Source organism: Sander lucioperca, chromosome 21, assembly GCF_008315115.2.
Source record: "Sander lucioperca isolate FBNREF2018 chromosome 21, SLUC_FBN_1.2, whole genome shotgun sequence".
Classification (NCBI taxonomy): Eukaryota; Metazoa; Chordata; class Actinopteri; order Perciformes; family Percidae; genus Sander; species Sander lucioperca.
Window position 1 is genome coordinate 11,941,637 of NC_050193.1, and position 136,938 is coordinate 12,078,574.

The 136,938-nt window shown below is 39.6% G+C and overlaps 8 protein-coding genes and 5 long non-coding RNA genes across 25 annotated transcripts; 4 read left to right on the forward strand and 9 right to left on the reverse strand.

The window, feature by feature from the left end:
- Positions 1 to 360: 360 nt before the first annotated feature.
- LOC116059568 (Na(+)/H(+) exchange regulatory cofactor NHE-RF2) lies at positions 361 to 39,409 on the reverse strand. Its single transcript, XM_031312742.2, has 6 exons — positions 38,674 to 39,409; positions 37,118 to 37,411; positions 12,710 to 12,937; positions 4,506 to 4,659; positions 2,716 to 2,834; positions 361 to 2,601 (listed from the first exon to the last, which is right to left on the reverse strand). Exons 1-6 carry the CDS (start codon positions 38,878 to 38,880, stop codon positions 2,443 to 2,445), a joined length of 1,161 nt encoding a protein of 386 aa, XP_031168602.1. The 5' UTR covers positions 38,881 to 39,409; the 3' UTR covers positions 361 to 2,442.
- A 9,616-nt stretch (positions 39,410 to 49,025) lies between these two features.
- Positions 49,026 to 49,981, reverse strand: LOC116059707. The gene is made up of 3 exons (XR_004107357.1): positions 49,959 to 49,981; positions 49,137 to 49,196; positions 49,026 to 49,068 (listed from the first exon to the last, which is right to left on the reverse strand). It is a non-coding gene; the product is annotated as an uncharacterized LOC116059707 (long non-coding RNA).
- A 3,504-nt stretch (positions 49,982 to 53,485) lies between these two features.
- Positions 53,486 to 61,019, reverse strand: LOC116059590 (somatostatin receptor type 5-like). 3 transcript variants are annotated; one of them, XM_031312770.2, is made up of 5 exons: positions 60,580 to 60,645; positions 57,825 to 58,019; positions 57,005 to 57,714; positions 56,473 to 56,880; positions 53,486 to 56,001 (listed from the first exon to the last, which is right to left on the reverse strand). In XM_031312770.2, the coding sequence occupies exons 3-5, from the start codon at positions 57,689 to 57,691 to the stop codon at positions 55,915 to 55,917; spliced, it is 1,182 nt and encodes a 393-aa protein (XP_031168630.1). In that variant the 5' UTR covers positions 57,692 to 57,714; positions 57,825 to 58,019; positions 60,580 to 60,645; the 3' UTR covers positions 53,486 to 55,914. The 3 variants fall into 3 exon arrangements, with proteins under 3 accessions (XP_031168630.1, XP_031168628.1, XP_031168629.1); XM_031312768.2 differs by lacking the exon at positions 57,825 to 58,019 and having other exon boundaries at positions 60,580 to 61,019; XM_031312769.2 differs by lacking the exon at positions 57,825 to 58,019 and having other exon boundaries at positions 53,486 to 55,998; positions 60,580 to 61,010.
- Positions 61,020 to 71,834: 10,815 nt separating this feature from the next.
- On the reverse strand, positions 71,835 to 74,160 carry LOC116059749 (myeloid-associated differentiation marker-like). The gene has a single exon (XM_035997125.1). It carries the CDS (start codon positions 73,627 to 73,629, stop codon positions 72,772 to 72,774), a length of 858 nt encoding a protein of 285 aa, XP_035853018.1. The 5' UTR covers positions 73,630 to 74,160; the 3' UTR covers positions 71,835 to 72,771.
- A 1,101-nt stretch (positions 74,161 to 75,261) lies between these two features.
- On the reverse strand, positions 75,262 to 76,566 carry LOC116059580 (myeloid-associated differentiation marker homolog). The gene is made up of 2 exons (XM_031312757.2): positions 76,289 to 76,566; positions 75,262 to 75,861 (listed from the first exon to the last, which is right to left on the reverse strand). Exons 1-2 carry the CDS (start codon positions 76,553 to 76,555, stop codon positions 75,262 to 75,264), a joined length of 867 nt encoding a protein of 288 aa, XP_031168617.1. The 5' UTR covers positions 76,556 to 76,566.
- Positions 76,567 to 83,102: 6,536 nt separating this feature from the next.
- On the reverse strand, positions 83,103 to 84,852 carry LOC116059553 (myeloid-associated differentiation marker homolog). The gene is made up of 2 exons (XM_031312722.2): positions 84,528 to 84,852; positions 83,103 to 84,131 (listed from the first exon to the last, which is right to left on the reverse strand). Exons 1-2 carry the CDS (start codon positions 84,792 to 84,794, stop codon positions 83,538 to 83,540), a joined length of 861 nt encoding a protein of 286 aa, XP_031168582.1. The 5' UTR covers positions 84,795 to 84,852; the 3' UTR covers positions 83,103 to 83,537.
- Positions 84,853 to 90,719: 5,867 nt separating this feature from the next.
- On the forward strand, positions 90,720 to 113,072 carry LOC116059638 (LITAF domain-containing protein-like). Of its 10 annotated transcripts, none has more exons than XM_035997150.1 (6): positions 90,720 to 90,940; positions 92,678 to 92,834; positions 96,688 to 96,729; positions 97,793 to 97,822; positions 112,154 to 112,268; positions 112,701 to 113,072. In XM_035997150.1, exons 2-6 carry the CDS (start codon positions 92,693 to 92,695, stop codon positions 112,804 to 112,806), a joined length of 435 nt encoding a protein of 144 aa, XP_035853043.1. In that variant the 5' UTR covers positions 90,720 to 90,940; positions 92,678 to 92,692; the 3' UTR covers positions 112,807 to 113,072. The 10 variants fall into 10 exon arrangements, with proteins under 10 accessions (XP_035853043.1, XP_035853049.1, XP_035853045.1 ...); XM_035997151.1 differs by lacking the exons at positions 112,154 to 112,268; positions 112,701 to 113,072 and adding an exon at positions 98,328 to 98,679 and having other exon boundaries at positions 90,831 to 90,849; positions 90,889 to 90,940; positions 92,678 to 92,835; positions 96,698 to 96,729; positions 97,793 to 97,937; XM_035997156.1 differs by lacking the exons at positions 112,154 to 112,268; positions 112,701 to 113,072 and adding an exon at positions 98,328 to 98,679 and having other exon boundaries at positions 90,773 to 90,975; positions 92,678 to 92,835; positions 96,698 to 96,723; positions 97,790 to 97,937.
- LOC118494189 lies at positions 105,524 to 106,100 on the reverse strand. Its single transcript, XR_004896276.1, has 2 exons — positions 106,032 to 106,100; positions 105,524 to 105,954 (listed from the first exon to the last, which is right to left on the reverse strand). It is a non-coding gene; the product is annotated as an uncharacterized LOC118494189 (long non-coding RNA).
- Positions 112,722 to 130,551, reverse strand: LOC118494188. Its single transcript, XR_004896275.1, has 2 exons — positions 130,387 to 130,551; positions 112,722 to 112,812 (listed from the first exon to the last, which is right to left on the reverse strand). It is a non-coding gene; the product is annotated as an uncharacterized LOC118494188 (long non-coding RNA).
- Positions 116,358 to 118,353, forward strand: LOC116051937. The gene is made up of 7 exons (XR_004896274.1): positions 116,358 to 116,430; positions 116,551 to 116,584; positions 116,819 to 116,976; positions 117,224 to 117,376; positions 117,518 to 117,689; positions 117,782 to 117,889; positions 118,032 to 118,353. It is a non-coding gene; the product is annotated as an uncharacterized LOC116051937 (long non-coding RNA).
- On the reverse strand, positions 122,995 to 123,572 carry LOC116051843. Its single transcript, XR_004105454.1, has 2 exons — positions 123,504 to 123,572; positions 122,995 to 123,425 (listed from the first exon to the last, which is right to left on the reverse strand). It is a non-coding gene; the product is annotated as an uncharacterized LOC116051843 (long non-coding RNA).
- Positions 128,450 to 130,626, forward strand: LOC116051841 (lipopolysaccharide-induced tumor necrosis factor-alpha factor homolog). The gene is made up of 3 exons (XM_031302409.2): positions 128,450 to 128,733; positions 129,755 to 129,881; positions 130,261 to 130,626. The coding sequence occupies exons 1-3, from the start codon at positions 128,631 to 128,633 to the stop codon at positions 130,364 to 130,366; spliced, it is 336 nt and encodes a 111-aa protein (XP_031158269.1). The 5' UTR covers positions 128,450 to 128,630; the 3' UTR covers positions 130,367 to 130,626.
- A 2,367-nt stretch (positions 130,627 to 132,993) lies between these two features.
- Positions 132,994 to 136,069, forward strand: LOC116051840 (interferon-induced protein 44-like). 2 transcript variants are annotated; one of them, XM_035997149.1, is made up of 8 exons: positions 132,994 to 133,108; positions 133,936 to 134,000; positions 134,121 to 134,154; positions 134,411 to 134,596; positions 134,844 to 134,996; positions 135,138 to 135,309; positions 135,402 to 135,509; positions 135,652 to 136,069. In XM_035997149.1, exons 3-7 carry the CDS (start codon positions 134,134 to 134,136, stop codon positions 135,440 to 135,442), a joined length of 573 nt encoding a protein of 190 aa, XP_035853042.1. In that variant the 5' UTR covers positions 132,994 to 133,108; positions 133,936 to 134,000; positions 134,121 to 134,133; the 3' UTR covers positions 135,443 to 135,509; positions 135,652 to 136,069. The 2 variants fall into 2 exon arrangements, with proteins under 2 accessions (XP_035853042.1, XP_035853041.1); XM_035997148.1 differs by lacking the exon at positions 132,994 to 133,108 and adding an exon at positions 133,579 to 133,772.
- The last annotated feature ends 869 nt before the right edge of the window (positions 136,070 to 136,938 follow it).

Sequence of the window (136,938 nt, forward strand, 5' to 3'; positions counted from 1 at the left end):
CGCATACACACATGTGATTGTCCTATACACTTTTGACCTCTGTTTAACCTTTGCATGGCCTGCACGCTCACAGCAGCTGGCTGGTGGTGAATTGTGAGAACAGGCTGAAACTGAAACTGTACACCGGCATAATCCTTAGCAAGAGAGACGGAGGGAGAGCGGGGGGTTTGAGATAAAGAGAGGAAATGGGTCAAAATGAGAGATTTTGTAGTAACAGAGAGACCAATAAAAAGGAGGTATGTGAGAGAATGAGATAGTTTCAGTCGTACGAAGAGGTTCAAAACAAAGTACGAGCTTGTGAAGCAAATGAGAGTGATGGAAAAACCATCAGACAGGACAGACACTAGAGAAGGCATGAGAGATGGTGACAACAATTTAATATGTTCAAAAACGTCATTGTCACACTTGAAAAAATGCAACCTGCCATATATGCTGTATGCTTTTACTGTATATACATCAGCCATGGTAACATAGAGTTTTGTGACTGTCAGAACATACAGAGTAAGCCCTACTGCACACACAGACTGAAGAATCAAGACACTACTGTTAGTGTAGGCTTGTAAGGGTGTAAATGGGTGCAAAAAAAGAAAAGATTTCCAACTAAATGACTGAACTCGCAGTCCCACTTGTTTCAATACATTGTATCAACACTGCTTGGATTGCAGCGTTTATACCTTCTACACGGACACACACACACACACACGCACACACACACACACACACACACACACACACACACACACACACACACACACACACACACACACACACACACACACACACACACACACACATATTGTGTGTATGACAGCTGTTCCTGTGTGTGTGTAATAATCCACAATAAGCTCCATGGCTCCCACAGTCTCTTTCACTAGATCCTCCAGAGCATCTCTGACCTCACTGTGTAGCCTCTCTTACACTCCCTCCGCCCTACGACCTGCTCACACTGCTCATGTTGTAGCTGATCACATCTCTTCACTCCAACATACTATGTGCTGCTGCTAGTTGCACCTTTGAGCCTTAACTCCCCTTTCTTGCCTGGCCCTTATTTAATTAAAGGAACAGTATGACATTTTTGGGAAATACTCTTGTTTGCTTTCTGGTGGAAAGTTAGATGGTAGAAGAAGATTTATACCACTCTTGTGTCTGTACGGTAATTATGAAGCTATAGCGATCACCCAGTTAGCTTAGCATAGCATAGAGACTACAAACAGGGGGAAACTGCAAGCCTGGCACCTCAAAAGCTCACCCTACATCTCGTTTGTTTAATCCGTACAAAAAACAATGTGTAAAACCAAGAAATTTGCAGTTTTGTGCCGGACTGTTTCTTGGCCTTGAGCTGTTGCCAGGCAACCAGTGGCAACTCCAGGAAGTTACTGCTTCTAACTAAGAAATAGTCTGACACAACCCCAAAAAAACAGCCAGCATAAAGATCTACTCTGTTTAGTTTAAGTGCCATTTATCTATCCGTGTTGTAAGCTTGCCCTCTGCTGTACACATCAAGCCTCCTCCAATGATAAACTCATTCATCGTGCCATTTGAACCTGAGAAAACTTTCCTTTCTTCTACATTCCAGTTTCCATTGTTGTCCATTTAAGTTAGTGGTGCTTCCCTTTGTTATGCACATGTGCACAGGAGCACTTTGGGAAAAGAGGTTAGTGGTGATACATTATTAAAATGAGTGCTAAATAACAACAGGAATAATTTTTTGGGCTGATTTGATAATCAGTTAATAAACTGTATGTAAATATACAAGTAGGAGACGTTACACAACCAGTATACACAGCCATCCTTTTCTTTGTGAGTGATTATTATGAAACATTTGCATGGGCTGGAGGTGGAGTCTCAACTCTTTCACAGTGATCTTCTGCCAACTTTGGGCTTCCCCTGACTGATGGCCCAAAACCCCAACTCCCACAATGTCCAGAATCATTTTTGTCACAATGTCCATACACCTCTTTCAAATGCAGTCCATGATGATGGGATACTGTTTTCTTTTTATAGTTGTTTATACTTTTTAAATATAAAAATAACTGTCTCCTTCATTTGTTTGAAACGAGTCTCTAGGAGTGGGGAGAATGGGAGGATTTAAGTGATAGGGATATAGGTAAATTTGTGAAAACTTGTTTGGAACACTCCCACCTGACAGAAGTACATGCATGAAGATGCTCTTGATTCTGAACAGTGTGATTTTAAGTATACACAGTTTTTGCAGTCAGCACTTTCTTCATGTTGTACTTTGAAGAGGGAAAATAAGCTCTTAAAGGGTCTCTGAAGTGGCTTAAAAAGTGAAATCCATAGCACAACTTTTTTCTTTTGTCACATTTAATTCCAGGAACAAAACATCTTCTGTTGTATGGTGGATCTTGGTTCTTTCTCTTCACGCAGAGAGCTCATATCTCTGTCCTTTGGTTGTGTGTAGTGTCCTTGGAGGGGAATATCTCAGAAGTTGCTGAACAGCTCATACTTTTTCATCCAGTCCATCTGCGGTGCCCTCTTCTTTTCTTTGGCATGGACCTTCATCTTTTCTTCTGCTGCCGTAGCGCTCAGGCCTATCTCAGCGAACGGGTCCGTCAGCCGGCCGCCCTCATCGTCTGCCAGCTAGACGGGAGATATTATTGAAGACGGAAAGACAGACAGAAGGCTTCAGGGTACTGACTTTCATGTGAAGACCAAAGATCAAACACAGCACCATACACAAATGCTCACACTCACCTGTGTGCTGTTGCCCTGGCTGCTGAGGTCAGAGTGCGTGGACCTGATGGACTGTGTGGTGGAGCTCCCGTTGATCTGAGGGTTGTGGGAGCCGTTGGATATGGATGGACCATCATAGTCTGTGGAAACAAACAAACAAACAAGCCCACAGATTGTTGTTTTACACTAGTGTAGTTTTAATAATCTTTATACATAGTTCATATTCAAAGGAATGAGATATCATTTAACATATGGAAGTCTTAAAGCTTTGTTGTTATGTACTTTATGGTCCAACAATGTTTCACGAGTAGAGAACAACACTTTCCTCTAACTTAGTGGTCACGACTTATTCTTTCATGTTTTGTTAAAAAACATATTCATTACTAAATCACATTAGTTGTTTGTAACAATCAGCTTAAGTATGCAGTGCACAGATCACATCAAGCAGAGATAACTAAGGATGTTAAGTTTCTGTATGGGAGGGGTGGGGTACTGAGGGGGTCTGGGCAGTGAAAAAGTGTATAAAGATATTTGCACAGATTGAAAATCAGAAACTCTGCCTCCTGTATGACTCTCATCATGCAACACGGTACATTGGATGAATTCAATGTTTATGATAATTGGTTTCCTTTCTGTTTTTATGGAGAAGTGTATTGGATACGTTATTCCTAAAATTATACTGACATAAAGAAAAAAAATATATTTATGTAAACAAATGAATACTTTAGTAGTGATAAGTAACCTAATATATTATATTTCTAATGTTTCTTTGCATATTTAACTTAAAGCTATAGTGCGTAGTTTCTGTCTCCCCCATGAGGAATTCTAAGTAATGACAACAAAACTGTTGGTGCGTCCACATGATACAAGCCTTCCATGATCGCACACGCGGCCCCACCCCTCCTCCACGCAGTTGCTAGTATGCAAGGTGGATTAAATAAACATGATGGACTCTTCGGAGGAGGTAATTATCTTCACTTGAGCTTCTATGCGACAAAGTCGCCAGACGCCACAATCTTCTGAACATAGTCACACTGAGAAAAACAGAGAGAGTTGTGTAGAGCTGATAGTCTTAATTAGCTTTGTAGCAACTCATTTGGCAATGGCATGAATGTAACAGACGTTCATTAATATCAAAAAGTTACGCACTAAAGCTTTAACATGCTTATTTTAGACAACATGACTCCAGAAAAAAATAATGTATGTTTACTAATGATTTTTAGTAATGACTACTAATGTAAACTTCATTTGTCTACTGCATCAACTTACCGCTCTGTGTTAATACAACTTGACCTGTTAAGTTTCACCTTGTGTAAAAACTGAGACGGTTTAAGGCAACGGGTTTCTACACAAATTTCTAGTAAAGTCAACTAATTCGGGATAACAGTGCAGTAAGCGTAAACTCATTTTGTTTATGCTTTACTTTACCGGTCTGCAATTTCCTAATAATTTCCTAGAAGTTTCCCAGACTAGGACTATATAATTTGTCCCTAATTATAGGAAAAATCGAGACAGTGTTGAATTGGTTTGTGTAACCTCTAATATTTTAGTCAGTGCACAGCAGATCAGCTGAACACACAGGAGAATAAAGTTTCCAAAAAGAAATGAATGATGAATAAATGGGTTTTAATATTCTTTCCAGGACACTTTCTAAAGAAATGATGGAACTCATGTTACCCAGATTTGTTGACAACCTCATTATTTGCAGTAAAATAACTGCTATCACTTTCTAGTATGACATTACCACAACTTGATAATGTTGCATCCTGAAAGTTTATACGTGACACAGTCTTTTGTTAGTATAGTCCTACCTCTGAGATGGCTGACCGTGGGGATAACTCCCCTCGTCTTGAAGTGTTCGTCTGTTTCTGGGTCCACCACCAAAAGCCAGGTCTCATCTCCCCCTTTCTTTATGAAGGCCACCACCTCGGCATGCCGCATGCCCTCGACGTTCACGCCGTTTACCTGGAAAACACAGAGACAAAAAGAAAGGCGTTTTTGGTAGGAAGGAAGGATATTTTTTTATGGTTTTGTAAGTTGGCTGTTATAGCTCTTGGTGCTTCATCTGTGACTACACATAGTTTTTATAGTGATTTTATAGGTCCTCTGGCAGCCATAGTGGATGTCCACAGATCTTGGTAAACAGCGAACATCAACAGACTGAAAAGCCTGATAAAGTGATTACTTCACTGACTCACTGGACTACATGCATGTTCAGATAATACCAGCTTGTAATCATAGTATATGGTCAGATAGCAATCTCTGTCTCATTGTAAGGACATACAACTTTGATAAAAGTGCGTAAAAGTATGTAGGTAAATGTGTAGCTAGCGTTATCATCAGCTGCTTTGTTTTGACTCAAATTGTACTGAATTGAATTCAAACATATCACATCCCAAAAATGCCAAAACATGTGGGCATGGTCGACCAGAACCGATCTACATTACTTCCAGGAAAGGTCCCAGTCAGTTGGGATTTATGCTTAGTGGTTATAAACAAAGTTTTTCCCAACATAAATCTCTCCAGGTCAGTTGATTGGTTAAGTTCACAATCACCTTTAAACAAACCTTCCCATCACTCTTTTTTTATTTATTTATTGTTGACATACCACACTGAGGGCCGGTGCTACCTCATTCATCCAGTAGGTGGAGCCGTGGGACAACATACTGATAATACACGGTTCAAAAATGACTATCAGAGGGCCTCCACCTCTCCACACAATGTTACTCAAACTCTTGTTATGAATTATGAATTCTTGAAATAGCAGTTCAGGAAAGCGTTTAGCGTTTAGGACAGATGTACCTGCAGCTGTTAAGTTATGATTAACCTCATGAAACAAAGACTTTTCGTCAAAACTTTCTCAAAGGGGTTACAACAATCAGGAACATTAGGGCCAGAAACAGTCCAACAAAGGGACAAAATGTGCGGATGTGACTGTATGTGACAATATTGCCCTAGCAATTTTGCGCTTATGTAGATGCTGCATGCATTTGGAGGCCTGCTTTGTCTAGACCTTGGCTCCTCTGAAGCAGGTAGCTTTGCACCACGCCAAGTTAGTGTTGGTGCACAATCAATTATGGATGGCTCTCCTGGGCTCCGGCTATAGTGTTGGTTTCAGGTGTCCAAGTCCTGAGAGGGAATTTGTTTAAAATTCACTGCCTATGACAAGAAAGGGACGTAGTAAAGCAGAGAAAGGGAAACTCTTAAAATTTGCTTTGTGGGTGAGGAAAATGGGGTGAAATGAATGCAGAAAATTGAACTGTAGGCAAATATGTGCAATGAGACAGACTTTATGGGTCTTTCGGGGAAGAAAGGAATGGGGAAACAAGATCGTAAGAGTGGAAGGAAGACAACACGAAGAAAGAGTTGAATCAACAGATGGAAAATGTGAACAGCTCCTCTCCGCTCTTTCATGAAAAAATGTATCCTCTCTTCCCAGGACTCATGGCAGACAGATAAGACAGACATACACAAAAACAGACATCATCAGTCAGCTGTGGACACAGACAGACAGTTTGATACAGAGAGAACAAGCATCTTTGTATTCGACCAACAACAGGTGTTGTGTCATGTTTCACAGCCCTTCATTAACACTCCATCCTACACAAAACAATACACTCTGCCCACTGTGCTAATTAATACATGCTGTAGGAACAGTACAGAAGCTTATTTCTCATGGGACTATTCCTCTGGGAACCTCTTGATACTAGTGTGTGTGTGTGTGTTTGTGTGTATGTGTGTGTGTGTGTGTGTGTGTGTGTGTGTGTGTGTGTGTGTGTGTCTCATCAAAGTCATGGATAGTCCAACCACCTGACGTTCACTGGCACATGTTTAAAGTGGTTTGTGTGTGTATGTTTGTAAGAGCAGGTAGAACAGACTAACCTTGGGTTTATCAAAACAAACAATTTCAAATGCATCTGCGCATATGTGATTATGAAGCATGTGTGGCTTTTAACTCTTCGCTCTCCAGTTTACTTTCGCAAAGAGAGACAAAATTGAATGAGCCCAGTTTTCACAGTGACCATGAAGCACATTATGACAGTTGATGTAGATGTTGACAGGAATTGAAGCCTGTTGAAACTCCAGGAAATTGTTAAACAAGCTGTTATAAATATGTAATGCGTGATTCAGCAACTGCACCGCCTATTTGTGGAATCAAATTAATTCAGTCACTGATTTGGTAGATCAATTAGTGAAAATATTCCCACAACAGCTGTCATGTTTTTCTTTCCAGTGGAAAGAGTACTTTTCATTCTGTGCAGAAAGATTCAATGGTGATGTCTCAGCGCTAATTTTGATCTTTGTTCATTGTCAATGCCCCGAAATTAAATGCCTGTTGATTCCTACCTGACCACAGTTAGAGTAAGACTAAGAATCATCTGGGTGTCTGTATAAAGCAGTTCAACCATGTTCACCAAATGAGTCTGTTCTACTAGATTGGGATTTTGTATGTGTGTGTGCATGTCAGTATGTTGCTTATATTTTGTGCATTTGTAATTGATACAAAAAAGGACAGATATACTTTGAAACTAATGTCACGTGGCAAATGGTGCACATGTAATTTGTGAATGTACTTAATTGGCTGCTAAAAATATCAATAAAAAAGAAAAATCCAAAGAGTTACCAGCCATGCCAGCAGCTCTGTGAGCTGTACTCAGGCACAGGGATGCTTTAAGCTACTGTAAATGCTAATGTCAGAATGCTAACAAGTGACAATGACAATGCTAACATTCTGATGTTAAGAAGGTAAATTGTGAACCTTGCAGAGGAAAAACATCATCTGCACAAGATATTATACTGGATAAGTAAAAAAAAAAAGTGCCATGCTGGTGACGCAGGGTAAACTGCAGGGGATCAACAAAGTCATTAGGATTACAGACCTTCATGGCAATCCCTCCAATAGTTGTTGAGATATTTAAATCTGGACCAAAGTGGTGGACAGACTGACGTTATCATCCCTAGAGCCATTCTGCTAGCATGGTTTAAAACAAAATTTCTAGGTTGGCTATGTAAGGTAACAACATAGTGAGTCCTGTGCGAGATAGTCTCGCATTTTCCAGACCTTCCTTCACAGCGCTGCGGAGGAGAATCTGGCTAGTCCACATAGCAATCTGGGATGGGAGAAAAACGTGCTCTGGTTTATTGGCATTTCTTTAAACCAATCACAATCGTCTTGGGCGGTGCTAAGCGCAGAGCGGGGCCGCTCAGGAAGGAACTTGTTTTGGTGGAATATGTAGTCTAGCTAGCTGTCTCAATTTATCCTGCAGAGATCTGACGAGCAGTCAACCATAGTCCTCATAAATCGACTGGAGTTTAAAATTACAACACAAAGAAAGCGGAAGGTAACGGGACATCTGAAAACGGACATCCAAAAGAGTGACATCCGGTGGAATTTCCGGCAGACCGTGAGCAATCCCGGAAGTGGAACGTCGTGGATATAGACTAAGTGTGAGACAGCAACGTAGGATTGAATGTGTGTGTGTTTTTTGTGTGTGTATGAAACATGAACTGATCATCATCCAGGTGTCAAATCACTGTGGAGCTGATTTGTGGGCGGCCATGAATTTAAACCCAAGTGTGTATGTTCTTTGATGTCACCCTCAAGTTTGTGAGAGGTCCAGAGTACGCACTGTTGAACGCAGGCAGAACAGAGAGACTGATGAGGCATTTACTGGTGTCAATGCTTCTGCCAAACATCGGCAGAAAGCTGAGCTCTCATCATAGCCTTTGCAACGCTAGCTGCTGCCGATACACCTCCAGTGTAATGGGGCGTGGTGAAAGAAAAAGACAGCGAGAAAGAGAGATCTGTCATGGTTGTTCGCCTCTCTAACAGGCTGCTGACAGATAACACAAGCGCTGTCTTGACGCATGACCAGAGACGGTTACAATTATCAGCTTGTGAACACACACGCATGCACGCACACACACACACAAACACACACACACACACACACACACACACACACACACACACACACACACACACACACACACACACACACACACACACACACACGCACACACACTCGGCAGCCAACTAACTCAACCCAAGGAGTCTCCAAACAAAACTAAAGCACTGAAATAAAGTTATTAAGCTGGCGTGAAATCACATTTTTACCAAAACACTTAATAAAGGCTACCTTAAGTGTCCCACAGGTGTAGTGTAGGATAATTGCAATACACAAACAGTCCAAAGCTTTATGCAGACAGTAGCCTAAAAATGCACATAACAAAACATAAAAGGCAAATATATAAATACAGTAAAATTATACATAAATAAAACAAAGCTGTTTAGTTTAACTATCTTTTAAAAGTTTCCCAAATTTTGTTTGTTAGAAATAACTTAACTAGAGCTGCAACTAACCAATCAATTTTATCGATTAATCAATTAACTGTTTAGTCTTTAAAATGCCAGAAAATACATACGAGGAGACAGTTTCTTGTTTTGTCCGACAAACAGTCCAGAATACAATGATATTCAGTTTGCAATGACATAAAACAGATAATGGCAAACCCTCACATTGGAGAAGTTGTGTTTCAGAAATGAATGTAAACGATTCTTTGATTATCAAAATAGTTGCAAGTAAGTAAGTAAGTTTTAGCTTTATTTTTTTATGTAAGTATTTGATTTCAAATCTTTGCTTTAAACATGCATCATGCACATAAAGCTCCTTTAATTAAACTAGATTTGGCCTGATGCTGTCTTTAGTACCTTCCAACTTCATTTGTGTGCGTGCATGTAAATGCGATCGTTAAGTTGTGTGTCCATGGAGAGATGAAGGGACGTGGCGGACTGTTACTGTCATCAGTGACCTGCTACAGGATGTTCCCACACACTCTCATCAGCTGTCTAATGTTCCAGTGGAGCATCAGCATGCCAGGACTGAAGTGTGATCAGCAACATTTTGCCTTTTTACAGACTTTAACTTTGACAACTGCAGCTCTGCTTGGTGGTCCTGATCATATTGCATACGTTACCCATATTTTAGTCCATTAACTACATATTGTCTACAGTTTATATTACAGTCAAACATTTTGAACCCCCCCCCCCCCCCCAAAAAAAAAACAGAAACAAAGTTTTTGATTGATTTCCTATCTAGAAATTGGTTTCCATTCAGTGAGTTCACTATGATGTGAAAATCAAATGCGATGACCTGATATTGTTGGTGATACTGTAGATACAGTGAACATTTCATCATCTTTAAAATTTGATCCCATCTCTAGAAACGCTTAAGAATTCAGAGTTAATATCCCTTTCATATCTGTATGGTAAATATGTAGCAGCCAGTTAGCTTAGCTTAGCATAAAGACTGGAAACAGGGGGAAACAAGTAGCCTGGCTCCACAGGTTATGTCTCACATTTCTTGGCACATTACCCCCTTATATGCTATGCTAAGCTAACAGGCTGCTGACTTTTTCAAAACAAGCGCTGCTTTCAACTGCAACACTCAATTAAGCTTTATGAAAAAAGTCTTTGCATGCTGATTTTTAGGACATTTTGTCATGAACTGCTATCGAATGGAACCAAATGCTGCCTGGAAAGTAAAACATTAACCAAAAACTTGATAGGAAAACTGTCTTAAACGTGCAAAACAACAAGTATGTTCCTTTACATTTTGAGAGATCCTAATTGAACTCTGTTTAACCTCACTATCAGACCCTACTCAGGTCCTGTTTGGCCTGCTCTGCAGCCTGGTCTGGACCTTGATGTACAATCAGTGAGGGCAAAGGTCATGGGAATGAATGGGAATGTTGTGTGTGCACACTCAGATTAAAAACTGCTAATGACCCTTTAACTTTCATGTCACTGCCACTTAAACGCATGTGTTTCTGTTTGTGACAGAAACTCTGTGAAGGAAACTCTCTTCCTTTTTGTTCCTGCATGCATCTTCGCTCTCAGCTACTTTCTCCCCCTCTCTTATTTAACACGCACGTCTGCCTCTATATCTCTCTATTTTTTATAAGAAGCGACAAACATATACAAACACACTCCTCCCCCATGTCTCGCCCCCTGTCAGCCCGTGCAATCAGACTAATTTATAACCAACTCTCCTCTCCCCTATCACCGGCCTCTTCCTTCTCTCTCCAGGCTGACACACAGTAAAGATTGAGTCCAGGCTTTAGGTCCTGTTATCTTTAGAAACAGGGACCGGGCAACAGACACAAGTGTGACTCCTGCCATTTTAATTACAGTTGTGACAGTATGTGTACATGGGGTCATATCTGTATTCGATCCTGTATGGGAGAATGCATGAACTGTTGCAAACTTTGGTAACACCTTACTTGAAGGTATCTACATAAGAGTGACATGACACTATCATAAACACATGACACTGTGTCATGACACATGAACCCTAACCCTAACTCTAACCCTAACCCTAACCTTAACATGTCATGACAAAAACCGAATGACACTTAATGAGAGAAGCGTTATGTCATAAACGTTTATGACTTGTTTATAATGTTTATGACACGTTCATGACAGTGTCATGCCACTCTTATGTAGATACCTTCAAGTAAAGTGTAACCCAAACTTTTCTGTAGCTTTTGACTAAAGTTTTTAGACTCTCCTAACGGCTTTGTTCTAAAATTGGAACACACTATAATTAATGATAAGTTTGGCTACTTTTTTGGACCAGTGTAAAACATTTGAGTGTTAAAGCACTCTGTATAGTTGATCATGATGAGTTTATATATTAATAATCATCCACAGATGACAAACTTTTATTTGTGCTATATTGTTAGAATCAGTTACTCTCCAATAAGGTGGTGCATTCAGGTGTTCTCCCTCTATGGTACATACATGTTTTCTGTTTAAATTAACAATAATAAATCAGTTTATATGAAAACATTGTGCAAAGACATCTGTCGACTTCTAGTGATGTTCGGAGCAGCCAAGAGCTTCTTTACCTGCACTGGCAGTACAGCATGTTGGTGTGTCATGAAGTAAAGGTCGTCCAAGCGTATATGTAGATTTATTTAAAGGTAATGGATTGGATGTTTTGTGTGGAAATGTGGGCACATGTGCAAAATCAGGAGTGTAGGCACACAGCAACACGCATATACAGTTCAAACACACCTACAAAGATACAGAAAAACCATGATTATCCAAAGTGGCAACATGAAGGGCTACAAGAGGCCTCTCGAGGGATTTTCTCACACCCAGTCAAGCATATTATTCTCTGACATGTACCAGACTAACCCAAAATCATTTATCAATAATCACCTCATTAGCGTGTGCACATTTGTTATGATCTCCTCATTCCTCTGCCGGGGTATACTGTGCCAAGTGCATGTATGCATGAAAACACTCACTTACTCACTCACTTCAGGTTCCCCTCACCCCGTTGACTTCTTATTGAGCCCACACTTCCAACTGCTCCACCACCCAGTCTCATAAACATCTGTATTTGTATCTGTATTTGGGTTTCCAGGAGAAGTTGTTAGAAATCATCTAGATCGCTTAGTTGTGTGTTAAATGTTTTTTTTATTGCCATCTATATTAAATGAGAAAATACAGTATTGACAAAAACGGGCCATGATAGCTCATTTTGTCATAATAAATACTAATAATAAAAAATAAAAAAGTAAGATGTGCATTAAGTTGCAGGAAGTCCAAATAAAAAATAAAGCTGGACTGAAGCGCTTATGAAATTAAAATGAAAAAGCTATTGACAAAAATCTGAAAAGCTCCCTCCCCAATTTTGCATCCATTCTTGAGACGGCCCGTAAAATAAGGGACGAATATTACTTAAAAAATTCAGATACTGTTTGTATCTGATCAAAGGGCAAAATCTGTTCAAATCTGAAAAACGTTTGTTTGTTTACATCCCACATTCATACACACCAACAGTAATGCAGTCCAAAACAACACCATAAGCTAAAAGTACAAGAAAGTTGAATCTGACAGTGTCAACAAAAACTGAACCAGATGTAGGATTTACTGCAGGACTACTGTATTGGATTGCATTATACTTTCATACCCTGACACTCCATTCAAGCTCCTCTGTCCTACCTCAATCAGCCTGTCTTGTGGCCGGAGCCCGGCGTGGTCTGCAGGTGATCCTGGGTCCAAAGAGCGGATGTACTGTCCGGGCCTGGACCGATCACTGTGGAGGTTGAAGCCGTAGCCCGTGTCAGACCGCAGCAGGTGGCACAGACGTGGAACGAGCTCAGACGGATCGACTTGGGGCCGTGGCTGGGATTGGGGCTGGGTGTGGGCTACAGCCTGGGCAGGAGCCTCCTGGAAGAGAGTGAGAAAAGTGTGTACTTGTCTTTTATACAAGTATAATATATAAACAATGCAAAGGTTCATCCATTAGTTTATGATGACAAAGACATTGTGAAGAAGAAACCACAAGAACTTAATAGATTGGTTTCTATATTGCTTAAAAGCCTATACAAGATGTTTAAATTGTGCAGCATATGTAGAAAGATAGGGCAAGGCATTCTGCTGTCTGCAGGGAATGTGAACACAGCAGGTGACTAAAACACCTCGGGTCATCACTAAGCCTGTAGGGTGAATGTTTTATACAAGACCATGTGGGTGAAGTGTCACTTCAAGGTACTAATGATTACTGTATTGTAAAGGATATACTGTTTATATAGTTCATTACTTGCACATCATTCTTTGTTGATTACAGATTCATTCTGTGCATTCATTTTGTGTCATTTAGTCGTAGCATACAGTACATGTCACATTTTATTAGAGTGTACTTTATTCTGGAATGAAACTGTCCATTTGCAGCATATCACTGACAGCTCCAACAGCCTGGATGAAGACATTTATAGAACCTGTTTAATTGTGCCATGAGCTCTACAGTGTGATCACACTGATTTACCACCTACACACCGGGAAGAAAATGTGCAATGAGATGGATGATAACTGGTTGCCAGCTCTGTAACCTCAGCTGATATCATCTGTGAGGTAACAGACAGGTAGAGTGGGTGTTGGGTGACCAAATATGAGTCTACATACGGTGCACATATTGTATGCACAGGACAGATCTGCAATCGTATTACGCAACATGAGAAGTCTATTGTTTTCACTGGATATGTGAAGCTACCATCATGGTCCAGCTTGTGCTTGCTAAAAATACATATGGAGTATGTGGGCAGGGGTGAGAGAGAGACAAAGCAAGTACTGTGGTGTGTAGAGGGGAAGATGGTTTATGATTTATTCTGACAGAAAGAAAGAGGACAGCTTTAAAAAAAAAAAACATTCTTGTGTGATTACTGCAAATGCATCTTAGAAATCATGGCTGAGCCTCGGTCACCACAACAGTGCCTGCAAATCTACCTCTAGACTGTATAAAAAATAACACAGATGGCAACATATAATTTCATTTCAGGCACTGAATTCTTTAGGAATACTTTAGGGTAGCGGCAATCTAGGCAGCTTGCCCTGAGAAGGAAGGAGAGAGAGAGAGAGAGAGAGAGAGAGCGAGAGAGAGAGAGAGAGAGAGAGAGAGAGAGAGAGAGAGAGAGAGAGAGAGAGAGAGAGCGAGAGAGAGAGAGAGAGAGCAACAACTCTCATGAATCCCTTAAGATCCTCCTTTTCAAGGCTGGAGAGGAAGTGCCTGGATTGAGCAGCTGGGTTAGATCTTCCAAGGGGGAGAAAAAATCAATTTACAATTAATTGTATTAGCATCCTGGGATCTATGCAAAGGAGAAACATGGCAGAGAGGAGGAAGGGAAAAAGCAAGGAGGGAGAGTGTGCGTGGGAGGGATAGAAAATTAGATGCAGCGAGAGGACTGAGTAAGAGAGTTCAAGAAAAGAAACAGTGCAGTTAAGAGTATGTGGAGCCCGGAGATATACAGCAGACAGATAAACAGAGAATTCACAGAGAATAGAGAGAATTCTCTATTAAGAGAATAGAACAGAAAAAGAAAAATCGAGATGAGTTTCCAGTTAGCCACCATGGGAAGGAAAAGAGTTTGGAGTGGAACTCCTCTAACATAAACAGTAAGAGTAGCACAGCTGGGAGTCATTATGTGGGGGAGATGCAAGTGTCTGCCAATCTAACCTCGGACTGCCTCTCAATAACTCCACTAATCACCCCCTGGGGCCTGTGCCATCTCTTAAAGTCTCAGTCTTTGACATTTGTGTACATTTTGGACACTTTTGATTTGGTCTTTTTGTGCTGTGGGTTTGATCTGTACAAGCTCAATTGTGTGAGTTTCTGTCAGTGATGGAGGGTGATAACACGACTGTATGTGTTCTTGGCTCCCTACTGATGGTTGGTGTATGCAGATGTCTGACCTATGTGTAAAAAGTGTAAAGGACAGAGACTCCTGGTTTGAAAGAATATCAAAGAGTATCAGCCAAAGAGGCACAGAGGGCCTGAAGTTGCCACACAACGTCTTCAAAACTGAGAGGCCATCAAATGAAATGCGGTCACCATGTTTGTTTGAACTGTGGGTGTTGAAACTTCCTGATTTTTGTGAAAAAATATTTTGATGGTAGAGAGAGAGAGAAAATGGTAGGTAATGTTTTCCCCCTTTGTCAACAAACCAGCTTGTCATCAGGAAAACGGACGGTTATCAGCATCTGTCATTGTTTTTAAAACAGAGTCCCAATGGGAGGAGACACAGTTAGGAACTGATGGGAAAACACATTATCCATGTTTTGTTCCAGGCTCATAAATGTTCACATGGAAAATTCTGCAATAAATCAGAGTGCTTTTCTATAAGGTAACCAATATGGAATATGTCACGCCCATAGCAGAACATTATGGAGTTTGATGCCCCAACACACACACACACACACACACACACACACACACACGCACGCACGCACGCACGCACGCACGCACGCACGCACGCACACACACACACACACACACACACACACACACACACACACACAAACACACACTGACCTCTGTGTGACTGTGGCACACTGAGAGGATGTGCTGTCAATGGTACAAGTGCCATCCCATGAATTCCTTTAGTTTCCTGTCACAATCAGCCTTCTGTCAGTCTCTGTGAGTACATGTGGGGGGGAGTACAATGTACACACAAGACTTGTGTTTGACTGTGTGGTTTGGTTATGCAATTTTGACTACATTAGAAATTAGACAATTTTTTTTGGCTTAATAAATTGAACATGAATCATGACACAAGGTTAGAAGCTTTTTGCAGCACTGACCTGAATTTAAGGGCAGATCACTCATTTTCTGTTTAATTTGTGTGCATATTTCCCTCTGTATGCGACTTCTGGCAGTGGCGTTGGCAGTTGATGAAACTAGATCGCAGCTTGTTGAATAATTGAGCGGTGGCCTACTGCGATGGATGGATCATGACCGCTGTTAACCCTTTCACAGCCAAGGATCATTTGCTCACTGTTGGCCCACAACACAATGAAGTGTGTTTGGGCATGCATGCATGTGTGCTGTTATATGTGTCTTTGAGCTGCTACAAAGAAACTTTAAATCCAGTGTGTGTGTGTATGCATGCGTGTAAGTCATTTTTGTCAACAATGCTCTCACTTGCATGCTTCCCAAAAGGGGATTAACGTAAACTTAATATCCCCATTCTAATAAACAAGGAGGTCAAGTTTCCTTTAAGCCCTGAGTCAAAAGGTATGCTTTTTTTCCAGCTGAGTTTGGTTTGCTAAAAGCAGATGTGGCAAGGACTTAAGTGACAGCATATAATATCTTAGGAACTATTTTGTTTAATGTGTGTACTGCAAACACACTAACCCTTTCTTCACCAAAAACACTACAATAGTGTGTGCAAGTACTAGGTAAAGCTAAAGGAAAACCTGATAACAAGCACACATAAACTGATCAATCAATGGACGGCAGGTTAAACAAACAAGAAAGCATTGTGTCAAACAATTTTGAAGGAAAATCCTGTCTGCAGTTAAACTAAACACTAAAAAGTGCATTCATCAGTTTTTGTTCCATGGCCCTAATGTCATTTTTTTATGACTTTCCATAACTTGACCAGAGTTCTTCCATGACCCAAAAACTGTATCCCAGTTTGTTAATGTTATTTCTCAGCTTGGAAAAACTCTGCTGGAGTTGACAGCCTGTTTTCCAGCTGGGATTGCTATGTAGAAATTACCAAAAGCCTACAGTGTTCAAAACAGCTGAAAACATTGACTTCTGCAGCATTAAAATGTCAATCAAGTTGGATGATTTATTGTGGTGTATTCCTCTAACTGCTTTACTTTTTGACAATTGACTGGTCCAAGTATGTCTTTCTATAGTAAACATCCATATAAAAGAAGGATAAAATTCATTGTGGGACAAGAAGCCTGCATTTATTTACTTGTGTAAGATAATGCTCTCCTTAGATACCGTTGACAGGCGTAGCAACAGTAACTAGGGGGGGGGCTTAGTGAACAGTCAATTTGCAGTTATGAGCAATGGTGTCCTCAGTGACTGATGTACCAAACTTTCTAGTTTTATTCCATGTTACATGCTTGTTGATCTTCTATGTAAATATTGAAATCTCCATGTTTTTAAGTTTTGAGGGCACATCAAACACATCAGTATCTTGATTTACACACTGCAGGGTTGATTAAAAAAAAGATTACATCTCAGCATTTAGCTTCATGATTGAAATGCCCACAAAGGGACATTTCCTGGAAGCAGCAGAGAAGCCTGGTGATATGATACCCACAAAATCGAATTATAATGACGCGCTGTAAAAACGTTGCTTATGTAGCATGACGCCAGTGAAGTACAAACAGAAACATCACCTGCACGTTTGACTTTAGCTGATGTCATGGTTGACAACCAGTTGCCATGGATACAACAGTGGAACCAGTATAGCCAGTTCCATCTGTCAGAGAGAAGACGTGTAGCTGCAGAGCAGATGTTTTTTTTTTTTGATAAACTTTTTATTGAGAAAGGCACAAGATTAACAACATTACACATCACAGTTTTAGCCCTTTCTTTTCTTTTCTTTTTTTTCAGCCCCCCTATCCCTGTATTACACACACATACAATGTAAGACAATCCAAAACTAAAATCAGAAAGTGTACCCCCCACTACCCCAATCCTAACTTTAAGCATGTCACTTAAAGTGAGAGATATCATCTTCCAGAACCTAACCACATCGGGGCATTCCCAGTACAAATGCATAAATGACCCCAGGACATCGAGTGGACATAGGTCACAGCAGATATCTTCAGCATTCATAGCAGCTAAGTCCCTATGCCATGTGGCTTCTACTGGTAACCGTTTGCCAGGATCAGAAATACATTTGTAAAGTTTAGAGACCCTCCCTCGTGTTGGTCCCACTGAGGCTAATATTATATGAAGAGGATGTGTGGGGAGTGCTGGGACACCATATGCCTTCATGGCTGACCTTAACTGCAGGTAGAAGAAAAAAAGAGGATCCCGGAAGATCATACTCAGCCTGCAAATCATTAAAGGCTCTTAATCCATGGTCACAATACAGGTCTATTAAAACATAAACTCCCCTATTCTTCCAATGTGGGAATGAAAAAGGTATATTACCCTTAAGAAGTGAAAAATTGTAGAAAATTGGGGAGTGATTGTGCCATTTATGATCTGTGCGCACCTGTTTCATTACAGTACGGAAAGTTGTGAGTAGAAATGAAATTATAGGGCCTAAATGTAATTTGGCTTTTTTCAATGGTATGTTGGAATACACTAGACCCTGCAGTCTGTGAGGCAGCGACACATTTTTCTCAATTGGTCTCCGAGAGACTGAAGAACCAGGATTGAACCAAATAAATAGAGGGTGTAACACAAAGGACCGAAAGTACATCTTAAAATCTGGGAGAGCCAGCCCTCCCTGTGCCTTGTCTCGTTGAAGAGTTGTGAGTTTTAAACAAGGCCTCTTTCCTTTCCATATTAATTTAGATATTAATGAGTGAAGTTTTTCCCAGTAGCCAATAGGAGGAGTAAGAGGAATCATAGATGAGTAAAAATTAACAGGAGGTAGTACATCCATTTTAACTATTGATATACGGGCTTGAAGTGAATTTGGGAGATTGGACCAGTGTTCAAAGTCCTTCTCTATACGCTTGTATATACCTTGAAAGTTTTGTGCTGCAATAGAAGGCAAAGAACAAAGACTTAAGCTACTCCATGCCCAGATGCAGGTCCAATAGACTCAGAAACTCTTTTATCCCAACTTCCATTTCCATTTTAAACAATTTGCCAGAACTGTTTTAAATGTATGTATTTTATTTACTATTGTGTTTTAGATACTGTGGGTATTTCATGTTTTGCTGTATTGTTGTGTGTCTCGTCTTTATGTCTGTCTGCTGGCTATACAAACAATTGCCCCTCGGGGACACTAAAGTTACCTTGACCTCGACCTTGACCTTGATATCAACACCGAGATACCTGAAACTCTTGACTATTGGTATGTGGGAGGGCAGGGGAGTTTGAGATGTAACAGAATTTAAATGCATCAGTGCTGACTTTGTCCAGTTAATTTTGTAACCAGAAAACAAGCTAAATGAATCAAACGTCGAAAGCAAATGTGGAACTGAGAAACCTGTGTTGCCTACGTAGAGAAGGATATCATCAGCATACAATGATATCCGATGATTTGTATTACAAAATGTGATAGGATGCACTGACGGATGATTTTCTGGGCCAGTGGTTCGAGGGAGAGGGCAAATAGTAGCGGTGAAAGAGGGCAGCCCTGACGAGTTCCCCTAGATACTGGGAACTGGGCAGAGCAAAAATTGCGAGTGTTCAGAGGGGTAACTTTTTAAAGTTTTCTAAATTAGGTGAGAGAATACATACAAATTGTATCTTTAGATTTCATGTTGATTTTAAGAGTTTTGTGTGTAGACACATTACTCTATGTCTGCGTGACAGCACGATGCACAGGGTTCATAGCTTTTCAAAAGTGTATACAAAGCCCATATAAGGATTATTTAAAAGGGCTTTATGAAATTAAGAAAATGTCTCAAATATTTTGGTCATGACAGCTTTACCCTCAAATTGTTAGTGTGTACTCTATGTGTGTGTGTGTGTATATGTGTCTGCAGCTGTTTTAAGTGTTGCTCAATCAGAGAGGAAAAGAGCAAATATGGCCAGATCTCAGTGGGTGAGAAAGAGAAACAGGAGAGAGAAGGGAACAAGAAAGAAAGGAAATGACAGGCAGCTGGAAAAAAACATGACAGGGATTTGGAGCTTGTAAAAATTAAAATGAAAGGAAGGGGACAAGGGAAAAAAAAGATACAGGAGTGAGCAAGAGAGAAAATGAAGAGAATTAAAGCTTCAAGTAGCGATGAACTAGCCTGGATGCCAGCCGAACTTAGCCCCGCCCAAAACATTTGAGGTCAGGAAGTTCGGTCTGGACTTGATCCGTTGTGAAGCAACTATGCTTGAACCAGAGCTGTTCAGACCAATCAAATTGTCAGGGCGGGCTTTATATGATGATGGACAGATGATCAACAGTAACGTAATCAAAGCACCAAAGAGCACTTGGGTTGAATTTGTTTACAACAAAGATGGCTGCCATCGCGTCTGTTATAGAAGATATCGACAGTGCATTTATTTTAAAAGAGGAACAGAGAACCGCGATCACGTATGTATACACATTGCCACACCCGTCTGCACGACACGGAAACTGCCGCCACTGCCTTTGCTCTGTCGAAGCCTGCCTTTGACTTGCAGCTTCTGAAAGTCTGTCTCCGTTGCTCTGATTGGTTGGAGGTCTATCGAATTGAGTGCAGAGGCATTTTATTTCCTGGTTCGGTTGAAACACGCCCCATAATCACAGCCCAATGGAGCATTATCAGACTCAGATTCTGACTAGAATCTGAGTATGACGACGTCAGGCTAGCGATGAACGGGCCTTAGCACCTTCACGCACGTGCTGGCGGGACTCCGGTCGAAGAGACACTTTGCATTAACCTGTTAAGACCCATCGGCCCGCCGGCGGGCCGTTTTTAATATTTATTAATACAACGTTAAAAATTATTTCACGAATGTGACACTTTTGTCAATATGGACATATTACACATCATTAGATCGGTTAGATTCTCAGCTATCCAATTCTGAAGTTAATTAACAAAAAAAGAAGGATTAAAAGTGACGACTTCTTACCTTTGAAGCAGTTGTAAAGTCTGAATATGCGCCCATTCCCTAATTGTTTATATTCATTTAGTCCATCAGGGTCCAACAATCAAAAGACCAAAAGGGTTTCTCATAAAAATAATCCAGTAGGTACAAAATGCTGCGTAAAAACAAAACAAAAAGTCCGTAGCTAACTGTTTGCTAACCTCCTTCGTCAAATGCAGTCGGCAAAAATAATATTTTCTCTTCATCCTGCACGGTGTTGTTGGGTATGCTTGTTTTCCTTATCTTGCTGCCTACAATGCGAAAGCATCTCCAACTTTTTCTGTTTAGTTTTCACCCCGGGACAGCCCCCGACGTCCAGCAAGTGCTCCCATTATGGAGCGGTCAATATGCTGCGTCATCTCTCTGAGCAGCCATTTTAGGAAAGCTGTCATTGGCTATCGACACGTCAATCATGGCAGTTGTAGCCAATCACATTCCCTTTCCAAAGGTATATAGCATGATAGGAATATCCAATGGGAGCCAGTCCAAATAAATGGGTAACAGACCTAAGCCAACAGTCAACAGTGTTTGAATGAATTTAAAACGATTTGGTAAGTAATTTTAAGTCTTTAGTATGTTTTTTCTAACAGCATAGAAGTGAGTAAAAACATTTAGCAACATTTGGTCACTTGGAGAAGTTTTGGAGAGGTTTTGGCACACCAGTGACACATACTATACCAAATACTGAAAACTCCCTAGCTCCCATTAGGTAAGGACTAGAGATCTGAAACTTTATAGAGGTCTTCTTGACAAGGTGTAGAAGGCATGGGTTGTGTTCTGCATAGTGTGGCACAAAGTATGTTTTAGTTTGTTTTTTTTCAAAAATTGTGTTTTTTTAGACGGGACCAAAATAACTATTTTGAACCATGTTTGAACTGCTGTAGTGTATGTTGTGTTTTAATCACATGCTAATCAAGCACATATCCATAAAGTAGAAGAATGTAGGTTTCAAATGAAGCCTCATACATGCATTTTGGCCTCGCAGTTCTTCTGTTATAAGCTTTTCCATTTGGGAACGAGAAATAGACGAAAATCAAGCAAAAGAGGTGGATTTTAACAGGTTAAAGTTAGATTTTATTTCCTGCGTGGAGTGTGTGGCACTGGATATACATTTTTCAAATTTTGTACAACTTCCTTTGCCCACTATGTGGCGATAGAGAACACACACTATGTATACAACATGTTGCTGAATATCATGTGTAGACCATGTAAATCAGATGTTTGTCACATAAGGCTGACCTCCTGTTGCCAGTAGGTGGCACTATGACTACGAGTCAGTATTGGTATGTACATCGCCATCGGGACTTTTATCAAGCATGTGAAGTTTTCGGCAAACTGGGCGATGGACATTCGAGTTACAACAACTTCCTTTTTATGGCAAAACGCACAAAATGGCCGCCACACCGTTAGACAACCCGCACTAAACGTGCATTATGTTGCTCTAAATCAAGTTTAGACAACACAGTGCAAATATTGTGTACATGTAAATAGGTTGTTTGTCACATGAAGCTGACTTCCTATTGCCAGTAGGTGGCGCAATGACTATGAGTCAATATTGGCATGCAGCACCTTTAGCCCCTCAAAAATGGGATTTAGTTTTAGAAGTAGTAATAAACATTGCAATTTCAATAGGGTCTTCGCTGACCGGCGTTGTTGGTCCTCGGGCCCTAAATGGGGAGGCAGAGAGGAAGATGATGCATGGCATGTGGGAGACAGCAAGAAAAGGCAGCACCATAAAGAGCAGAGAGAACACAAAAACATGAGGACTGGCCAGAGATCTGGATAACCAACAGTTTTTCCCACTGGTGTGGTGGTGTGTTGTGTAACAGCTCTGTGATACGAAGGCTAGCTGAGTGTGTTTGTGTGTCCAGCGCTGCTCTACCAGGACTGACCTGCTGATATCTGTTTACAAAGTCTCTTGCTTTGCTGCAGTATGTGTGTGTGTGTGCGTATGTATGTTATGTGTGGTACCTGCTGTTTAAGTGTTTCCTGAGATCATAACTCAAGAGCGAGTGAAAGAGAAAGAGGAGCATTGAAGTGGAATGTGTAAAAACAAGAGTGAATGCATCTCCTGGAAAAAAAGATTAAGTAGCTAAGGAGCAACATGATCAGATTGGAAAACGGGTATACTGCATTAGTCATGGAGTGAGTTGTCATTCTGTACTGTACTCTGTTTACAATCAGATCTATCATCGCAATTAGTTGGACTCAACGGCAGAATTCTGGATTGATGGATACCACAAGTTCGAGACCCCCCAAGTTACACCCCTGCTATTTAACACAAATTAGGTTTTTGAAATTTGGGAGTGAAACATGTAATAAATCTCATACACTTTATTGCCGAGAATTCAATACAAAAATTGATACAACTTTCATGCCTGTACGGTAAATGTGAAACTGGAAAGCTAGCAGTCGGTTAGCTTAGCTTAGCACAGTGTTTCACATATGGGGGTATGCGTACCCCTCGGTGTACTTTGGGGTCTGTCTGCGCTACGCTGATTGTTATGCTTGTAACATCATGCCTTTATTTCACTGCTACAACCTTCTATTTCTATTTGCAGTTTATAAATGTCAGTACACTTTAAATATTCAGAGGCAACATGTCTCTTTTCCTAGAAAGTTCAATGAGTGAGAAATCAATTATATAAGGAAAATAAATAATGCTACTGGTCTAGATCCAGGGAAAAAAATATTCACTTCCTTGCATCCATAACACAAACTATAAATACAGCTAACAAGAGCATAAAAAAGCAATTTATTAGCATGCTATTGCATTGCAATGCTGAAACTTACTAACAAGCTGCTTGTTATATTCTGCCAACTTTTGTCACACTAACCTAAATATCTAATGAAGCGGACATGGATGTTGATGTTTGTTGTCATTTATCAGCTGTTCCAGATGCCTGCAGCTCTACTGTCAGGCTAACTAAAACACTGCACTGAAGCTACAAAACTCCTGAGTGCAAACATATTGTGAAGGGCATCGAGCTGGAGGCGGAACTGTCACTGAGCGCAGATGAGACCAGTGGTGGAAGAAGTATTCAGATCCTTTACTTAAGTAGAAGTACTAATACCACACTGTAAAAATACTCTGTTACAAGTAAAAGTCCTGCATTGAAAATGTACTTAAAGTATTAAAAGTAAAAGTCTTCAATGCAAAAATCCTCACATTTTAGAAACTGGAAACAATCATAACAGTTCTGTCAATCAACTAAATGTTTAATTGGCTAATCATTTCAGCTGCACTTGTAGACCTTTATATGGTTGGGTAGTTGAATTTATAATGAAACATCGTATTTTATAAACTACATGTGTTAAGTGTGCAAAAATCTTAATTTGTAAAGTAGTTAGTAACTAAAGCTGTCAGATTGATGTAGTGGAGTAAAAAGTACAATATTTCCTTCTGAAATGTAGTGGAGTAGAAGTAGGAAGTGGCATTAAAAGAAAAGACTCAAGTAAAGTACAAGTACCTCACATTTGTACTTAAGTACAGTACTTGAGTAAATGTACTTAGTTACATTCCACCACTGGAACGGGCTGTGTGTGGAATTAGTGTTCATGAAAAAACTTGGGAATTACACAATATACTGCATCAAAATAATTCCAGTGTTTGTATAGATTACATCATTGTACTGTTTTCCCTATCTGTAAAATAAAAAGCCTATCAATAGCCTAAGCTGTTACTCAAGTTTAAACCTGGTGCAATGGCAAAGGACCATAATCCAGCACATTTTTCATCATAAGGCTTTTGACAACGTGAGTGCTATGGAAACACAAGTGTGCGTACATGTCTCGCTGCCTCTCTGTGAGAGAAAGTGCAGCTTTAGTTTCCATGAGAACCTGCTGTATGAAGTTGATTGAATTGTCATGGACCTGTTTCATGCTACAATAGCTTGTGGACACTGGAGAAGGAAAATGATCCAAAGCACTGAGAAATAGAGAAATAAAACGTCTAAAATGATACTCGAGGTTAGTGTCCAGAACACTAACACACATCAAAACTGGCTCTTCCATTCATCAACCCCTAATGTCTGTGTTCATGAGCCTACTGTACAATAACAGCGTATCAACATATCCTGCAGTGTTACATTTTCACGGTCTGAAAAATATCATGAGGAGGTTAGTGAAACTATGCAAAGACAGAAAGAGAGAGAGAGAGAGAGAGAGAGAGAGAGAGAGAGAGAGAGAGAGAGAGAGAGAGAAAGAGAAAGAGAGAAAGAGAGAGGAAAGAAGTCAAACCAACAGGTGGTTTAAACCCCTCTTATACATTCTCTCTATTTGTCTCTTACTATCTTTCTACACTCCATTCTTCCTTAATCTCATATTTACTTTCAAGTTCCATGTCATGGTATTTCATGTCTTCTTTCAGCCCAAGTTCTTTAACCCTTTTTCGCTTTTTATTTCTGTCCCTCTCTTATCTTTGAGTACCACGTTGCAACACATTCATATGCAGTTAAGAGGCTGCACAATACAACATTTCTGCCTTTTTGCATTTAAATGTCAATTTAAATTGTGTGGGCTGCTGGGGAGGCTGATATATTCAGCAGTTATGTGCTGATATGTGTGTGTGTGTCACAGATGAGGGAGTGAGATTTTAAAGGTGAATGCAGCTATTTTCATCTCTTCTTCTCTGTTTATTTAAATATATCATTAGATTAGTTTTTCCATCTGTTTTTCCATATGTCTGTGTGTGTCCACACCCCTGTTATCAGTATGTGGCAGATATCCCTCGTCCCTCGGTTAGGACGTAAAAGTAAGTAAGAGAGAGAGAGAGAGAGAGACACACAGAGAGAGAGTATTGTGATAGAGAATCTGAAGAAGAGGGTGGTGGATGTTTTGTGTCATTAAAACAAAAATCTGTGATATAAGTATCGGTAACCTTTGACTCTGGGAAACTTTGACAGACATTTTTTTTATTTTTAGAAAACATTTTATAGACTAAACAATGACTTGATTAATTGTGAAAATAGTCTGAAGATTAATCGATAATGAAAATAATCATTAGTTGCCGTCTAAATGTGTGCAAACCTCTGGGCCCCAGAGCGGTGATGAGGCACTCTACATGTGACATCACAGAGACACAAACATGCTCTAGAATTACCAGTTGATCCACACGGATACAAAGCCTGTTTCCCATCATATCTACTTAACTCCCACAAACAGTGAACACTGTGTGGATTGATCCGTGGGAATGTATGCGGGCTCACACCTGTGAGTGCAACAGCGATCAGGAGTGAGAATAACAGCCCAGTACAGCTATGGTTAAACCTGTGATAAACACAAAGTTGTGACATAGACTTTTGTACATGTGCTCACCAAATCCTAAATACATAATAATAGCTACACACAAGGGGCAAAGCTCTCTTCACTGCTTTCAAGGACTTCTCCATCAATGGAGCAATTGTTATAGGTGTGGAAATGAAGAATTCTCCGTCTCTACAGTTTTTGTTTCTCTTTTTTTCTCTCTCTCGTATTTGTTGGCGATGCTGAGTTGTGTGGGCAGCATATTGATCGATGGTCGGCCTAGCTACAGCTGACTTACTCTCCACTGACATTCCACCACTGATATTTCCACATCCAACAACTAAAAGATGATATTAAGAAAATAGACATAGATAAGCAGTTAGTATATGTTTCAAAAACTGACTTTAGATAGACCCCTTAATCCAAAAGTTCTAGGAACTGACCAAATGAAAGTGTTAATGATTTCAAAAAAGTATTTTAGAGATACGTCCCAGATGATTTGAAGATGGCAGGCCTGTTTTTGCATATTATGACCCAGTAAGGGCTATATAAAGATAGTGCAATCTATAAATAATGCTGAAGAATTGGGTCAAGTGTCTCAATTGCTATAGTTACAATTTGTGGATAGGAGGAGTTCAGTGAATAAATGTTAACAGCTTCATAAGCCTTATAATCACGGTTTGGGTGATAAAAATAATAAACTTTATTTGCACTTTTAAACTAAGTTAAAAAAAATGCTTCACAGCAAAAAAAAAACACAGAGAGACCAATTAATGCAGAAATGCAAGTTTATAGAATTTGTTTTTAGTAGAAGTTTATAGGTATAGGTATAGATACATTTCAACAGTTTAAGTCTGTATCCATTGGTTGACTGCTAGCAGCACTTTTGTTGCAGGATCTGAGGTTGAGTTTAGGTACATCTCGACACAAAAACTCACAATAATGAAGTGCTTCAAAGCCTCTGAACACCCACACAGGTGATTTCAGTTATTGTGGCAGATTAGACCTTGGCTCGGGTTAAAGTGGGCCAGAGTTTAAATGGGAATTTCGTAGGTCACAAATCTTTTCTACCAATAAGTATGAAAAACCTTTCATTTGTCCTGCCCTAAAAGGTGCAACAAAAATAACAAGAGACTCAGGAAGATGTCAATCAGTTAGTCTATACACACCAACAGTCCTGGGAAGAGGTCCAATCAGCCAGATTAACTGAAAACACCTAAGTGCCTAAGTAATGAGTACAAGCTTAAAATCAATCCTAATCAGCTGAAGGCCAATGCAAAGAGGATACATTTTAGTTAGTAGTTAGTTAACAGTCTAGATGTATCATTCTAAACTTAAAACTTTAAGATGAAACCATGAATAACCATCTTCAAATAAGAGAGTGATATAAGCATCAGATTTTCAAAACAATAGGAAGTTGATTAAAAAAAAAACTACTTAACTTGATAATCAAAAGTTGAATTCAAATTGAAGATAACGCCTAAATATCTAGGCTTAACGAAGAAAGCCAGGTTTCTAAAATGTATTATTAAATTCTGATGTGTTTACAGTAATGACTCAAACAGGAGTTTTCTTTATTGAATTGGAGGAAGTTAATTGACAGTTTTTTTAGGGATGTCCGACTGCTGGTTGTTCCCGATTTGACAGATACATTAAGTTGTGTGTCATCGGCATGGAAATGAAAATAAATGTTATGATTACTTATTATTCAACCTAGTGGACGCATAGATACAAAAAAAGAAGGGGACCTAGGACAGAGCCTTGAGATTCTCCACAATTCAGAAGGGCAGTAAACCTAACCACTCAAGAGCAGTGTTTGTAATGTCTGTCTCCGAGACGACAAATTGAGATATTATGATCTATTCTATTGCATCAAATGCAGAGCTTAATTCAATAAAAATCTGGACCGACCCTTCACCAGCATCACTAGCAAGGAGGAAATTATTGTCATGTTAAGTAGAGGAGTGTCTATCAGTGCTATGCTTTGCCAAATAAAACCTTAAGATCATGGATAAGGAGGTGTTCTTTATTAGTTTATATCAAATTATGTAATCACTGCAACTTGACATGAAACAGTGACAAAGACATTTTCTGTAGATGTCAAATAATTATTTTTGCTGGTAAACTAAGTCAAACTGAGTCTGTAGAGAGACAATCAGGTCAAAGTCTTCTGGGTTAACAAGGGCAACATTTGAATATATTATCAGCTCTGCATGGGGAGATAATACATTGAAACACACAGCTGTGTTCACTCATACCACACACCCACACACATTTAATACAATGCACTCGGTTGTTCATGTCTCTCTTATATTAGCCACCTTACTAATTCCACCCTTTTAGTTCCTTAATTCCCCAGACACACACACACCCTCTTTCCCCACTCGTGACCCTTCCACATCCTACATACCGTGTTTTTACTCCAGGAATTTGGTTTACTCTCTCTCAAACACACATACACACACACACACACACACACACACACACACACACACACACACACACACACACACACACACCGAATCCGGACCCCTGCATCTTGATGTAACACAGTTGGTATTCAAAGGAGGGGGGTTGGAGGAGGTCTTGAACACCAGCTCCATATGTTAGTAAAAAAGTATTGCACACTCACTTACTCTCACCAATGTCACTTAAAAATCCAATGTATGTAACTTCATATTTCATTTGACATTTTATGGATAGTTTTATTCTATGAAAAATGCTGAAATATTCACTTCAATTCAACAAGAACAATTTTGTTTGTTGCCAGGTTAAATGAATAAATAAAATGCCTCCTCTTTGCCAAAAAGTATTTTTGACTTAATTTCCATGCTACCACATCAACAGTATCGTACTGTACACAACCTCAAACGCTTTGTCGAAGCAACAAGAAACAACCCCACATTTGTCTTGTCCCTTGCAGTAAATGTCTGGGTGGCAGGCAGAAATCGTGCACAGATGATCACACAGGCTGAAGTGCTGACTACCTCCGACAACTCCTGTGCTGTGTCCTGTTACATTAGAGCCGACAGGCAACATCTTTTCCCTATTATCCTGGGTAAAATGAGAAACAAAGTCAGGGACCAGGACAAGTAAGAGATGTCAGGGAGCCTGACCTGAGCCATTATCTCATTTTGTATTGTTTTAAATGAATGGCCAGAGATGACTATGTTTTCATAGCAGGGCCTCAAAGACATTTAAAAAATAATGTGCCAAACAAGAAATGAAAACCGTTTGTCTTTTCATGACAGTGAACATTTTTACAATATCTGCAAAGAGAGACTAAGACAGAGGTCTGAAAAAAGATGTTTACTGCAGTTGTGGGTCTATTTACTGCTGAAGATCATTGTAGAGAGCACTGTTTCTAGCCTTTCCTTATCACCAAAGACATCTCTTCTGTTGCTCTCTCTCTCTCTCTCTCTCTCTCTCTCTCTCATGACCACGAGTGTTACTATTTGTGTTTATTTAATTCTGACCCCATGACCTCAAGCCCTGACCCTTAAAAACAGTGCTCTCTGTCCGTGGTTTTCTCACGCAGATCTCTTTCACTCCATAACTGCAAATATGCACATGTTTAAGTTCTCTGTAGTAGGATTTCGTGAAAACTGTGTACTTCTTCTCCATGTTTGACTTGTTTAGTCTCTGCTGGTGTTTAGATGGAGTTTGTAAGGTTTCACCACCTGTGACACACATCACTTATAGCTGATGAACAAATATGCACATAAACTTGCACACACACACACACACACACACACACACACACACACACACACACACACACACACACACACACACACACACACACACACACTGAATAAAAGACAATATGTTGTGGATCCCCCTCTTCTCTCTCTAACTGTTTTAACATATGTGTATGTGTGTGTGTGTGTGTGTGTGTGTGTGTGTGTTTGTGTGCTCTATATAGAGCAGAAAATCACCTACTCATGATGTAGTGAAGTTTTTTAACACAAAGTGCTGTTAGCATGTTACAGTAGTACACTAGCAGTCATCTGGACTACTGCAACTGCTTTATACATTTTGTGTCTGACTGAACCAAACCATTATGTTTCAAAGCTCTTGGAAATAACCTTATTAAAAGTCAAACTCATAATGGACTCATTACTGTAAAGAGAAAAAAAGATGCTGCCCCAAAATTTGTATGCATGTTTCTGCAAAACTCCATCTCCTCCCTTTTCTTTTTGTCTCTCTTTCTCTTTCTCACAAACTTTATATCAATCCTCAAGTTTTTGCTATCTTTCCACCGCTCTAATCCCAATGCTGACTGTTACCATAGCAATGACTTTCCGTGTACTTCCTAACAAGCCCGGTGTTGCTAGCCTAGAAATCTAGACGCACCCTATCGGCAGCAAATGTAATTTGCAGCCAGGGGGTCTAGCAACTCTCCGTTGGCTTGCGACCTGGAAAAGCCAAACTCTAGCCGGGCCAATCACATCGTGTATAGAGTGGGCGGGCTTAACATAATGACGGCAGAGTTACGACGGTTCCGCATGAATTCCCTACTACTTGAAAACAAAGACGATGGCTGCTGCTGCTGGTGAACAGCGGTCTTTCGAATTGGCTCTGGAAGACTTGGAGTTAAGCTTTTCTTTGAGAAAAGAACAAAGGCACTGAAGTTATTCTAGTAAATGTGTTCGGAGTTTTTCCGACCGGATACGGCAAAAGTTTAATCTATCAACTAGCTCTGCTACCTTCTTCGTTGCTCTGGTTGGTTGTAGCGCTATCCTATTGCGTGCAGAGAGAATTTGAAAGACAACTGTTTATCCCGCCCCTCGGATTGAGCCCTGCCAATGGTGAGTTCCCAGACCCAACATCTTGATGTGGGTCTGGCTTGTCAGGCTACGGTGTTGCACCAACCAACCAGAAGTGCAGCAGGACTGGAAAGAACAACAGCAAAATACCACAGTATGTTTGTGCATGTGGTGGAGGCTTCACCACCAACCGTGAGGGAAAATTCAGGCCAGGGAGAGGTGGGAGAGCACCAGATAAACAATATATCTCCCCCACAATGCAGCCACTTCCATGCCAGGACCATGACTGTCTCCATGTGGCTGTAGAACAAATTTCATGGTGACTTTGATACTGTATATCCCTGTTTATCTGTCTGCACAACATTATTTAAAGGAAAAACATGCCCATCACAATATCAAATGTGATGAAATAAAATCTCTTGTTTTCTCTGACCAAAAGTCAAAAACCAAAAGATATTTTATTTACTATACTTTACTACTACTACTTTTCTATTATGAGAACTTTTAATTGATTATCAAACTTTTAATTGATTGTCAAAATAGTTGCAGATTAATTTTGTGTGCATGTGTATGTGCTTGTAAGTTAAAAAAAGGTTCTGGTGAGAAAGTGACACCTGACACTTTATCTTGAGCTTTAATGACACACCCACATGACACACTTGAGCATGTATGTGAGCACGCGAGAGACAGTGCACTAACACCTCAGGTGTGTGTTAAGGTAAGATGATACGTCTCAAACTGGAGTCATTATGTTCTTGTCCCTATTAAAACGTCAATTCCCTTAACTATGAAACAGGTACAGGCAGACTCTCTCTCAGGCCCTGTTTACACGTACATGGTTATTTTGAAAAACTGAGACATTTTTGTGCCCTTCGTTTACATGCAAACGGAGAATTCGCCTCTGAAAACGAGTCTTTCTAAAACCTCCGGCCAAAATTCGTTTGCACGTTTGCACGTTTGCACGTAAACTGAGACAAACGGAGGTTTAGGCAGCCGAGGAAGTGAGGAAGAGAAGAGAGAGGAAGTGATTCGTTGCTGTTGTTGCTATTTTCGGGATTCTGATTGGCTAACGAGCTTCTTGTTACACTGCCACCTACAGGTTTGACATGCTCTTGATGGCACTGACAGCATATATATACACGGGTACATGTAAACAAACACTTTTCTGAAAACTGACAGCTGTGCACGATGTCATTTTTGAAAACGGAGAGGTTGAAATGTCCGTTTATGAAAATAGCCGGCCACGTGTAAACGTAGCATCAATCATTGTTTCTGTTAAATGTGTGCAATTGTCTGCTGGCCAGCAAATGATTGAGCATGTAAGTGGACAGAAAATTGGTTAAGAGAGGGTAGCAAAGAAAGTGACTGAACTGAGCTTAAGCCTGAGTTTAATACAGTTTCCTTTAATCGTGTCACAGACAGATGGACTGAGAACAAGATGTGTTTTTTACCCTCTGAGGTTCAGCTCTGTATCACTAAATTACTAATTACTAAAGTAATGTAAAAGACACACAATGCATATTATTGTTTACATATATTATTTTCTAAGTGAAAGTGCATTGATTCACATGCTGCTTGTCCAGCAATTCACATATGTTAACACATATTGCACAAAAATAACAGGAGAGATGTTGATTAATGGCTAAAAGAAATTGGTTAGATAAGGACGACAGCCAGGGAAATATTTGATGTAACTTTAAACTTAGGGGTTTGGTGAGCAGACATATTATTGAGTGTGAGTCAAAAGCAGTTTAAAAATGAGTGATGTTCTCAGTGACAGTGGAATTCCTCTTCAACAACAGCCTTTGAGTCTTCATGGCCAACTACAACAACAAAACAGCTATTGGCTATACAGCACCCCTACGCTTACCAGTTTATATAAGGTTATGTAATTCACTGTCGGTCATGATCAATAGTAAGAAAATTGGAAAATTGGATTTCTAACAGCCCAACATGACTCAACTGTAATCGTGTTGTGCCAGAGAGCATTGGTGAAGAAATGAGCAAAATAGAGAAAACAGATTTTTGTTCATGTTTTATAGTTTGTGATATTAAGTTAGAAATTCAGTAATAAAATGAAGGAGGCAAAAACACAACCTTTGTTTCTATACACACTGCATATTGTATGTAGACTCAAGAATGTATACCCGCAGACACAGAAGCAAATACAAAAGAAACCTGGGGGGTGAGCACTACGAGTGAGAATGTGTAGCAATTAAACTGAGGAAAAATACAGGCAGTGTCATGTAACCTGGGAAAACACACACACACACACACACACACACACACACACACACACACACACACACACACACACACACACACACACACACACACACACACACACACACACACACACACACACACACACACAAAACGCTTAGTGAGGAAATTTATTGGACAAATGTGCAAGTGATTACAGTTGAAATGCAAGTGTGCAGTCTATGTTGTGTGTCTTTTCGGGCCTTAGACTGAAATCTGTAAAAATCCTATTGCTTTTACAGAGAAGAGTGGAGGGGATAAAGAAAACAAACTGTAAAACCTTTTGAGTTTTGGTAACACAATTTGACATGTGAGTCCAGTGCCACATTTCTAATATTGACTCACTTTAACACAGCCATCATATTTCCTCTTGTAGTGGTTTTCAAAGTTTAGCCTTTATTTGGTCACATTTTAGCTAATTGCCACCATTAAAAGTATGCAGAGTTAGCTATTAGCTGTTTCTGTTTGCAAGGAAAATGGAAGCGAAAGCAAAGCACAACAAAATAAAATAATATGAACTGTGTAAACAGCCCAGTTAGTCTGGTTCTCTGGCAGTCTGGGAATTGAATGTTTACGGACTATTTTACAATCTTCAGCAAAAGGCAAGGTGCTGAAAACCTACAGTTCACAAAGGCACATACGCTACACCCACACCCACTGTCAACCTGTTCAAAAACTTCCCCCCTTACTGTATGACTCCACTACCCTGCAAACGTTTGCTTTCTCCCCTGCCCCACTAAGGGGGGCCCACTTCTTGAAACTCCTTGCAACAAATCATCAAGGTTGTTATTGGCTGCTCTCACTCTTGGGTTCCCTCATTCCAAATGCTGTCTGCCCTCCATCTGTCCCCCATGCTTTCTTTCCTGCCTTTTTGTAAAAAAAATAAAAATATGAGAAAGAAATGTGCTGCTCTCAGCAGTCTTACTGAAACGTCTCACAGCAAACTGAGTTGACTTTTACAGCTACGAAAGACAGACAGACACCAAGACAAAGATTTTTTTTAGCTATGATTAATCACTTTGTGATTAATGGTTTCATTGCTGATCAGTCTGCTTTCCCCTCTGCTTTTGTGGTGGTAATTACACTGCACTGATTGCCAAAGCTCCTTGCCAACCACATGGACGAATGACTACACACAATACGTAATATGCTGTATCAGCGTGCAGTGTCAATACTGAGTCTGCATAAATGTGGTGGAACAGCTTCCTCTGAGATCGGACAGGAAACAGAGACATCCAAGTCCATGCAGAATATAAAGGTACCAAACAAGTGACATTGGCAGGTTTCAATGCTCCAGCTCCAAAAGGAGGTAGTTTATGGTTAGTCACAGTGTAAATAAAGTTTAAGTCAATGTTCCAACAGCAGTTAAAACATTGTCCTCCAATTTTCCTCCTTTTTATTTGCACTGCTGATGCTTTTTGGCTCATCCTACTAAACTTTCTTTCCATCCTTTCATTAGAGTCATTAAAGAGAAAGAGAGAAACAAGAGACCTCTAAGCATTTCCTGAGCTGGGCCAATCCGATCCCATCATGCACTGGGAGTTCTCCCCACAGGTCACAAAGCCAGAGCTGAACAAAGACACACACACATTTAACATTTAACTGATTGGCCCTGTCACTGCTCTTGTAGAAATAGGGCCTGAGTGCCGCTCGCATATGGGCAGGGCAAACCTAAGTGAAAACACATGTTTGTGTAAATGCAGAAAGCAGAAGTTGAGCGGCCTCGACTAGATGATCGGGGCCATGAGAAACCAAAGCCGATCAGACATTTGCATCCCAGCAGAGACCGAGCGGACGGAAACACATCCTGTTGTCCATGTCGACATGAAATAACCAAACAGTGAATAAAAAAAATTAAAAAAAACTGTATCAAATGACTCTTGAGAATTATGCAACCAACTGTGACAAGCAGTTTGTGTATATGTGTAAAACACAAGAAAATGAGATGTGAATGGCCTGTAAAACAACATTCCCTTCAGAATATCATTTCACAATATATATTATATCTATAGGCATTCAGAATCTCCCAACCAGCCGTCTTTATTCATATTTCTTTTACGATTTCTGTGGATTTCCTGTTCTGCAGAGTCACTGTGTTGTCCGTTGCCAGATTCCTAACTTCTGACGAGTCCGCCCTCTGACCTCTCTTGCCCTCTTGGACCGCTAACACAACATCTGGAGCGCTTTGAGCTAGCCATGTTCTTCCTCCAGGACGTGAATTTATGAATCCTACTATGGCCACGCCAAGACCCACCCTTCAATAGCATTTATTGGCCAGGCGTCCATGCTTACGCAAGGTAACGTAACCCCATTTGTACAGGTCCTATCCCCTGACCAATCGGCTATCCTAACCTTAACCACTTGAGGTTAAATGCCTAACCCCAACCAATCAAGCTGCTTCGTAGGGTGGGTCTTGGCGTGGCCATAGTAGGATTCGTAAATTGCCCTCCAGGACACACACATTAATGAACAAACAGACAAACTAAACATGCATAGAAGGCTGCAGAACAGGATACAAACTTGCATGACACCTACTAATCTAATCTGAAACTGGCAAAGCAGTGAGAGTCTGGGGTGAAAGCATGTCGGAGCTGATCAGAATCTGTTCAAAGGGATGACTCACTATGTGAAATCTGTTTGCTAATGTGTTTAGTATTTTTAACTCTTGTGTTTGCAAGTTGACAAATCTCTAAGAATGCTTGTGGACAAAGAGTGTCCTAAAGGGGCTGCGAGTCACACATTTGCTTAGCTTGATAATCTGGTAATTTAAGATCCAGACTTCCGATGAGTTAAAGGGGAACTATGCAGTTTTTTTTACCTTAATTTACCTTAACTGAACAGCTTCGGAGTCATTGGAATGGTTATATGACTTTTTTTGGGTTGAATGGTGGCCGTCATGCTTCCCCTAGTGCCTGTGAGCGGAAAAACCACCCTTGCATCTTTTTGCCGGCGGGCCGCGTCAGGGAGTATCGTGTGATATCAGGTCTCGCGATGTAACAAATTGCTTTACGGCACTGCACACATACAGGAACCGGCTAGCTATAAGAACAAGATAGCGATGGAGTTTTTCGCTCTATCGTCATGGCTGAGCCGGCAAAAAAGAAACAGAAAGCTAGGAAAGCATTGTCGGAGGAACAGAGAAAGAGGAAACGGCAGACTGACTGAGCGAAGAGTCAGACATGAGTAAACAGCGTTTTCAGAATGGCGAGAACTGAGACAAACAGAAGCCTGCAAATCTGATGCTGACCTGGCGTTCTTGCTGTTGCACTTGTAAGTATCTTTGGGATAAACTTTGTTTAATCTTTGTATTTCTTGTTATTTTGACCTCAGGATGTTTGCTATTGTCTGTAAAGGTTTTTATTATGATCGCTGTCTGTTACGGACTTACTAGCTAGCTTACTAGCTGTCTACCTCAGTGGACATGGCTCTGTGCGTTTGCCGGCTTCTTTGAAAACAAATGCACATGACCAGAGGGAGAAGATGGGAGGGGGGAGAATCGCCAACGAGTTTTTACAACAGTGTTGCCAAATATCTGTTCCGAAGCTGTAGGGGGAGCTCTATAGAGAAACCTGCAAGCAAAAAGCGAGAAAACAGCGAAGAAATTGCCAAAACTGCATAGCGCCCCTTTAAATCCTTAATCAGGTTAAACTATATAGGTAAAACTGGATAAAAGGTCAATTTATGACAACCACAATGCGGACGCATGCGCAGAGAGGATATGATGCCATTGAGAGCCGACCAAATGTAACAGTAACCTTGAATATAATTATTTCTCTGGGTTCGAACATTGTTGGAAACATTTGGGATAATGTAAGTACACAACGCAACAAAATATATAAAATAAGTCTAGTCATTTTTAGACATTTTAATGCAGAAATGTTACATATTATATCTTTAATTAGCGTTAGAGTTGCTAGTAGGTTTACATGCTTGTCTGACAAATGAGTTTGAGATCAGCTTCTATGCGCCTGAGAGCGTACCTCAATTTCTCTATACCAACCAGGAGGCCGCCAGCAGAGAACCAAATTAGAGACTGTACAATGTCCACTAGTGTCCTGCTGTGGTGGAGGAGGGCCAGCTTACCTTCTTCACAGCCTTCGACGGTGACCTCCTGGTGGGCTTCTGCACCTGGCTGGTTAGTGTTACCGGCTGCTTGGACACCGAGCCGTTCTCCCGCTTCTTGCTGGGGGAGGATGGGACCGAAGATGGGGGAGGTGAGGGGGAGGCTGGGGGAGAAGGGGAGGAAGGAGGCCCGGCCCCGAGGACAGCCATATCCTCTGTGGCTGTGAGGCGGAGGCTGCGCAGACTTTCATACGTCTCATGGTCCACCACCAGCAACCTGGTCTCATTGTCCACGGCTTTGATCCGCTGTACCACCTGAGGGATGGGGTAGGACGGTAGTTTACTGGTGATTTTGTTTGAAAAAGCAATAACAGAACATAAAGGTCTATGCACAATAAATGAACTCCACAATTTGGCTACGGAGAACCACTAAAGACTGCAGCTATAGAAGAATTAGTCCAATCACATCAATATGAACATTATTAGGTTAACCAGTCTCTCTAAAAGCATCCGGTCAGTGCTAAAACATCCAAAATATTTAACACATTCACACTTCTTAGACATGTGGGCATACAGTGCCTATCAGACTGGTGATAGAAATATGTCAGCATTGACCAAAATATCAAAGTGTATGTACTGTAAGATACAAACACAATGCAAAATTGTTGATGGTTCCAACCTCTCAAATTCTTTCCCCCGTCTTAAAATTAAAAACAATTGAATGTCTTTGGTTCTGTCTGACAAAACAATCCATTGGATGAAATCATGGGCTCTGGGAATCAATTATGAGGCCAAAACATGCTTTCAATCAATCCTTTATATAATTAATTTACATCTATATAATTTTGTAGAAACATCCCTCAACATACTGGGCTCTCTAACAATTAATATGTAGGCTTTAGGTAACGTCATTATCTGACAACACAATTAACTGATGCCCAGCATCCTTTGTGTTAACCACAATTAAAAGCACCAGGTCAGCAGAAATGGTCTGAGAGCTTCAAACAAAATAATCAACAGTTTTTGTTGTTGTTTTCATCTTCGCTGCAACAAGGTTACAGAGAAACCTAATATACCGTGAGATTGTTGGTGCTGAGGTTCCTCTGTGTCTGTGAGCTTGGGGAAATTATTATCTGCGCCTGCTGTCTCTATCTGACCCCCAGCCAGGACACAAACAGTCTTCTCAGCCTGCCTAAAGCCCTTTGAAGCGCCTACCTGCTTTCCAAACAAAGCGACTGGGCAAGTTAGTCACATGAAATGGAGCATGTGAAAGTGCAACTACGGCAAAGACAGGATTTTAATAATAAAAGCAACATGTGGTTTCATGTGGGCAAACTGTCGGGGCTAAAAAATAAGCTGACCAAAAAGTTTCTATGTTTCACAGTTTGTTTCCCACCACGCCAGGAGGAGGGAATGCTGTTTGCCTGATGAAACCGTCCCATGCCACACTGATGTGTCAGGATGCACGCACCAGCCAGTGTGACCTGTTGATATACCACTGCACAGGCAACTATAACGCTCGTCCTGTAGCAGATGAGGTAAAACCACAAATATGAATGCACATCTAGGATACTTACCTGGTGGTGTGTCTCTTTCTCCACGTTAACCCCATTCACTGCAACCACACGGTCCCCGGCGCGCAGTCCTGTCGCTTCTGCAGGGGAGCCAGGCTCCACTTTGCGGATGAATTGTCCGCTCTTCCCTTTCTCGCCATGCAAGTGAAATCCATACCCGGTCTCCGCTTTTGCCATGACACACAGCCGTGGTTTCCGCTCGCTGGCCATTTCCCACAGGCGTTTTAAACCCCTGCAGTGTTCAGTTAAAGTATACTAACTAAATGCAAAGATGAGAGTTTAGGAGAGAAGGCGCAGGGCTGAACTTACAGAGCGAAAACATATACGATACGCACGCTTTCCCCCATATTCAAGAAATAAAAAAAACACAATGTAAACAGCTTCAAACGTAAGGTACTTAAAATAAGAAAGACCATTGATAAAAATACATACAAAAAAGGTAGCAAACTTTAAGAAAACGATGCGACTAGTCCTCGTGATCGTGTGTCCTCTGTCCAGCTGAAGCGCACTGCTGGCGACTCCAAAACTGATCCGTCTCAGCGCGCACGGACTTCAGAGCCTCCAATAGAGCATCATTGAGGTTCCTGCAGACGTGGTAAAGTCAAAAAGATCACCTATCCCTCCACATTGATCCATAACAACTGATCAGAGAACATGTATGCAGTTATAGTTTGCGCAGGGTTAGCGCCTTGTGCGCAATAGCACCACCTCCCTCTGGCCAGGCTACCTGTTTGTTTCACTGAAGGGCATAGACAGAGGATTCAAAGTTATACAATACTGCCCCTGGGTGGCAGGAAATAGTTTGTGAACAATTTCATTAAAACTGATGAGGGCAATGTCAAAGTAAGCATACAGTAATGTAAATAGGCTTTATAAATATACATCTTCTCAACTCAATGAACAAGATGCAACAATAGCATTAATTTAAACCTGTTTAAAACTATTAGCCATGAGAGGCCCGACTGTGGATAATCTTTAGGCCGGGCCCTTGATTAATTCATTGGAAATATTCATTGAATCTTAAATCAAGAATTGCTTAGTCCTGGTCCGGAGGCCAACCAATCATTAGGCCTACTGGTGTGACTGCTGTTGTAAATCATAGTTACAACATGGTGCTGTTGTATTATTACAAAACATACAGTATATAATAAACAGTTAGACTGTTCATATTTTAGATCTTTACTAATATAATTATCCCAATACTGATGTTACAGCTATGTGTAATGATAACACAACAAATCTGTTGAATTATTGATATTAATAACAATATACTTATTAAGCCTTTAATTTAATGTAGTGTTGCAGTTCCTCACGGTGATCACTGGAGGGCAGTAAACACTCAGGATTTTACACACACACACACACACACACACACACACACACACACACACACACACACACACACACACACACACACACACACACACACACACACACACACACACACACACTGCTCTAACGTCAAGGTAGACACAATATCAAACTGACATTTTTGGTCAAAACTATAATCTTGTGTCCACCGGAAGTAAACAAGGTCATACAAAACGTTTTCAAAGACAGTTTTGTCTTTTCTTACAAAGTGTATATAATTAATTCAGGTAATAACATCAGTACTAACATGGCTACTAATAGCCTACCTTAATAGGTAGATATAAGAAAAAAATGCTTTTTACAGCAATGAAAAACAAACAGGCAATTATTATTCCCATTATGCTGTCCTTCAGATCTTCCCATCCAAAAGCAATGGCACCATTGGCTCAATGCATCATTTCCTCTATCAGCTCCTCTTGAGAACACACACAAGCATAGCATTGTTTGTCTGCTCTGGAGCACTGACTCGCTCACTTTTTTTTTTTTTTTACCCAGACGCCCACTTGCTGATAGATGGTCTATAATCTTGATGACCGTTGCATTTAATAGCCTACATCAGTTTCCAGTCAGGCCAGGAAGGATTGTCCTTTTCATGGGGCGGCTTAAGTGAATTCAATTTCAGCAGAGACAACACAATGACAGCAAAAGTGTTTTACTGTATATTGGTGTTCCTTCATGGAGGATTTATGGATGGAGGATGGAGGGTTTATTTTATTTCTAGATTGATGCTAGCATGTTCTGGGGAACAAACACATTTTTGTTGATTTCTTCTGCTGAATATGTGACGAAGCCAGTGACGAGTCTCTAGATGAACCACCAGCAGTAACGCTTTCATTAGTCGGTAAAAAAAAAATAATTGGCAACAATTTAATCTTTTAGAGTCATTTTCTAAAGAAAAAAATACTCTTCTTTCAGCATATGTAAGTATTTGCAGGTATCTTCTACGATTGTAAATGGAATATTTTTGATTCAGACAAAACAAGACATGTAACGACATCACTTTGGGCTCTGGGAAACTGGAATCAGACATGTTTCACTATTTTCTGACATTCAATAGACTAATCAATAATTTGAGAAATAAATGGCAGATTAATTGCAAATAATCGCTATAGTTGCAGCCCTAAGCAGAGATATAAAATCAGTAGCATAATCATTTTTTTCAAGCTTTTCAAGCTGTCTTTCCCTGTGTATTTTTGTGTGCACAAAGGGAGATTAAAAGTGGCAGCCTGACATCCGGAGCAAAAGGTTTATATCAATTACAAGAAATACATGACAGTATGTGGCACGTGCACTCACTCACACAGAGACAAGCTTGCAAATTGATAAAAAAAGAAACGTCAGTTATAGTAAGCATCACATTAATTTGTCGAGCCTTGATGGTGTTGAAAGAGTTGTAAATTTCTCCTACTAAGAAAAAGAGACAGATATAAAAAGACAACCTGTTCTCACTCCGAACTCATAAAATACGGACGTTTGGACAGTGGCTGTCAGTGTCTGAAGCGACGAAAAAAGTGCCATTCCACGTGTTTGTATAACGTACCGGGGAGAGCAGCAGCTACACGGGGTTTGAAGATGACGCAACACTAAGAGCGACTACGGTAGCGAGTAGTATGTAAGAACGAAATTCCGCATAGAGAGCTTGGTTGGGGTGGTGGATGGGTCAAATACAGGACTTTCACCCAGGAGACCGGGGTTCGTGTCTCACGTGTCAAGTTTCCTAAAGTCGCTTTGTTCTTTTCCTAAACCCAACCACTCCGTTCTTCCTGTGTGTCACGGAAATGTAAGCCCACCCACAACCTTTTCCTAAACCCAACCGCCCGTTCTTCCCGCGTGTCACGGAAACGTAAGCCCACCCACGACCTTTTCCTAAACCCAACTGTCCCTTTCTTCCCGCATGTCACGGAAACATAAGCCCAACTACGACCTTTTCCTTAACATAACTGCGTCAAAAGGGACGCCAATAGTCCCGACCAAGCGCATTTAGATAAAGCGCGTTATATGACGCTAACACTGCCTTCACACTGCCACTTGAAATCAGCTCCGTAATACGCAATGCGCCCCCAGTAGATGTCGTACTACACTGTTGAAAGTGTCGGAATAGTAGAGAACGACTCATTCTGTCAGTGTCCGAATGTCCAATTCTCTATGACCTCTCATGTGAGGGCTATAGAGATATCAGAAAGGCTGCTGCGTGGAGAAAAGTATTGCTCTGAATGCTGTCTGAATGAATAACGTCAATTCACTTGAGCTAGCGAGCTCAGGCTAGCTAATGTCAGCTAGCGAGCTCAGGCTAGCTGACATTAGCTAACGCTAATTAGTTAGCGTCGATTAGCTAACACGAGCAATTGTATTAACTGCCCTAATAACGTTAGTAAAAAATTACATGACAACATATTATGAAATCATTATTTATTTTATTAAAAGTTAAGAATTCAGATTTGTTTATCAGTACCATAGCAACGCTAACTTCCACTCGAATTGTCGGATAGGAACCGTCTGTTGCCTGTCGCAAGAGTTCAATTTTTTGAACGCATCCGGATGAGCAACAGACAAGATTTTTTTAGCACCGCACTCGTTTGCATCGGTTTGGACCCATTAGCATGCAGTCTGCGAATCTCCATAGGATATGAATGACTCCCAGTCGTTTTGCAGCCATATTGGAGCTGATTTCCAGTGCCAGTGTGAAGGTGGCGTAAAGGAGACTTTTAGCATCAATAACAACGACAAAGGCACCTGACCAAGCATCTGTATTTTACAAGATGGGAGTGAGAATCTGTTGAAAAAGATAATGTTGAGTGCAACATAATCATCATCCTCTCCTACTGATTTGTACATATTCTATTGCTCTCTTTTGCTTTCACATCTCCCATTTCATTATCACATCACATCACATCACTGCACACACACACACACACACACACACACACACACACACACACACACACACACACACACACACACACACTGAGCGCACCGGCGAGGTATTTGGCTCAGTTGCCCTGTGTTTAGATTGAAGAAGACAGTGGCTGCCATCAGGGGAGAATCCCTGGGGGAAAGACCAAGTTTAGTCTTCACCTAAATGGCTCCATGAGTCAACAAACACACAAGAAACACGCAACGTCCACAGCAGACAAAAAGCTCCAGGTTTTTTTAAGCATATGACATGAAATGCCTGCTAATTTTAGCAGGTTTCCCCGATACGAATTTAAGTTACAGTTTATTCTTTTAGCCAGAAAAGTCAAATTGCCCAGTGTATAATTCACAAAGAATGGCGTTTAAGCTTTTGAACTGTCTGTTTTGTAGCCTTATTTGGCAAAGCTGTGGAAAAAGCACAAACACACTCTCTGCCACATGGTTTTGATCTGGTTTAATTGCTACTGACACACTGGTGCACTCCCTGCTGTGTCTCTCCTCCCACTCTAGTGTATTCAGTTTTACAGAGAGTCACCCAAATATCAAATGGGCATAGGGGAGAGAAACCTGTGTGAGTAAAATGCCACTTTCATGTCATAGTCCAAAGTCTCACAGTTGCTGTGACAGTACTACATTCCTGTTATATATCAGGCTTGCAGCACTGCGTGCAATTTTCTTAAAGCTAAATTGTGTAAGAATTTCTCCCATCTAGCGGTGAAATTGTATATGACAACCAACTGAATATTACTTTCTAGCCCCTCCCATGCCGAGCGTGTTTGAACTCCTACGGTGGCTGTATTATTCCAAGAAGTACGACTTCGTCCGTGAGTGTTGAAGTAGTGTGAGTAGAGAAGCAGCGGAGGTTTGTGTTTTTAATATATTTCTCTGAGCAGTATGAACAATGTCAATGCAACTGAAATTAGCTCTTAGTATCTCCATCATTTACACGCAGCTGTTCTAGCTGTAGCTAGTCTGTGTTACAACTGCACATGACGTGAGTTCTCTGTCTCCAGGGAAATCACGACACATATGATTACATTTATGTTACAAGGTAGACAATCCTTTATCATCATTGACGCGAGGAAAAGTATCCAAGACTCAAAAAATTACACAATGGAGCTTTAAGATCTTAACAACTCACTTTTTTAAAAGTCTGTCTATATCCTTCAAAAACATACAAAAACAGGGAGAGTGGTCAAGTGATAATGAATGACAAAGAAAGCATGGATATTTTGGTTTCAGTATGTTGTGAGTGACATACTGACATACTGTATGAATGTTTTGGGTTTAATTTACTGGAACAACTATCTCTTATACATTATTGAAATGGACAGAGGCATTCTGCCTCTCCCCCTGGAAGAGGGAGGAAAAGACACCGTGGGGTGGAGAAGGGCACAGCTCTCAGCTATAATTAACCACACAGGATAACCCACTCCTCCTTCTCTTCTTTGATCCCCTCAATGCTCCTTTCACTGGGAGTTTTATGTGAATAAAGGCTCAACAAACGAGATCTTTTACATTTTATTGTAACACTTGCAAGCTGACAAGAGTCAACCTTTGGTCAAGTCTCAGGATGACTGCGCAAAGAACTTATAGTCATACAAGCAGTTTATATTCAGAATATCAAAACACCTCCCTGAATAGGGGACTGTACCTTATTGTTTCTTAATGAGACAACCTGCAGCACTATCTTTGCTATGATACACAGAGACATACAAGATCCGTCGTTGGAGTTAATAGTCTATGCTTGCCAACCATAACATAAGGAAGGATAGTTATATATTTCAATACTGCTACACCCTAAAGCCCTCCGAGGCCTGCTGTGGTGTTCCTTAAAGGGACTTGGGACCAAACACAATAGTTACCAACACATGGCATGGTCATATTCATAGTCATGCAAGTAGAACTTCCAATGTTTACTCTTTCACAAGCAATGTTATACATGTAATGTTATATTGTGAGAAACCCAAACACTGTCTTGTACATTGTGTGCTTGTCAGGATACTTAAATCATCCCAGCAAGTCTGATTTGCTCCTCGGCATACACAGAAGGGCAGAATTGTCAAGTTCAGAGAGATTACACAGGAATGTGCACACCATTCGACTGAAGTGTTTTGAATCTATTTAATTAATTGGCTTGTTTTCCATTACAACGGTTTTACACACCGTTTTGTTGACCTTTACATGCTCTTTATCACGGGCTTGGATCTCTGGTCTCAGACTCTGGATGAATCTGTCTCTAAGGCGAGCCTTGCATGGACTCATAGGGATGAGGCCTTGACATACTCATCTCCCCCAACCTCCTTAAAGTTGGACAGACTCTGTGCCAACTTCTTTCATGTCATTCACTGTCCATACCCTGAATACGTGTTTGATCCTGCCATAGCTGTTAGCCACCTTGTGGCTTGGGGATGTATAGCCAGTTGCAGCAGCTGTAGATGTGGCAGTTGATGGTGTCAGGTGTGTGCTAGTCTCGCATTGCCAGACCTTCCTCCACAGCACTGCGGAGGAGGGTCTGGCTAGTCCACACAGCATTCCGGGATGGGAGAAAAATGTGCTCTGGTTTATTGCCATTTCTTTAAACCAATCATAATCGTCCTGGGCAGCACTAAGCGCAAGACTTTAGTCGTGCAACAGAAAACTCAGATTGGACAGATAGTCTAGCTAGCTGTCTGGATTTACCCTGCAGAGATCTGAGGAGCAGTCAACCATAGTCCTCAAAAAATCCACCGGAGTTTACAATTCCAACATCTGACATCTGGCTGTTAGAATAATTACATTATCAAGAATAGACAGAAACACTGAAGTTATATCCAAGTTCATTTTTACTTGCGAACACAACAAGGAGCCATTTACAGCACTACTACAGTACAGAAATGTCTAACGTAAGCCTCAAACAGTAGCTTATTTATGAGTGAAATACAGTCATAATACAGAGTCGATGTTGTCTCCTCTATCTGGTCAGAGTCGATGACGTCTCCCTTATCTGGTCAGGGAGTGCATGTTCTGCCCTCAGGCTCCACACAAGATAGCCAATGGCTCCATGTTATCTTGTAAGCGTGCAATCTATAATATGGCATTCTATGCAAACAGTTTAATATTAACAAAGACATCATACTTTTTCTAACACTGGCGGAGTTCGGGCGGCATCTGAGCAATCCCGGAAGTGGAACGTCGTAGATATAGACTAGGTGTGATCTTATCGACGTTGTCCATTTTCTGAGGGAAATTCTGCTCCATCTAAGACCATGGCGCATCCAGCTGGCACAGGTCTACTGCCTATAGGGATAGGGTGACAGAGGTGAATAGCTTGGTGGTGGAGGAAATGGTGCTGTTGCTGCTGGAGTAGCAGCTGGAGGTGGTGGTGCCAGGGTTCCTTTTGGTGGAACTGAGTCCAAGTCAGGGTCACCTGTTTATTTGAGACACTGATGGGCACATCATTTTTGTCCCTGCCTGTTTGTCTGTCTTTTCTTATTACTGGCTTCTTCAAACCAGTCTCCATAGGCTTTCCAGTCTGCTTAAAAGGGCTTGTCAGATTAAAAAAAGTAATTTGTAGTAATTTGTCACCTTTAATGAGCCAATGGTTGTCCATATTACCCCTTTGACACAATATTTTCACGATGTGTCAATTTTGCATTGCACATTTGGGCAGGCAGTCAAGACCGTCCTTAGACTGTCGTCAGGCCGTCCTCAGACTGCCGCACATTATTTATATATGTACATCCAGCCCTCTTCCAGGCAACTGTCTCCATGTTATCAGCATGGCTCTGTGCTTCTGCCAAATCAGTGAAAGATGAGAGGCGTATCAGTAAGTAACAATTGCAGCATACTGGTATGAAGCAAGTTTTAATGCTGTAAAGCATTTGATCTTATTGTATCTTTGCCAATGTACTGGAGACACATGAAACAGTATGAGGTGGCATTGTGTGAGATTACAATTAAAATATGGGAGCAGTCTAGACCCTACACTGCTGGGCAACATTCTTCACCATGTTCCCATAGCAATATGGATGCCATTGCTACAAAAACACGATAAAAGGTCTTTTTCATCTACACTCTGTCAATTATCTGTTTGGATCTGGTGGTCTGTTTTAGCTAAATAAATGCTGTGTCAGCGTCTTCTGTCCATGTCACATTGATTACTTTTAGAAATTGCGTGACCTAGAAAACTTGCATTTTCCAGGACAAACTGCAGCTTAACCAGGCTGTAATCTGTAAAATATGTTACAGTGTTGACTTTACAGGCCTCTTTTGTTGACGAACAAATCTCCATTTGTCTGTTCTCAATGAATATCGATATTTACATTGTCTGTATTCTGTTCTAGGTACAATTTAATTTGGTTGCAAGTGCTTAATCAGACCAACATCATATTTACCTTTAGCGTTGTCAGCTCTGGTGAATCAGCTGAACATGGTTACTGTTTTTCTGTGGAGGCCTTCAGGTTGTTGGTGTAACATCACATCAAATGTTAAATTGCATGGTGTTCTGTATGTTTGCAAAATTGTATTACTATACACCAAAATGACTTTTCAAGCGATTCCACTGTCAGCGACAAATTTACAGTATCGGAATGAAATCATGAGAGTCTTGCTTTTTGGGGTGCATTCCTGTCGTCTCAATCGTTTGGTGGGCTGTGGAAAGCCAGTTCAAATAGATGAGTTTTCAGAGCCTTTAAAGATGGGCAGGGCCAGCAAAACATGCAGAGCCATATCATGCATTGTAAAATAATACTTCTCAACAGATTCCTGGCAGTTGTGTATGTCTATTGCACAACTGTCTTTTCTCAAACCCTCGATCTGGCCTCTGAAGATGTGTGTGAGTGGTGCAGTATAAATGCGTGTGCACACTCGAGCAGAGTGTGATCTATTGCTCTCCTTATCTGCGATCTGCAAATCATACACATAAATCAAAGAAATTGTGTCATATTTAACCATTTTGCGCAGGCAACATAATATGCCATGAAACAGTGACACCCCTGTCTCCTTCAATTTTCTTGTCTAATGCCAAAATAACATTTTACCCTAATTGATGTCAACATGTGTTTGTGTGTTTGTGTCAGTGTTCTTATAGTCCCCAGGGCCGTTGGGCCGTTGTCCCTCTCCAGATCCCCACCTCCCCGCATAACGCTTTCCACCCAGTCCCTGGTCAGCTGGGGTGTGGTGCTTTGGCAGGGTTGAGTTGAGATCCAGATCTGGGAACCTTTGGAGTTTAGAGCACTGGACAGTATTAAAGGGCCCATATTATGAAAAAAACACTTTTTCTGGGATTTGGGGTGTTCTTTTGTGTCTCTGGTGCTTCCACACACATACAAACTTTGAAAAAAATCCATCCATGCTGTTTAGAGTGAGATAAAGTTTCTGGATGTGTCCTGCCTTCAGTCTCTGGGTGAGCTGTTCAAAATCAGCACGGCTTGTGACGTCACAAGCTGAAACGAGCAGGCTAACCGCAACCATTAGCTCGTAGCGTTAGTGTTAGCATGCTAATGCTAATGCTAACGCTAGCATGCCACCTCGTTCTCAATAGCAAAGCACTGCTACAACACACACAAGTTCACCATAATCTACAAAAGAACTACTTACATGTGCGCAGGGCTGTTTGAAGGAATTTGGGGGCCCCAAGCAAAATGGACATGGAGGCCCCCCAACCCCCCGCACGCACGCAAAGCCTACAGGAACCACAGCATAGCCATAAAGTTTAAGTTCACCCACACTTTATATAAATAAAAAAAGGTTTACAGTGCATAAACTGCTGTTGCATAAACTGTGCATAAATAAAACATGTTTAAAGTGCAAATACTGCTGTTGCATATAATGTGCATAAAAGTTGAACATTTTCAACAATTGAACATTTGCAAAAAACACCACTGTACCATAAATGTCCATGGGCAAAAGTGACTGGTATTTACACAGTTTGGTGGGAATTCAATAGTGATTTGCACTGTTTTTTTTTTCTAACAATATGACAGCACACATTTATCAGTTTAAACTCTGGGCTGTGCAGGATATCAGCTATAATTATAGAGCTCGTGGTGATGGTACCTTGTGCTATAGAGGCAACATCAGCACTGAGAAGTGATGCATCGGTTGATGTTGAGGATGAAGTTGATGGTGTAGCTGGGAAAATAATTGAAAAAAAAATCTGAAATTAACTGTGAAGTACGTTTTACCATTTCCACCACTACCTTCATCAGTGGAGGTATCCTTAGGAAGAGCCTGAGGGCTGAGAAATTTAAGCAAAGCACCTTGAGGGAGAAAGAAAAGATTGTAACACTTTATAATAACAATCATTAATAGATGGTAAATTGATAGTTAATTAATCTTTAGTTGATTGTCATTTAACTGTTAGCAAACAGTCTTTTTACTGTTAACAAACAATGAAATTATAATTAAATGTTTACTAATTATTAGTAGTGCTGTAAATTAACAGTTTATTGTAACACACATATCTATCTAATATATTAGGTATCAGGTAATGATTAAACATTTTTTGTAAACCTTTAAGAAACCATTTTTAAAACATCTATAAACATTACATAGATAGACGGACCAGATATTCCTAACACTTTGTTAAGGGTTACTAATGCTTAAAAACATCCCAAGCTAATGTTTGATGCACGGAATTTATTGTGTGGTTTTCCTAACCCCTATTTGGTAAATAGATTATCACGGTGGAATAGTTAGTATAGCATGCTAATGTTATGCCACTTTCATCAAAACCTATTACAAAGCTATAGCAATGTCATGTCATTAAATACGTTAAACAGTGATTCTGGAACAGATCTGCGTCTTCCTTATCCCGTTAAAAAACATATTACAGTAGTATGTAACCATATTCCGTCCGTTCGAAAAAAAAGTTGCACCAACTGTTCGTTACAAGCAGCATTTGCCGTCAGGCAGGTTACAGGTAACGTTAGCTAACATAAACATATTTTTGCTAGCCTACCTGCTGCAAAATTACACCAAGACAAGTAGAGCTATTTTATCCAGTGTAATTTATCACTTACCACTATCTTGTTTTTTCTTATCCTCTTCTTTCTTTCTCTTCTTCCTTTTCTGGCTTCCTGAAGCATAATTCTGCTTCATGATGACTGCCGACCGAGGAGGTTTTGTATTGTATTTTGGGGCCCCAGGCCAGCTCGGGGCCCCAAGCAATTGCTTGGTTTGCTTGCCTTGTCGCGACGGGCCTGCATGTGCGCCCTCATTTAGAAGTCTCCCAGCTAATCCTGCCTTGTAACTGACCGAAGTTGTAGAAACAGCCTTTCTTTTACTGTCTATGGAGCTAGCTAGCTGACATGATCTACATCTGAGCTACTGTGCATGTGCGAGTGCAATCAAAGATAGTACAGAAGAAGAAGAAAAGAGGTCTCACTCTGTAGCTAAAACAGAGACCAGCTGAAAAGAGGATCTGCAGCAGTGAGAGAGAGCACTGCAGTACAACAAAAATATGGTGTTTTTTGAAAATGAAACCATGTAAACCTATTCTGGTACAAACTCTAAATACAATTATGAACCTGAAAATGAGCATAATATGGGTGCTTTAACATTAGTGGACCCTGCCTTCCCTTTACTTTAGCTTCCTTATTCCAACTCCCTTAAAATGGGGAGCAATGTTCTCTTCTTCTATTTTAACTCACTTAATGCTTCTATCTGATTGAGGCTGGGGCTGCTATTTGCTGGAAACCCACATTTCTCCCCTGAACTAGTTCAACATTGAGTGGCACGGTGGCGACAGTCAGTTTTACCTTTTACTTCTGCTTTCATAGTTGTACCTCCTGCTATTAATCATATCATTCCATGTCACTTTACCTCGCAAATGTCACTTTAACTTATCACTTACCTCGTAACTTGTCTTTGCTCTTGTATAGTTCATTTACTTTTACTAGTTGTATATCTTATTTTATTTTTTCTTTACCAGTTGTATATACCTATATTCTTATTCTTTATTTTGTACTCATCTCTTTTTTACTCATATATCTGTACTCATTTCTGTCTTGTGCTGCTGCAACACCTGACGCTGACCTGCCCTACCAACCCCTCGGCTATACAGAATCCCTTTAATTCCTACCCTGGTCCTTTCCTAGAATCTAACTAATTATTGACTCTAACATTTACAGTGGATTTTTTTTTATTCCTGTCCTGGTCTTTCCACACAATCCAATTCTAAGAATTACAGCAGAATTTTTCTTACCCAAAAGACACCTCTGAATGGAGTTCCCCATTTTGCATTCTTCCCAGGAATGGAGTGGGGTTGACAACGCCCTCAGCCCTCAGGTTCCTGCTTCTCTGCCCTTTTTGTAGGGGAGGCTTCAGGAGTAGAAGAGATGGTGCCCAGCTTTTTCCTTTGGCACTGAGCCCACTGTCAACCCACGTTGACCGTACCGCCAATGTCACATTGCACTGGGAGTTTTATGTGAATAAAAGGCTCAACAAAAAGGATTTTGTCTTTTAAGTTTTATTGTGACACTTGCAAGCGGACAACAGTCAACCTTCGATCAATTCTCAGGCAGTGTGCAAAGAACTTAGTCATACAGGCAGTTTATATTCAGAATACCAAAATGCCTCCCTGAAGGGGAGACTGTACCTTATTGTTTCTTAATGAGACAACCTGCAGCTACTATCTTTGCTATGATACACAGAGACTCACGGGATCTGTCCTTGGAGTTAATGGTCTGTGCAACCATAACACACCAACAATCAGTTCATATAAGGATATTTGCATTCCAATATGCTTTACCGTTACAGACAGTAAACATTGTATTTTCCCACTACAGTCTTCAGTCCTCTAACGTGTCGACATTTGCAGGCTTGCAGTAAATGCACCGCAAACTGCAAGAGAAAGCTTTCTTGGCTTTTTAATATGAATTTTGAAAACTATACAAAGTTTCATTTCAGGTTGGGCTGTGATTGGCCTGTTGTTTTGCTGCAATGCAACACAGATGAAAAATAAAGGACATCCTATAATATGTATGTGTTTACACTATAGGTATCATATTTAAAAATGAAATCGAGAAGAATAAAGATTGATTAACACACTGCAGGCTTCTCTTTGCATTAGACTGACCAATTTTTAAAGGACAGTGTTGTGCGCTTCTTCACTGTTGACCCTCTTCTACAATATGAATAGACACGCTACCAAAAACTAGTGATGCCTTCCTCTGTCTTTGTGACCGTCACCTGGCAGGTCGTGGCGGTCTGTCAAGTGTCTACCACAGAGCAGCACCACAAATGTGACTAGAAATAACTCACTCTTTTTGGATTATGTGATTATATGCCAACTGTGTTGTCTCTACATGGCAGACCTTCAAAACCAAAGTCAAAAACTGCCCAGAGCATTAACAGGCATTTACAGATTTGTGCTGCAGTGTAACTGCTTATTGTTTTCGCAATACAAGCTAATGGGAGGCACAAATCCATGCCATTTCGGCCCAGATATAAAAACACCTCTGAGGTTTGTTGGTTAATTAGACCATTTTCTTACACAGTTCCCAATGGGAGTCAACGAGGGAAATGTAGAACAAGTGGGTGTATGTGTGTACTACATTCATTATTTTATTATATGTGTATTTTCCTTTGATCAAGTAGATTTTTCTCAGAATGACCAATGACAAAAAAAAATTGTTTCAGCGTAATGTGCTCTTTTTCTCTGCCTGATAATAATACTGGTTCTTTCACTTGACATTGAGGTCGATGGAACAAAAGCAACATGACCGGAAACACCAAGGTAACCAAGCTGCAGAAGGCCAAGAGTGTGTTTCTACCCCCACAGCCAGCCACAAAAACAGGTTGTCAGTAAACAGACATAGAATAAGGGCTAAGAAAGTACAGCATATATTATAGAAGTACATAGAGGAATGAGGAAGGACAAAGGCGAGTTTAAGGAGCAGCGGCACAGAGATAGCAGAAGAACAGCAAAGTGTTCATGGGGAGAAGATGATAGATGTTACTAAAGACACATGTGGTACAAAGATGATAATTAGTTTAATTTCATAGACTGTATTATGAGCTTTACTAAATCAAATCCTGTCAATGATATACTTTATGGTGTAATTTAGTACAATTCATTGTGATGATAACACATGAGATGTTATATTATGTTAGGATGTTAATGTGCATGTTTGAAATCAGTGATCACTGTTGAACACGTTTTCCATATCAACTTAAAAGGTGATGATATGTTAATGTCGTGTTCACAACATTCCCCCGAAGTGGCCAAAAAATCAGGTATTACAGGTTTAAGAGGTTACAGGGTTAACTTCTTTTCTTTTGTTGAATTTTAAGTATATTTGTTGTTCTGCACATAAAAAAAAAATACTTTCAACTTATAGCCTACAGTATATACAAACATCAAATATATACAAGTATCGGGCTGCCTTACAAAAATGTTTTATTAACCGTTTTCACCTCTTTGTTTTATTACTAGTTATCAACTGGATGTTTTTCGCACTTTGTGTACTGTGTATTTTTGGAATCTGAATGCCCAGCAAGTTTAAAGGTTGGCACTTAAAATAAGGTATGCTTTACACAAAACAGCTGATTTGTATCATGCATTTATTTGACTTGAGAATCCACAGAATGAGGACTGTGGATTTTGTCCCCCATCTTTTACAGTGCAGTTTCATCAGCAAAGGATCACTTTACAACGATGGAGATGGATAAAGATTACAGTGACAAATAACTCTTTCAACATGCTTATGATCTGAAGAGAGACTTCAACAATCCAAATTTATCCTTTCAACAATTTGCACTTGACACTGTGTTTTTATATGGTGGTCTTTATTATAGAAAGAGTGAAAGGGTTGCTATATCATTAATCTGGGGGAAAACAAACAAAACCCCACCACCATTAACAAATGTATTTTTTTGGCAAGCCGTATCACATAATACATCAAAATTTGTTCCAATGACCTAGAAAAAAAAGATACTTCTTCTTCTAGTTTAATGCTTTAGCATTATTGAAACTACTTTAACTTCATTTACAAAAAAAAAAAAAAAATCTAAAAAATTAAACTGAAGTGGTTTATGTTTAGAGACATTAACATTCAAGCGTAAAGCTGCCACCGCTCTGTTTCAACTGAAAATAACGATAAAGTGCTTCAGTCTGAAACATAAACCTGCCATAATATTGATAAATGACAGTGACAATAAACATCAACTGTCTGTTCATGGAATATATGTACACATAGGGGCTTTGTTTCGTGCAGGTGCATGTCAGCAGCCCTACATTGTACTGTGTATAATTCAGGGTGAACGTGCGAAACAGACTTGTTTGTTAATATTCATGATGGCTTCTTTAACAGAACAACCAAGTTACCATTTTTGTTACATGTAAAGACTTCATATTTAAAATGACCTATTCTTTTTTTTTTTTTAATTCACAGTGTTTTTAATACACACACAAAAAAGTCCTGTAAGGTGTCCATGTTTCCACAGGTCCATCTTACTGATTGGTTATTCAAACGAGCTCAAACTCACCATAAATATTGGTAATGTGGTCTTGCTTGGCTCAAGTCACAACTATGGAGATGCTACAGTGTTGTCCAACAACTTCCCAATAATGTTGGCATCAAATGTCAAAGCTCAAAGTCCAGCAGATAAACAGTGATGTTACTTCCCCATGGCATCCACTCCAGCACATTTTGTTTTAGAAATGTGAGAGAGAAGAGATAAATCCACAATACTTGGCTGAGCTACTTTAAGGCATTGTCAGTTTTGTAACATTAAAGTCAAAATGTCACAAAAAGCCCAAACGAACAAGCCCAAAGAAATATAATTGCCTGTGACTATCAACACTATTTTAACCACCTTTACAATTAACCAACATGCTCACTCTAGTTAAAGCAGCGTAAATTAAATACTGTAAATTTTCAAATTAAAGAGAGAACAATGGCTGAGTTTCAAATAAGAGCCTGATGCCCAATAAAGGCCTGGTGGGAATATAACATTGAGCAGGGTGAAATTACCTGTATTATCATGGCTCACATGATAAATTCAGCATAATGTACAAGCACCAATTTTAGAGTTTGTCTTCTTAAAGGAGCAGTTCCACTTTTTGGGAAAAACACTAATTTCCTTTCTAGCTGAGAGTAAGATGAGAAGGTTGACTGTTAGTAAGTCATCAGTTGTCTTTTAAAGTCACAGTGAAATGAAAGTTAAAATGTTTTAGTTTCAGTAATGTGATGTTTGCTCTGCTAGTGCGATTTTATATGACGGGCAGGGTTAGCTAGTCGCTCCAAATCACATTCAATTGGATACATTGATGTGAGTCAAATATATTGTTACATTTTACATGAAAGAAAAGCAAAGCAAAGCGATTTTGATTGCTTTTGAAACAAATAATACATTTAGAAAATATCTGAAATAAATGTATTATTTTTATTATTATTACAATTGTTAAATAGATTTGAAATAATCTTCAACTGTGTCAACTCAACACTTCCTGCACATGTGTCTTAGTGCTGTGAACATCATATACTGAATTTATCAAGACAACAGGTAAACACAGATTGATAGCATAAAGCATCAGCAGCAAATATAACAAAAGCACATCAGAAAACAAGGTTTCTTACCAGAATATGATCAAAAACTGAAATTAGAGAAAAATGACAGTTTCCAATATAAGCCTGTTGAAAATAAAAGTCTGTTTTTGTAAGGTAAAAAAATGTATTTGAGAATTTAAAGCATTTTAAGGTTGCATGACTGTATTTTGTATTGTACTGATGTTTTTACATCTTTACAATGCAGCCAACCTAGTTATAGTACAAAGACATGAAGAACAAACAAAAATGTGGGGATCCGTGGTGAATGGTTTTCCTACTTTGCTCCTCTCAACGAATTCCCCAGTCAGAGAAGGAGGATCATCAATAAAGACAGGAAATACCAATCAATAAAAGGTCCTGGAGTAAATTGTCCAAGTCCCACGCACTAGTAATGCACTAGCACATGGTGGTTCAGCTTGAAAACTCATAGCGCTGACTGGCCATTCACCTCTGCTTTTGAAGTTAGAGGATTGCTGTCAAGGTCCCCAATCACCTCCATCATGACAGGCTGCTGAAACCACAGACACAGGGATTAGGGATACAATTAAGACAGAATGACAAACTTTGACATGAGCTGTTGCTCTTGTTGTCAGTGAAGGAATCCCTGAGAATGTGAGTGTTGACAGTTATAACCAGGGGGTTTAGTTATTTCCCGTCTGTTACATAAAGTGGGCTTCCTCTCTGGATGTGACATTTTCACACAGAGGATAGAAGACATTAAGGAGACTGAGCACTTTGACAGTTGGGGCTGCTGATAGCTGATGGCAAATTTACAGCGCAGCTTTGGTTTAGGTATGGTCCCAAAGTATAAATATAACTATGAAACATGTTAAGACTTTCAATAATAAAATGACTATGATACATGTATTTAAAGCACAATTATTGTGTCTCCCTCTGTTTCCACCCTTCTTTTCAATATACCTGCTGTAAAATGTGATATATTTGCTTTACAATTCAAAGATATATACTGTTTGCACAATACCTGAATGCACTGTATTTTCCCATTCTGTGTGGGATTTCTGGGTAAAACAGGATTGTGGTTTTCCTGGGATGCACTCCGTCCCCCTCCGACCCAGCCTGTGGTGCCATAATCATTTGGTTTGTGGAAGCAGAGCACCTTCTGGAAGCTCTGCTTGAAGTTGTCAGAGAGGAAGCCATAGAGGATTGGGTTGGCGCAAGAGTTGACGTAGGTGAGGATGACCAGGAAGAAGTAGACAGCAGCGGTGGTGTTGTTCTCAGGGATGATATGAATCAGGTTGACAATGTTGGTAATGAAGAAGGGCAGCCAACAAAGTACAAAGACCAACACGATGATCACCACCATGCGTGTCACCTTACGCTCCGACTTACGCCGCCTAGTCAGGCCTACACGCACACTTGCTGACCTCACCTAAAAGTGAGATGGTTAATTGAAAAGGTTTTATGAGATTATGAGAGCAGAACCTTACAGTAAAATACAATAATGTATGTAGACACCAATAAAAGCCGGAGGCTAATTGTATCTGTCCCATTACCTTAATGACAATGAGCAGGTAGCAGAGGCAGATGACAACCAGAGGACCAAAGAAGCCCAGGATGGATGTGTAGAGTATGAAGACAATGGACCACAATTCACGTGGCTCAGGCCAGGTTATGTTACAGGTGTTGAAGTCCTCCTGTACATGTGAGTAGATTGTTACCGGCAGCACAATCAGTAAGGACACAACCCACACCATGCCATTGAAAACCTTGGCCGCCTGTGGCCTCCGCCATTTGGCACTGCGAATAGGATGAACCACAGCCAGGTAGCGATCGATGCTCATCACCGTAAGGCAAAAGGTGGAGGAGAACTGGCTCATGGCATCAGCAGTCATGCAAACCTTGCAAAAGAAATCTCCATATGGCCAGTAGGAAAGCACACTATTGGTGCCAAGGAAGGGAATTCCCAGGATGTAGAGTTCATCTGCCAAGGCTAAATTGAGGATGTACATGTTGGTTACAGTCTTCATCTTGGTGTAGCGAACCACCACATAGATGACCAGTGTGTTGCCCAGAAGACCCACAATGAAGACAATGGTGTAAACGACTGCGGTGACCACACTGAACGGCATTGGTGCGGCCACCTCTGACATATTGTTGTAGGTGAGGTTGGTGGGGTAGGGCTGGGAGGAAGACATGTTGACATTCTCAGATATCGGCGTCCAATTGTAATAGCCATCCATGTTAAAGAAAGGAGTGCTGGTGTCTGTTTGGATTACAGTAGGAAAAACATCATTAGAGAAAAGACAGAGACACATATTTAAAAGCATTATATGGGATACTTAACAATAACCCATGTGCTAAAAAAAAACATACCGGTAGTTTAATATTGTGGGTTCTGTGAATGCCTGCTTCAGAGAATTATTGTCATGTCTTTTGCACTTCACAACAACACATGGGCAGGAGGTACTCTAGGCAAGATGCCCATATTTACCAGGAGACAAGAGAAACTTTCCATTGAATTGTATGGGCCAGTGGCCAGCATGCCATTTCTCTTAATGGGAAGTAGCACTTTAGAAAAAGAGGATATTAGGGTTGCACTTTATTTTACGGTACATTAAAAAGACTTAATAAGCCGTACTTATGAATCAAATTAGACCAAATTTAGAACTAACATGGTCTTTATTAGACAGAAAACGAACAGTTATATCCTAATTAGACACCAAACACCTAAATTATGCTGTAATTAGTACATTAATAAGACCAAATTAGATTAAATTAGAAATAATGTGGTCTTTATTAGAGAGTGAAGAAAAAGTTATGGCCAGACACATTTCTGCTAATTTGAAACCACATGGAATGCTGTATAAGACCCAAAATATACTATACTTTGACCCTATTAAATACAGACTACTGCTAAACCTTCACGTAGTACGATAGCTAGATAATCTGTATTTCGTGAAGTTGCAATTTTTAGTCGATGTTAAGTGTATTCATTGTGCCGTGGCAATGCTGGTAAAGACTCATTTCAGTTACATTAAAAATGCTGCAATGCAAGCTAGTCTACTAGCTACCTAGCTAGCCTAGCTAGCTTGCTGCTAAAACGCGTTCTGTCTGATTGGGGGCTTAAGCACGATTTACTGTTAAGTGCTGTCACTCCAAGTGAATTAGATGTCCATAATATGGGGACAGAAAAAAGAAAAACTTCAGCCAAGTGGCTGGTAGCCCACATCCTTGATGAGTTAGAATGCCACAGTGATAAATAACAGGGTTGAAGTAGGTTTTTGGGGCCAAACCTATTCAGCAAAAGTTATTGATTTTGTCAAATTGTTCACTATTTTGTGAAATGCCTACCATGTATAAATATGTATTATTCCTGGTATTTAATGACATATCGATACGGCAATATCCTTTGTGTAATACGATAATCCATATGCTGGCGCCAGATTTTGAAATTTTAATTAATAAAATAAGGTGTTCTAAATAGATTCCCCTGCTTCCAGCATCGCTAATGGCTCCTCGAGCTGGCGCTGAAAACATGAATGAGGGAAACTTGAACATAAGTTAACTAGCCGAAGAGGAAGAGGTTTTCAACAAGATGGCGGACAGCAGTTTGAGAAAAATAACAGAGGCCATGTTTAAGTCCAAAGTCAGGACCCATAGTTGCTCTATAGTTCTGTAATCTTAATTCACAGACTGAAAACCTTGTGCTGCAGAATTGTGCTGATTTCTAACAGTTTGGACTTGCAGTATATACGGAGAGAAAACATTTTCATGGGCATTTTGTATCCATAGTTCGACGGTTATCATGATGTATCATTATAGGATTGTCTAGCAATATATTGATTATCACAGAATTGCTGTATCGTGATATTACCAGTATTGTGAGCCATGTATCGTATCATATCATGAGGTACATTGTGATTCCCTCCCCTACTATATTGCATACAAATGGTAACAGAAGATAATAATAATAATAATAATAATAATAATAATAATAATAATATATAACTGGATTCTAATTATTGATGCATTCAAGTATGTTGTACATCAATGCTGCAGCTGGTTAAGGTGGAGCTCATTTTAATTACTTTATATACTGCAGTGTATCTTACATCTACAACAATACATCCTTTATTATTTGATGTATATATATTGTAAAAAACTAGTAACTCCGGCTGTCAAATAAATGTAGTGGAGTAGAAGTATAAAGTAACATAAAATGAAAATGATAGTAAAGTAGGCCTACAAGAAGGCTACCTCAAAACTGAGGTACTTTTTTTACTTCAGTATAATACATGAGTAAATGTACTCAGTTACATTTCACCACTGATTATTATGCAACTGAATGTTGAATGTTGGTAAATGTAAGACACGTACTTATCTGATTGAGGACATCTGAACATTTGTATTTCACGTAAACTTTAAAACAATAGATTCTCTAATGATTAAAGTTATTATTTACATTCTGCACTTCAATCTATAATACACATATCGTGCGAGTGCAACACACTGTGAACCCTACCTGTTTTATATGGGGTCTTAAGGTTGTGACGGTATCCCTAAACGTGTAAGCCTGAAATTAGAGCAATGGACAATTGGCCCCCTAATAATTAAATGCATTGTGCTCCTGTAAGACTGCATATATGTCCTCGCCTGGTGCCTTGTGGGTGACCTAAAATAATAATAACCTTATAATAGTTGTCAGACGTTACAACCCGAGGCTGTGAAAACGTGTTGCACAAATAAATGGGGTGACGTGAAGATTCACTGAACCGCGCTTCAAAACACGGGACTGACGCGCAGCCTGCAGCATGTTGTTTAGAAACAAACACTTGAAGCCCCTGTCCCCTTCCTGGATGCATGGGGATTGACATTATTGCCCACCAAACTACAATAGCCCTAGCCCGCAGTCATGAGATGCAAGGCTCATTAAATCGGAGTTTGACAAATAAACCTTTAGGCTCATAACAGTTTTCCAAACACAGTGTGCCGTTTCACGTCCTTTGTTGGGTAATCAAGGACTAAAATAAACTATGATGAAAATATTTCAAAGGGTTACATTTAATTCAATTTCATAAACACATTGTTTTCTTTTAAATGCCGTGACATCCGATGGGATTCAACCTACCTGTGCGCTCCTGTGTGCCACTATCTGGTGGCGTGATGCGCATCTCCCGCGGTATTCACGCAGCTTTCTTCGAGGTCAACTCTCTCGCTCTTTTGACTCGTCGCTTGAAAGAGAAACCTCCTCACACTTGACTTTTCTTCTTGAGTCATTTTCTTGATGTCAGCACGCTCAGATTTCCATTTACAGAGGCGAAAAATGCAACAATATCTTACAGGACTTATCCTCACAGGTTAGGTCTGAAGAAAATTCTGTGCAAGGGGAAATACATCCCTAAGCTGGAAGGAGTCTCTCACTTGGTCATTTAGCGCCTCAACTCACTGCGAGTATTTATGTGGAAAACATCACCCCGCCTTTAGATGTGAAAGTCCCACCCATGGGTGGTAATCACCTCACAGCACAAGACCAGTTGCTGTTGTAGAAACACACGTTGTAGCTCTCTTTTTCTTTTCTTCGCCTGTAGAGCTTCCAGTCAATCATAAAGTGATACTAACTTTTTAACTGTATGTGAGAGACAACGAGAGAAATGGAGCAATGCCCAGGTGCAGCCTGGGGAATAAATCACCTTGATTGTGGCCTGCGGGCACCTGAGACGGAGTGGGAGAAATTATGCTGAAATGGAAAAATGGTGTTAGGGGGGGATGAGACTGCGCGTTGAGGGAGAGATTTGATGGTAACTGTGAGGAAAGCTGCCTACTTTTAAGACATTAGCTTTGTGTTGCTGTCATCCAGGTTAGGATACAGGAGTGCAGCTGTGTGTGTGTGTGTGTGGGGGGGGGGTGCAATGTGTGCCTGTGTCTGTATTTGCTTGTTTACAACGTGTACTCCATTCCTCCATTTTCCATCAGTCAAAGTGGGTTTTGAAGAAACATGAGGAAGTAGATGACATCCTATTGTTTATGGGTCCTGTTTAACCGGTCCTAACCAGACCATTGAGCAGATGTATGAGACTTGTGAGTGTATAAACACTGTCAGAGGCTTGTCCTGTGGGGACAGTGTAGCACTGCCACAATAATGATATGGCTAATTTACACTGTATTTTCTCCAGTGCAGGCAATGCAGCTCTTATTTTTAAGGTTATGACGACTACATAAACAATTCTTTTGATCATGCACACCAAATGTTCAGGTGTGTGACACATTAATCAGAATCAGAAAAGGGTTTATTGCCAAGTAAGTAACACTTAAAGGGAGTTTGCCTTGGTGGTTGGTGCATACACAAAAAAACATATTGAACATTAGGCAAATATAAACCTGTTTGTCCAAATTGTTGAACAGTTTCTTTTTGTGGCTGTTGACATTACAGAAAATGTACCAAACGTAAAGGTGTTAAACTGGACTAAAGGGTACAGTAAATACAGTTAGCACAAGAGAGCATTTGAATTATACTCCCAATTTCTGTCTTAATTGTGCATATTCCTGCTTATTCTGCCTCTCCGTCCCTCTCTTTAGCAATTTCCTCTTTCGCAGGCCCCTTCAGCGTTAATCTTTACCTGTCCACCAGATGCCTTCAGACTTTTCTCCTTTCATTCCAGATCCCGCCACTCCCATCTGCCCTGCAATCAATGTATTCCCACACCAGCCACTTACTATACCGACCCAGATCCATTGTTCCAATGCCAGGTTGTCTTGTCTGCCTGCCTGTTTTGGGCCCTATTGCCTGACCTCTGGATTTTGGATTTCCTTGCCTGCTCCTTGTTGGATTTGTTTACCTCTCTGGTTTTGACCCTTGCCTGCCTAATGGACCTGTACGCCTTTGCATCTTATTTCTTCGTTAATAAATCATTAAACTGCACTAGCTCTGCCTCCGCCATCAGCATTTGGGTCCTACTCCTGTTGCCCCGCTCACTTCAGCCGTGACAACCAGTTTATTTAAGGAGAGCTCAAAGTTTACACATTAAAGTCTGTTCTGGTCTTGGGGAGTTTTACTGCATATGTGGAATTTGTGGCTCCAGAGAGACAAAATGTTTTGTCCATATATTAAAATGAGGGGCCATTAAGACCATATATCAAAAATACATGCACACACTTTTACCTCACACACACACACACACACACACACACACACACACACACACACACAAACACACACACACACACACACACACACACACACACACACACACACACACACACACAAACACATTGTTTGTGTGCAAGCTAAAAAGTTGAGTGTGTGCAAGGTCAAAAGTTGTTTGTGTCCAAGCTAAAATGTTGTCTGTGTGTGAGCAAAAAAGTAGTGTGTGCGAGCTGATATGTAAATGCTGGCCTGGATTTAGCTCAGTTGGTAGAGCAACTGTTTACTAATTGGAAGGTTGGCAGTTGGATCCCTTTTTACCTTGCACACAGACAACGTTTTGTGAGAGAAGAGTGTGCTAAAAAGCATGCACATAAAAATGTGTATGCGTGAGAAAACGTGTTGTATGTGCATGCTTTTTATGCGTGTGTGCAAGGTGAAAGTGGTGTATGTGCATGCTTTTTGTATGTGTGTAAGGTAAAAGTGGAGAATGTGCATGCATTTTTGATATATGGCCTAAATCGCTCCTCATAGCCTACTCCTCATCTCTGCATAAAGCTAGTAGCTCAAGGCTACATAAGTCTATAGGCTACCCTTGACGTTCCACTTCCGGGATTGCTCCGGTGCTGCAGGAAACTCTGCTGGATGCATGTATTTTCTCCTTCCGCTTTCTTTGTGTTGGAAATTTAAACTCTGGTGGATTTATGAGGACTATGGTTAACTGCTCCTCAGATCTCTGCAGGGTAAATTGAGACAGCTAGCTAGACTATCTGTCCAATCTGAGTTTTCTGTTGCACGACTAAAACAACTTTTGAACATACACGTTCCACCAAAACAACTTCCTTCCTGAGGCTATTTTGCTTAGCACCGCCCATGATGATTGTGATTGGTTTAAAGAAATGCCAATAAATGAGAGCACGTTTTTCTCCCATCCCAGAATGCTGTGTGGACTAGCCAGACCCTCCTCCGCAGAGTGTGGAGGAGGGTCTGGCAAAGTGAGACTAAGGCTAGTCTATGCTATTAGCATAACACACCTCTCTGACCGACATCTCTAGTTCTGTTGCATCGATTCTGAGCCTTTAAAAAAAAGGTCTATAGTGAATCTGACAATGTTATACATGTAGTACAATGCTAAATCGTTGTTTAGGACACCTAGCTACAACTGATGCAGTCTAATACAACAGCCCTGCAATAAAACCTGTTTTAGTCTACTCTCATTGATATAAATGGGATGGACACAATATGAAGTTGTTTTTAAATGGCCTTTGTCTTGTATTGCTTGTTTCATATTCAGTTAGTGTGTTTAAATTCTTATTAGCCTAAATTTTCTGCAGTGATCTAATTTCCTCAGTTACTGAGCACACATGGAAATACTACAATGCGGAACCAAAAGGATTGCTGGAGATTTGTGTTTGTTTTAAAAGATCTGCAGTTTTAGCTGTAAGTCAGAAAAAAGTATATGTGTATGGCTTTCGTCAATGAGATCAACATTTTCTATCATATTCTATTGACAGTTAAATCCGAGGGGAATTCTGATAAACTGAGCAGTAAATTGTGTCCCTATAAACTACTGTGCTGTATTGCTTACTACTATTCTACCTGTGAGACTTGTATTGCAAAAAAGTTATCACCAGTAGTTATATATGAAGAATATACAGTACAGTATACTGAGTGCAGTACTCTATGTCGTCTAATCAGAGTACTTGTTTCAAACGTTTTTATTGTAAAATTTGGAAAAGAAATGTTGTATTTTGCCTTGATTTGAAACAATTTTATTGTTTTAATGTTACTTCTGGTCTGTGTCTGCTAGTTGTTAAAATATGATACAGAAATAATCAGATGGCTGTTGGACTACAAGATTACGTTGAAAATATGAGCTGATTCTCCAAACAGTCCTGTTCTTTCTCCTAGCGCTCTGTCACTCTGGCTTCAAGCCCATGCTCTTCCTGCCTTCCTATATCAAGCTATGGGAATGTGCATCGAGATCATATCAGAGTGGTGTCAGTCACCGACTTTGTCCGGCTGATGACAAAAGCTGGCGGGGATCGATGAGAGAACTCTCAAGCTTACAGGAGTGCGACTCATGTGTGTGGTGTTTATGGCAACCGAGTTCAATCAATACTCCACCACTGATCACCAAGATGAGAAGGAACGGTGTGTGCGTATTTGTATGTGGTTTTGTGTGGAGGGCAGGGTTGATTGGAGGACAAAGAAAGAAAGAAATGAATGAGATGATGTCCAGAGTGGTGACTCTGTGGTTGACACTGTGTGTTGAGGTCAGAAGATGAAATAGTCTTCACATTCATGGACAGAATATGCAAACAATAAATCGGTCTCTGTGCGTGTATGTTGTATGTTCAATCTATTTGAGATGAGCTGGCCATTTGGAAAACCTTGCTGACACACAGCACCCATGGGCGATTGAGTTCTTAAAGCCTTCATGAGTTTTTTGTCTCCCTGTGGTCTGTTTGTACATCTATGTAATATCCTTTTAATGCAGTTTTAATTACATTTTGGCACTGGGCTGTCTGTTGTGGAAGGGAGCTGTCTTCACAGAGCTAACCAGCTTATTTGCCTAATGTTGTTTACTTTCTACTTCAGTTGTCAATTAAGAAAGAAATTATTAGGTGACATCAGGAAAGTCGTGCAGGTTTGCTTTTGTAGTCAGTAACACCCTTTCCCCCCCTGTTCAGTCAGGCCACTAGGATCCTAAGAGATGACACTGCCTAAGACTGCCACACCCCCACCCCCAACCCCCACATTCTGCTTTATAATAAATCATGCACAAGAAGGAGCTGTTGGGATTACATTTTACTGGAATTGTACCTTGTATGATTTCTTGTGACAAATAAAAATGAATGGATTGATTCATGCAGCTGTTTATCTGCATACAGACTCCAGATGGAGCTGTTGACTGTGGTGGACTCGACATGCGTCCATGTGCTGCTAGTGCCAATTTATCCTTTATTTACGGTGCTATCTTGCGCTACATCCTCAGTAAAGACAGAAACACTTGTTTGGCCGGTACACCATCTCTGGGCTTCCTGTAACAATAGCTGTCAATCCAGGTAGGCTACAAGGAGGGTTGTGTGGATGTGATCGCGTTGAAGTGTAGAGGTTTATTCCTCGACGCAGAAGGTCCAGTGTTCGAGTCCGACCTGTGATGGTTTTCCTGCATGATAATCTTAATAAAAAAAATAAATAAATAAATAAATAAAAAAAAAATAAATAAATAAAAGAATGTATATATATATATATATATATATATATATATATATATATATATATATATATATATATATATATATATATATATATATATATATATATATATATATATATATATATATATATATATATATCTGTTGAAAGAGAAAGCTCAAATGTCCAAAAGAGAGCAAGAGAGAATTTCTTTTTTTCCCACACCAAGATTTTTTTAGTGTTCATCAGTGTCATTTTCACAAAATCCATAGGTAAAATTAAAAAAAAATTATTCAAACTGAAGGAAACATTTCCCCTAATTTAGAGACTATTAAAAGAAATCCAAACTGAATATCACTCTTTCAGGGGCTAAAAATCCACAGTTTAAAGGCATTTGAGTGTACATCCATGATTCCTTTTTTATTATGCGAATAAATTGCAGTACTTAATATTTCTTCTAACAAAGACCCTTTGTACTTTCCCCTCAGGGGCAAATCAGAGTAGTTAATTAGGAAGGACCGAAAGGCTATATTTAAGTAAACCAATTTGACAATTTTAATTATAACTTGCAAGGACTGGGTGGATGAGGGAAGGATTTTCCAAAACAAGACATATCATTAAGCATTTAGGCAACATTAGGCTTTTACAGGAGTGACAGTGTCAGCCTGTATTTAACACCCATGTCTGTAGAAAGGGAGGATCTGCACGAAGCGGAAGCTCAAAATAACCATTCCAGATGTCAGGTGTGTACATGTTAGAGAAAAATAAAATAATTGGCAGCTTAGCCAGAAAATAGAGTATCTTATTGACACTTTTGCATCAATAAACACAAATCCTTGTCCCCAAAGGTGAGATAAGATTTTGCAAAGCAGGAGGACAAAATACTGACTGTCCTCAAATATTTCAGAGGAAGGAATGGCCCTAAAGGTTTGTCTGATTAAGACTTGGGATACCACGGTGGGTGTCATGTACTAGCTGGTGGGATGGGAAACAGCAGAAGGGTTCTGACATTGGCCAGGTTCTAGTTTTCAAAGTGCAGAAATTAAAATATGTCTGAATATCATACATTATGTATTTTGTAAATGTGTTTCTGAGTACAGGAAAAGTTTCAACATTCTAAAAGGATGTTTGTGTGGATGAAAGAAATAGTTGCCCCTTAGCATTAACACTTTATAAAGCATAGAGTGAGTTTTGAGGCTATATTTGAAATGATTTGTTCTTAAATGAGATCTGAGACATCTAATTGGTAGTCATCATTAATAACAATCGCTGAGGATATAGCAATTAGCTGAAATAACTTGTCATATTGGAAAGAAACACATAATAAATCTTTCTAAAAGGTACAACATGTTGACATAAACTAATTTTTGTGTTATTGTGCAGAAGTACAGGGGGGCAGAGGCGACAGCCACGCAGCAGTAATAGATCTGAACATAACCCACTGACAATTTGACAAGGAATATGTCACGCAGGAGCTCACATGCATGGCATACATGCTTTCCACACGCATAAATTATTAGTATTATTAGATCCACCAGCTGGGCCATGGCCTTTGTAAGTGGATAACTGGGTTAGCTTGATTTGATTGTTGATGGTTTGACATGGGCCTGGATTTTTCGGTTCTTCGAAGCTGGCATGGGATTTATGTGGTGCTACTGTCAGAGCCCCTGAACTACTTTTTACATATATAATATACTGTACAACTGTTTTTCTCCTAAAGAGAAAGTTATGAAGATGTTATTAAGAAAAATGTTAAAATAATGATGGCAAATAAATGTTCACCTAAAAGATAAAATACAGTGGCCGAGGGCAAACGCACTACAACATCCCAAAAACACTTCCATTGGGAGAAACCTGCTGCAAATACAGAAATGATGCAAGTAAAACAACACACACAAACCCGAAACACATGCAACAGAAATACACTGCTCATCCAGTCAACACAACAGAAGTTCTTCAGGCCATCCACATTTACAACATGACATGGCAGAAGACATTGCTGAGAGATTACATTTATTAAAGACTTAACATTTCCTTCTGTCCTTTGTAAAACAGAAAATAATACAGCAAATATACATGGAAAGTACATATCAAACACTTAGAAACGAAATGTAAAAAAGTCATAAATCGATTACAAACTGTGTCCTGATGTGACTCGGGGGCAGACAAACAACATTAATTGACACTTATAGAGGGCCATATGAGGTTAACAATATATTATGGTTGTATAATATATCCAGCTGCTGCTGAAGCAAAGACATTGCTGCAAAAAGTGGATCAAATACAGTATAGAGCATTACGTTTATGTATAACAGCTATTAAGTCAACCCACATTGATGCAGTAGAAGCTAATAGAAGCAGGAGAGACCCCGCTTAAGTTAAGAAGAGACAAACTTGCACTTGCATACTGTGTTTTTTTTTTTATTTATTTATTTTTTTTTTTACTTTGCACCGTTTCTGTATTTGCAGCACGTTTCTCCTACTGTAATGGAAGCCTTTTGGGCCATTGTAGCATGTTTGCCTTTATATATAAAATACCTATATATAATAAAAATGGAAAAAAATTCAGCTTCTAGGTCTCTGAAACGTACAATCTACTGTTAGCAACATTAACATTATAGCTAAGACCCTTGTTTTTCGATGCTGTCCTCCCCAGAAAAATGCCACCATGAATTGTATATGTATTGTATAACGTTTGTATATGCAGCAATTATAAGCCATATTTACGTTTATAGTGGCAGCGCCTTCTAGTGGGCGTAGTAATCATGACGGGAGCAAAGCAGGAAGTAAGGTGACGAAGTATAAGAGCGACAAATTCCATGTAAGGAGGAAGGTTGGGGTGATGGATGGGTCAAACAAACATAGGATCTTACCCAGGAGACCTGGATTCATGTCCTGTTTGAAAATAAAGGAAAGCGTTTTTTTTCCCCCCTGTTATGGAACAAACCGAACAAACATGACAAACAGAGCTACGTCACATTCTGCGCCACATGCGTAACCGGAAGTGAAGTAACATCACAAATGTACTGATTTTAACCCAAACCAAAATCTTTTTCTAAATTTAACTGAGTAGTTTTTGTGGTTTAGATATGAGGACTGAAAACGCTCCTGTGGGTCTTATTTCCTGCCACCGCTAGGGGCACTAATTTTTGAAATGCTCCTGTGGATCGTATCAGAGTGTAGCAATAACCAACCTTTATCTTCACATTGTAAGGAGGACTTGTTGTGTTCTGTACACAGTGTACAGTGCAATCATGCAGGTAGATTCACACACACACACACACACACACACACACACACACACACACACACACACACACACACACGCACGCACGCACGCACGCACGCATGCACGCACGCACGCACGCATGCACAAACATGCACACACACACACACACACACACACACACACACACACACATACACACACACACACACACACACACACACACACACACACACACACACACACACACACACACACACAGCCCACACATTTTTCAGATGTACGGATTTTTTCCAGTGACACTCTTGAAGTAGTGCCAACTAATTAGTGGTGATTACTTTTCATTGTGTCCTCCTCTGATTACTGCACAGTTGAATCAAAGGTCACTAATGAGAGGGGAAGTTTAATACAAGATAATGACCAAAGAGAAGGAACAGAGTAGGTGTGAGTCTCAGTGACACACGCTGTCACGCTTACATCTATGGTTATCTCAGTGGATCACAGCATGTGGCTAGACAAGAATGTTGAAACACCTCTCAGATTTCAGGGCCATGTGTCAATAAACTGTGAATTGCCCACATACACATTACATGCAGTATACATGTAGTATACAGTGATTCCAGCATAATTAAAAATATGTAGAGAAAAAGCATAGCTCCTGTTTACAGGTGGGTTTCAGCTTGCATGCTCAGTAAGTAATCATTTGGAAAACTGTGAAGACCTTATTACCACACTCTCCATTTAATGCATAATGAATGATAATGCTCACTTTCAGCTGCTTTTGCAATCTCTTTTATATTATCTTGATAGGGTGCTATAATTGAAGGTCAAGGTAATTTTAACAACAAAAGAACATTACTGCACCACAAGCCTAATTTTGCTAGAACATCAGGGGTGATGCATCTTGTCAGTGATTGTCCCAAAGGGCATCCAAATTATTTTCAGAGCATGAGGATGAAATGTTTTTGCTAACAGAAACCTGAGGCAGTAGGCGACTGGAGGTGGGATGCCATCCCCCTTGTTAGCAAATGACCCCCCCCCTCTCCATCCCCTATTAGCAGAGAGAGTGCAGAGGGCTTGTTTAGGTGAACATGTAAGTCTAGTCGGCCTGACTTTATCCTTTGTCTGACTGAAGATTGTGGGTACAGGATTAAAAGAGTTGTCTCCCCTTGTTAAAAATTATCAAATCGATGATCTAAAGCAATGTATTATGTTTGTTGCTATAAGTTAAGTAATTTATTCAGGTTTCTTCTTTACATAAAATCAGCCATGTAAATTAACTATAATTAGAAAATTGGTATAAATGAACTGAGGAAAATGTTTTACTTATTGTCCCAGTGGGAGAAATGTAAAACAATGTGAATTTTGACAATCAGAACAAGTTACAGGTAAAACTATATATAGAGTTTATTTAAATACATTGAACTTGGTTTGGATTCAAATATAAAAAAATATACGGAAAAACTTTACTTTAAGCCCCACTAAATTAGCATATAAATAAACATAAAATACATGGTTTATAACAGGGGTCTCAAACTCAATTTACCTGGGGGGGCCGCTCGAGGTAGAGTGTGGGTCAGGCTGGGCCGCATCAAGTATTCAACAAAAGTATTCTTTGTTTGCTTTCTTAAATAAATCTTGTTGCCTCAATAGACATTTTTTAAGATTGGCGACCCGGTTCTTTCTCTCATCTCCCTGGTATTTTGTATACTCCTCAGCATGTCTAGTTGAGTAATGATGTCTGATGTTATATTCCTTGTACACCACAACTTTCTCTGTGCATATGAGACATACAGAGGTGCCCCTGTGCTCGATAGAAAAAAGTCTCCCACTTTCACTGAAATTGCCTGTGCTCGTCACCAACCTTTCTCTTCACGGCACGTTTTGAGAGAGACATGACTGGAACTGGGTGAAGGCATATATTTTCCGTCACCCAGGAACACGTTTCAACCAAGTGACTAACGTTGATCCTTCCCCAGGTACTTCACGGTTGGCTAGCTTGACAACCGTTGACAACAAATGCCACAGGAAGCTGTCACGAGACTAGCTATGGTTGCCTGTAAGTGAAAAAATAAAATAAAAGCGTGGCTAGCGCGGCACACGCAACGACTCAGCAAAAAGGTGCGTTTCAGAACAACAGAAACTAAACTTTGATGTCAAGTAGGGGGGGGCCACAAATTATCATCCCATGGGCCTCAATTATCCCCCGGGCCGCGAGTTTGAGACCCCTGGTTTATAACATCCTACAATGTTGTAAGCAGATATAAGTGTTTGTTGTTATTAATGTATTTGTCAATGACTATAACGTCTCACGTGGAGGGGGGTATATAAACAGATAATGACTATATAGTAAAATATGTTTTCAAGGGAGAAATTATTGTTGCTGACAAATACTGTACATTAAAAAAACACTTGTCCTTATAATTGTGTACAACTACATTATTGTGTGTTATAATCTTTTTTTTTATGTTTATATACGGCTTATAAATGCTAAATAGGGGGACTTACAGTAAAATGCTACCAAGAAGTTCTTGCACTTTGTGCCAACCAAATCAAAGCAGACTCTGTGTCTGACAGATACAGACGATTAACTTAAACATGCTCTGTCTTTCTGACAGACTGACATGAGAAAAAAAGCAAAATTTCCACGCTTCAATTGCTCCATTTGACTCAAGTTCACTCACACAGATTGGTCTGCCAGGTAGCACAATAGCTACAGGATTACAAGTGAGATTTAGGTGATGTCCTTTTAAGTTTCCAATTGGTTAAAAAAAGAGAAGAATGAATTGACGTCATACTTTTCCTAGCTTTCTGGCCCTTCCTGCCACATCCCTAAAGAAGAAAAGAAGCTACATAAGAAAAAAAAGAAAAATAACACCTTGCAACAAGTCCAACTCCATACACTGCAGCTGCCTTTAGCAGCTGCAGCTGCCAGTTGATTAAAGGATTTTCTTTTTCACTTTTCCCACACATCCTTCCAAAGTCTAGAAATGTCTCACTGTCTCTCATCAATTCTACCATCCTTGTGTTTCTCTCTCTTGTTCCTTCTCTTTCCATCTCATCTGTCATTGACTGATTGTCAGTGTCCTGCATTCAGTTTACATTGATCTGTTGTTATCTATAGGCAATTACTCTTACGCAGATTTGTTCATGCCACAAGGATTAAAGGAATAGTTTGACATTTTTCTTATTTGCTTTCTTGCTGAGGTTGAGAGGAGAAGACCAATACCACTCCTCTGTCTGAGAGTGGTATCAATCCTCTATCTGTCCACGGTTCACTCTGCAAGAAATAAAATAAGTATATTACCCAAAATGTCAACCTTTTCCTTTGATCAGCAACTTGCTGCACCTACAAATGACAAGATGACAAGCATGAAAGTGAAAACAAAGATTCACATGCGGCATAATTTGACCATATGATGTATATGTAATATAGTAAAGTAAGCTCAGTATTATTAACTGCACTGTTTGATCACTCTTTGTGTATCAGGATCCAAAGTTCTACCAGGCTATTTACTTTTTTATTTATTTTTATGACAGTGTTACTATAGTTTTAATCATTAACTAACTGTACTCCTTTTTTCCCCAACATTTCATTATTGTAATCACTCATCTCTGTCAACACTTAATGAACAGCATTAGAATAAGATACATTGCATTCAGCATTTGCATTGTGTCTAACACAACTTATTTCAAACCCTGCACAATGTGTTCTCAGTTCATGGTAGTTAATAAGTTAATGAGCAGCAGCTTCACTGGTTACTGACACAGAACACAAGGCGTATAGAGTAGGCAGTGTCCAGGGTGTAAACAATAACGTTGAAGATTGTCATGAAGGTGACCACCACCAGTTTATCCCAGGGACAGAGGTGGCCACAGCCACTGGGTCTCTTATTGTTGTGGAAACTATACAGTGGCCAGATCACCATAGCTGTCAAATACATCACTGCTGCCAAAATGTTGTAGACAATCACAAGCTTGTCAAAAGAAAATGGAAAAAAAGAGGTCAGTTGTGTAATAGTGAGCAGGATTATGACGATGGCGAAGATGAAGCACAACGAGTACACGGCCACGCACCATTGCAGTCCTGGAGTCGTAGATTTAAATTGGCTTTCTTCCAGGGATGTGAAGATGAGACAGGCGAGGAACGTCTCCAGCATCTTCATAATGCCGGGCAATGTGGAGAGGAAGCCGCTCATCTGCCCACTCGGACGAAGGCGAGTTAAAGCCACCTCACCTGCGTACACCCCGAAACAGAACCAGGACACCACAGAGGCACCGATTTGGCGATGGCAGGTCTTACAGGTGAAAAAGGTGGGGTAGATGATGGAGACGGCAAGGCACATGAGGCTCGCCAGCATTGCAAAGGCAGTGGTGAAATCATCCCAGGGGAAAGGTAATTTGGCATTGACGGTTGTGAACTCCAGGATGAGAATGAGAAGGGTGAAGAAGCAGCAGAAGCACCAGGTAAACATGCACCACGCCCAGTAGGGAGATGTTACGTGTCCCACTGTTGCCACCAGGCTAAAACACATACAGGTGAGGATGGTCGCCATTATTCGCATAATACCCACAGGCTGGGTGAGTGCCCGCAAGTCGACACCAACCATGGCTGGATAGGATGAGTGTGTTTGACCTCAAAATAATGTTGTTTTCAAAGTCAGTTGATTCTACTCAGTGCATCCCTCAGTGCTGCTAGGCCTTGTTTTCCAAACCAGATCCTGTTGAAGAAATCCATGTATAGCCAAGAGCCCCGAGCAGGTGTGTTCTTTGAAACTGAAACTCAAAGTGTGATGGTGTATATTCAAATAGAGCATTCAGGGCTTATCTGTACAGTTTATGGCCCCTGTCTCACTCCATGGATTGGATACTGGTTGGGTGTTGTCATCTTCATCTCACGCCACACACACCGGACTCTGAACCTCAGTGCAAGCCTTGTTTAGAAGATAATCTCAAACACAATGGGAGGGGTCGTACTGTAGGTCACATCCTACGGAAAACTGCCCTTATCCTGTCCTTGAGATCACTTGATTTATTGTTCGGGAGAGTTTGAAGGAGGGATTTTTATGGATAATGATTATACACACATACAAGTGCCTTTTATTTTTTAATCTGAAACTATAGCATGATGATTTAGTGTATTTACTTTACTGTTGTGTGTCATTACATCAGTGTTTACATTTCCCGCATTCAAAAGAAAAATTTATGTACTATGACAACTCTCTTTTTGTACATTGAACCAAAGAGGAAAAACTCATAGAGTATATGACAACAGAAGCACTTCAATTCTAAAATAGATTTTATTCTACCATCTTCTTTTGTTTCCTTGATCATTTCTCTCTCTCTCTCTCTCTGTCTTATTTTGTGTTTTCAAGATCATTAAAATCTGCCTCCTCCTTTGTCTCCATTTTGACTTTGTAGAGAGCAGCAATGCCCTCGACTGGTCAAAGGTTATACAACTAATCTCCCAAGATATCATAAAGATAAGCCAGTTGGGTTGTAGTTCTGACCAATTACTCACTTGCTTTTGTTATATTGTTGGAAAAAAGGCTAAACATACAAATATGTGAACCGCTTCTACTCTCTATTTTTTCCTTTTATCATTAAATGTAGCAGCAAAGTAGGAGTGGAATTGTGAGAATGAAACCAATAGCTGCTGTGTGTTTCAGGGTATGCACACATTGACACACCTTTGCAAACATCATTTGAGAAGGACGTGAGTTCCCACTATACCTGTTAACCATTGAACATAGTATATAACCATTAAGCAGATTACTAATTGTATGAGTTTCATTCAGTCATGATTGTATTTTGTTACTGAGGTGCTGAAACAACCAAATAACAGCTACACCCATGGTGATGTAAGCATGCACAATTAACTCCCCACTTTCATGACATTTTATTCATATTTCACAAAGTGTGATCGACAAGAGAATGCACTAAATGAGTTTGCAACTGAGACCGACATGGTTTTAACTATGCTGTATAAAAATAACATGATTAAGATGATCAAATAAAAATCATGGAGGAAAGCAAAGGGAAAAGGAAGAGATTGGGATTACTGACGTTAAAAAATTTTCCTCAGAGAATGCATCATCATGACAGATAAAAGTCATTCAGATCAATTCCACAACAGTGTGTTGGGGTTATTATGAAAACAACAGTGAAATAAAATGTGTTTCACAAAAGTTGTACAAGAGATGCTTTACATGCCATTTTCCTGCTCAGGCCTAGTTTACAACCTACGTTCTGCTGATGCAGAACACCGGCCTAAAAGAATAAACAGTATCCACAATGTAAACAGCAAGGTTGAAACAAGTCATGAAAGAGATGACCACCAATTTATCCCAGGGACATACACCCACCGAGCAGTTGCTCGGCCTGCTGCTATTATTCTTGAAGCTGTACACTGGCCAGACCACCACAGCTGTGATGTACAGCAACACGGCCAACACGTTACAGCCTGTCAGGAATTTGTTAAATGGTGCGGGAAAAAGAGACAGAAGGCGGCAGATGGTAAAAATGATGACAAGGACTGCAAAAATGAAGCAAATGCCATAGACAGCAACACACCACTGGAGCCCTGGATAAATTGGATAATACGGGTTGTCGTCCAAGCAGATGAAGATGATGCAGGCCACAAAGGCCTCCAGAACCTTAAGGAGGCCCGGGACCGTAGTCAGAAATCCACTGATCTCACCAGGTTTAGCCCGGGTCAGCCCGACTTCAACGGCGTACAGGATGAAGGTCAGACAGGAAATGACAGTGGCTCCAATCTCTTTGCCGCGGCTTAAGAAAAAGTTAGTGAAGAAGATGGGATAGATGATGGATGTTGCCAGCATCTGTATGAGAGAAAGGTAAAAAATAAGGTGTGGAATGATTCGTTCTTTAGGATACTCTCTAGATGTTTATTTGACTCTGTGTGATTATACTGTATATGAGTATAATTGAGAACCATATTGTATCAATCTTTTAGCATCAGGGAATAGTACACATGCATATCTACAATAGCCTAATGTCAAAGTCAATCAAACATGTGATTATCATTATCTGTTTTAGGGAGTTGTGGCTATATAGAAAGATGCTGTTGAAGTGTTTAAATGCTGTTGAAGTGTTTAAACAGCAGAAGTGTTTAAACACTATCTCAGAAGTGTTTAAACAGAAATCTTGAGACTAGCAAACCGCCCTATGAACAACTCTTTTGGTTTATCCTGAACATATCTGCAGACAAAGACAAATAGCAAGATAGTAAAAAAAAATGGCACACACCATTAAAGTAGCCAACATGGCAAAAGCAGTAGTGAAGTCATCCCAGGAGATGGGCAACTCAGCCCTGAGGCTGGTGAATTCCAGAACAATGATGAGGAAGGTAATGCAGAAGCAGAAGCACCAGGTGGACATGCACCAAGTCCAGAAGGAGTTAGTGCTGTGTCCCACTGATGCCACCAGGCTGAAGGAGATACAGGTGAAGATCACCTCCAGTATGCGCACAATGCCCACCGGCACTGTTAGTGTCTTGAAGTCCAGCGTAACCATGGTGATTGTATGATGATTTTCTTTGAATAGCTCTTTGGTTATTGTCAGTCCTTACCCTTCGTTCTGTTAGTGCTGACTGAATGCTGACCCTTGAACACCTTGAAATGGCTTCAAGTTATATGGAATGTTTCTGTAGCGGGGAAGTATCTGTTGTTCACTTTCATTTACTTATCAGTTGTGTTCGTAGGCAATAAAATGTTGTAATTTAGATATTTTAACATGAACTTTACTTTATGACAGCCTCACATTCACATTCATGTTTGCTCACTTAGCGGCTTTCCCACCCATCAATGGTTCAAATCTGTAAATGTGTTACAGTAGGCTTAAGAGGAACTGGGCCGTAGTGCTACAGAAAAATGTGAGATATACAGTATAGGATGGAAGGATATTAGGAGATATTAGAGATTAGGAGATATATTGGTCTTTCTTTGGATATGAAGTGTAGGTGTGAAATACTGCAAAGGACACAAGATCAAAGATGTAGATTCAAAATGTTGCTTTTTAAGACATGGACTGATTTACAAAAGGGCTATAAATAACTGTTTCAAATTTAAACACTTTCTTGAGAACTGTTACACTCTGCTAACTGCTAACAAACACACACACACACACACACACACACACACACACACACACACACACAGACATACACACACACACACACACACACACACACACACACACACACACACACACACACACACACACACACTTTGATCAAGCTATTTAACTTCTAAATGAAATAAATCCAATAAAGAGAGTTCTGAATCAGCCTCTTATCTCAGACAGAATAATTGATCTGTGCCAAGGTAAACAATGGAAGACATGCAAATTCAACAAGTCCCACATGATCGATTTACATTTACATGCTGACGAAAATATTGAAAGTATAGGAGCCGTTTATCCATTTCTTTGCCTTTGTGTTTATTTTGATGTAATATGTTTTTTTTTACACTGGGTGGCAGTCACCTGGGACTGCATTTGTACAGGAAGGCTAATGTGTGCATACCAGGGAAAGCATACCGTGTTTAGACCGTGATCATGGTGTCTGCAGGTAGCGGTAACTAAACATGGTTAAACTACCAAACTGTGTGATTAATGATGTACCTGGATTCAAGAAAATATATTTTTAAGCAATAAACGAAACGACAAATAGCAAAATAAGTAAACATCTTACCTTATCTTGTGCATTAAACAGCTGATGCTTATGGCACACGTCAGTTAAGTCCACCGGCATTGCAGCACCTAGAGTTACTTACAGTGTTGAAATAGCTTACACTATAGAAAAGCTTAAGTGTTCTAAAAGAGAATTACATACCTTTTAAACAGTTTGTAATTTCTGATACATTATTGTTTTCTTACATGTATGTCAGTCATGAATGAATATGGCTGTTTAATGCTTTCTCCATTTAGGAAAAACTTTTGGTACATGACTCCTGGGAAAAAGACAAAAGACAAATGTCTTTAAGTGTTGAGATGACTCAGCTATGATGTGCTTAACGTTCATGCCAGCACTTAAAATGGGGAGTGGATGTGATATTTGTATATAAAGATAATCTCAGTTTGGACAGATTTTCTTTAGATTAGGGCAGGGTGCAATTGTTAACTAACAGGGACTCCCTCCCAATCCCCAGCCCACAAACACTGAGCACCCAAACAAAAGTTAAACTACTTTTCCAATGCCATAGTCACAACCGCCAGAGATTTGGGTGTTGGGGAGACGTTAGGTGTTTCTCCTGTTTCAGTACAATACTCACTCTTTCTGTATGTCATCTTGTGCAGTATGTGCAGTGTGTTGCTTTTATGAACAAACACAGCTTATACAGCTAGCCCATAGGTATACATGTTTATTAAAACTAGAATAATAGCAAACACTTTATTTAAGAAATGTATTGATCATTCTGATAATAAAGACTTTCTATAGGTATGGCACTGCAGCCGATAAGGGATAAGTTGCTTCCATTGTGATAACAATACTATGGAAGGATTATATGGACTATATATACTACTATACCGTAGCACTGTTGCAACCCGTTCTCATTCCGAACTCATAAAATAAGGACGTTTGGACAGTGGCTGTCAGTGGCTGTCAGCGTCTGATGCGACGAAAAAGGCGTCTTTCAGCGTGTTTGTGTAACGCACCGGGGAGAGCAGCAGTTAGATAGGATTTAGCGAGTAGTATGTAAGGGTGAATTTCTGTGTAAGGAGGTTGGTTGGGGTGGTACATGGGTCAAACACAGGGCTTTCACCCAGGAGAGCGGGGTTTGCGTCCCGCTTGTCACGCTTGCTATAGTCGCTTTTTTCTTTCCTCCCGCGTGTCACAGAACCGTACGCCCACCCACGACCCTTTCCTAAACCCAAACGTCCGGTTCTTCCCGTGTCTAACGGAACCGTACGCCCACCCACGACCCTTTCCTAAACCCAACCGTCCCGTAGTTCCCGCGTGTCACGGAACAGTAAGCCCACCCATGACCTTTTCCTTAACATAACTGCGTCAAAAGGGGTGGCAATAGTCCCGACCAAGCGCGTTTATTTATAGAGGGTTTTCACCGACGTCACGTTCTGGGCGGTAACCTGGATGTGCGGCCATATTGGAGGCACTCGGTGTAAACAACTGAATGGAGTAATGGAGTATTGTGCACTTTGGATGCTTTAATACTTTATGTCTAAACAATAGAAAAGCTCATCAAAACGCATCCAAGATGCAAAGGCATGGAAGGACTTGGACCACAAAAAAAGGCACGATATTTTGAGAAATTACAGTTTACTGGCGGTGCAGATCCCTACAAGTTGGCTCCCTCTTCTTGGATCCATGGCGACCCGGTGATTCTTCCTTCAGTTGCATGTCCCGATATAGTCAACTACCTGGTTTTCTCGCCGAGCCCATACACAGCGGAATACCTTAAATCCTACAAAAGTTTGGAGGCTTATAACCAGATGGTGTGTAGATGGGTGAGGGAGACGCAGTACCAAGTCATTAACGACCGTTGTGTTGTGAAGGCCAAAGTAAGTAATGCAATAACATCTTTAATCAACCTAACCTTAACTGTATGATATTGCGATACTCAAGGTGTAGCCAAGTGACTCTCGATAATTTTTTTTTTTTCATTTCAAAGACCGAACAAGACAGAGTTTTCCCTCATAGATCCTGGTTGAGCTTTGCCAACCACAAGTGCCTCCTTTCCTTTGATAAGTTCTGGCATTCCTCTCCCTGGTTTTTAATAACTTTTGGAAGTCGATAATATTCCAAATGTTTTTCTCGGTCTGACCTATTGGTACAACCTAAAACACGGCAATAATTAACCATTTTCCTTGACGCCGTTCGGGATCTACTTCAGTGCCTGTGCTTTTTGTGATTCGGACTACCTCCAATATGGTGACTTCGGGTCTGATGACGCGTCGTGAAAACCCTCTATAGCGCTAAAGGGACGGCAATAGTCCCGACCAAGCGCGTTTACTTAAAGCGCTAAAGGAGACTTTTAGCGTCAATAAGAACGACAAAGGCACCTGACCAAGCGTCCATATTTTAGGAGATGAGTGTGAGAACGTGTTGACTGGCATGTGACCTTTTTTGTGGCATGTGACCAGGCACTGAGATCTGAACTTGAAACAGGGGCGGTTTTTGGCATGGGCGACCCAGGCAGCCGCCCGGGGCGACATTTTATCATGAGTCATGGGGGGGCACAACGAGCACTTGAAAAAAAAAAAAAATCCTCTGCTCCGCGAAGCAGTTTTCTATTATCTACCATTTCACTGTGTGGGGAATTGGCAAATCAGCTCCCCCCTTGCAGCTGCACGCGCCCTGCTTACACCTCCTACTTTATACAATGAAATGGACTAGTCCGCGCGAAGATAAACACACGGTGACAGGAGAACTCGGAAGTACACAGAGACGGAGCAAGACGAGTCTAAACCTCTCTTTTATGGCAATGGTCTAAACGTGAAAATCAAACAAAGTTACCCAAGTAACTTTGTTTACCCAAATAAAAGAAAAAAGTGAAAAGACATGTTTTCGGCAGTAGCAGGACCTTCATCAGCTCCCGTGGCTGATGATAGTGGTGGTGGTGTCAGCGACAGTGGCATGCAGAGTGAGGAGGAGACTCAGGAGGAGAGAGACAGAGATGAGGGAGTGAGGGTAGAACCTGCGGTAAGCACAACTCCCCTTAAAACACTTTGCCTCTTGATAAAACTGAACTGAGGGAGGCGCTCGAAAGGGGGTCTCGCCCTGGGTGTAATTCAATGTAGAACCGCCCCTGACTTGAAATATGTGATTTTGTGGCATTACAGTTTCGATCAGGTGGAGGTGCTCCTACAAAATGAAACTACATTATGTAACTAAAAGTTATGCCAACTTTTACCTCATCTTTGCAAGCTTATCAATATGGGAGGGCCAGGTCAACAGAGACTCACTCTGAGGTTTCTTCACAATGAGATAGCGGTTCCTACACCTCTTCCCTTCCTTAACTTTTCTCTCAGATGATGCATATTTTCTTATGATTTAAAAACACTTGTAGGTTATGCACTGATTGTGTAAAATCCCCAGTATCTTTTACCATTAGAGCAGCTTTATCTATGTGGCTAAGTAGTCGTTGGCAATGACGATCTTAGGCCTCAGGCACCTCCAACAATGCTCATTAAATGACAAATAAATCCTCACAAAATACATGAGTAAAAGCTAAATCTAAATCTACAAACAAGACAAAAGAAAAACTATATTGACTTTGAATAACCAGGTGTTTTTCAGTTTTTTTTTCTTAGCACATAGTCAGTGTTCTCACTGAAGTATGCAGCTTTAATCAAAGCTCATGGGAGGCTGCCTTGAAGCTTTTGAAGCTTATCAGTAAAGGCAGTTATGCAACAGTTATGATTTTACATTTAATTGATCTTGTACTGATACACTCAAGTGTCTAAATACCCTCCCTCTCCACACACATACACATACACATACACACATCTTAATATTTCTGTAAAAAAAACTAACTATGGCTTAAGAGTAAAGGTTGGAAAGTTAAAAGTTCCAACAAGCACTTTTTTTTTAATCAGCATCCTGTGGTGATCTGGCACTATTACCTCTGCTCTCCTGCTTTGATTGATGGTCCTGTTATTTACATATATACTCAGAAGAACATTATGTATTTATCCAACATGTATGTGAAAAGAAACTAGAATAATAAAAGATTTAACACACAAAGAAACAAATGACAAAGTGGAAAGAGGCAGAGCGGCCATCAGGTTTGTGTGGAGAACAGAAGAGGAGAGAAGCTTACGATGGCGATGCTGTAAAAAGATTATTTGTCTGGTTTCCAGAAGAAAGTTCACTGAAAAGCCAGAGAGAAGAGAGCTACAAAAATCTCTGGTTTTGGGTGTGCCTGTCCTTGAAGACATATAGCTGTTGGTCATTGGGTTTGTCTCCTCCAGGGTCAAAATGCTGTATGAAGTATATATCCTGACCATGCATGTGCCTCGCATCCCATCAAGGGTCTATCCCTATATATACAGGTTGGCAGGACGGTCTGAAATGTTTTGCACGGTCTTTCCCTGTACGTTTTGTTGGTAAATGTGAGATGTTTGAGTCACAACATCTTCATAACAGAAACAAGGAAATGAATTTGACCTGTTCTCACTCCCGCTACTGCACGTGGGACTGCTGGGATTGTCGCGAGTAATGAAAATGCGATAGGGGGCCCCGGCTGTCAATCAATGTCTTCCAGTGATGCAGCCCCCTGATTGGTCCGGGCCCGTATGCAACCGCTTACCCTGCTTATTGATCGTTACGCGTCTGAATCACTCAATTCTCATTGGCTACCTGCCAATGTGGCAGGTAGATTGACAGTGTTACCTGCCAATTGCAAAATTCACCCGCATTTTGTGGTTGGTCGGGTGTTAATTTCAGGCCCTGGTTGTGAGTCATTACATCAGTGTTTACATTTCCCGCATCCAACAGCAAAATGTATGTACTACGACAACTCCTTTTTGTACGTTGAACCAAAGAGGTAAAACACATCCAGTATATCACAACAGAAGCATCATTTTCTCTCTCTCTCTCTCTGTCTTATTTTGTGTTTACAAGATCATTAAAATCTGCCTCCTCCTTTGTCTCCATTTTGACTTTGTAGAGAGCAGCAATGCCCTCGACTGGTCAAAGGTTATACAACTAATCTCCCAAGATATCATAAAGATAAGCAAATTGGGTTTTAATCCCGACCAATTACTCACTTACTTTTGTTATATTGTTGGAAAAAAGGCTAAACATAAAAATATGTGAACCGCTTCTACTCTCTATTTTTTCCTTTTATCATTAAATGTAGCAGCAAAGTAGGAGTGGAATTGTGAGAATGAAACCAATAGCTGCTGTGTGTTTCAGGGTATGCACACATTGACACACCTTTGCAAACATCATTTGAGAAGGACATGAGTTCCCACTATAACTGTTAACCATTGAACAGAGTATATAACCATTAAGCAGATTACTAATTGTATGAGTTTCATTCAGTCATGATTGTATTTTGTTACTGAGGTGCTGAAACAACCAAATAATAGCTACACCCATGGTGATGTAAGCATGCACAATTAACTCCCCACTTTCATGACATTTTATTCATATTTCACACAGTGCGATCGGCAAGAGAATGCACTAAATGAGTTTGCAACTGAGACCGACATGGTTTTAACTATGCTGTATAAAAATAACATGATTAAGATGATCAAATAAAAATCATGGAGGAAAGCAAAGGGAAAAGGAAGAGATTGGAATTACTGACATAAAAAAAACGTCCTCAGAGAATGCATCATCATGACAGATAAAAGTCATTCAGACCAATTCCACAACAGTGTGTTGGGGTTATCATGAAAACAACAGTGAAATGAAATATGTTTCACAAAAGTTGTACAAGAGATGCTTTACATACCATTTTCCTGCTCATGTTCAATCTTTGAGTAGTAGTGGATCTCCAACAGCTGAAACATGAGGCCTATTTACAACCTACGTTCTGCTGATGAAGAACACCAGCCTAAAAGAATAAACAGTATCCACAATGTAAGCAGCAAGGTTGAAACAAGTCATGAAAGAGATGACCACTAAATTATCCCAGGGACATAAAACCACCTTTGAGCAGTAGCTTGGCCTGCTGCTATTATTCTGGAAGCTGTAAAACGGCCAGACCACCACAGCTGTGATGTACATCAACACGGCCAACACGTTACAGCCTGTCAGGACTTTGTCAAATGGTGCGGGAAAAAGAGACAGAAGGCGGCAGATGGTAAAAATGATGACAAGGACTGCAAAAATGAAGCAAATGCAGTAGACAGCAACACACCACTGGAGCCCTGGATACTTGGAGAATTGGTTGTAGTCCAAGCAGATGAAGATGATGCAGGCCACAAAGGCCTCCAGAACCTTAAGGAGGCCCGGGACCGTAGAAAGAAATCCACTGATCTCACCAGGTTTAGCCCGGGTCAGCCCGACTTCAACGGCGTACAGGATGAAGGTCAGACAGGAAATGACAGTGGCTCCAATCTGTTTGCCGCAGCTAGAGCATGTGAAGAAGATGGGATAGATGATGGATGTTGCCAGCACCTGTATGAGAGAAAGGTAAAAAATAAGGTGTGGAATGATTCGTTCTTTAGGATACTCTCTAGATGTTTATTTGACTCTGTGTGATTATACTGTATATGAGTATAATTGAGAACCATATTGTATCAATTTTTTAGCATAATGTCAAAGTCAGTCAAACATGTGATTATCATTATCTGTTTTAAGGAGTTGTGGCTATATAGAAAGATGCTGTTGAAGTGTTTAAACAGGGCTTCTCCTACTCTGTTATTGCATTGAATGTAAGGGTGCGAAATACAACATGAGCCTAATGAAATCTTGAGACTAGCAAACCGCCCTATGAACAACTCTTTTGGTTTATCCTGAACATATCTGCAGACAAAGACAAATAGCAAGATAGTTAAAAAAAATGGCACACACCATTAAAGTAGCCAACATGGCAAAAGCAGTAGTGAAGTCATCCCAGGAGATGGGCAACTTAACGCTGAGGCTGGTGAATTCCAGAAAGATGATGAGGAAGGTGACGCAGAAGCAGAAGCACCAGGTGAACATGCACCAAGTCCAGAAGGAGTTAGTGCTGTGTCCCACTGATGCCACCAGGCTGAAGGAGATACAGGTGAAGATCACCTCCAGTATCCGCACAATGCCCACCGGCACCGTTAGTGTCCTGAAGTCCAGCGTAACCATGGTGATTGTATGATGATGTATGGTCCTGTGGTCGGTTTACAGTGGATTTTCACCAGCTTGTCTCCTCTATCCTTGTTGATTTAATGTTTTTCTTTGAATAGCTCTTTGGTTATTGTCAGTCCTCGCCCCTTGTTCTGTTAGTGCTGCCTGAATGACGGACACAGAAAGTAAGGTGAATGTGAAACCTTTTCTCCCTTGTCACCGCCGTTGAACACCTTGAAATGGCTTCAAGTTATATGGAATGTTTGTGTAGCGGGGAAGTATCTGTTGTTCACTTCTATTTTCTTATCAGTTGTGTTCATAGGCAATAAAATGGTGTAATTTAGATAGTTTAACATTGACTCCACCTTATGACAGCCTCACATTCACATTCATGTTTGCTCACTTAGCGGCTTCCCCACCCATCAATGGTTCAAATCTGTAAATGTGTTACAGTAGGCTTAAGAGGAACTGGGCCGTAGTGCTACAGAAAAATGTGAGATATACAGTATAGGATGGAAGGATATTAGGAGATATTAGAGATTAGGAGATATATTGGTCTTTCTTTGGATATGAAGTGTAGGTGTGAGATACTGCAAAGGACACAAGATCAAAGATGTAGATTCAAAATGTTGCTTTTTAAGACATGAACTGATTTACAAAAGGGCTATAAATAACTGTTTCAAATTTAAACCACTTTCTTGCGAACTGTTACACACTGCTAACTGCTAACACACACACACACACACACACACACACACACACACACACACACACACACACACACACACACACACACACACACACACACACACACACTTTGATCAAGCTATTTAACTTCTAAATGAAATAAATCCAATAAAGAGAGTTCTGAATCAGCCTCTTATCTCAGACAGAATAATTGATCTGTGCCAAGGTAAACAATGGAAGACATGCAAATTCAACAAGTCCCACATGATCGATTTACATTTACATGCTGACGAAAGTATAGGAGCCGTTTATCCATTTGTTTGCCTTTGTGTTTATTTTGATGTAATATGTTTTTTTTACACTGGGTGGCAGTCACCTGTAATGGGACTGCATTTGTACAGGAAGGCTAATGTGGCCAGGTGTGTTGCATACCATACATCATGTGGGACATACAAGTCCCACATGATTGATTTACATTTACCTGTTGACAAAAATATTGAAAGTATAGGAGCCGTGTGATTAATGAAGTACCTGGATTCAAGAAAATATATTTTTAAGCAATAAACTAAACGACAAATAGCAAAATAAGTAAACATCTTGATATTGTTTGTGCATTAAACAGCTGATGCTTACGGCACACGTCAGTTAAGTCCGCCGGCATTGCAGCACTTAAAGTGTTGAAATAGCTTACACTATAGAAAAGCTTAAGTTTGTAATTTCTGATACATTATTGTTTGCTTACATGTATGCCAGTCATGAATGAATATGGTTGTTTAATACTTTCTCCATTTAGGAAAAACTTTTGGTACATGACTCCTGGGCAAAAGACAAAAGACAAATGTCTTTAAGTGTTGAGATGACTCAGCTATGATGTGCTTAACGTTCATGCCAGCACTTAAAATGGGGAGTGGATGTGATATTTGTATATAAAGATAATCTCAGTTTCGACAGATTTTCTTTAGATTAGGGCAGGGTGCAATTGTTAACTAACAGGGACTCCCTCCCAATCCCCAGCCCACAAACACTGAGCACCCAAACAAAAGTTAAACTACTTTTCCAATGCCATAGTCACAACCGCCAGAGATTTGGGTGTTGGGGAGACGTTAGGTGTTTCTCCTGTTTCAGTACAATACTCACTCTTTCTGTATGTCATCTTGTGCAGCATGTGCAGTGTGTTGCTTTTATGAACAAACACAGCTTATACAGCTAGCCCATAGGTATACATGTTTATTAAAACTAGAATAATAGCAAACACTTTATTTAAGATATTTTTTGATCATTCTGATAATAAAGACTTTCTATAGGTATGGCACTGCAGCCAATAAGGGATAAGTTTCTTCCATTGTGATAACACATACCGTAGCACTGGCATGTGACCTTTTATGTGGCATGTGACCAGACACTGAGATCTGAACTTGAAATATGTGATTTTGTGGCATTACAGTTTCGATCAGGTGGAGGTGCTCCTACAAAATGAAACTACATTATGTAACTAAAAGTTATGCCAACTTTTACCTCATCTTTGCAAGCTTGTTATCAATACGGGAGGGCCAGGTCAACAGAGACTCACTCTGAGGTTTCTTCACAATGAGATAGCGGTTCCTACCCCTCTTCCCTTCCTTAACTTTTCTCTCAGATGATGCATATTTTCTAATGATTTAAAAACACTTGTAGGTTATGCACTGATTGTGTAAAATCCCCAGTATCTTTTACCATTAGAGCAGCCTTATCTATGTGGCTAAGTAGTCGTTGGCAATGATGATCTTAGGCCTCAGGCACCTCCAAAAAAAACCTCACAAAATACACGAGTAAAAGCTAAATCTAAATCTACAAACAAGACAAAAGAAAAACTATATTGACTTTGAATAACCAGGTGTTTTTCAGTTTTTTTTTCTTAGCACATAGTCAGGGTTCTCACTGAAGTATGCAGCTTTAATCAAAGCTCATGGGAGGCTGCCTTGAAGCTTTTGAAGCTTATCAGTAAAGGCAGTTATGCAACAGTTATGATTTTACATTTAATTGATCTTGTACTGATACACTCAAGTGTCTAAATACCCTCCCTCTCCACACACATACACATACACATACACACATCTTAATATTTCTGTAAAAAAAAACCTAACTATGGCTTAAGAGTAAAGGTTGGAAAGTTAAAAGTTCCGACAAACACTTTTTTTTTTAATCAGCATCCTGTGGTGATCTGGCACTATTACCTCTGCTCTCCTGCTTTAATTGATGGTCCTGTTATTTACATTTATACTCAGAAGAGCATTATGTATTTATCCAACATGTATATGGAAGGTACACTGTGAAAAGAAACTGGAATAAAAGATTTAACACACAAAGAAACAAATGACAAAGTGGAGAGAGGCAGAGCGGCCATCAGGTTTGTGTGGAGAACAGAAGAGGAGAGAAGCTTACGATGGCGATGCTGTAAAAAGATTATTTGTCTGGTTTCCAGAAGAAAGTTCACTGAAAAGCCAGAGAGAAGAGAGCTGTGTGAAGTATATATCCTGACCATGCATGTGCCTCGCATCCCATCAAGGATCCATCCATGAAGACTGCCACAATGTCCCTCTGGCATGCTCTTTGACCCTAAAACCTTAGTTTATGCCACACTGTACCGCAGCACATCTTGCTTTTCTTACTATTGACCTACTGCGTAGATCAATAGTGAAACTTGGAGTACAGTAAGTCTGAGGTCTGTAATTGAATGACTTGAATGAAGTCATGAATTGCACATCGCTAATGGAATTATACTTGACCTTCCCAAAGTATGTTTAAAGTTATCCATCAACACTAGTATTATAAAAAGCAAAACCAGTAGTAGAGAGTATGCATTGGCCGGTTACCGGTTTGAAGGTATACCGCAGTTTGAAAAAGTCACGTTTTCAAAACCAATGAAATTTTCTGTCATACCGTTCCTAAAGTATGAGCTGTTTTTTTATGAGTCTACAAGGACAGAAAGTGCAGTTTAGAAATCCCTCTCCCTGCCAGTGTACAGTGTGTTTAAAAATAATTTTCAATGGAGAAAAAAAGTTGTTTTTTGCAAAGACATTTCAAAAAGAATACAGTTTTAGCTGTAATTGCAATACTGTAATACAGTGAAACCATGATATCTTTGCTGAAGGTTATCATACCGTCAGAATCTATGGCCTATGCCTAGTAGAGAATAGAGTTATACGAGGTGGACAACACCCCTCTTTTGAAAAAAAAAAATGCCCCTGTATACAGTTCACTATTGATGATCCTGTTTCCTGTGATTATCTGAGTCTTGTCAATAAAATAGTGTTGCACGAGTATGAAATAGCAATGTGACTGAGGCAAACAGTGATTCCTGGGCTGCTGTATGAAGACCATTAATCAAATCACTATTTTATACTGTTTTATATTTACGCAGAAAAAAAAAACAACAAGAGAAGAAACAGAAAAATGTAGCAATATGCACTGAAACACAGCTTTCGCCAAGAGTTAAAACAAAGTAACAAAACATCTGCCTTCAATAACCACGCAACTACCTAGGGCATTCAGAAAAAAATGTGCCAGTAAATGATCCAAAAGTACATATGATTAATCAACTGCTGACAAAACTTGTCAGCATGTCACATGTTCTCTGTGTGTTCTAGTATTCTTCCCAGCTGCTGAAGTGACCTTAAACTGACCGTACATTCTGCTCTCTCTGTGCAGGAGGGAGGGAAAACATGTGTCAAACATTATAATGTTGCATTCCACTGACCTCTAGTGGCCATATATATATATATATATATATATATATATATATATATATATATATATATATATATAAGATCATCTCTCAATGCAAATCAAACCAGCTATTAGGCTAACTGAAATAAAACCATGCCAATCTCTAGGTATGGTGAAGGGGATGTGATGATGTGGGGCTATTTTAATTCCAAAGGCCAAGGGAACTTTATCAGGATGCATAGTATCCTGGATCCATGAAATAACTTCCCTTTAAAAATAAAAATCTGCCTGCCTCTATGGGAATTTAACATAGGGGTGTGTATAATTATGCCCCCTGTATTTTAAGGAAGAACATTTATTTATTTACGATACATTATTCATTCACAAAGAAAAGTGGTGTCCTTAAAAGGTTGGATTTTTCCTCATTTTTTTTAAATTAAGGTCAGTTTCCAAAAGATGATTTTTTATTCCTCTTTTTAGTCAACTTTAGCATGGGTATGTAAATGTATGAGCACAACTGTATATATATCTACAGTATATTTATATATAACAAAAACAGTGTCATTTTCTCTGGATTTCCTTCCCATGTCTACTGTAATTATCAGCATGGCTGTTAGCACATCACATTCCAGATGTGATGAGTAATGTCCTTGTGATAGTCCTGTGACCTCTCAGTATTGTTAGCCCTGTCCTGTCATCTGGCCTTCATGCTTCAAAGTCATGTGTTTAAAGGGTGGATCCTTCACACTCACTTAGTGTGGAAAAGCATTGTACAGGCGCTGTGGAATATAGTTTTGCGAAAGAGTGTGGTATGTATCCTTAGAGCTTAACGTAGAAATAATAAGTTACAGAGAAATCCTGCTTGGGTAAAACACTCCCATTGTATATTATACATTTCTTTTCCCCCCACTACATCTGATTGAGGCCCCTCCTTCTTCAAGATTCATCCTGTTTTGCAATACTGTGAATGTGCTAAGTGATGTCAGTGGGTCAATACTAGAGGAAAAACTACAACACCATTTTCTGGTGAAACCTATTGTACCTTTACAGAATTTAGCATTTTGTATAACAAGTAATACAACTAATGTAACTTCCCACTGACACAACAAGTCTTAAGGTTACCCTTTGAAGGCCCTGCATACCTTTTGTACACCCTCAGTTGATATTACTTATTTTGGTTGACCAGACCTAGGACCTAGATGTGTTTAATTTATTTACATCCTCCTCACTCTCCTGTTCACTTTGTCACACTTAGGGTGGCTGTGTCTGAGTCACAGTGGTTTGTACTTTGTACTTTGTGGATGCACGTGTTCTTAACTGCGATCTTACCAGGATTGCTGACTGAAACAGTGACTGACCATCAATGATATGACGCATTATATTAGGCCAACAAAGAATGCTTTGTTCTTAGCAAACATCCGTCTCTCTCCCTCTCTTTTTGTGAAAGTATATTTTTCTCTTTTTTTAATCCTGTTTTCATAGCTCTTATTGTCATACTGGTCATTATTTGAACAACATTGAACAAACACTGTAATAATATTTAGTTCATTTTCTGTGGATCCACCCAGTCACATGGAATAAAAGGGAGGGCCAAGGAGGAGGAGGAATCAGAGAGTTGTAGGACTAAAACAGTCCCTCCATTACATTGTAAGACATACAGGAAATACCTGAAATATCTGTCTCCGGTCAAAACTCTGGTTTTGAAAAAAATCTCTCAGTTTGACTGTGTTTCTAATTGCCTCACTCGGTACCAGGCAGCTCCAGGAAAAAGGGTGCGTAACTCTTTTATTTTGATTGAAAGTAACAGGTAGGTAAATCATTTTTTTTGTAGCTATATAATGATCAGCTACTGTTGCCATTGTGTTAAAGTTATCAGCTTTGTGTTTGTACTGTATATGAATTTGGGTGTTATCCTAACTTAGTTGTTGATGTTATTATTCCACCACTGTACAGAACAGATGCGAAGAATATGAACATAGTGCTTTTTTCCTGTCAGACATTGGTGATGTAACCTTTATCCAGCCGCCCTGTCCAAACAAAACAGGGTGAGGCTCAAGTCCAATGCTGTGGTGATTTAATGTGTGTGGCTCATGTTGCTCTAATTGATTTAGGGTCGATTTGTGATGAGACAGGAAGTCTTGCGGGGACTGACTGACTGACTGTTCACTATGAGCGAGGCCGACCAGCATACATTCTGGCACTACATTATTCCATATTATCAAAATACAGCACTAACGTATGTCGGTTTGCATCCCTGAAAACTCAGGACAAGTACAGAGCAACATTATCGGAGCAAAGCACACAGGCTCTATTGCCCTACGCCTCTCACAATAGGCAAATGACTAATAAAGTAAATTGCTGCTGTTAACTGCTTCCATCTGCCTGCTGCCATGAACCAAGAGCTACTGTATTAATACTACAGTTTCTTTAAAGCTACTCTCAGTTTTCCCCAGTGTTGGAAAGTAGCTAAGTACACTTTCTCAAGTACTGTACTGTAGGACAATTTTTAAGTACTTGTAACATACTTGAGTTACTTCTACCTCACTGCATTTCAGAAGCAGATATTGTACATTTTACTCCACTATGCATATAGTTAATAGTTATTTTACAGGTTACATGCAACTTGTAAATGATGCACTATCATAGATGAAACTACTAATAACAGTAAATCAAAGATTAGTTAAAATTAGCTACAGATACAAGAACTGAAAGCTGCTTCCTCATTAATGCATCAGCAACAACAAATGAAAGCTGCTTCCTCATTAATGCATCAGCAACACTAATATCATGTTACTGCCCAATATATAATATAGCACTCACTTTAATCATGTTCAAAAAAATATTCTTGTGGTATTGTTACTTTTACATAAGGCAATTAAAAATATATATATTTATAAAAGCAATGTATCAAGTGACAATGTGAAAGGGGTTGCTCATTGTGATCAGCACCAAACAGCAGACAGACACAGTTACCAGCTAGGAAACATGATGAGCATTTAGCAGCAAAAGACCCAAATGTTTCTCTCAGGAGTTGGTAGTGCGAATATTGGATTTACATTTGTCATTGTAGATGTTCACGTGGTGTAGGTTGTAAAGAGGATGTGGAACTTCTGGTTAGAGAGTATAGATCCACAGGAAATGTCAGTTAGAACACGAAAGTGTACAGTGCTTTACTCAAAAAATCAAAAAAACTCAGCTAAGCTCAATTAAGTCTAACTTGATAATTTCTTAAAAACATATTATAGATATTAATGGAAATGTTTGTGTCCGCTTCTAAACACTCTTTTTTTTCTTCTAAATTTGATGAAATCTTTTTTTCTTTGGTTGCATTTCTAACCAAATCTGCTCTAGTTTGTATTTAAAAAAAACATACACTTTCACTATCATTTCCTCATAGCTATTATTATGTAATGAAAAGTGTACAAATACCGTTTGTACTTTTTGTGGCAGTGCTGATTAAACCCGAAAGCCAGTTGAAAAAATGAATAATACACATTTCTAATATGCAGTTAAGATTTCTGAAGATGGAAAAAGGATACCCACCAGAGGATTCGGCTCCACCATACCCTGGGCCACCTATAAACTACGGGGGTGCCATGCAGCAGCCAGGGATGTACCCTCAGCCGGGCTTCTCCCCTGCAGCGCCTCCACCTGTTTACCAGGGAGGTCTGTGTCTGCCTGGGCTAAAAGATGATACTGTTCAAACAAACAGGAATTTTAGGAATCCAGGGTTTGTGTCTCGTGTGAAACCAAAAGTCAACTATCACTTTTTGAATTAAACCGAGTTTTAAGGACTTTAGTCCGTGACGCATCGCCGTCTGTGACATCATGTTACGTCCTCATTTTAGTATTTTTACGAGACTCAATTCAAGCCAATCATTGATGTTGTACTTATCCTATTTAAAGTGCCCATATTATGAAAAAATCACTTTTTTTCTGGGATTTGGGGTGTTATGTTGTGTCTCTGGTGCTTCCACACACATACAAACTTTGAAAAAAATCCATCCATGCTGTTTAGAGTGAGATACGGTTTCTGAATGTGTCCTGCCTTCAGTCTCTGGGTGAGCTGTTCAAAATCGGCACGGCTTGTGACATCACAAGCCGAAACGAGCAGGCTAACCACAACCATTAGCTCGTAGCGTTAGCATGCTAATGCTAATGCTAACGCTAGCATGCTAACTCTAGCATGCTACCTCGTTCTCAATAGCAAAGCACTGCTACAACACACACAAGTTCACCATAATCTACAAAAGAACTACTTACATGTGCGCCCTCATTTAGAAGTCTCCCAGCTAATCCTGCCTTGTAACTGACCGAAGTTGTAGAAACAGCCTTTCTTTTACTGTCTATGGAGCTAGCTAGCTGACATGATCTACATCTGAGTTACTGAGCATGTGCAAGTGCAATCAAAGATAGTACAGAAGAAGAAGAAGAAAAGAGGTCTCACTCTGTAGCTAAAACAGAGACCAGCTGAAAAGAGGATATGGAGCAGTGAGAGAAAGCGGTGCAGTACAACAAAAATATAGTGTTTTTTGAAAATTAAACCATGTAAACCTAATCTGGTACAACCTTAAAATACAATTATGAACCTGAAAATGAGCATAATATGGCTGCTTTAAGTATTTTTGTTTCCCAAACTTAACTAGTTCCATTTCACAACGTTTGCTATGTGTTTAAAGCATAGACTGTATATGAAGATGGACTACGCCTCTCCATTCCTTCCACTGTACAGAAGTGAAGCCAAAATATCTCAGATTTGGCTGCCATCTTGTAAGTTCGGAGCAAGAGTCTGCGCAGTAGTGATCGGGAGTAGAGCAACAATATCGAAGTTCCGCCCATACAACCGCCCGACCAAGCGCGAGTTAGCTGTTAATCATGATGTTTCATCCCATTTTTATAGCATTAAATAACTAATTAAAACCAAACTTGTCAGAAAAATTAACACTGAAAGTGCCCATATTATGAAAAAATCACTTTTTCTGGGATTTGGGGTGTTTTTGGTTCTTTTTTGTGTCTCTGGTGCTTCCACACACATACAAACTTTGAAAAAAAACCATCCATGCTGTTTTGAGTGAGATACGGGTTTCTGAATGTGTCCTGCCTTCAGTCTCCGGGTGAGCTGTTCAAAATCGGCAGGGATTTTTATGTCACTAGCCGAAACGAGGTGGCTAACCGTAGCATGCTAGCTCATTCTGAATGGCAAATGGCAAATTTATGACCTATACTGCAGCAAAGCCCGTCTACGGAAAGCCGTTCCACTCCCTATTAAGCCCCATTCTACCTACTTTGGTTGCAGTTCCACCAGAGTTCCACTGGGGGTGATCACGGTCCAGTGCAAAATAAATGGGACCCTATGGAGCTAGACGGCTAAATTTGTCTCTTTCGCCTGATTGTCGTTGAGAAATCTCAGATTTGATTGTAGTTTTTGCAAGTTCAACATGGATTATAGGTCGAAAGTTGAATGAACGAGTACTTATGCCCTTTCGATTTGTTACAGGTTGAGTCGTTGTTGGCCATAACACGCTAGCATTCTGCTAATGAATGCTGATTGGTCAGTGAAGGACTGATTACGATCGGAGATCCCGCTTGACGGCATCCGAAGCAGAACCAGAATGTCAGAGTGAATATTTCGGCGTGGTCTTTAAAACATTAGCAAACCTCTTTCTAGCATGTGTATTAACAGGGAGAGCCTAACCTGTCAGCTGTGTTGTCGATGCCTCGAGAGAAAAAAGGAAGCGACTCAGAGCTTGCCGTAAAGCAGTATCTCTGGCCGTATATGTGTATGACGTCATTGACATTTTAAAAGGCTTTTTAGAACAAAAAAGCCACTTTAAAAAAATCTAACACCCAGCAGTGTGTATTTTCTTAGCCTCCCCTTTCAAATGCAACATTCAAATTACTAGACAAAAAATTATATCCTGAGAAAAGTGGATTTTGAGGGGTATAGCTCCATAGAGTCCCATTCATTCTGCACTGGCCTGTGAGCGCCCCCTATATGGAACTCTGGTGGAACTGCAACCAGTTCAGAAGCCGGAAGTAACGAGAGAGTGGAACTTCTTCCCATATTATAAATTCTTTGACTGCAGTCAGCCACCAGGGAGCGATCCAGATGTTTCGGCTTTACTCATACAGTCTCTGCATCACCAACTGGTTAAAAGCTGCTGCCATTACTTTAAATTGAATGGTCACATGATTAAAGTTTCCACCGCATTCATGTGTTACAGTCCTAATGTTTAAAGGAGAATTCCGGCTAATTTTACGTTAATCTTGATCGCTATAGCTATGCGAGTACTTTCGATAGAAAAAACCCCGACCTAGATCGGTCCTAGCAAACTGGAGTTGCTGCAGCTACGTGTACAAGCTTCCACTGAACTAAAACGGCAGTTGTCGGAGCAGGTTTTAGAGTGCCTTTGTGCCTCTTAACAGACACAAAATGCAATTAATATGTCTGTGCCACATGAGCAGGGCCCTAACGTGACAGTAAGATGCATTTTCAACTCAGACATTGTTTAAATTCACCTACCCTGTCTTGATCCTGCCGGTGGGTAGCATGGCCTGTTAGCTGCTAGCTGCTAGCTGCTAGCTGCCATCCGTGATAAGTGTGTTCAGCCAGGCTTTTGTGAAAAGCATCATGCAGCAGTTCCGTGTGTATTTGTAGCTCATCCATTTTGTGTGTGATCGATCTGGTGTTGGTGAGTATGAGGCTTAGCCCGAGTGCCCGGTTGTCTGGTGGATGTCCTCCAGAGGACATCATGCCTTCGCGACGAAAAATTGTAGTTTATTTCTCCCTCAAAAATAGGTAATTGAGCACTGTAGTGGTTATGACCATATCAGTGACTTTGTAACTACATGGAAACGGGATAAATGATGTCTATGACTTGCACAGTGATGATTTTCACAAAAGCCTGGCTGAACACACTTATAACGGACGGCAGCTAGTAGCTAACAGCTAGCAGCTAGCAGCTAGCAGCTAGCAGCTAACAGGCCAAGCTACCCACCGGCAGGATCAAGACAGGGTAGGTGAATTTAAACAATGTCTGAGTTGAAAATGTATCTTGTTGTCATGTTAGGGCCCTGTTCATGTGGCACAGACATATTAATTGCTGTTTTGTCTGTTAAGAGGCACAAAGGCACTCTGGAACTTGCCCCGACAACTGCTGTTTTAGCTCAGTGGAAGCTTGTACACGTAGCTGCAGAAACTCCATTTTGCTAGGACCGATCCAGGTCGGGTTTTTTTCTATCGAAAGTACTCGCATAGCTATAGCGATCAAGATTAACGTAAAAATTCTCCTTTAAAACGGCAAATGTGCGGCAGTAAATACAATGGTCATATACTGTATATCGTTTGGGGAGCCATTGACAATCCACCTATTCCGTCCTTAAGATATGAGAATGTCTTGTTTGTATCACCTGTGAGAAATATATCCATAAATGATGTCTATATAACCACACCAGTAATGTTATGATAAGTGATTTATGGAAATCTTTTCTGAATTGTCCTGTGTGTTTTATCTGGCAGGTGCTCCTTATGCTCCGCCCCCGGCTGCACCTGTCACAACAGGTGAGATGGCTGAGACAATACTTTCTCATGTAAAAGACAATACATATGCACCATTTCTCACAACATGTAAACAAACACACATTTACACCCTGCACGTAAAAACACATCTGTGAAGACACACCTGTGAGCACACAATTGTGAACACACATCTGTGAACAGACCGTCAATGTGTTTCAGTTCTGTTTGTAAAGTGAGAACTGCCTCTGCATACTTTCCAAAGGTCAGAGGGTGAAGTCCTCTGTCTCCTACCAAAGGGATCTGAAGAATAGCCCATTTGTAGCTTCTGTGCATAACAAAACGCTATTGTTCACTTTTTCTTCTTCTGGTGAGCAGTCACATTTTGAGTATTGCTTGTAACAGACGAGTATCCTGAGTATCTTATACTTCTTCACATGGTCTCCACATGTGAAAAACACTAAAACACGTCATGTGAACTGTAGGCTTCTCACATAGACATTAATTGATATGTTGTATGTTACACTGTTTGTCTGTCAATGACAGTTTCCCACTACACAATGAGAAAAATCTGAGCTGTCCTTTACTGTGGAACCCTCTATGTTGGGATGCCTCAATAACTTAAATTATAGGACAGGTACCGTAGACGGACAGAAACAAAACAGAAACTCCTTAAATTAAATTACAGTTGTTGTACTATTGGCAGCCTCTGCTGGTCTTGTTGAGTCAGTGCAGTCAGTACATTTTTATCCTCAAATCTGGTGGTAACGTCCCAAAGTGGAAAAACTACAGAAACAACCAAAATGTCCAACTAGCTGACCACAACAGTTTTATTAAATAATAATAAAAATACATTTCTTTATACAATTGGGCCCTTCTTTTTAATGTGTTTTTCCCCCTGCAAGGGGTTAGGGATGGAAGTGCTTTAACACTGTCCAAACTATGCACACACTAGCTAATGTCACCTTCTACGAAGTGTCTAGACTAGGATGTTTTCAATTGCAGTGGTTACAAGCAAATACTGACAAAGATTCAAAATGTAATACAGAGACAAAAGAATAAGGAGACAAATCCTTTACTTTTTGTGTTGTGCATTTCTCATCCTCAGTGACTCACATGATAGTAACGCCTGCACTACATGATGTCCCGGGACAAACTTTGTGTCCCCACTGCCAGCAGACAGTCATCACCAAGACAGAACACACAGCAGGCCTGATGACCTGGGCCATCTGTGGTGGCCTCACCCTCTTTGGGTAAAAACATCCTTTTGGATAGAAACTTACTACACGTCTAGTTTATGGTGGTTTCTATCTTGGATAAAATATATAATAATAATAATAATAATAATAATTAATAATAATACATTTTATTTATGGGCGCTTTTCTGGACACTCAAGGTCACCTTAAAAGATAATAAAATAGTAATAATAGCAAAGACAAACAGAACATTAAGTACAGATGAGTGGTGATCATGTTGGATATGCCAATGTGAAAAAATGTGTTTTCAAGCGGGTTTTGAAAAGGGAAAGTGAGTTAATACTGCGAATGTCTGAAACTATACAGGACATGGTACACTCTGTCACAAACTATTATAACTTTAGGAACACAAATGGAAAGTTACAATTCTTTGTTTCCTCCCACAGGTGTTTTCTTTGCTGTTGTATCCCGTTCTGTGTTGATTCCTGCCAAGATGTGGAGCACCGCTGTCCTAACTGCAACAATGTCATCTACATATACAAGCGAATGTGAAAGTGACTCTGAATAAAGACCTCAATGCTTATCTGTAGCCTTAACTTGCTCTACAACATCTTTTTATACTGATTAAAATTATGATATTAAATGCACCTATACTGAAATTCTCACTGTCATTTTAGAACAGTTTTACGTTATAATTTCAATGCTAATCAAATAGAGGATGAGGCATCACACTGTGGACATTACTGTATATTCAGCAAGCATTTGTAGTTCATTAAACAAGGGATATAAATGCCAATACATTTTTTTTTTTATTTCAGCTGTCTGCAGTATTATGAGTTGTCCAGTGGTGAATCCAGTTGGTTGCTGGGTGTTTTACATTTTCTGCTGCATAATTTCATGTTTTCTCACTGCCCAGTCTTTTCTAATTGTGCTTCATAGTTTGTCATTCCTTGTTTGACTAATTTTTCCACCGTCATTTGTTTTTCTTTTAAAAGAAAGGCATTTGTTTAATGTTCTGTTTTATCCTCTCTCAGAAGAGGGTCAACGAGACAGATTACAGTCATGCTAGCTCCTCTGTGAGGCTGCACACAGCGGTGCTTGGAGCTAAATGCTCATATTAGCATGTGAACATATTCACAGTGAAAATGCTAACATGTTAATGTTTAGAAGGTAGGCTATAAAAAGGTTTACCATGTTCAACTTTTGAATTTAGCATGTTAGCTTGCTAACATTAAAGGTGCAGTAGGTAAGACTTATAAAACTAACTTTCTGTCATATTTGCTGAAACTGACCCTATGTTCCAGTAGAACTACATGAAGCAGGTAATTAAATATATCATAGTGGGGGGTCTGGGTCTCCTCCCCAGGGAAGTTTTGAGCATCAACAACTTCATTTCCTGTATTCGGATACACTTTTATGAACCAATATACGGTGGAAATACCTTTATTTTGCGTAGAAAAAAACCACAGAGGACAATTCAAAATATATCAAAAATATAATGGAAAGTATGTTGTTGCGTGTCATTGGGCATTTTTAAGTGGGTATACCTCGTATACCTGCGTATCACATGGACTACACCACTGGAAGAAGACTGGGGCAGGGTAAGATGGTGGGCAGAGGTGAAAAACTGGTTCAGTATGTTGTCACTTGATGCTCACTCGTGGCATGTTTCCCAAACTCAGTCACTGGGTGGGACTGTGTCAAGTGATAATGAAAATATGTAACCACGTCTGCAGAGTCCAGGTAGGCCATGTGCTGCCATGATGCAGGTACTGTGAATAGAGAAACCAAAATAGACACCTGTACATTGTACAATAGCTTGTTAGCTTTCTATTGGACCTTTGGGTGTCCAATAACTGCTGATACCTTAGGGTGGAGGCTGGTAATTCTGGACTTTCCAGCATCTTTTCAAAATGTACTTTTAAATGTGTGACGCACCCAACCACACCCTTAGGTTACATACCTGGACTGGATGACAGCTTTCAAAGAGAATCATTCTTTCAGATTAGCCAAAGGAAACCGAAAGGATGTTCAAACATTTAAAACTGCGTGGCCTCACATGATAGGCACATCAATGTAGATAACACCAAACAGGCATCTACTTCTACTGGATACTCGTAAGTATACTAACCATGTCTTTGTAATTTAGGAATATCAACTCATGATTAATTTAATGCTTTAAAAGCTGTGGTTTACTTCTATAGTCACATGATTTGCCAAAGTGATGAAAACGAGCTTGGAATACGGTATAAAAAGCTTAATTTCCCAATTTCAGTGGCATAACTTGAGGTAACCCATCACCACTATTTCCACAATCACAACAGCTGAGGTAAGATCTTTTTTTTAATGATATCTGTACCGATACCGATGTGGATGTACAATTTGCTATTAAGAGGTGAAATATTAAGAATTAAGTAACACAACATTTTCTAAATCTATAATACAGTACCTCCCTTTCTGTTGTTTTGGAAACCACTGCTCTTTCTTAAGAATAATTGTGCACGCCATAATTATATCATGTTGCCACTAAAAAAAGTTAAAACTATTTTTTAGGACTCGGTAGATAAAGGTTTCTTAGGATGGAACAATTGAACACAAAACAAAAAAATACTAGAGTGAACATGAACTAGATTAATTGTATTTTATGTAATTTCTAAACTGTATGTATTACTAATGTATTTATTTTCTAGCCCTCTTTCCCTTTCCCTAAATGGCTTTGCCACTTATCAGGCCACCATTGTAAATAAGAACCTGTTCTTAATGACTTGCCTGTAAAAATATAGGTGAAATAAAAAATAAAATAAAATGTATGTGATGCTTACTTGATACTCTTAAATATTCTAAAATAATAAGTCTCAAATATTCTGTTGAAATTTGGTTTGGTTTTAGGCAATAAATAATGTTCATATGAAAAAGTGATTCTTGTTTACACGTTGCCTTGTTTATTGTAGCCGTGATGGCAATGTCATGGATAAAATCGCTGGGCAACTCATCCCCTCTCCCACCTTCTAGTAAGATACTAGAATATGGTTGAAACTTGTAAAAATAACAGAAAATTACACATTCTTCATGATTGTTGAAGTTATTCCCTTAAATGTGACTCGTGTATAACATCTACATGTGCACTTATAAGGGTGAAATAACATAAAAAAACGACTGGAAAGCTCGTGATTCTTTTACAACGTGCCAGGTGACGTCATATGCATTCATACTTTGTGTGTAAAAGTATTATTGCATTCCTAAATATACGAAATACATAAATTAATTCTGTATTTTCGGTGTAGTTAGGCTACTTCTTCATTATGTCCGTGTAGCACCCAAAAAAGCTATGGATATCACCCTGCTATAAAAGATTATTATTCAATGTGTATATAATATTCCCACAAGATAAAAAAAAATATATATATATATATATATATATATATATATTTCAGGACTTCACGGCCTTTGGACAGTTCTGTGTGATATCGGTCTTCTGAAGAACCCACATTGGTCCAGTTTGCTGAACGGGAGAGGACTAAAATGGAGCTGGAAGACGGAGTTGTGTACCAGGACGACCCGGGGACATCAGCGATGATGTCTGAGCGGGTATCGGGCCTGGCCAACTCCATCTACCGCGAGTTCGAGAAGCTTATCGGGAAATACGACGAGGACGTGGTGAAGGAGCTGATGCCGCTGGTCGTGGCCGTGCTGGAGAACCTGGACTCGGTGTTCGCCGTAAACAATTCAATTCAGTTCAATTAAATTTTATTTATAGTATCAAATCATAACAAGAGTTATCTCAAGACACTTTACAGATAGAGTAGGTCTAGACCACACTCTGTAATTTACAAAGACCCAACTATTACAGTGGTTGCCTCAAGAGCAAGCAGTAGCTATTGCGACAGTGGCAAGGAAAAACTCCCTTTTTGGAAGAAACCTCGGACAGACCCAGACTCTTGGTAGGCGGTGTCTGACGGCACCGGTTGGGGGTGTGACGAACAGTGGCAATAATAGTCATAATAAAGATAATGGAACAGTGACTACAATGGTAGTCGTAGTAGTTCATGTCATAATAGGGCACAGCAGGGCGTTATGGGGTGTAGAGTGGCACAGCAGAGCATGGGTGGACGCGGCAGGACACAGCAGGACGCAGCCGGACACTGCAGGGAATCGCAGAGCGTAGCAGGGTGTAGTAGGTCCACAGCGACAGCTGCACCCAAGACCCAGGTCTTGGTGCCACCCTAATCCAAGGCGATATTCTGGGTGAAGAAGAAACATAAGGACTCCGGGGAGTAAACTCCCCAGAGCTAGATTAGTAACAAGCACTTCTGGGACAATGATGCACACAAAAGGAAACAGGTGAAAAGAGAGAAGAGAGAGCAGCTCATTGTGTCATTGGAAGGAAGGAACTTCCCCAGCAGTCTAGAGTTATAATAGCATAACTAAGAGAGGCAGGCTAAAGAGAGGTGCCGGATCGGGCTAGAACTCTCCCCTCTCGGATCGGGCTGTACTGACCTGCCTCCCTCTACTCTCACTATATTATTGATTAAATGATAGATAAATCTGATGACTATGAAGAGAAGCAGGTGGGCCGGGTTAGGCGGACGCTGCAACTCCTCATTCCCTAACTTTGACAAAACTTTGTAAACAAGGCATGTCACTGGTCATGGCTAACGTCAGGCTCTTTGTATTGACTGTATGTTATAGCAGGATGGTCAGTGACATAATGCTGCATGGTCTTTATTATACATCCATGCGCTGTATCTCTAATCCAACAATGGGAGTTCTTACCCACCACTGCCACCAAATGCATCTCTTTAACAAGCAAAACATAACCTCTATCAAACCCATCAGCTCGCCTATTGCATCAGATAGTGAAGTCACGTCTGAGCCCTATGAGACCCTGACTGAGGAAACAGCTGAAGTGACTCAGCATTTTGAGCCATAATTATAACATACGTTTTAAAAAAAACACAGGGAGAAGAAGATAGGGCATGCACACAGTAGTAGCCTTCAAAATAGTCATAGAGTCACCCGCATCATCACTTAATAAGATATGGTAGGCAAAGAACTGCACAGTGTATTCAGGAAACTGTCACATATACATGCCAAGCCAGTCACTGTGCATTGAGGGTCTTGGATGGCCCTGCCCTGGAGACAGAATTTACCAAAACTGCCATTAATCGCTGAAAGCTGTTAAATATAAACTTTTTTAAATCCTTTTTTACCGAATGGCATGTTGAATTGGTTGACAGAGCAAATAGATTTCATGCTGTTTATCCAGTGATCACAAACTATGGTTTAAAGTCCGTATCTCTCACTTGAAGGAGTACTCCATAAGGTTGTGGGACTTGTTAGAGACAGTTTAAAAAAAAAAATGGCCCTAATTGATGCAGCAGATTATCGATCTTGACTATTAGCCCTTTGTCCGAACTGCAACAATGGATCCCATCATTTCCCATAATGCTACTTGATAGCGTTTCACATTAATACAGTCTAATACATTACACTGTATGCCTGGTAAATGCCCTTTAAAGTGACTATATGTAACTTTTACACGTTTCTGAAACTGTGTAATATTCCATGTGATGATCATAAATGACCTGTAACAGCAAAAGAGACTAACAGTGAAAAGAACGCTAGTTTTATATAGTTTTTATTAATGCCTCTGCCCGGGTCCGATTTTCCCCGCAAAGTCACAGAATGATTTTCGGCAGGTAGACGGCGCTACAGAGAACACATTCCGAAGGGTCAAAGATTTCGGCTGAACATTGGGAAAAGCCTGTGTTATTGTTTCCAGCCAGGTAAAAGGTAGCAGGAGATTTCTTTATAGGCATAATTGTATTTTAATGTTATTTTAGAAGTTATCTGCTGTAGTTATGGCTGATACTGGGGCAGGACCATCACAGGAAAGAAGGAAACTAAAGGGCAAGGTGGAGGGTGGGGGTGTGGCCTTGACCAACTGCCACTTTGCTCGTTTGAAAGCCATGATGTCTCTCTCTTTCTCATGGGTGGGCCAAATTCTCTGGGCGGGCAAAGCAGAGAATGGGGAGGTAACCTTGCTCCTTATGACCTCATAAGAAGAAAGATTCCAGATCGGCCCATCTGAGCTTTCATTTTCTCAAAGGCAGAGCAGGATACCCAGGGCTTGGTTTACACCTATCGCCATTTCTAGCCACTGGGGGACCATAGGCGGGCTGGGGGAATGCATATTAATGTTAAAAAAACTCATAAAGTGAAATTTTCATGCCACAGGACCTTTAACAGATGGAGATAATTACGGGATTGTAAATGATTCAAAAACGTCCCCGAATTGGCCCTCAGGTATACATGTAATATGTATATTTCATTCATAAAATAACTTTACAATGCGCAATGTGGTTGTATGTCAGTAGCCGACATTAAATTACATCCCCCTTTCCGTTGTCATAGCTCTTATTGCCATACTGGTCAGTATTTGAACAACACTGAACATCACTGTAATAATATTTAGTTCATTTTCTGTGGATCCACCCAGTCACATGGAATAAAAGGGAGGGCTAAGAGTTATAGGACTAAAACAGTCCCTCCATTACATTGTAAGACATACAGGAAATACCTGAAATATCTGTCTCCGGTCAAAACTCTGGTTTTGAAAAAAATCTCTCAGTTTGACTGTGTTTCTAATTGCCTCACTCAGTACCAGGCAGCTCCAGGAGAAAGGGTGCGTAACTCTTTTATTTTGATTGAAAGTAACAGGTAGGTAAATCATTTTTTTTGTAGCTACACTGTAAATAATTTTCTTGTAAAATAACAGTAAAGAGCTGGCAGCAGGGACGCCAGCAGTATACCATTATTTTTACGGTATTCATACGTAAAATTACGTTACGGTAGTAGTCTGTAAACCAGAAAAACAGTATATTTCTGTATTCACACTGTTAAATGATTTCACAGTCTAATACAGTAAAAAAATACATGCAGCACATTTCTGTGATTATTTAGAAATGACAATACTATTCTGTTTAGGTTGTTACTTTAACTTCTCACAGTTTACTGTAGACAGGCACAGTAGATAATACAATATCTAAATTTTTTATTTAAATTTTTTTTCCTTAAATATCAGTCTTCATTGCAATCAATATTGATTGCAATGAACTTCATTATTCTCAAGGCTATAGACAATTGCTTAAGATATGCATTATTGTGAATATTATGCAAAATAAGCAATAAAAACTTCAAAATCAAATACCTTTATTTCAAAGAGCAATGTCAATGTTAACATGAATACTGCTACTTTCAAAAAATGAAAAAAAATGAAAATAAAACCTGTTGGACGACACTGAGAAGTAGCAAACAGAAACAGCCTAGTAGTGTCTGCTTTAGACTATGGCAATAAACTTAAATTCTTAAATTACTCATCAGAGACTGCCCCTAACCCTTACCAAACGTGACAGGCATAACCTATAGTTGACTTTTTTTTGATTTAAGACAAGTTTGAACACTTACCAAATTCTTGTCATAAGTGATGTATCTTACCTACAGTAACTTAAGCTTTACCTTGAATAACACAACGGGTCTAAGAAAAGGACCAAGGCAACAAATATACATCATTAGCAATATTTGCAAAATTACACTATTAAGACTATTTAAGGAACATTAAGACCTTTTTGATTACATGAATAAGAACATTCAGCATACAAGCATCTTTGGCACATTTTGGGAAAAACAATGCCCACAGGCTCGTGTTTTTCCTCTTAAAATAGCCCTGTGAGTTAGATAAAAATTTCCTCAAAAGTCAACTTAAAATATTTACATATGTAATCTGCAATGTATTCTCTGCTGTCTGTAAAAATATACTTTCATAATAACATTTTGAACATATGCAGAATTGGCAACATTTGGAAAACAAACTTAAGAACATTTTGAAAATGTGCATTAAGGCCATTTTGAAACTATTCTAGCACAGTAGAACATTTTGACAATATGCATCAATAATATGCATCAATAAAAACATTTAGGGATGAAACTGTAAGGTAGGCACATGTGCCACTGTGAGCTAGACTTGCAGGTTACCTCTTAAAATAGTCCTGTGAGGTAGGCTTGTGTTTTTACCTCTTAAAATAGTCCTGTGAGGTAGGCTTGTGTTTTTACCTCTTAAAATAGTCCTGTGAGGTAGGCTTGTGTTTTACGTCTTAGTTCTTGTGGATCCAGGAGAGATGACCATCACTTTGGTAGCCGCTGTTCCTCTCTGCAGCATTATTCCAATGTTGCCACTGTCAAACAACAACAAACAATCATTATCAATAAATAAACTATACAATCAGGAATGTACAGTATAATGCTATTTTCCTGCTGCCTCCATCTGCCAATTGGCCTCTCTTACCGATTAACAAGTGTTGTTCCTCGGATGCAGACGTTCGGCTAATGTTACCAAAATTAAACAAAAAAACACCCCAAAGTAATATTGTTTTGGCTATTCAAATCTAAGCCTCAATGATAAATGACAGGTTCAAATCCCTAGCAAGATAAGCTCCTGAGCATCAGTTTGATATCAAACATTCTTTGCAATATAAATAACATTTTAATTACCGTTGAATTTGTAGATGCAAGACCCGATGGATGTTGATGAAGAACACTCGATGATGTGTAGCACATGTCATCTAATTTGTGCGTCCTCTTCTGGAAAATCTCCTATCCAAATGATGGTTCCTGAAGTCCAAAAAAAAAAAAATTGCAGAATTTTGCAAAATTACTATATTATAGTGTATATTTATTTTAAGTTCTGATAACTTATACTGTCATATTTTGTGCAGAATTGTGTTCATTGTCTTTTGAAAATGTTGGAGGTGGAGACTATGCAACTTAAAAAGTGTGTTTCCTGTAATTGCAATAGTTAAATAACTGGATTCTCTTAAGTGTGTTTTTCAAATGTTCTAATGAAAGATTTGTGCAATTGAGAAATATCATTTTCATTCACTTATGTTGTTATTATATATATATATATATATATATATATATAAATAAATGTGCCAAAAATATATACAGTCAGATATATAAAAATTGTAACAGCAGAGAGCAACAATAATATAAAATATTAAGAATAATATACAAATAAAATATAGAATAAATAGGCCTATTCTAAATAGCACAAATGCTTCATCACACAAATGTGAAAACACACTAAAGAGAATCTAACTGTTACACTATTGCACTAAGAACAGAAAACACAAACACAAACTAAAACCTGACCTTTCTGGGCTTTGTTGATGCAAAATCATCAATGATGTTATTGTATGAAATCTGCTCCCCTACTGAATGCTCACGGGCGCACACAAGTAGTCAAAAAATGTTTGCATATGCCTCTCACACTAGGCAAATGACTGATGACTGATATGCAAATTGCTGCTGTTCACTGCTTCCATCTGCCTGCTGCCATGAACCAAGAGCTACTGTATTAATACTACAGTTTCTTTAAAGCTACTCTCAGTTTTCCCCAGTGTTGGAAAGTAGCTAAGTACACTTTCTCAAGTACTGTACTGAAGGACAATTTTGAAGTACTTGTAACATACTTGAGTTACTTCTACCTCACTGCATTTCAGAAGCAGATATTGTACATTTTACTCCACTATGCATATAGTTAATAGTTATTTTACAGGTTACATGCAACTTGTAACATATGATGCACTATCATAGATGAAACTACTAACAACAGTAAATCAAAGATTAGTTAAAATTAGCTACAGATACAAGTGAAAGCTGCTTCCTCATTAATGCATCAGCAACTCTTAATATCATGTTACTGCCCAATATATATTATAGCACTCACAGGAAAAAAAATGAATTGAATTGAATCATTGAATACTTTACTTTGATACTTAACGCACATTTTGCCAGTAATACTTTGTCACTTTAATCATGTTCAAAAAAATATTCTTGTGGTATTGTTACTTTTACATAAGGCAATTAAAAATATATATTTTTATAAAAGCAATGTATCAAGTGACAATGTGAAAGGGGTTGCTCATTGTGATCAGCACCAAACAGCAGACAGACACAGTTACCAGCTAGGAAACATGATGAGCATTTAGCAGCAAAAGACCCAAATGTTTCTCTCAGGAGTTGGTAGTGCGAATATTGGATTTACATTTGTCATTGTAGATGTTCACGTGGTGTAGGTTGTAAAGAGGATGTGGAACTTCTGGTTAGAGAGTATAGATCCACAGGAAATGTCAGTTAGAACACGAAAGTGTACAGTGCTTTACTCAAAAAATCAAAAAAACTCAGCTAAGCTCAATTAAGTCTAACTTGATAATTTCTTAAAAACATATAGATATTAATGGAAATGTTTGTGAGGTGTAACTGTCTGCTTCTAAACACTCTTTTTTTTCTTCTAAATTTGATGAAATCTTTTTTTCTTTGGCTGCATTTCTAACCAAATCTGCTCCAGTTTGTATTTAAAAAAAACATACACTTTCACTATCATTTCCTCATAGCTATTACTATGTAATGAAAAGTGTACAAATACCGTTTGTACTTTTTGTGGCAGTGCTGATTAAACCCGAAAGCCGATTGATAAAATGAATAATACACATTTCTAATATGCAGTTAAGATTTCTGAAGATGGAAACAGGACACCCACCAGAGGATTCAGCTCCACCAAACCCTGGGCCACCTATAAACTACGGGGGTGCCGTGCAGCAGCCAGGGATGTACCAGGGAGGTCTGTGTCTGCCTGGGCTAAAAGATGATACTGTTCAAACAAACAGGAATTTTAGGAATCCAGGGTTTGTGTCTCGTGTGAAACCAAAAGTCAACTATCACTTTTTGAATTAAACCGAGTTTTAAGGACTTTAGTCCGTGACGCATCGGCGTCTGTGACATCATGTTACGTCCTCATTTTAGTATTTTTACGTGACTCAATTTAAGCCAATCACTGATGTTGTACTTATCCTATTTAAGTATTTTTGTTGCCCACACTTAACTAGTTCCATTTCACAACGTTTGCTATGTGTTTAAAGCATAGACTGTATATGAAGATGGACTACGCCTCTCCATTCCTTCCACTGTACAGAAGTGAAGCCAAAATATCTCAGATTTGGCTGCCATCTTGTAAGTTCGGAGCAAGAGTCTGCGCAGTAGTGATCGGGAGTAGAGCATTAATTAACATTAACATGAATTAACACTTAAAGTGTCCCTATTATGAAAAAATCACTTTTTCTGGGATTGGGGTGTTATTTTGTGTCTCTGGTGCTTCCACACGCATACAAACTTGGGAAAAAAAACATCCATGCTGTTTTGAGTGAGATACGGGTTTCTGAATGTGTCCTGCCTTCAGTCTCCTGGTGAGCTGTTCAAAATTGGCAGGGATTTTTACGTCACTAGCCGAAACGAGGTGGCTAACCGGCAATTTTACTGCAGTCAGCCACCAGGGAGCGATCCAGATGTTTCGGCTTCACTCATACAGTCTGTGCCTCACCAAGTGGTTAAAAGCTGCTGCCATTACGTTAAATTGAACGGTCACATGATTAAAGTTTCCACCGCATTCATGTGTTACAGTCCCAATGTTTAAAGGAGAATTCCAGCCAATTTTTACGTTAATCTTGATCGCTATAGCTATGGGAGTACTTTCGATAGAAAAAAGCCTTTGTGCCTCTAAACGGACACAAAATGCAATTAATATGTCTGTGCCACATGAGCGTGGCCCTAACGTGACAGCAAGATGCATTTTCAACTCAGATATTGTTTAAATTTACCTACCCTGTCTTGATCCTGCCAGTGGGTAGCTTGGCCTGTTAGCTGCTAGCTGCTAGCTGTTAGCTGCCATCTGTGATAAATGTGTTCAGCCAGGCTTTTGTGAAAATCATCACGCAGCAGTTCCGTGTGTATTTGTAGCTCATCCATTTTGTTTGTGATCGATCTGGTGTTGGTGAGCAGGAGGCTTAGCAGTGTTGATCTGTGTGGTAGTTCCCTTAACCGGGCAAGCAGCCTTCGTCCCCGCCTTCCTCGCCTCCGGCAGCCGACAAAAATCCCCTGTGTGCCTGGTTGTCTGGTGGATGTCCTCCAGAGGACAGAATGCCTTCGCGGCAAAAAATTGTAGTTTATTTCCCCCTCAAAAATAGGTAATTGAGCACTGTAGTGGTTATGACCATATCAGTGACTATGTAACTACATGGAAACGGGATAAATGGTGTCTGTGGCTTGCACAGTGATCCATCATCCATCTTCGTCCTCTTATCCGGTGTCGGGTCACGGGGGGAGCAGCTCCAGCAGGGGACCCCAAACTTCCCTTTCCTGAGCCACATTAACCAGCCGGCCAGGTTGGAGATATAATCCCTCCACCTAGTCCTGGGTCTTCCCCAAGGCCTCCTCCCAGCTGGACGTGCCTGGAACACCTCCCAGGGGACATCCTTACCAGATGCCCGAACCACCTCAACTGGCTCCTTTCGACGGGAAGGAGCAGCGGCTCTACTCCGAGCTCCTCACGGATGACTGAGCTTCTCACCCTATCTCTAAGGGAGACGCCAGCCACCCTCCTGAGGAAACCCATTTCGGCCGCTTGTACCCTGGATCTCGTTCTTTCGGTCATGACTTGCACAGTGATGATTTTCACAAAAGCCTGGCTGAACACACTATCACGGATGGCAGCTAGCAGCTAACAGCTAACAGCTAGCAGCTAGCAGCTAACAGGCCAAGCTACCCACTGGCAGGATCGAGACAGGGTAGGTGAATTTAAACAATGTCTGAGTTGAAAATGCATCTTGTTGTCACGTTAGGGCCATGTTCATGTGGCACAGACATATTAATTGCATTTTGTGTCTGTTAAGAGGCACAAAAAGGCACTCTGAAACTTTTAGCTCAGTGGAAGCTTGTACACATAGCTGCAGCAACTCCATTTTGCTAGGACCGATCCAGGTCGGGTTTCTTTCTATCGAAAGTACTCGCATAGCTATAGGGATCAAGATTAACGTAAAAACTGGCCGGAATTCTCCTTTTAAAACGGCAAATGTTCGGCAGTAAATACAATGGTCATATACTGTATGTTGTTTGGGGAGCCATTGACAATCCACCTATTCTGTCCTTTAGACATGAGAATGTCTTGTTTGTATCACCTGTGAGAAACATATCCATAAATGATGTCTATATAACCACACCAGTAATGTTATGGTAAGTGATTTATGGAAATCTTTTCTGAATTGTCCTTCCCTGCTTTGGTAAACTGTGTGTCTTATCTGGCAGGTGCTCCTTATGCTCCGCCCCCGGCTGCACCTGTCACAACAGGTGAGATGGTTGAGACAATACTTTCTCATGTAAAAGACAATACATATGCACCATTTCTCACAACATGTAAACAAACACACCTGTGAGCACACAATTGTGAACACACATCTTTGAACAGACCGTCAATGTGTTTCAGTTCTGTTTGTAAAGTGAGAACTGCCTCTGCATACTGTCCAAAGGTCAGAGGGTGAAGTCCTCTGTCTCCTACCAAAGGGATCTGAAGAATAGCCCATTTGTAGCTTCTGTGCATAACAAAACGCTATTGTTCACTTTTTCTTCTTCTGGTGAGCAGTCACATTTTGAGTATTGCTTGTAACAGACGAGTATCCTGAGTATATTATACTTCTTCACATGGTCTCCACATGTGAAAAACACTAAAACACGTCATGTGAACTGTGGGCTTCTCACATGGACATTAATTGATATGTTGTATGTTACACTGTTTGTCTGTCAATGACAGTTTCCCACTACACAATGAGAAAAATCTGAGCTGTCCTTTACTGTGGAACCCTCTATGTTGGGATGCCTCAATAACTTAAATTATAGGACAGGTACCGTAGACAGACAGAAACAAAACAGAAACTCCTTAAATTAAATTACAGTTGTTGTACTATTGGCAGCCTCTGCTGGTCTTGTTGAGTCAGTGCCGTCAGTACATTTTTATCCTCAAATCTGGTGGTAACGTCCCAAAGTGGAAAAACTACAGAAACAACCAAAATGTCCAACTAGCTGACCACAACAGTTTTATTAAATAATAATAAAAATACATTTCTTTATACAATTGGGCCCTTCTTTTTAATGTGTTTTTCCCCTGCAAGGGGTTAGGGATGGAAGTGCTTTAACACTGTCCAAACTATGCACACACTAGCTAATGTCACCTTCTACAAAGTGTCTAGACTAGGATGTTTTCAATTGCAGTGGTTACAAGCAAATACTGACAAAGATTCAAAATGTAATACAGAGACAAAAGAATAAGGAGACAAATCCTTTACTTTTTGTGTTGTGCATTTCTCATCCTCAGTGCCTGCACTACATGATGTCCCGGGACAAACTTTGTGTCCCCACTGCCAGCAGACAGTCATCACCAAGACAGAACACACAGTAGGCCTGATGACCTTGGCCATCTGTGGTGGCCTCACCCTCTTTGGGTAAAAACATCCTTTTGGATAGAAACTTACTACACGTCTAGTTTATGGTGGTTTCTATCTTGGATAAAATATACAATAATAATAATAATAATAATAATAATAATAATAATAATAATAATAATAATAATAATAATAATAATTAATAATAATACATTTTATTTATGGGCGCCTTTCTGGACACTCAAGGTCACCTTAAAAGATAATAAAATAGTAATAATAGCAAAAACAAACAGAACATTAAGTACAGATGAGTGGTGATCATGTTGGATATGCCAATGTGAAAAAATGTGTTTTCAAGCGGGTTTTGAAAAGGGAAAGTGAGTTAATACTGCGAATGTCTGAAACTATACAGGACATGGTACACTCTGTCACAAACTATTATAACTTTAGGAACACAAATGGAAAGTTACAATTCTTTGTTTCCTCCCACAGGTTTTTTCTGTGCTGTTTTATCCCGTTCTGTGTTGATTCCTGCAAAGATGTGGAGCACCGCTGTCCTAACTGCAACAAAGTCATCTACATATACAAGCGAATGTGAAAGTGACTCTGAATAAAGACCTCAATGCTTATCTGTAGCCTTAACTTGCTCTACAACATCTTTTTATACTGATTAAAATTATGATATTAAATGCACCTATACTGAAATTCTCACTGTCATTTTAGAACAGTTTTACGTTATAATTTCAATGCTAATCAAATAGAGGATGAGGCATCACACTGTGGACATTACTGTATATTCAGCAAGCATTTGTAGTTCATTAAACAAGGGATATAAATGCCAATAAAAAAACTTTTTTTATTTCAGCTGTCTGCAGTATTATGAGTTGTCCAGTGGTGAATCCAGTTGGTTGCTGGGTGTTTTACATTTTCTGCTGCATAATTTCATGTTTTCTCACTGCCCAGTCTTTTCTCATTGTGCTTCATAGTTTGTCATTCATTGTTTGACTAATTATTCCCCCGTCATTTGTTTTGCTTTTAAAAGAAAGGCATTTGTTTAATGTTCTGTTTTATCCTCTCTCAGAAGAGGGTCAACGAGACAGATTACAGTCATGCTAGCTCCTCTGTGAGGCTGCACACAGCGGTGCTTGGAGCTAAATGCTCATATTAGCATGTGAACATATTCACAGTGAAAATGCTAACATGTTAATGTTTAGAAGGTAGGCTATAAAAAGGTTTACCATGTTCAACTTTTGAGTTTAGCATGTTAGCATGCTAACATTAAAGGTGCAGTAGGTAAGACTTATAAAACTAACTTTCTGTCATATTTGCTGAAACTGACCCTATGTTCCAGTAGAACTACATGAAGCAGGTAATTAAAAACAAAATCAGGGTCATTTTCTCATAGACTTCTATACAAGCCGGCTTCTTTTGGCAAGCAATGGAGGTTCCCCCTGCTGGAAATTAGATAGAATGCAGGTTTAAGGCACTTCTGCATAGACCTTTTTCACGGCAGACATGTTGACATGTCATAGTAAGCACAGGTGTATTCAAAACCATTAATGATGGCTGCATTCCACTTAGGAGAGGCCCTGGTATTATGCATGCTGACTCACTGAAATAGCTTACTGGGACACTTGATGGAATTGAGCCATCGTTAAGGTTATCAATTTCAGTTGTGCTTTTCCTACTATGACAAGTCAAAATGCCTGCTGTGAAAAAGGTCCATAGGCTTCACTTTTCAGACCCGGAAGCTCTGACCGTTATGTTTTACTGTCTATGATTGTGTGTTCTCTGTGAATCTGCCTGCACATCCACCAGAGGTCAGCATGTATCCTTTTAATGGAATGAAATGGTTCAACAATACATTCAATTGTTTTACAATTTACAATAGTTTGTTAATCATTATTTCCTTGGTGCAAAATCAAGTGACCATCACCATCAGCCTTCTACAGTTTGTTTAATCTATAATAGTGATATTATAATGCATTGAATTCTGTAAAGATTTAGATGTATATAAGTCCTGCAGAAAAGTCATACATACACAGAACAAGGGAAAATGAAACTATTCTGATTGTGGGAGGGAAGCTTATTATAGTATTTGTTGCTATACATCATTCCTTTGATTGGTAAAATATGTTGAGCGGTAATTGCAGCTTTTCACCCATTCAGTCGTGGCTTGGTATACTGTCATTTGGTGGGTCTTTCAGAAATCGTTGCAGTAATGCTGTTTTAATCCTGAAATTGCTCACGATTTGAAGATTTCAAATATAAAATATATAAACATGCAATATATTTAAATATATAAATTTTAAAATGGACATGCAAAAGCAGGGGAACTGGCATTTGAAGAATGAGAAATGAAAGAAAAGAATGAGCTGAAGAAAACAAGGCGTTTGGTGATATAGTGTCATGTGACATATTGACATGTAAGGGATAAAAACGTTTAATTGTCGTGGGAAGTGTTAAAAGCACTTTTTTAAACAAAGTAATGAGACAGTTGAATCTCCTGTGAGCGTGTGGTGTACCCACTCTAGGTTTGAACATTCCGTTCAATTTACGTACTGTATATCATAGAGGGTCTCAAATTGATGTTGTTTATAACAACTCCAAAGATGTTGGATCAAGTTATGGGGCCTGAATGGTGAAAAGTCTGAATGGTGTTCGTACGTCAGCTGTGACTTGCAACTTGTAGGGGGTTCAGTGAAGCATTGAGCAGGCAAACTCCACAGAAACATGGACATCTGTACTGTACTGCAGACATTAGGAAGAATACAGTGGTGTAGTCTAAGTATACCTGCGTATCACATGGACTACACCACTGGAAGAAGACTGGGGCAGGGTAAGATGGTGGGCAGAGGTGAAAAACTGGTTCAGTATGTTGTCACTTGATGCTCACTCGTGGCATGTTTCCCAAACTCAGTCACTGGGTGGGACTGTGTCAAGTGATAATGAAAATATGTAACCACGTCTGCAGAGTCCAGGTAGGCCATGTGCTGCCATGATGCAGGTACTGTGAATAGAGAAACCAAAATAGACACCTGTACAATAGCTAGTTAGCTTTCTATTGGACCTTTGGGTGTCCAATAACTGCTGATACCTTAGGGTGGAGGCTGGTAATTCTGGACTTTCCAGCATCTTTTCAAAATGTACTTTTAAATGTGTGACGCACCCAACCACACCCTTAGGTTACATACCTGGACTGGATGACAGCTTTCAAAGAGAATCATTCTTTCAGATTAGCCAAAGGAAACCGAAAGGATGTTCAAACATTTAAAACTGCGTGGCCTCACATGATATGCACATCAATGTAGATAACACCAAACAGGCATCTACTTCTACTGGATACTCGTAAGTATACTAACCATGTCTTTGTAATTTAGGAATATCAACTCATGATTAATTTAAGTTTTTTTAGTCACATGATTTGCCAAAGTGATGAAAACGAGCTTGGAATACGGTATAAAAAGCTTAATTTCCCAATTTCAGTGGCATAACTTGAGGTAACCCATCACCACTATTTCCACAATCACAACAGCTGAGGTAAGATCTTTTTTTTAATGATATCTGTACCGATACCGATGTGGATGTACAATTTGCTATTAAGAGGTGAAATATTAAGAATTAAGTAACACAACATTTTCTAAATCTATAATACAGTACCTCCCTTTCTGTTGTTTTGGAAACCACTGCTCTTTCTTAAGAATAATTGTGCACGCCATAATTATATCATGTTGCCACTAAAAAAAGTTAAAACTATTTTTTAGGACTCGGTAGATAAAGGTTTCTTAGGATGGAACAATTGAACACAAAACAAAAAAATACTAGAGTGAACATGAACTAGATTAATTGTATTTTATGTAATTTCTAAACTGTATGTATTACTAATGTATTTATTTTCTAGCCCTCTTTCCCTTTCCCTAAATGGCTTTGCCACTTATCAGGCCACCATTGTAAATAAGAACCTGTTCTTAATGACTTGCCTGTAAAAATATAGGTGAAATAAAAAATAAAATAAAATGTATGTGATGCTTACTTGATACTCTTAAATATTCTAAAATAATAAGTCTCAAATATTCTGTTGAAATTTGGTTTGGTTTTAGGCAATAAATAATGTTCATATGAAAAAGTGATTCTTGTTTACACGTTGCCTTGTTTATTGTAGCCGTGATGGCAATGTCATGGATAAAATCGCTGGGCAACTCATCCCCTCTCCCACCTTCTAGTAAGATACTAGAATATGGTTGAAACTTGTAAAAATAACAGAAAATTACACATTCTTCATGATTGTTGAAGTTATTCCCTTAAATGTGACTCGTGTATAACATCTACATGTGCACTTTAGCTTTGACTCAACAATGGAGGGACATAACATAGGGGTAAGTGATGTGCTAAGTGTATTTAATGGCTTTTCTTGAACTAATTACCTTAACCAAAAAACCAAAATGGCACGACTGCATTTTCTGATGTAATTTAGTGTTAGTTGTCAGCCTCACTAACATGATGGTCATGGGTGTCTGTAACAACAGCAACCACAACATATGTGCACCATATATGCAAATTTGATTTAAAGATGTAAATTTAAAATCTTATAACCTTTTCTTAATTAACAGCCACAAAGACCTGCAGTTTGTGAAGGATTATCATCTTTTATGGACCCACTGGTTCTGGCAAGTCCAGCTTCATCAACTCTGTCGACAGTGCTTTACAAGGCAGAATCACTTGTCGAGCTTTGCCAGATGCAATCTATCAGGAGAGCTTCACCACAGAAGTACGAATTCATTTTAAGTGTGGTTTAACTGAGGTCTCGTATATTGTGGACAATAAAACTTCATGAAATTGAACAACTTTTTCAATATTTTATCTGCAACTGCATTGATAATTGCAGTATACAGATCAGGCGAGCAGCAGTGTTGAGCAACTAGTTGTGATGAATCTAACAAGAGACAAACTGCCGCACATTGATCAGTCATTAGGTGGCACTATTGTTGTTATAACAGCTCTTTTCTGTTTTACAGTACAGAACTTTTAAAATCCAAAACGGAGGACCAGGAACATTTTACCCCTTTGTCTTCACTGACATCATGGGCATTGAGCAAGGAACCAATAAAAGAGTTGGTGTGGAAGACATCAAACAAGCTTTGATGGGACACATTAGAGATGGTTACAATGTACAACTAAATTCAATAAACTTTGTTTGATTTCAGAAATACAATCCAGCTTTGTGCACTGTAAATGTGCATAAAGATGAAGAAACTATTTAAAGTACATGCAAAATTCATTATTTGATTTCATTTTACATTGTTTTCCAGTTCAATCCTGTCTGTAAAATATTGGAGGATGATAAAAACTACAACAAAACCCCCACTCTGTGTGACCGAGTTCATGTTCTGGTTTGTGTAATCACTGCCGACACAGTAAATATTCTGAATGCTGAATCTGTGAGAAAGATGAGGGAAGTCAGACTTGCAGCCAGAGACATGGGTAAGAGTAAGGGTTGCCATTGGGGTTTCATAAATTGAATTATAAATAATCTGACAAACAACATTTTAATTGAATCTGCTCTGTATCATCAGGGATTCCCCAACTGGCTATTCTCTATTCTCACCAAAATTGATGAAGCCTGCCCAGAGGTCAAAAGAGATATAAGGAATGTCTATAAGAGCATGTACCTGAAGCAACAGGTAAGTCTCTATTGGTGATTTTATGTAGAGAGTTGTTATCCAAGTTGGAATACAATTTCGCTTTGCATTTTAATAATCTAACAAAGAAATCTCCTTTGATCAGCATTTTCATTTTTTAAATGTCAAACTTTTTAAAATTTAGATGGAAAAATTAAGTGCGGGGCTGGGTATTCCACTGTACTGCATCTTTCCGGTGAAGAACTACCACTCAGAGATCGCCACAAATGATGACACTGACACACTGATACTAAGTGCACTGAGACAGATGATTAACTTTGGAAAAGACTTTGTTGACAGCATGTAAACCTACATACTGCTGAGGCAAATCTTGCTTTAGCAGCGTGAAGAGTCAGTCTGCAAACAGGAATGGCATAAAGTGGGCTTCTGGGTTTTCATTTGCATGCAGGTAATGCATATCTGCTATAAGTTGTCATACATCTACCTTGCTAAATAAAGTATGAACAGGCTGCATGTGCATCAGCCTGATACAATTAATGCATATCTGCTATAAGTCGTCTTACATCTACCTTGCTAAATAAAGTATGAACAGGTATGGGCTATGTATTTTGAGTTTTTGTATCATTAGATAATGTATTGATTCAGTTGGTCATTTTTGGTGTTAGTTAATCATGAATCTGGTGATTCGCAGGTCAAAACAAAGCTTCATGTCTCAGTTGAAATTGAACTAAATTTGGTTGAACAGTGAATTTGTTTTCGAATGACTTGTTACATATCTACAGTTCAAAGTGCATTTTCTATTTCAATGTTTGGACCTTATATATACTGAAATGTTGTGCTCCAGAACTGCTGTACTATAATAAATAACAAAAATAATTAAAGTTGTCATTGACGAAAATACCAATGCGACTGGAAAGCTCGTTTTTTCTTTTTTCTTTTTTTTTTTTATTGACAAAATGCAATTTACAAAAAAATCAGGTAAACAATGATAGCATGTGAACAACAAGTGCACAAACTTGTGAAAATAAAAAAGTAAATAAATAGAAACATACGAGGCAATACAAACGAGAAATAACATAAAAAAACGACTGGAAAGCTCGTGATTCTTTTACAACGTGCCAGGTGACGTCATATGCATTCATACTTTGTGTGTAAAAGTATTATTGCATTCCTAAATATACGAAATACATAAATGAATTCTGTATTTTCGGTGTAGTTAGGCTACTTCTTCATTATGTCCGTGTAGCACCCAAAAAAGCTATGGATATCACCCTGCTATAAAAGATTATTATTCAATGTGTATATAATATTCCCACAAGATAAAAAAAAAAAAATATATATATATATATATATATTTCAGGACTTCACGGCCTTTGGACAGTTCTGTGTGATATCGGTCTTCTGAAGAACCCACATTGGTCCAGTTTGCTGAACGGGAGAGGACTAAAATGGAGCTGGAAGACGGAGTTGTGTACCAGGACGACCCGGGGACATCAGCGATGATGTCTGAGCGGGTATCGGGCCTGGCCAACTCCATCTACCGCGAGTTCGAGAAGCTTATCGGGAAATCCGACGAGGACGTGGTGAAGGAGCTGATGCCGCGGGTCGTGGCCGTGCTGGAGAACCTGGACTCGGTGTTCGCCGTAAACAATTCAATTCAGTTCAATTAAATTTTATTTATAGTATCAAATCATAACAAGAGTTATCTCAAGACACTTTACAGATAGAGTAGGTCTAGACCACACTCTGTAATTTACAAAGACCCAACTATTACAGTGGTTGCCTCAAGAGCAAGCAGTAGCTATTGCGACAGTGGCAAGGAAAAACTCCCTTTTTGGAAGAAACCTCGGACAGACCCAGACTCTTGGTAGGCGGTGTCTGACGGCACCGGTTGGGGGTGTGACGAACAGTGGCAATAATAGTCATAATAAAGATAATGGAACAGTGACTACAATGGTAGTCGTAGTAGTTCATGTCATAATAGGGCACAGCAGGGCGTTATGGGGTGTAGAGTGGCACAGCAGAGCATGGGTGGACGCGGCAGGACACAGCAGGACGCAGCCGGACACTGCAGGGAATCGCAGAGCGTAGCAGGGTGTAGTAGGTCCACAGCGACAGCTGCACCCAAGACCCAGGTCTTGGTGCCACCCTAATCCAAGGCGATATTCTGGGTGAAGAAGAAACATAAGGACTCCGGGGAGTAAACTCCCCAGAGCTAGATTAGTAACAAGCACTTCTGGGACAATGATGCACACAAAAGGAAACAAGTGAAAAGAGAGAAGAGAGAGCAGCTCATTGTGTCATTGGAAGGAAGGAACTTCCCCAGCAGTCTAGAGTTATAATAGCATAACTAAGAGAGGCAGGCTAAAGAGAGGTGCCGGATCGGGCTAGAACTCTCCCCTCTCGGATCGGGCTGTACTGACCTGCCTCCCTCTACTCTCACTATATTATTGATTAAATGATAGATAAATCTGATGACTATGAAGAGAAGCAGGTGGGCCGGGTTAGACGGACGCTGCAACTCCTCATTCCCTAACTTTGACAAAACTTTGTAAACAAGGCATGTCACTGGTCATGGCTAACGTCAGGCTGAATGGCCCTCTCTTTGTATTGACTGTATGTTATAGCAGGATGGTCAGTGACATAATGCTGCATGGTCTTTATTATACATCCATGCGCTGTATCTCTAATCCAACAATGGGAGTTCTTACCCACCACTGCCACCAAATGCATCTCTTTAACAAGCAAAACATAACCTCTATCAAACCCATCAGCTCGCCTATTGCATCAGATAGTGAAGTCACGTCTGAGCCCTATGAGACCCTGACTGAGGAAACAGCTGAAGTGACTCAGCATTTTGAGCCATAATTATAACATACGTTTTAAAAAAAACACAGGGAGAAGAAGATAGGGCATGCACACAGTAGTAGCCTTCAAAATAGTCATAGAGTCACCCGCATCATCACTTAATAAGATATGGTAGGCAAAGAACTGCACAGTGTATTCAGGAAACTGTCACATATACATGCCAAGCCAGTCACTGTGCATTGAGGGTCTTGGATGGCCCTGCCCTGGAGACAGAATTTACCAAAACTGCCATTAATCGCTGAAAGCTGTTAAATATAAACTTTTTTAAATCCTTTTTTACCGAATGGCATGTTGAATTGGTTGACAGAGCAAATAGATTTCATGCTGTTTATCCAGTGATCACAAACTATGGTTTAAAGTCTGTATCTCTCACTTGAAGGAGTACTCCATAAGGTTGTGGGACTTGTTAGAGACAGTTTAAAAAAAAAAAATGGCCCTAATTGATGCAGCAGATTATCGATCTTGACTATTAGCCCTTTGTCCGAACTGCTGTAGTTATGGCTGATACTGGGGCAGGACCATCACAGGAAAGAAGGAAACTAAAGGGCAAGGTGGAGGGTGGGGGTGTGGCCTTGACCAACTGCCACTTTGCTCGTTTGAAAGCCATGATGTCTCTCTCTTTCTCATGGGTGGGCCAAATTCTCTGGGCGGGCAAAGCAGAGAATGGGGAGGTAACCTTGCTCCTTATGACCTCATAAGAAGAAAGATTCCAGATCGGCCCATCTGAGCTTTCATTTTCTCAAAGGCAGAGCAGGATACCCAGGGCTTGGTTTACACCTATCGCCATTTCTAGCCACTGGGGGACCATAGGCGGGCTGGGGGAATGCATATTAATGTTAAAAAAACTCATAAAGTGAAATTTTCATGCCACAGGACCTTTAACAGATGGAGATAATTACGGGATTGTAAATGATTCAAAAACGTCCCCGAATTGGCCCTCAGGTATACATGTAATATGTATATTTCATTCATAAAATAACTTTACAATGCGCAATGTGGTTGTAAGTCAGTAACCGACATTAAATTACATCCCCCTTTCCGTTGTCATAGCTCTTATTGCCATACTGGTCAGTATTTGAACAACACTGAACATCACTGTAATAATATTTAGTTCATTTTCTGTGGATCCACCCAGTCACATGGAATAAAAGGGAGGGCTAAGAGTTATAGGACTAAAACAGTCCCTCCATTACATTGTAAGACATACAGGAAATACCTGAAATATCTGTCTCCGGTCAAAACTCTGGTTTTGAAAAAAATCTCTCAGTTTGACTGTGTTTCTAATTGCCTCACTCAGTACCAGGCAGCTCCAGGAGAAAGGGTGCGTAACTCTTTTATTTTGATTGAAAGTAACAGGTAGGTAAATCATTTTTTTTGTAGCTACACTGTAAATAATTTTCTTGTAAAATAACAGTAAAGAGCTGGCAGCAGGGACGCCAGCAGTATACCATTATTTTTACGGTATTCATACGTAAAATTACGTTACGGTAGTAGTCTGTAAACCAGAAAAACTGTATATTTCTGTATTCACACTGTTAAATGATTTCACAGTCTAATACAGTAAAAAAATACATGCAGCACATTTCTGTGATTATTTAGAAATGACAATACTATTCTGTTTAGGTTGTTACTTTAACTTCTCACAGTTTACTGTAGACAGGCACAGTAGATAATACAATATCTAAATTTTTTTATTTAAATTTTTTTTCCTTAAATATCAGTCTTCATTGCAATCAATATTGATTGCAATGAACTTCATTATTCTCAAGGCTATAGACAATTGCTTAAGATATGCATTATTGTGAATATTATGCAAAATAAGCAATAAAAACTTCAAAATCAAATACCTTTATTTCAAAGAGCAATGTCAATGTTAACATGAATACTGCTACTTTCAAAAAATGAAAAAAAATGAAAATAAAACCTGTTGGACGACACTGAGAAGTAGCAAACAGAAACAGCCTAGTAGTGTCTGCTTTAGACTATGGCAATAAACTTAAATTCTTAAATTACTCATCAGAGACTGCCCCTAACCCTTACCAAACGTGACAGGCATAACCTATAGTTGACTTTTTTTTGATTTAAGACAAGTTTGAACACTTACCAAATTCTTGTCATAAGTGATGTATCTTACCTACAGTAACTTAAGCTTTACCTTGAATAACACAACGGGTCTAAGAAAAGGACCAAGGCAACAAATATACATCATTAGCAATATTTGCAAAATTACACTATTAAGACTATTTAAGGAACATTAAGACCTTTTTGATTACATGAATAAGAACATTCAGCATACAAGCATCTTTGGCACATTTTGGGAAAAACAATGCCCACAGGCTCGTGTTTTTCCTCTTAAAATAGCCCTGTGAGTTAGATAAAAATTTCCTCAAAAGTCAACTTAAAATATTTACATATGTAATCTGCAATGTATTCTCTGCTGTCTGTAAAAATATACTTTCATAATAACATTTTGAACATATGCAGAATTGGCAACATTTGGAAAACAAACTTAAGAACATTTTGAAAATGTGCATTAAGGCCATTTTGAAACTATTCTAGCACAGTAGAACATTTTGACAATATGCATCAATAATATGCATCAATAAAAACATTTAGGGATGAAACTGTAAGGTAGGCACATGTGCCACTGTGAGCTAGACTTGCAGGTTACCTCTTAAAATAGTCCTGTGAGGTAGGCTTGTGTTTTTACCTCTTAAAATAGTCCTGTGAGGTAGGCTTGTGTTTTTACCTCTTAAAATAGTCCTGTGAGGTAGGCTTGTGTTTTTACGTCTTAGTTCTTGTGGATCCAGGAGAGATGACCATCACTTTGGTAGCCGCTGTTCCTCTCTGCAGCATTATTCCAATGTTGCCACTGTCAAACAACAACAAACAATCATTATCAATAAATAAACTATACAATCAGGAATGTACAGTATAATGCTATTTTCCTGCTGCCTCCATCTGCCAATTGGCCTCTCTTACCGATTAACAAGTGTTGTTCCTCGGATGCAGACGTTCGGCTAATGTTACCAAAATTAAACAAAAAAACACCCCAAAGTAATATTGTTTTGGCTATTCAAATCTAAGCCTCAATGATAAATGACAGGTTCAAATCCCTAGCAAGATAAGCTCCTGAGCATCAGTTTGATATCAAACATTCTTTGCAATATAAATAACATTTTAATTACCGTTGAATTTGTAGATGCAAGACCCGATGGATGTTGATGAAGAACACTCGATGATGTGTAGCACATGTCATCTAATTTGTGCGTCCTCTTCTGGAAAATCTCCTATCCAAATGATGGTTCCTGAAGTCCAAAAAAAAAAAAATTGCAGAATTTTGCAAAATTACTATATTATAGTGTATATTTATTTTAAGTTCTGATAACTTATACTGTCATATTTTGTGCAGAATTGTGTTCATTGTCTTTTGAAAATGTTGGAGGTGGAGACTATGCAACTTAAAAAGTGTGTTTCCTGTAATTGCAATAGTTAAATAATTGGATTCTCTTAAGTGTGTTTTTCAAATGTTCTAATGAAAGATTTGTGCAATTGAGAAATATCATTTTCATTCACTTATGTTGTTATTATATATATATATATATATATATATATATATATATATATATATATATATATATATATATATATATATATATAAATAAATGTGCCAAAAATATATACAGTCAGATATATAAAAATTGTAACAGCAGAGAGCAACAATAATATAAAATATTAAGAATAATATACAAATAAAATATAGAATAAATAGGCCTATTCTAAATAGCACAAATGCTTCATCACACAAATGTGAAAACACACTAAAGAGAATCTAACTGTTACACTATTGCACTAAGAACAGAAAACACAAACACAAACTAAAACCTGACCTTTCTGGGCTTTGTTGATGCAAAATCATCAATGATGTTATTGTATGAAATCTGCTCCCCTACTGAATGCTCACGGGCGCACACAAGTAGTCAAAAAATGTTTGCATATGCCTCTCACACTAGGCAAATGACTGATGACTGATATGCAAATTGCTGCTGTTCACTGCTTCCATCTGCCTGCTGCCATGAACCAAGAGCTACTGTATTAATACTACAGTTTCTTTAAAGCTACTCTCAGTTTTCCCCAGTGTTGGAAAGTAGCTAAGTACACTTTCTCAAGTACTGTACTGAAGGACAATTTTGAAGTACTTGTAACATACTTGAGTTACTTCTACCTCACTGCATTTCAGAAGCAGATATTGTACATTTTACTCCACTATGCATATAGTTAATAGTTATTTTACAGGTTACATGCAACTTGTAACATATGATGCACTATCATAGATGAAACTACTAACAACAGTAAATCAAAGATTAGTTAAAATTAGCTACAGATACAAGTGAAAGCTGCTTCCTCATTAATGCATCAGCAACTCTTAATATCATGTTACTGCCCAATATATATTATAGCACTCACAGGAAAAAAAATGAATTGAATTGAATCATTGAATACTTTACTTTGATACTTAACGCACATTTTGCCAGTAATACTTTGTCACTTTAATCATGTTCAAAAAAATATTCTTGTGGTATTGTTACTTTTACATAAGGCAATTAAAAATATATATTTTTATAAAAGCAATGTATCAAGTGACAATGTGAAAGGGGTTGCTCATTGTGATCAGCACCAAACAGCAGACAGACACAGTTACCAGCTAGGAAACATGATGAGCATTTAGCAGCAAAAGACCCAAATGTTTCTCTCAGGAGTTGGTAGTGCGAATATTGGATTTACATTTGTCATTGTAGATGTTCACGTGGTGTAGGTTGTAAAGAGGATGTGGAACTTCTGGTTAGAGAGTATAGATCCACAGGAAATGTCAGTTAGAACACGAAAGTGTACAGTGCTTTACTCAAAAAATCAAAAAAACTCAGCTAAGCTCAATTAAGTCTAACTTGATAATTTCTTAAAAACATATAGATATTAATGGAAATGTTTGTGAGGTGTAACTGTCTGCTTCTAAACACTCTTTTTTTTCTTCTAAATTTGATGAAATCTTTTTTTCTTTGGCTGCATTTCTAACCAAATCTGCTCCAGTTTGTATTTAAAAAAAACATACACTTTCACTATCATTTCCTCATAGCTATTACTATGTAATGAAAAGTGTACAAATACCGTTTGTACTTTTTGTGGCAGTGCTGATTAAACCCGAAAGCCGATTGATAAAATGAATAATACACATTTCTAATATGCAGTTAAGATTTCTGAAGATGGAAACAGGACACCCACCAGAGGATTCAGCTCCACCAAACCCTGGGCCACCTATAAACTACGGGGGTGCCGTGCAGCAGCCAGGGATGTACCAGGGAGGTCTGTGTCTGCCTGGGCTAAAAGATGATACTGTTCAAACAAACAGGAATTTTAGGAATCCAGGGTTTGTGTCTCGTGTGAAACCAAAAGTCAACTATCACTTTTTGAATTAAACCGAGTTTTAAGGACTTTAGTCCGTGACGCATCGGCGTCTGTGACATCATGTTACGTCCTCATTTTAGTATTTTTACGTGACTCAATTTAAGCCAATCACTGATGTTGTACTTATCCTATTTAAGTATTTTTGTTGCCCACACTTAACTAGTTCCATTTCACAACGTTTGCTATGTGTTTAAAGCATAGACTGTATATGAAGATGGACTACGCCTCTCCATTCCTTCCACTGTACAGAAGTGAAGCCAAAATATCTCAGATTTGGCTGCCATCTTGTAAGTTTGGAGCAAGAGTCTGCGCAGTAGTGATCGGGAGTAGAGCAGCAATATCGAAGTCCCGCCCATACAACCGCCTGACCAATCGCGAGTTAATAACAGCTGTCAATCATGACATTTCATCCCATTTTTATAGCATTAAATAACTAATTAAAACCAAACTTGTCAGAAGAATTAACATTTAAAGTGCCCCTATTATGAAAAAATCACTTTTTCTGGGATTGGGGTGTTATTTTGTGTCTCTGGTGCTTCCACACGCATACAAACTATGGAAAAAAAACATCCATGCTGTTTTGAGTGAGATACGGGTTTCTGAATGTGTCCTGCCTTCAGTCTCCTGGTGAGCTGTTCAAAATTGGCAGGGATTTTTACGTCACTAGCCGAAACGAGGTGGCTAACCGGCAATTTTACTGCAGTCAGCCACCAGGGAGCGATCCAGATGTTTCGGCTTCACTCATACAGTCTGTGCCTCACCAAGTGGTTAAAAGCTGCTGCCATTACGTTAAATTGAACGGTCACATGATTAAAGTTTCCACCGCATTCATGTGTTACAGTCCCAATGTTTAAAGGAGAATTCCAGCCAATTTTTACGTTAATCTTGATCGCTATAGCTATGGGAGTACTTTCGATAGAAAAAAGCCTTTGTGCCTCTAAACGGACACAAAATGCAATTAATATGTCTGTGCCACATGAGCGTGGCCCTAACGTGAAAGCAAGATGCATTTTCAACTCAGATATTGTTTAAATTTACCTACCCTGTCTTGATCCTGCCAGTGGGTAGCTTGGCCTGTTAGCTGCTAGCTGCTAGCTGTTAGCTGCCGTCTGTGATAAATGTGTTCAGCCAGGCTTTTGTGAAAATCATCACGCAGCAGTTCCGTGTGTATTTGTAGCTCATCCATTTTGTTTGTGATCGATCTGGTGTTGGTGAGCAGGAGGCTTAGCAGTGTCGATCTGTGTGGTAGTTCCCTTAACCGGGCAAGCAGCCTTCGTCCCCGCCTTCCTCGCCTCCGGCAGCCGACAAAAATCCCCTGTGTGCCTGGTTGTCTGGTGGATGTCCTCCAGAGGACAGAATGCCTTCGCGGCAAAAAATTGTAGTTTATTTCCCCCTCAAAAATAGGTAATTGAGCACTGTAGTGGTTATGACCATATCAGTGACTATGTAACTACATGGAAACGGGATAAATGGTGTCTGTGGCTTGCACAGTGATCCATCATCCATCTTCGTCCTCTTATCCGGTGTCGGGTCGCGGGGGGAGCAGCTCCAGCAGGGGACCCCAAACTTCCCTTTCCTGAGCCACATTAACCAGCCGGCCAGGTTGGAGATATAATCCCTCCACCTAGTCCTGGGTCTTCCCCAAGGCCTCCTCCCAGCTGGACGTGCCTAGAACACCTCCCAGGGGACATCCTTACCAGATGCCCGAACCACCTCAACTGGCTCCTTTTGACGGGAAGGAGCAGCGGCTCTACTCCGAGCTCCTCACGGATGACTGAGCTTCTCACCCTATCTCTAAGGGAGACGCCAGCCACCCTCCTGAGGAAACCCATTTCGGCCGCTTGTACCCTGGATCTCGTTCTTTCGGTCATGACTTGCACAGTGATGATTTTCACAAAAGCCTGGCTGAACACACTATCACGGATGGCAGCTAGCAGCTAACAGCTAACAGCTAGCAGCTAGCAGCTAACAGGCCAAGCTACAGGATCGAGACAGGGTAGGTGAATTTAAACAATGTCTGAGTTGAAAATGCATCTTGTTGTCACGTTAGGGCCATGTTCATGTGGCACAGACATATTAATTGCATTTTGTGTCTGTCAAGAGGCACAAAAAGGCACTCTGAAACTTTTAGCTCAGTGGAAGCTTGTACACATAGCTGCAGCAACTCCATTTTGCTAGGACCGATCCAGGTCGGGTTTTTTTCTATCGAAAGTACTCGCATAGCTATAGGGATCAAGATTAACGTAAAAACTGGCCGGAATTCTCCTTTTAAAACGGCAAATGTTCGGCAGTAAATACAATGGTCATATACTGTATGTTGTTTGGGGAGCCATTGACAATCCACCTATTCTGTCCTTTAGACATGAGAATGTCTTGTTTGTATCACCTGTGAGAAACATATCCATAAATGATGTCTATATAACCACACCAGTAATGTTATGGTAAGTGATTTATGGAAATCTTTTCTGAATTGTCCTTCCCTGCTTTGGTAAACTGTGTGTCTTATCTGGCAGGTGCTCCTTATGCTCCGCCCCCGGCTGCACCTGTCACAACAGGTGAGATGGTTGAGACAATACTTTCTCATGTAAAAGACAATACACATGCACCATTTCTCACAACATGTAAACAAACACACCTGTGAGCACACAATTGTGAACACACATCTGTGAACAGACCGTCAATGTGTTTCAGTTCTGTTTGTAAAGTGAGAACTGCCTCTGCATACTGTCCAAAGGTCAGAGGGTGAAGTCCTCTGTCTCCTACCAAAGGGATCTGAAGAATAGCCCATTTGTAGCTTCTGTGCATAACAAAACGCTATTGTTCACTTTTTCTTCTTCTGGTGAGCAATCACATTTTGAGTATTGCTTGTAACAGACGAGCATCCTGAGTATATTATACTTCTTCACATGGTCTCCACATGTGAAAAACACTAAAACACGTCATGTGAACTGTGGGCTTCTCACATAGACATTAATTGATATGTTGTATGTTACACTGTTTGTCTGTCAATGACAGTTTCCCACTACACAATGAGAAAAATCTGAGCTGTCCTTTACTGTGGAACCCTCTATGTTGGGATGCCTCAATAACTTAAATTATAGGACAGGTACCGTAGACAGACAGAAACAAAACAGAAACTCCTTAAATTAAATTACAGTTGTTGTACTATTGGCAGCCTCTGCTGGTCTTGTTGAGTCAGTGCCGTCAGTACATTTTTATCCTCAAATCTGGTGGTAACATCCCAAAGTGGAAAAACTACAGAAACAACCAAAATGTCCAACTAGCTGACCACAACAGTTTTATTAAATAATAATAAAAACACATTTCTTTATACAATTGGGCCCTTCTTTGTAATGTGTTTTTCCCCTGCAAGGGGTTAGGGATGGAAGTGCTTTAACACTGTCCAAACTATGCACACACTAGCTAATGTCACCTTCTACGAAGTGTCTAGACTAGGATGTTTTCAATTGCAGTGGTTACAAGCAAATACTGACAAAGATTCAAAATGTAATACAGAGACAAAAGAATAAGGAGACAAATCCTTTACTTTTTGTGTTGTGCATTTCTCATCCTCAGTGCCTGCACTACATGAAGCCCCGGGACAAACTTTCTGTCCCCACTGCCAGCAGACAGTCCTCACCAAGACAGAATACACAGTAGGCCTGATGACCTGGGCCATCTGTGGTGGCCTCACCTTCTTTGGGTAAAAACATCCTTTTGGATAGAAACTTACTACACGTCTAGTTTATGGTGGTTTCTATCTTGGATAAAATATAATAATAATAATAATAATAATAATAATAATAATAATAATAATAATAATAATACATTTTATTTATGGGCGCCTTTCTGGACACTCAAGGTCACCTTAAAAGATAATAAAATAGTAATAATAGCAAAAACAAACAGAACATTAAGTACAGATGAGTGGTGATCATGTTGGATATGCCCTTTTTGAAAAGGGAAAGTGAGTTAATGTTGCGAATGTCTGAAACTATACAGGACATGGTACACTCTGTCACAAACTATTATAACTTTAGGAACACAAATGGAAAGTTACAATTCTTTGTTTCCTCCCACAGGTGTTTTCTGTGCTGTTTTATCCCGTTCTGTGTTGATTCCTGCAAAGATGTGGAGCACCACTGTCCTGATTGCAACAATGTCATCTACCTATACAAGCGAATGTGAAAGTGACTCTGAATAAAGACCTCAATGCTTATCTGTAGCCTTAACTTGCTCTACAACATCTTTTTATACTGATTAAAATTATGATATTAAATGCACCTATACTGAAATTGTCACTGTCATTTTACGACTCTTTTACGTTATAATTTCAATGCTAATCAAATATATGATGAGGCATCACACTGTGGACATTACTGTGTATTCAGCAAGCATTTGTAGTTCATTAAACAAGGGATATAAATGCCAATAAAAAAACTTTTTTTATTTCAGCTGTCTGCAGTATTATGAGTTGTCCAGTGGTGAATCCAGTTGGTTGCTGGGTGTTTTACATTTTCTGCTGCATAATTTCATGTTTTCTCACTGCCCAGTCTTTTCTAATTGTGCTTCATAGTTTGTCATTCATTGTTTGACTAATTATTCCCCCGTCATTTGTTTTGCTTTTAAAAGAAAGGCATTTGTTTAATGTTCTGTTTTATCCTCTCTCAGAAGAGGGTCAACGAGACAGATTCCAGTCATGCTAGCTCCTCTGTGGGGCTGCACACAGCGGTGCTTGGAGCTAAATGCTCATATTAGCATGTGAACATATTCACAGTGAAAATGCTAACATGTTAATGTTTAGAAGGTAGGCTATAATAAGGTTTACCATGTTCAACTTTTGAGTTTAGCATGTTAGCATGCTAACATTAAAGGTGCAGTAGGTAAGATTTATAAAACTAACTTTCTGTCATATTTGCTGAAACTGACCCTATGTTCCAGTAGAACTACATGAAGCAGGTAATTAAAAACAAAATCAGGGTCATTTTCTCATAGACTTCTATACAAGCCGGCTTCTTTTGGCAAGCAATGGAGGTTCCCCCTGCTGGAAATTAGATAGAATGCAGGTTTAAGGCACTTCTGCATAGACCTTTTTCACGGCAGACATGTTGACATGTCATAGTAAGCACAGGTGTATTCAAAACCATTAATGATGGCTGCATTCCACTTAGGAGAGGCCCTGGTATTATGCATGCTGACTCACTGAAATAGCTTACTGGGACACTTGATGGAATTGAGCCATCGTTAAGGTTATCAATTTCAGTTGTGCTTTTCCTACTATGACAAGTCAAAATGCCTGCTGTGAAAAAGGTCCATAGGCTTCACTTTTCAGACCCGGAAGCTCTGACCGTTATGTTTTACTGTCTATGATTGTGTGTTCTCTGTGAATCTGCCTGCACATCCACCAGAGGTCAGCATGTATCCTTTTAATGGAATGAAATGGTTCAACAATACATTCAATTGTTTTACAATTTACAATAGTTTGTTAATCATTATTTCCTTGGTGCAAAATCAAGTGACCATCACCATCAGCCTTCTACAGTTTGTTTAATCTATAATAGTGATATTATAATGCATTGAATTCTGTAAAGATTTAGATGTATATAAGTCCTGCAGAAAAGTCATACATACACAGAACAAGGGAAAATGAAACTATTCTGATTGTGGGAGGGAAGCTTATTATAGTATTTGTTGCTATACATCATTCCTTTGATTGGTAAAATATGTTGAGCGGTAATTGCAGCTTTTCACCCATTCAGTCGTGGCTTGGTATACTGTCATTTGGTGGGTCTTTCAGAAATCGTTGCAGTAATGCTGTTTTAATCCTGAAATTGCTCACGATTTGAAGATTTCAAATATAAAATATATAAACATGCAATATATTTAAATATATAAATTTTAAAATGGACATGCAAAAGCAGGGGAACTGGCATTTGAAGAATGAGAAATGAAAGAAAAGAATGAGCTGAAGAAAACAAGGCGTTTGGTGATATAGTGTCATGTTACATATTGACATGTAAGGGATAAAAACGTTTAATTGTCGTGTCGAAGTGTTAAAAGGACTTTTTTAAACAAAGTAATGAGACAGTTGAATCTCCTGTGAGCGTGTGGTGTACCCACTCTAGGTTTGTACATTCTGTTCAATTTACATACTGTATATCATAGAGGGTCTCAAATTGATGTTGTTTATAACAACTCCAAAGATGTTGGATCAAGTTATGGGGCCTGAAGAAGTCTGAATGGTGTTCGTACTTCTGCTGTGACTTGCAACTTGTAGGGGGTTCAGTGAAGCATTGAGCAGGCAAACTCCACAGAAACATGGACATCTGTACTGTACTGCAGACATTAGGAAGAATACAGTGGTGTAGTCTAAGTATACCTGCGTATCACATGGACTACACCACTGGAAGAAGACTGGGGCAGGGTAAGATGGTGGGCAGAGGTGAAAAACTGGTTCAGTATGTTGTCACTTGATGCTCACTCGTGGCATGTTTCCCAAACTCAGTCACTGGGTGGGACTGTGTCAAGTGATAATGAAAATATGTAACCACGTCTGCAGAGTCCAGGTAGGCCATGTGCTGCCATGATGCAGGTACTGTGAATAGAGAAACCAAAATAGACACCTGCACAATAGCTAGTTAGCTTTCTATTGGACCTTTGGGTGTCCAATAACTGCTGATACCTTAGGGTGGAGGCTGGTAATTCTGGACTTTCCAGCATCTTTTCAAAATGTGTAAAATGTGTGACGCACCCAACCACACCCTTAGGTTACATACCTGGACTGGATGACAGCTTTCAAAGAGAATCATTCTTTCAGATTAGCCAAAGGAAACCGAAAGGATGTTCAAACATTTAAAACTGCGTGGCCTCACATGATATGCACATCAATGTAGATAACACCAAACAGGCATCTACTTCTACTGGATACTCGTAAGTATACTAACCATGTCTTTGTAATTTAGGAATATCAACTCATGATTAATTTAATGCTTTAAAAGCTGTGGTTTACTTCTATAGTCACATGATTTGCCAAAGTGATGAAAACGAGATTGGAATACGGTATGAAAAGCTTAATTTCTCAATTTCAGTGGCATAACTTGAGGTAAACCATCACCACTATTTCCACAAAACAGCTGAGGTAAGATCTTTTTTTAATGATATCTGTACCAATAAATGTGGCTTTACAATTTGCTATTAAGAGGTGAAATATTAAGAATTAAGTAACACAACATTTTCTAAATCTATAATACAGTACCTCCTTTTCTGTTGTTTTGGAAACCACTGCTCTTTCTTAAGAATAATTGTGCACGCCATAATTATATCATGTTGCCACTAAAAAAAGTTAAAACAATCTTTTAGGACTCGGTAGATAAAGGTTTCTTAGGATGGAACAATTGAACACAAAACAAAAAATACTAGAGTGAACATGAACTAGATTAAATGTATTTTATGTAATTTCTAAACTGTATGTATAGAAATACATTCAGTGTATGTATTTATTGTCTAGCCCTATTTCCCTAAGTGGCTTTGCCACATATCAGGCCGCCAATGTAAATAAGAACCTGTTCTTAATGACTTCCCTGTAAAAATAAAGGTGAAATATTAAATAAAATGTGTGTGATGCTTACCTGATACTCTTAAATATTCTAAACTAAAAAGTCCCAAATATTCTGTTGAAATTTGGTTTGGTTTTAAGCAATAACTAATGTTCATATGAAAAAGTGATTCTTGTTTACACATTGCCTTGTTTATTGTAGCTGTTTGGCAATGGCATGGACATGGATGAAATCGCTGGGCAACTCACCCCCTCTCCCACCTTCTAGTAAGATACTAGAATATGGTTGAAACTTGTAAAAATAACAGAAAATTACATATTCTTCATGATTGTTGAAGTTATTCCCTTAAATGTGACTCGTCTATTACAGCCACATGTGCACTTTAGCTTTTACTGAACAATGGAGGGACATAACATGGGGGTAAGTGATGTGCTAAGTGTGTTTAATGGCTTTTCTTGAACTAATTACCTTAACCAAAAAACCAAAATGGCACGACTGCACATGCTCATTTGTTGAGAATTCATTTTCTGATGTAATTTAGTGTTAGTTGTCAGCCTCACTAACATGATGGTCACGGGTGTCTGTAACAACAGCAACCACAAAGTATGTGCACCATATGCAAAATAGATTTAAAGAAGTAAATCTAAAATCTTATAACCTTTTCTTAATTGAACAGCCAGACCTGCAGTTTGTGAAGGATTTTCATCTTCTTAACGATGATGAACAGCTCAGAGTTCTGCTTTATGGACCCACTGGTTCTGGCAAGTCCAGCTTCATCAACTCTGTCGACAGTGCTTTACAAGGCAGAATCACTTGTCGAGCTTTGCCAGATGCAATCTATCAGGAGAGCTTCACCACAGAAGTACGAATTCATTTTAAGTGTGGTTTAACTGAGGTCTCGTATATTGTGGACAATAAAACTTCATGAAATTGAACAACTTTTTCAATATTTTATCTACAACTGCATTGATAATTGCAGTATACAGATCAGGCGAGCAGCAGTGTTGAGCAACTAGTTGTGATGAATCTAACAAGAGACAAACTGCCGCACGTTGATCAGTCATTAGGTGGCACTATTGTTGTTATAACAGCTCTTTTCTGTTTTACAGTACAGAACTTTTAAAATCCAAAACGGAGGACCAGGAACATTTTACCCCTTTGTCTTCACTGACATCATGGGCATTGAGCAAGGAACCAATAAAGGAGTTGGTGTGGAAGACATCAAACAAGCTTTGATGGGACACATTAGAGATGGTTACAATGTACAACTAAATTCAATAAACTTTGTTTGATTTCAGAAATACAATCCAGCTTTGTGCACTGTAAATGTGCATAAAGATGAAGAAACTATTTAAAGTACATGCAAAATTCATTATTTGATTTCATTTTACATTGTTTTCCAGTTCAATCCTGTCTGTAAAATATTGGAGGATGATAAAAACTACAACAAAACCCCCACTCTGTGTGACCGAGTTCATGTTCTGGTTTGTGTAATCACTGCCGACACAGTAAATATACTGAATGCTGAATCTGTGAGAAAGATGAGGGAAGTCAGACTTGCAGCCAGAGACATGGGTAAGAGTAAGGGTTGCCATTGGGGTTTCATAAATTGAATTATAAATAATCTGACAAACAACATTTTAATTGAATCTGCTCTGTATCATCAGGGATTCCCCAACTGGCTATTCTCTATTCTCACCAAAATTGATGAAGCCTGCCCAGAGGTCAAAAGAGATATAAGGAATGTCTATAAGAGCATGTACCTGAAGCAACAGGTAAGTCTCTATTGGTGATTTTATGTAGAGAGTTGTTATCCAAGTTGGAATACAATTTCGCTTTGCATTTTAATAATCTAACACAGAAATCTCCTTTGATCAGCATTTTCATTTTTTAAATGTCAAACTTTTTAAAATTTAGATGGAAAAATTAAGTGCGGGGCTGGGTATTCCACTGTACTGCATCTTTCCGGTGAAGAACTACCACTCAGAGATCGCCACAAATGATGACACTGACACACTGATACTGAGTGCACTGAGATAGATGATTAACTTTGGAAAAGACTTTGTTGACAGCATGTAGACCTACATACTGCTGAGGCAAATTTTGCTTTAGCAGCGTGAAAAGAGTCAGTCTGCAAACAGTAATGGCATAAAGTGGGCTTCTGGGTTTTCATTTGCATGCACGTAATGCATATCTGCTATAAGTTGTCATACATCTACCTTGCTAAATAAAGTATGAACAGGCTGCATGTGCATCAGCCTGATGCAATTAAAACCTACCCTCACTATGTATTTTGAGTTTTTGTATCATTAGATAATGTATTGATTCAGTTGGTCATTTTTGGTGTTAGTTAATCATGAATCTGGTGATTCGCAGGTCAAAACAAAGCTTCATGTCTCAGTTGAAATTGAACTAAATTTGGTTGAACAGTGAATTTGTTTTCGAAGGACTTGTTACATATCTACAGTTCAAACTGCATTTTCTATTTCAATGTTTGGACCTTATATATACTGAAATGTTGTGCTCCAGAACTGCTGTACTATAATAAATAACAAAAATAATTAAAGTTGTCATTGACGAAAATACCAATGCGACTGGAAAGCTCGTTTTTTCTTTTTTCTTTTTTTTTATTGACAAAATGCAATTTACAAAAAAATCAGGTAAACAATGATAGCATGTGAACAACAAGTGCACAAACTTGTGAAAATAAAAAAGTAAATAAATAGAAACATACGAGGCAATACAAACGACCATTTAGCGGGGACATTTTATTCCTTTATGTTCGCGTTTGTGTTGACCTACTATTTTCTTTTCCCTTGTCCCCCTGTACTTGTGTAAGGCGTCCCTGGGTTTCATGAAATGCGCTGTATAAATATAAGTTATTATTACATTGGTTGCTACAACAAACTCTTAATGCTTTGGCTCGTTACACAGTGACAGTGATAACGTTACCCGGTTTAGCACACGATACTTCCAGAGTAGGCTAAGTTCTCTTATTGTAAATGAATGATTTTCTGTCTGAGTAAAATATTTATCGCGACTATATTAACCTCATCGGAACGCTAACTCAGTAATCTACAGTGGGCAATATAGCACCGTAAAGAAAAGACCTTTACGACAGCAAGCGTCGTAAAAACACTACCGCTTTTGTCCAAAGCGGCCGCTAGAATCAACACAAACTGAAAGTTACACATCGCCACTTTA

What these genes read in the sequence shown, in the direction of transcription:
- LOC116059568 (XM_031312742.2), bottom strand. Translation starts at nt 38,880, where the DNA reads ATGGCCAGCGAGCGGAAACCACGGCTGTGTGTCATGGCAAAAGCGGAG. An exon ending in CGTCGAAGGCTGTGAAGAAG is followed by an intron (nt 12,938 to 37,117) that starts GTAAGCTGGCCC and finishes ACTCTCTTCCAG; the next exon opens with GAGGCTCCTGCCCAGGCTGT. An exon ending in GCCAGGGCAACAGCACACAG is followed by an intron (nt 2,602 to 2,715) that starts GTGAGTGTGAGC and finishes TCTCCCGTCTAG; the next exon opens with CTGGCAGACGATGAGGGCGG.
- LOC116059590 (XM_031312768.2), bottom strand. Translation starts at nt 60,622, where the DNA reads ATGCGCATCACGCCACCAGATAGTGGCACACAGGAGCGCACAG. An exon ending in TGGCACACAGGAGCGCACAG is followed by an intron (nt 57,715 to 60,579) that starts GTAGGTTGAATC and finishes TAATCCAAACAG; the next exon opens with ACACCAGCACTCCTTTCTTT. An exon ending in GGAAAATACAGTGCATTCAG is followed by an intron (nt 56,002 to 56,472) that starts GTATTGTGCAAA and finishes CTGTGGTTTCAG; the next exon opens with CAGCCTGTCATGATGGAGGT.
- LOC116059749 (XM_035997125.1), bottom strand. Translation starts at nt 73,629, where the DNA reads ATGGTTGGTGTCGACTTGCGGGCACTCACCCAGCCTGTGGGTATTATG.
- LOC116059580 (XM_031312757.2), bottom strand. Translation starts at nt 76,555, where the DNA reads ATGGTTACGCTGGACTTCAAGACACTAACAGTGCCGGTGGGCATTGTG. An exon ending in CCATGTTGGCTACTTTAATG is followed by an intron (nt 75,862 to 76,288) that starts GTGTGTGCCATT and finishes TCTCTCATACAG; the next exon opens with ATGCTGGCAACATCCATCAT.
- LOC116059553 (XM_031312722.2), bottom strand. Translation starts at nt 84,794, where the DNA reads ATGGTTACGCTGGACTTCAGGACACTAACGGTGCCGGTGGGCATTGTG. An exon ending in CCATGTTGGCTACTTTAATG is followed by an intron (nt 84,132 to 84,527) that starts GTGTGTGCCATT and finishes TCTCTCATACAG; the next exon opens with GTGCTGGCAACATCCATCAT.
- LOC116059638 (XM_035997150.1), top strand. Translation starts at nt 92,693, where the DNA reads ATGGAAAAAGGATACCCACCAGAGGATTCGGCTCCACCATACCCTGGG. An exon ending in GATAGTAACGCCTGCACTAC is followed by an intron (nt 97,823 to 112,153) that starts ATGATGTCCCGG and finishes TGCCTGCACTAC; the next exon opens with ATGATGTCCCGGGACAAACT. An exon ending in GGTGGCCTCACCCTCTTTGG is followed by an intron (nt 112,269 to 112,700) that starts GTAAAAACATCC and finishes TTCCTCCCACAG; the next exon opens with GTTTTTTCTGTGCTGTTTTA.
- LOC116051841 (XM_031302409.2), top strand. Translation starts at nt 128,631, where the DNA reads ATGGAAATCTTTTCTGAATTGTCCTTCCCTGCTTTGGTAAACTGTGTG. An exon ending in GGCTGCACCTGTCACAACAG is followed by an intron (nt 128,734 to 129,754) that starts GTGAGATGGTTG and finishes TCTCATCCTCAG; the next exon opens with TGCCTGCACTACATGAAGCC. An exon ending in GGTGGCCTCACCTTCTTTGG is followed by an intron (nt 129,882 to 130,260) that starts GTAAAAACATCC and finishes TTCCTCCCACAG; the next exon opens with GTGTTTTCTGTGCTGTTTTA.
- LOC116051840 (XM_035997149.1), top strand. Translation starts at nt 134,134, where the DNA reads ATGGAGGGACATAACATGGGG. An exon ending in TGGAGGGACATAACATGGGG is followed by an intron (nt 134,155 to 134,410) that starts GTAAGTGATGTG and finishes TTAATTGAACAG; the next exon opens with CCAGACCTGCAGTTTGTGAA. An exon ending in ACTTGCAGCCAGAGACATGG is followed by an intron (nt 135,310 to 135,401) that starts GTAAGAGTAAGG and finishes CTGTATCATCAG; the next exon opens with GGATTCCCCAACTGGCTATT.